This window comes from Pseudophryne corroboree, chromosome 11, assembly GCF_028390025.1.
Source record: "Pseudophryne corroboree isolate aPseCor3 chromosome 11, aPseCor3.hap2, whole genome shotgun sequence".
Lineage (NCBI taxonomy): Eukaryota > Metazoa > Chordata > Amphibia > Anura > Myobatrachidae > Pseudophryne > Pseudophryne corroboree.
In genome coordinates, this window is record NC_086454.1 from 132,956,639 (window position 1) to 133,100,817 (window position 144,179).

The following is a 144,179-nucleotide window of genomic DNA, read 5'->3' on the forward strand; positions in this document are numbered from 1 at the left end:
CCCGATGCTGGTGTAAAAAATACGGGGGACCCCTACTCTTTTTGTCCCCCGTATTTTTTGCGCCAGCACCAGGCGCAGAGCCCGGTGCTGGTTTTAAAAATACGGGGGATCCCCTGTCAAATTTTTCCCCGCATTTTTAGAATCAGGACCAGCTCGAAGAGCCCTAGGCTGGTTATGCTTTGGAGGGGGGACCCCACGCCATTTTTTTCCTTTATTTTACCGTTCCAGCTATTAAAAAAAAAAAAAAAAAAAAAAAATTTTAAATATATAAATAATACTTATGCCTCCAAAAAAGACAAACCAAGTACCTAATCCCTTCTAATATAAATAGATATGCTATTACCAAAAAAAAAAAACACCAAAAAAAACATGTTGTAAATTTTTTTTATTGGTTTCACCCTCCAAAGTGTGGCGGATTGAAAATGACGAATTTACTGTCTAAAAGCACTGTTGTCGAATTTCCAAACTTGAATTGAATACACTTTGGTCGAATTGCAGCACTTGTATCATTGCAGAAAAGTCGAATTTCAAAAAGTCGAATTTTGAAAAGTCGAATTTTGAAAGTCCGTTTTTTTGACGGAAAGCACTGAATTGCATTGACGATTTTTTTTTTTTTTGGCGAAAAATTCCCGAAATTCGACAATTTCGGGAATTCAACCGCAATTGCATATACCCCTATGTGTGAATTAGGTCAATTACAATACAGAGCAATTATCCTTGTAACTGCTGTATTTTCCCTGTGGTTTGACTGGTACTAAACCCATTTATTCAGTTTGTAATGAAATTTAAACAATTAAAGTAGTCAATTGCAAATCCAGACTAATTTCCAAAATAGGATGACCATAACAATGAAACACGGCGTGCCATACTAGTATTTCATATACAATAAATGGCAATATTCTATTTATTTTTACACATTTAATATTAGTATTAGATTCCTTTAGTAGAATTTTAAACAAAACATATGTTTTATCTATTGTTCTCCTTTACAGTGTTCTTGCCTTTTAACCAGAAAATTTCACCAGGTCACTTTTTCCAGGGACAAATGAGCCATTAATTATGTCACTGCTATTTGACAGCATTGATTGATTTTTATAACACTAGAACCAGGTCACATTGCTTCAAGCTCTGCATCCAATATTCCCCAGATTACACTTCATGTTTAGGTCAGTTTGTTAATTCATTTCCCCAAACACATTCAACACATTTTTGTTCAAGTTTTATTAAATCAAATGAAATAAATATTACAAATTTGTTTAATTATAATAAGCCAAACTGACTCTGCCTGCAAGAGCTGCCAAATGCCCATAAATTGCTTATAACGTCCAACATAATCCATAATACTTTGCATTGCACAGGCAGTGTTTCTCCGGCTGTTGCAGAATCATAACTGCCAGTTCCGTAACAAATGGAAAGCTAGATTGCCCATATAAGGTGAAGAGATTTAAATGTATGAAAATGATTTAATTAAATAACTGTGTAGTGCATTTCAATGAGTGAGTAGTTATACAATAACAGTATTATTTATGAAAGGGCTCAACCATTATTTTTTTGTGAATCCACTATGTTTCTCATAATGTGGATATAGGTTTCTATTACCAGTTACATTGCTAAAAAATGATTTGGGGTGAAGAAAAATCAGTAAGTAGTGAAGTAAATAAAAATAGCTACTAGGTAAAATTAATTATTTTGGCGAGGTTAGATTTAAAATTGTTTTCACACAGTAGTCTTTGTAAGCTCCAAAACCCAATATGTAAAAGCACGTCAATATGAAAATGTGCTTAAAAACCAGGTATCACCAAAATACTCTTTAAAAAAAAATAAAAAAAAAATATTGTGTTAAGTTAATGAGCAATTAGAAGAACATACACAATGCATCACATTAATGCGCTCTTCTGACGTTCTCCACTGTGGATCTTTGCCATTTATGGTGAGATTTGCTCACAGGTGAACCAGCTATTACTCTGACAACAATGCGTTACAATATAATAGTTGGAAAAATTTAGTAAAGAAAGATGCATCTTAGCACAACAAAAAATACAATAAATTTGAAGTTTTGTGCTGAAAAATTCAAGTCTTTAGCTCCATATAGCATGTTAAACCAAAGGGGTTTAAAATAAAAATGGCTATTCTAGCTTCCCCATTCAGAAAAGCAAGCTTGTCTTTGTGGGTTTTTTTTATACAATCCCCTCCCCCCATATTCCATCAGTAGAAAAGCAGTGGCCCCTTGTACCCTATAGCTAGAGAGTGCTCAAGAGAAGGAGCACCTCTGTGACAACAGCACAGAGGGACAAATTGTGCAAAAACTCTACAACCGAGGAGAACATACCTAACAGGATAAATCACTCAAAAATGAAAGATCTGTTTGGATGGAACACCCTGGTTAAAATAAAATGTCAAACGATTACTTAGCCAGGGTATGTTGTTCCCCATTACATCGTGTATGTGTTCAGCACTGCTGGCAGTGTGCTGTGTGAATGTAAAACAGAATAACCCAGGTCAGCAGATGCAGGGAGTGTGCAGCAGACACAGTGGGTCTTCTCGCTCTTACCAACCCAGGCTGTTTATCCTACAGAGTGTTGTCCTCCAAGTCCACACTACAGGAGTGTGCTTGGCATAAGCCGAGCTGCGCAATACAAGTTCCCAAAGTTCACACTGGATCGTTCACACTGCAGCATCTGCAGATCAGAGTGGTCTGTTTGGGACTAAGATTTACTTATTATACGCCACTAAATTATAATTCAAAATAGAAGGCCATTTTGTGAGGACTAACCGTAAATTGTGCCCTGACACTTTCAATGTAAGCTAGGTCATATTGCGTGCACCCCGAAACTATGTAGCACCACGCATTTGGAAACTAACAGTATTTTTTGTAGAATGTTATACATGTGCATTTTAATCAATGCCTTTATAATTTAATATAGTTTAATTGTTAGTCTCACTTCCTCTCAGAGGAGTGACGCTACACTCCAGATCATTACATCACTATTTCATTTCAATCCAGGGCATAAAGTTTTCAAGTATGTAATGCTTGACCACTGTGCTCGTATATTGGCCCACTGTGAACCTCGCACGGGTGACTTCTTAGTACTTTTGAAGATGAGAGTAAACGAGTAGGAACCAAACCTGGAAACACAGGGAAATGTTGTAAGGTTGTCACTAAAAACAATTTGTACGCAGAAGTTTACATTGAGTCATACCTCTAGTTTATGTTCATTTTTTTGGTCTCCATTTACAAATCTGAGTGTTACACTATACATAGAAAACCATTATAGTTAAATAAAATTGGGAAATAAAGAATATGTATGTACACAACAGATGTACTGTAGAAATGGCAGATTGCTGTTTATGTAATTTCTAAAAGGCACAAGGACTCCTTAGCCAATGCACCAGCTCTTGTATCCATAGATCCAACCTCTTCTCTGGAGAACTAAACACACCATAGCCATCACAAGTGGCCCAACTTACTCTTGCTTTTCACAGCGCATAGATCACAGGGGCTTTGAGTAAATGATGTCGATTACACAAGTGAGGCCATCAAATTACTGCTCTACCTGGTACATCTGCATTTCTTAGACCTTATGAGAAAGTCTGAAATTGCAATGGGGACACAGTTCAATCTTTTATTATCCCCTGGAATGGTGTAGTAATCTACTCCTGCCCAACTCGAATATGAGGGTTGAAAAGCGGATCAAGATTCGGGTCGTTGTCAGCTGATGCTCTGCCCCATTTTGACATGAGTAAAATGAGGGTGAGAAAACCCAAGACACCAATAATTAGGATAACCATGAACCGCTGCATGCTGGAAGCTGGACGGGATTTCGAGCCGGTGCGGTTGCTGCAATAGAATTAAAGAAATTTAGTTTGGTGTAGAGGGGGATGGGGGGAGGGGGGTTCTGGCAGGAAAATGGGCTTTGTGCACATATCTTATAGACTGTAATAAGATCAACAGCAGCTCAAGACAAACCATAGCCAAGTTTAGATTTAACAGATTACGGCATGGGCCAGCATCTGCTAAAATGTTTGGGAAACCAACAATGACTTCCCTCCCCAAACCCATTATTAAAGTCATGTTATTAATATGAATTTATATTTCTCTGACGTCCTAGTGGACGCTGGGAACTCCGTAAGGACCATGGGGAATAGACGGGCTCTGCTGGAGACTGGACACTCTAAAAGAAAGATTAGGTACTATCTGGTGTGCACTGGCTCCTCCCTCTATGCCCCTCCTCCAGACCTCAGTTAGAATCTGTGCCCGGACAGAGCTGGGTGCTCCTAGTGGGCTCTCCTGAGCTTGCTAGAAAGAAAGTATTTGTTAGGTTTTTTATTTTCAGTGAGATCTGCTGGCAACAGACTCACTGCTACGTGGGACTGAGGGGAGAGAAGCAAACCTACCTGCATGCAGCTAGCTTGTGCTTCTTAGGCTACTGGACACCATTAGCTCCAGAGGGTTCGAACACAGGGCCTGACCTCGATCGTCCGTTCCCGGAGCCGCGCCGCCGTCCCCCTTGCAGAGCCAGAAGACAGAAGAAGGAGATGAAATCGGCGGCAGAAGACTCCGGTCTTCATTAAGGTAGCGCACAGCACTGCAGCTGTGCGCCATTGCTCCCACTGCACACCACACACTCCGGTCACTGTAGGGTGCAGGGCGCTGGTACCTTTTGGCACTAAATACTCATAATACAGTCTGGGAAACTGTATATGTGTAAAAAACCCCGCCATTAAGCTATACAAAACGCGGGAGAAGCCCGCCGCTGAGGGGGCGGGGCCTACTTCCTCAGCACACCGGCGCCATTTTCTCTTCACAGCTTCGCTGGAAGGACGCTCCCCAGGCTCTCCCCTGCAGTATCCTGTACGAGAAGGGTAAAAAAGAGAGGGGGGGCACATAAATTTAGGCGCAAATAGGATAATAAGCAGCTATTGGGAAAAATCACTCATTATAGTGTAAATCCCTGTGTTATATAGCGCTGTGGTGTGTGCTGGCATACTCTCTCTCTGTCTCCCCAAAGGACTTTGTGGGGTCCTGTCCTCAGTCTGAGCATTCCCTGTGTGTGTGCGGTGTGTCGGTACGGCTGTGTCGACATGTTTGATGAGGAGGGTTACGTGGAGGCGGAGCAGGGGCAGATAAGTGTGGTGTCGCCCCCGACGGGGCCGACACCGGAGTGGATGGATATGTGGAAGGTCTTAACAGACAGTCTCAACTCCTTACATAAAAGGTTCGATGACGCAGCAGCCTTGGGACAGCCGGGATCTCAGCCCGCGCCTGCCCAAGCGTCTCAGAGGCCATCAGGGGCTCAAAAACGCCCGCTAGCTCAGATGGTAGACACAGATGTCGACACAGAGTCCGACTCCAGTGTGGATGAGGATGAGACAAATGTACAGTCAACAAAGGCCATCCGATGCATGATTACTGCAATGAAAAATGTATTGCACATTTCTGATGTTAACCCGGTTACTACCAAGAAGGGTATTATGTTTGGGGAGAAAAAGCAGCCAGTGACTTTTCCCCCATCTGATGAATTAAATGATTTGTGTGAAGAAGCGTGGAGTTCCCCCGATAAGAAACTAGTGATTTCTAAGAGGTTACCGATGGCGTACCCTTTCCCGCCAACGGACAGGTTACGTTGGGAAACATCCCCTAGGGTGGACAAGGCGCTCATACGCTTATCAAAAAAGGTGGCACTGCCGTCTCAGGATACGGCCGCCCTAAAGGAGCCTGCGGATAGAAAGCAGGAAGCTATCCTGAAGTCTGTGTATACACACTCGGGTACTATACTGAGACCTGCTATTGCTTCAGCATGGATGTGTAGTGCTGCAGCAGCATGGTCTGATACCCTGTCAGACAACATTGATTCCCTCGACAGGGATACTTTTTTGCTAACCATCGAACATATAAAAGACGTCGTCTTATATATGCGGGATGCACAGAGGGACATTTGCCTGCTTGCATCTAGAATTAATGCAATGTCCATTTCTGCCAGGAGAGTATTATGGACTCGGCAGTGGACAGGTGATGCTGATTCTAAAAGACACATGGAGGTTTTGCCTTATAAGGGTGAGGAATTGTTTGGGGACGGTCTCTCGGACCTCGTATCCACAGCAACAGCTGGGAAGTCGACTTTTTTACCTCAGGTTCCCTCACAGCCTAAGAAAGCACCGTATTATCATGTACAGTCCTTTCGGCCTCAGAAAGGCAAGCGGGTCAGAGGCGCATCCTTTCTGCACAGAGGCAGGGGTAGAGGAAAGAAGCTGCTCCAGGCAGCCAGTTCCCAGGAACAAAAATCCTCCCCCGCTTCCTCTAAGTCCACCGCATGACGCTGGGGCTCCACAGGCGGAGCCAGGTGCGGTGGGGGCGCGTCTCCGAAACTTCAGCAACCAGTGGGTTCGCTCACAGGTGGATCTCTGGGCTGTACAAATTGTATCTCAGGGATACAAGCTGGAGTTCGAGGCGACTCCCCCTCGCCTTTACCTCAAATCAGCCTTGCCAGCTGCTCCCAGGGAAAGGGAGGTAGTACTGGCGGCAATTCACAAGCTGTACCTACAGCAGGTGATAATCAAGGTTCCCCTCCTTCAACAGGGATGGGGTTACTATTCCACAATGTTTGTGGTACCGAAACCAGACGGTTCGGTGAGACCCATTCTGAATTTAAAATCCTTGAACACTTATATAAGGAAGTTCAAGTTCAAAATGGAATCGCTCAGGGCGGTTATTGCAAGCCTGGAAGAGGGGGATTTTATGGTGTCGCTGGACATCAAGGATGCTTACTTGCATGTCCCCATTTACCCACCTCACCAGGAGTACCTCAGGTTTGTGGTACAGGATTGTCATTACCAATTCCAGACGTTGCCGTTTGGTCTGTCCACGGCACCGAGAGTATTTACCAAGGTAATGGCCGAAATGATGATACTCCTTCGGAAGAAGGGAGTTATAATTATCCCGTACTTGGACGATCTCCTTATAAAGGCGAGGTCCAGAGAGCAGTTGTTAGTCAGCGTAGCACTCTCTCGGGAAGTGTTGCAACAGCACGGCTGGATTCTGAATATCCCAAAGTCGCAGCCGATTCCTGCGACGCGTCTGCTTTTCCTGGGCATGATTCTGGACACAGAACAGAAGAAGGTGTTTCTCCCGGTGGAGAAGGCCCAGGAATTGTCATCTCTGGTCAGGGACCTCCTGAAACCAAAACAGGTGTCGGTGCATCACTGCACGCGAGTCCTGGGAAAGAATGGTGGCTTCTTACGAAGCAATTCCCTTCGGCAGGTTCCATGCAAGGATCTTTCAGTGGGATCTGTTGGACAAATGGTCCGGATTGCATCTTCAGATGCATCGGTTGATCACCCTGTCCCCAAGGGCCAGGGTGTCTCTGCTGTGGTGGCTGCAGAGTGCTCATCTTCTCGAGGGCCGCAGATTCGGCATACAGGACTGGGTCCTGGTGACCACGGATGCAAGCCTCCGAGGATGGGGGGCAGTCACTCAGGGAAGGAACTTCCAAGGACAGTGGTCAAGTCAGGAGACTTCACTACACATAAATATACTGGAACTAAGGGCCATTTACAACGCCCTGAGTCAAGCAGAGCCCCTGCTTCAAAACCAACCAGTGCTGATTCAATCAGACATCACGGCGGTCGCCCATGTAAACCGCCAGGGCGGCACAAGAAGCAGGATGGCTATGGCAGAAGCCACAAGGATTCTTCGATGGGCGGAGAATCACGTGCTAGCACTGTCAGCAGTGTTCATTCCGGGAGTGGACAACTGGGAAGCAGATTTCCTCAGCAGGCACGACCTCCACCCGGGAGAGTGGGGACTTCATCCAGAAGTCTTAACGCAGATTGTAAACCGTTGGGAACGGCCACAGGTGGACATGATGGCGTCCCGCCTCAACAAAAAGCTAAAAAAATATTGCGCCAGGTCAAGGGACCCTCAGGCGATAGCTGTGGACGCACTAGTGACACCGTGGGTGTACCAGTCGGTTTATGTGTTCCCTCCTCTTCCTCTCATACCCAAGGTACTGAGGATAGTAAGAAAGAGAGGAGTAAGAACTATACTCATCGTTCCGGATTGGCCAAGAAGAACTTGGTACCCAGAACTACAAGAAATGATCTCAGAGGACCCATGGCCTCTGCCTCTCAGACAGGACCTGTTACAGCAGGGGCCCTGTCTGTTCCAAGACTTACCGCGGCTGCGTTTGACGGCATGGCGGTTAAACGCCGGATCCTAACGGAAAAGGGCATTCCGGATGAAGTGATTCCTACGCTGATAAAAGCTAGGAAGGATGTGACAGCAAATCATTATCACCGCATATGGCGGAAATATGTTGCTTGGTGTGAGGGCAGGAAGGCCCCAACAGAGGAATTCCAGCTGGGGCAATTTCTGCACTTCCTACAGTCAGGAGTGACTATGGGCCTAAAATTGAGGTCCATAAAGGTCCAGATTTCGGCCCTATCTATTTTCTTTCAAAAAGAACTGGCTTCACTGCCTGAAGTTCAGACGTTTGTTAAGGGAGTGCTGCATATTCAGCCCCCTTTTGTGCCTCCAGTGGCACCTTGGGATCTTAACGTTGTGTTGGATTTCCTGAAATCCCACTGGTTTGAGCCACTTAAGACCGTGGAGCTGAAATATCTCACGTGGAAAGTGGTCATGCTATTGGCCTTAGCTTCGGCTAGGCTTGTGTCAGAATTGGCGGCTTTGTCATGTAAAAGCCCTTATCTGATCTTCCATATGGACAGGGCAGAATTGAGGACTCGTCCCCAATTTCTCCCTAAGGTGGTATCAGCGTTTCATTTGAACCAACCTATTGTGGTGCCTGCGGCTACTCGGGACTTGGAGGACTCCAAGTTACTGGATGTAGTCAGGGCTTTGAAAATCTATGTAGCCAGGACGGCTGGAGTCAGGAAAACTGACTCGCTGTTTATCCTGCATGCACCCAACAAGCTGGGTGCTCCTGCTTCAAAGCAAACTATTGCGCGCTGGATCTGTAACACGATTCAGCAAGCTCATTCTGCGGCAGGGTTACCGCATCCTAAATCGATAAAAGCCCATTCCACAAGGAAGGTGGGCTCTTCTTGGGCGGCTGCCCGAGGGGTCTCGGCTTTACAGCTTTGCCAAGCTGCTGCTTAATCGGGTTCAAACACATTTGCTAAGTTCTACAAGTTTGATACCCTGGCTGAGGAGGACCTTGCCTTTGCTCATTCGGTGCTGCAGAGTCATCCGCACTCTCCCGCCCGTTTGGGAGCTTTGGTATAATCCCCATGGTCCTTACGGAGTTCCCAGCATCCACTAGGACGTCAGAGAAAATAAGAATTTACTCACCGGTAATTCTATTTCTCGTAGTCCGTAGTGGATGCTGGGCGCCCGTCCCAAGTGCGGACTCTCTGCAATACATGTATATAGTTATTGCTTAACTAAAGGGTTATTGTTATGAGCCATCTGTTACTGAGGCTCAGTTGTTGTTCATACTGTTAACTGGGTATGGTTATCACAAGTTGTACAGTGTGATTGGTGTGGCTGGTATGAGTCTTACCCTGGATTCCAAATCCTTTCCTTGTTGTGTCAGCTCTTCCGGGCACAGTTTCCTTTACTGAGGTCTGGAGGAGGGGCATAGAGGGAGGAGCCAGTGCACACCAGATAGTACCTAATCTTTCTTTTAGAGTGCCCAGTCTCCTGCGGAGCCCGTCTATTCCCCATGGTCCTTACGGAGTTCCCAGCATCCACTACGGACTACGAGAAATAGAATTACCGGTGAGTAAATTCTTATTTTAACAAGGCCAAGGAAATGGTGTACAGGTGTGCTGGTCAATGTTCAGTTTCCACTTAGAAAATGGAAAAGAATCCTCAAGGTCATCAAAACTCTGGGATACTGCACTGGGTTTATAGCCTTTCAAAAAACCGCTGCACCCCTCCTGTAGAAACTCCGGACTCCTGGACTGAGATACTCTAAAAACAGCAACAGAAGAAGGGGGCGCACATAGTGCTAATCACTTTTATTTGGAACAGGTAAAATCTCTTTAATAAAGGACCCACATTAACACATAAGATCACTGTGACATAGAATCCCCTCGGAACCAGGAGCTCACGCTTTGGAGGTATTCAAGCATTTTCAATGTAATGTATTGTTCGAATTTCTCAGCTACTGCTTGTTTCTTTTTAATAAACATTGCTGCTAGTATTGAAATTCTTATAAATGGAATGCACTGATTTTGAAATCTGCTAATAGAAGAAGCATGTTTTAGTTGAGTAATTGCTCCAGGTGTCATGATTTATTAAGCTGCATCTGTGTGAAACCAGCACTATAAAAGACAGGCATCACGTCCAGCAGGCCAGCCTCCTGACGAAGCTACATGCGAAACTAGTAGAGGCATGGCCTGCTAGACGTACCCACCTCCAAGCTGACCACCGGTCTGTGCCTTCTGCCTGTGTTGGTGTCCCGACGAGCCGTGGCATTGTCATGTAAGCAACTTGTGCGGTGTGAGGTCCCGGTTCCCAGTGCAGCACAGCTCTTACCGGCAGGGAGATAGAGATTGGAGCATTCATTCTACATACATCAGTCCACAAAGGTGAGAACCTCGGTACGAGTCTCATTCATTTAATGTGAATTATATGTCCCAGTGATCTTATGTGTTAATGTGGATACTTTATTAAAGGGATTTTACCTGTTTTAAATAAAAGTGATTTGCACTATCTGCACCCCCTTCTTCTGTTTATTATATTTAACAAGGTCTGTGACTGTGAAAATGTATATTATGTTTTACCAACATTTCTATAAACAGATTTGATTTATTTATTAAGACCGTTCTTCCTTTTAAGTAACGTAAATGTATGATTTAGTAGTACATAACACCTGTAGCAAAATAATTCCCTAATTACCCGTCAGTGAAATCAATGAAGAACTTGTGACATAATCATGTTACAGCCTCTCAAGCCTCTATAACTACATGCATCGTTGTTACAATTGCTGGGCTAAGAAAAGCTAGTGACTGTAAGTAGGTGCCATACTACATACATGTACCTGCAATTGGCATAACATGCAGGTCCAGCCTTTGCAATTGTGGGGCCCTGTGCTATATTCATAGCAAACTGATGAACCCCCTTCACTACCACCCCCCCCCCCAACATGCACGCAGATATACACACACACACACACACACACACACACACACACACACACACTGTACATAAATCTAACTAAATACCATTTAAGTCTGGCATATTATATAATAAGAATATATTAGGTGGTTAGGTGAAGACTGACAATCAGAACTCAGAGGTAAAAAAAAAATAGCTATATGTGTGCACAGATAAGCAAAACACTGCAAAACAAAATAGCACAGAACTAACCGGAGTATCCTCGCCAACCAGCTCAGAGTGGGTCTCCTCCTGTATTTGTCATCATCAAAGTCAATCAATGTGTCTTGGGAGCTGGCAACATCTCGAGTGTCATACACTTTCCTAGGGGTTGAGGCTACAAAGGAGTAAAAATAAGATTTTACTTACCGATAAATCTATTTCTCGTAGTCCGTAGTGGATGCTGGGAACTCCGTAAGGACCATGGGGAATAGCGGCTCCGCAGGAGACTGGGCACATCTAAAGAAAGCTTTAGGACTAGCTGGTGTGCACTGGCTCCTCCCCCTATGACCCTCCTCCAAGCCTCAGTTAGGATACTGTGCCCGGACGAGCGTACATAATAAGGAAGGATATTGAATCCCGGGTAAGACTCATACCAGCCACACCAATCACACCGTACAACTTGTGATCTGAACCCAGTTAACAGTATGATAACAACGAAGGAGCCTCTGAAAAGATGGCTCACAACAACAATAACCCGATTTAGTTAACAATAACTATGTACAAGTATTGCAGACAATCCGCACTTGGGATGGGCGCCCAGCATCCACTACGGACTACGAGAAATAGATTTATCGGTAAGTAAAATCTTATTTTCTCTGACGTCCTAGTGGATGCTGGGAACTCCGTAAGGACCATGGGGATTATACCAAAGCTCCCAAACGGGCGGGAGAGTGCGGATGACTCTGCAGCACCGAATGAGAGAACTCCAGGTCCTCCTCAGCCAGGGTATCAAATTTGTAGAATTTAGCAAACGTGTTTGCCCCTGACCAAGTAGCTGCTCGGCAAAGTTGTAAAGCCGAGACCCCTCGGGCAGCCGCCCAAGATGAGCCCACTTTCCTTGTGGAATGGGCTTTTACAGATTTTGGCTGTGGCAGGCCTGCCACAGAATGTGCAAGCTGAATTGTACTACAAATCCAACGAGCAATAGTCTGCTTAGAAGCAGGAGCACCCAGCTTGTTGGGTGCATACAGGATAAACAGCGAATCAGACTTTCTGACTCCAGCCGTCCTGGAAACATATATTTTCAGGGCCCTGACAACGTCAAGTAACTTGGAGTCCTCCAAGTCCCTAGTAGCCGCAGGCACCACAATAGGTTGGTTCATGTGAAAAGCAGAAACCACCTTAGGGAGAAATTGAGGACGAGTCCTCAATTCTGCCCTGTCAGAATGAAACATTAAGTAAGGGCTTTTATATGATAAAAGCCGCCAATTCTGACACACGCCTGGTTGAAACCAGGGCTAACCGCATCGTCACCTTCCATGTGAGATATTTTAAGTCCATAGTGGTGAGTGGTTCAAACCAATGTGACTTAAGGAACCTCAAAACAACATTGAGATCCCAAGGTGCCACTGGAGGCACAAAAGGAGGTTGTATATGCAGTACCCCTTTTACAAATGTCTGAACTTCAGGTACTGAAGCCAGTTCTTTCTGGAAGAAAATCGACAGGGCCGAAATTTGAACCTTAATGGACCCTAATTTTAGGCCCATAGACAGTCCTGTCTGCATGAAATGGAGGAAACGACCTAGTTGAAATTCCTCTGTAGGGGCCTTCTTGGCCTCACACCACGCAACATATTTTTGCCAAATGCGGTGATAATGTTTCGCGGTTACATCCTTCCTGGCTTTGACCAGGGTAGGGATGACTTCATCTGGAATGCCTTTTTCCTTTAGGATCCGGCGTTCAACCGCCATGCCATCAAACGCAGCCGCGGTAAGTCTTGGAACAGACAAGGCCCCTGCTGGAGCAGGTCCTTTCTTAGAGGTAGAGGTCACGGGTCTTCCGTGAGCATCTCTTGAAGTTCCGGGTACCAAGTCCTTCTTGGCCAATCCGGAACCACGAGTATCGTTCTTACTCCTCTCCTTCTTATGATTCTCAGTACTTTTGGTATGAGAGGCAGAGGAGGGAACACATACACTGACTGGTACACCCACGGTGTCACCAGAGCGTCCACCGCTATTGCCTGAGGGTCCCTTGACCTTGCGCAATATCTGTCCAGTTTCTTGTTAAGACGGGACGCCATCATGTCCACCTTTGGTTTTTCCCAACGGTTTACAATCAGTTGGAAAACTTCTGGGTGAAGTCCCCACTCCCCCGGGTGGAGGTCATGCTGAGGAAGTCTGCTTCCCAGTTGTCCACTCCCTGAATGAACACTGCTGACAGTGCTATCACATGATTTTCCGCCCAGCAGAGAATCCTTGCAGCTTCTGCCATTGCCCTCCTGCTTCTTGTGCCGCCCTGTCTGTTTACGTGGGCGACAGCCGTGATGTTGTCCGACTGGATCAATACCGGTTGACCCTGAAGCAGAGGCTTTTCTTGACTTAGGGCATTGGAAATGGCCCTTAGTTCCAGGATATTTTTGTCTCCAGGCTTGACCATAAGCCCTGGATATTCCTTCCCTGTGTGACTGCTCCCCAGCCTCGCAGGCTGGCATCCGTGGTCACCAGGACCCAGTCCTGAATGCCGAATCTGCGGCCCTCTAGAAGATGAGCACTCTGCAACCACCACAGGAGGGACACCCTTGTCCTTGGTGACAGGGTTATCCGCTGATGCATCTGAAGATGCGACCCGGACCATTTGTCCAGTAGGTTCCACTGGAAAGTTCTTGTGTGGAATCTGCCGAATGGGATTGCTTCGCAGGAAGCCACCATTTTTACCCAGAACCCTTGTGCATTGATGCACTGAGACTTGGTTCGGTTTTAGGAGGTTCCTGACTAGCTCGGATAACTCCCTGGCTTTCTCCTCCGGGAGAAACACCTTCTTTCTGGACTGTGTCCAGGATCATCCCTAGGAACAGAAGACAAGTCGTCGGAACCAGCTGCGATTTTGGAATATTGAGAATCCACTCGTGCTGCCGCAACACTACCTGAGATAGTGCTACACCGACCTCCAACTGTTCTCTGGATCTTACCCTTATCAGGGAATCGTCCAAGTAAAGGATAACTAAAATTCCCTTCCTTCGAAGGAATATCATCATTTCGGTCATTACTTCAGTAAAGACCCGGGGTGCTGTGGACCATCCCTACGGCAGCGTCTGAACTGATAGTGACAGTTCTGTACCATAACCTGAGATACCTTTGGTGAGAAGGGTAAATTTTGACATGAAGGTAAGCATCCTTGATGTCCCGAGACATCATGTAGTCCCCTTCTTCCAGGTTTGCAATCACTGCTCTGAGTGACTCAATTTTGAATTTGAACCTCTGTATGTAAGTGTTCAAAGATTTTAGATTTTAAAATCGGTCTCACCGAGCCGTCTGGCTTCGGTACCACAATAGTGTGGAATAATACCCCGTTCCCTGTTGCAGGAGGGGTACCTTTATTATCACCTGCTGGGAATACAGCTTGTGAATGGCTTCCAAAACTGCCTCCGTCAGCGGGAGACGTCGGTAAAACAGACTTTTGGAAACGGCGAGGGGAATACGTCTCGAATTCCAATTTGTACCCCTGAATTATTACCTGAAGGATCCAGGGGTCTACTTGCGAGTGAGCCCACTGCGCACTGAAATTCACTGAGAACGGGCCCCCACCGTGCCTGAACTTGTAAAGCCCTAGCGTCATACTGAGGGCTTGGCAGCGGTGGAAAAGGGTTTCTGTTCCTGGGAACTGGCTGATCTCTGCAGCCATTTTCCTCTCCCTCTGTCACGAGCAGAAAAGAGGAACCCTTTTGTCCGCTTGCCAACCAGGACTGCGCCTGATAATACGGCGTCTTATTTTGAGAGGCGACCTAGGGTACATCCCCTTTTTTAAGGCAATACTTCCAAATGCCGTTTGGAATCCCTGACCACTTTACTAGAATACAAAACACTTATACTTGATGCCAGTCGGCAAATATTCCGCTGTGCATCATGCATATATAGAAAAGCATCTTTTAATTGCTCTATAGGCAATAATATACTGTCCTTATCTAGGATATCAATATTTCCAGTCAGGGAATCCGACCACGCCACCCAGCACTACACATCCAGGCTGAGGCGATTGCTGGTCGCAGTATAACACCAGTATGTGTGTAAATACATTTTAGGATACCCTCCTGCTTTTTATCAGCAGGATCCTTAAGGGCGGCCATCTCAAGAGAGGGTAGAGCCCTTGTTCTTACAATCGTGTGAGCGCCTTATCCCCTGTAGGGGGTGTTTCCCAACGCACCCTAACCTCTGGCGGGAAAAGGTATACTGCCAATAACTTTTTAGAATTATCAATTGTTATCGGAGGAAAACCCACGCATCATCACACACCTCATTTTATTTTTCAGAGTCAGGAAAACTATAGGAAGTTTTTCCTCACCAAACATAATACCCCTTTTTTGGTGGTATTTATATTATCAGAAAAGTGTAAACATTTACCATTGCCTCAATCATGCAATGTGTGGCCCTATTGGAAATCACGGTTGTCTCTTCACCGTCGACACAGGAGCCAGTATCCGTGTCGGCGTCTGTATCTGAGGTAACGGGCGCTTTAGAGCCCCTGTATGAGACGTCTGGACAGGCACAAGCTGAGTAGCCGGCTGTCTCATGTCAACCACTGTCTTTTATACAAAGCTGACACTGTCACGCAATTTCAACAGTACATCCACTCAGGTGTCGACCCCCTAGGGGGTGACAACACTATTACAGACACTCTACTCCGTCTCCACATCATTTTTCTCCTCATACATGTCGACACAAAAGTACCGACACACAGCACACACACACACAGGGAATGCTCTGATAGAGGACAGGACCCACTAGCCCTTTGGGGAGACAGAGGGAGAGTTTGCCAGCACACACCAGAGCGCTATATATATACAGGGATAACCTTATATAAGTGTTTTTCCCTTTATAGCTGCTGTATTGTTTATACTGCGCCTAATTTGTGCCCCCCTCTCTTTTTTAACCCCTTTCTGTAGTGTAGTGACTGCAGGGGAGAGCCAGGGAGCTTCCCTCCAACTGAGCTGTGAGGGAAAATGGCGCCAGTGTGCTGAGGAGATAGGCTCCGCCCCTTTCTCGGCGTCCTTATCATCCGTTTTTTTATATGTTTTGGCAGGGGTTAAATGCATCCATATAGCCCAGGAGTTATATGTGATGCATTTATTTTAGCCATATAAGGTTTTATCGATTTATTGCGTCTCAGGGCGCTGCCCCCCCAGCGCCCTGCACCCTCAGTGACCGGAGTGTGAAGTGTGCTGAGAGCAATGGCGCACAGCTGCGGTGCTGTGCGCTACCTTATCTGAAGACAGGATCGTCTTCTGCCGCCGATTTCACCGGACCTCTTCGCTCTTCTGGCTCTGTAAGGGGGACGGCGGCGCGGCTCCGGTGACCCATCCAGGCTGAACCTGTGATCGTCCCTCTGGAGCTAATGTCCAGTAGCCTAAGAAACCCGATCCACTCTGCACTCAGGTGAGTCCGTTTCTTCTCCCCTTAGTCCCACGATGCAGTGAGCCTGTTGCCAGCAGGTCTCACTGAAAATAATAAACCTAAACTAAAACTTTCACAAAGAGCTCAGGAGAGCCCCTAGTGTGCACCCTTCTCGTCGGGCACAGAAATCTAACTGAGGCTTGGAGGAGGGTCATAGGGGGAGGAGCCAGTGCACACCAGCTAGTCCTAAAGCTTTCTTTAGATGTGCCCAGTCTCCTGCGGAGCCGCTATTCCCCATGGTCCTTACGGAGTTCCCAGCATCCACTAGGACGTCAGAGAAATCAGTGTTTCATCTTTGTCCATTTTACCACATCAATGCCATAAGCATGCGGTGTCTCTGCGCTTATTGCACTGATAGTCTCTGGTCAGCCTCTCACTAAACGGAGGTCGCCTTTTTTGACCTATGCTCCTTCCCTTTCTTAAAGTAGAGTTTGCTGTCTGCACCACAACCAGGTTACTGTTATAGCCCAGTTTACTAACTGGAATTCCTGGACATCTTTCAGCCAGTGACGCACCTGGCAGTGTTCTCTGCACTGGCATATTTAGAATTGGTGCAGTGTGTGCAGTGCACATGGTCCCTTGGGTCCAGGGGGGCCCACACCGCACACCCTGCACCCATTTTTTTTTCAATACTTATACTCTGGAGTTCCGCGTTGGCGGCGGCAGCAGCAGCGTTGCAGAAATCACAAGGAAAATGCTACAGTGGACATTTTCCCAGCATTTTGCGCATGCACCCTACGGAAATCACGGCTAAAATGGCTGCCAAGCCATTTTCCCAGAGATATGCGCACCAGACTCTAGGACAGCGCTGGGGTCCCCTAGTGAACCTAGTGCCCAGAGTATATAGCACTGCCGGCAAGAAAAAAAAAGGGGGACAGACGGAATCTGCACACAAGCCTACTCCTCTCTAGATGCGCCCCTGTTTCTTTGTGATCTACTGGTGCACAACATTAGCAATTCTATGCTATATACGGTCCCTCAATCACTCAGTGTCCTATCAAAAATAACCCGCTGCATTCCAAGATCATATTCATATTATATTATTATTGATGCCCCCCTGTTCAGTTCTTCACACCAATCTCACCTGCATTGATGGTAACACTATCAGCTTCGGTGTCTCCAATATGTACAGCGTGATCTTGTGACATGCCATGCTGTGCGGGCGAGGTGGGGGCAGACGCATATAGATACCCTGTCTGCTGCAAAACTTCTGGGCTTTCAGATAGGTGATCAGAGGAGGCTGAAAACAGAATACATAAGCACACACATGTAAACATGTAGGTATAAAACTATAATATCATGACTCAATGCAAATATGACGAAACTCACAATTAACTACTGTCCAGTCCCTGTAATCTGTGACGTCATGCTGTGTGACCGCATCTACAGGCTCCAGTTCTTCAATCTAGGCAGAAAAACAGCTTCATAGAAGAGCAATACTAACGTTTCTAAGGTACCAAATAAATAAAAGTAGTGAATGAAAAGAAGAAAAACATTCAGATAAAGGAAAACAAACCAGAAAATGATAGTTTAGGAGGAGAAATATAAAACACATGGAAATAGAATATGCTGAGATAAGAGAAAGTAGAAAAAAAATTAAAATACTTAATGTGAATGATGATAAAAAAAAGGGAATAATAATATATTAGACACAATAAGTGAAGAAAAGAACAATGGGTCCTATATATTAACTTACCAAAGGGAGGCCCAGGCCAGCTCTTGCCCAGTTGACAGTAGAGAGTTTCTCCCGCAGGGTAGAGGCCACAGGGCTGACCAGATTGCTGGGGGGAAAGATGGGACCCTGGCAGTTTGGGCACTGGTACCCAGCAGGTGCTGTGTTTGGTGGTAGCTGTGAGGCCAGGTCATTCAAACAGGACCAGTGAAATAAATCTGATGCAACACAGTAAAGTGTGAAATGGTTTAAATCCCCAGTAATGAAGAGTACAATTGCTTTACTCTAGGACAGCTATGGTTGACTAACAAGAAACACCCCATAAAAACAAAGAAATCACTTATTTCTTTCTTTCTTTCTGACAAAAAGGTGCAAAATATCATACCGTAACACACAAGGCGGGCAGTCTCCTTAGAGGATAATAGAGTGTTACATAGGCGGCAGTTTGGATTGTAATCACTGTCCTGAAGCCACTGCAGGTATGACTGGACAATACACTAAAACAGAGAGATAACCAGTACATATGAAAAGAATGACCGCGGTAGAGACCGGAAAGAAAAAGTGAGAATCACAGAACATCTTCAACATGCTCCCTTTTATAAGCAAGGAGGCTGTAGTATTATAATCCTAAAAGTCAATGACCCAAGACAACACATATAACTTGGCAAAGACATTGCCACCAACAATCCTTACCTTCGCATGATTGGCTACCAGACAATACTCGCACACATTTACACGATGTTCAAAGCAGAATAAATTTGTCACTTTCCTCTTGGGACATTTGCAAAGACCCATGATGACAGAGACACCTGCAGAAGAGATAAGACACACACAAAATTAGGAATATATAAAGTTATTCACATACTGTATGCATATAGAGAAACAACATGAACATGAGATGTTCTTGGCAGCTACAAGACACTTGAGTCAAGCCACAAATATCTCCACAAGCAGTCCTGCTGGCCCAATCACTGTAATGATCAGACCTTTCAAAACTGCAGGACCTGTACTGCTTTCCCAGTGAATAAAATGGATTCCATTACAGGAAATTAACTAACCTAACTAGCCGAGTGTCTATGGATTGGTAACATAATTGGTATCCCTGTATCCTGTTCAGCATTTAATTTTCAAGCTGCAATATCCGCGTGTAATAATCCTGCAATTACTGGTCGAATCTGAGCAGTACTGGTAACATAGATATATATATATATATATATATATATATAGAGATATATATATATATATATATATATATATATATATATAGAGATATATATATATATAGAGATATATATATATATATATATATATATATATATATATATATATATCTCTGGGATATTTAATTTCAGCTCACAGGCAATCCTTGTATCCCGCTCAGCATTTAGCTTTCAAGCTGCAGTAACCGCGTGTATAAATCCCGTAATCACTGGTTTAATCTGAGCAGGGCTGGTAACATAAATATACATTTAATTGGGATATTTAATTTTGGTTTACAGGCAATGAATAATTGTGATTATGTTCTATGTGTCCAGCAGATAATCATGTCACTTTAGAGGATGTTGCCTGAGCATTACCTAAGTGAATCCATATAAGGGCTATGATATACTCTGTACCATTGATCTGTCTTTCCTAGCGTTCACCTGTCTCCTGCTGGCGAATCTGGATCCTGCAATGCCAATGGTAACAGGATCCACCTAACACCAGGTACAGGATGACAAAGTGACGCTGAATCAACTTTTTCCATCAGTCCGGCAATCACCCTTACTCTCACCCAGTATCCGCTCCATGAAGATACTGGGCAGCAGATGAGGGTGACGGCATCTCGGATTGTACTTTTCTCTATGGTTATTACTGTCTATGGATGTTATGGTGCCATACTTCATGTTATTATAAGAAACATTTTGCATATGATTTATACCACTGGTGCGTAATATCACAGTAATAGTTCGTTATACAGTGATAAGAATCGATGAACTGCACCGGTGTTTATCTGTTCAATTGCTATTTTACCCAATATTGGGATACTTAAGATCATTGAATTAATTGATGCCCGATATGCTATAATGCATGATTTATGAAATAATCAGTATGATACCCAAATGAACATCTATGTCTAAATAACAGGGATGTGAAATCACCCACGCAGATTTAGCGGAATAATCAGTGTTATCATGAGAAATGCAATCTAGGACTATTTGAAGTAGAATGAAATTAGCCTGACATACTGGCATAGAAATCTGAGGGAAAGCGATACAAGCTAGATAGTAATGTATTTAGTAACTTGGTTGAATATGATACAGATTAGAAATATGATACATTTTTGACACAGGCCCTATGTCACAGGTGCACAGAGCTGAAAATAACACTGGACTTGAAGTTTGACAGCTACAGCTATAGATCTAGAGAGAGAATCTATATTGATCTGGCTGCCGACGATAACTTTTTATTGGCTGTGACTCAGATACATATTGAAATTTACGAATTTATCTAACATAGAGATTTATGAATATATGGCTGCTGACGATAATAATACCGAATGCTTTTTATTGGCTGTGACTCAGATACATATTGAGATTTACGAATTTATCTAACATATTGAGATTTATGAATATATTTATCCAATCATGGGTTACTAATATTGAAATATTGATCCAATTTAGACGGACATATTTTGACTATATATTTTACCACATATGAAATGTTGATCTAATCTTTGATGTGTATATATATTTTCTATAGGGGATGCAAGTATATCAATGCAGTTACAGAGTGACATTTACATATAAGTTAATGTTACTCAGAAAACCCCTTTTATTTTAGGAGTAAGAATTAAAGGTTACGTTTTAAATTATTACAATCATATCATATCGATTTGCATATTAAATTTTGTTATAAAAGAGTGCTCCAAAAAGCAATCTATTCTCTTTGTTGCCTCTTTGCAACAAACACGTTGTCATATTTCTCCTGAGGAAGCCGCTGATTTCACAGGCGGAGAAACGCGTTGAGAGAGGTCCACAGCATATGGACCTGGCAGTATTTCTGGACACATATACTAAACGGACCTGAGGTGTGGCAGGATTCAAAGAAGGAGTCGGCTGCGGAGACTCTGATCCAGTATATAATCAGCTGGTCGGTGAGAATTCCTATTAAACAAGCCCGCTCAGTAACCAGTGTCCAGGATAGTTCTTGAGAGCCCTAGCTAGAGGGCAGTATATAAATATGGTTGCATGCCCATGTTGATTGCGGTGGATTATAGTGACTTTATTTACCAAACGTGGATTAACCTAGGCTATGAACATTGCTGCTACACTATAATCAACTAATCAACTAACCCAAATATCTGGATGCACATGTGCATAAAGGGGGTAATTCTGAGTTGATCGCAGCAGCAAGTTTGTTAGCAACTGGGCAAAACCATGTGCACTGCAGGGGAGGCAGATATAACATGTGCAGAAAGAGTTAGATTTGGGTGGGTTATATTGTTTCTGTGCAGGGTAAATACTGGCTGCTTTATTTTTACACTGCAAATTAGATTGCAGATTGAACACACCACACCCAAATCTAACTCTTTCTGCACATGTTATATCTGCCTCCCCTGCAGTGCACATGGTTTTGCCCAGTTGCTATCAAAAATCCTGCTGCAATCAACTTGGAATTACCCCCAAAGTCATTTCATCCGTTTATATGGACACAACTGTGACTGAACATTGGATGTCACATATTGTGGACGATTATAGTCCAGTTGCATTTATACTGTAAAGCAATTGAGGGTTAAGTTATAGCCATAAGGGGCCCCGCAGTTAAATCATATGCATGTTATCAATTGATTAACATACCAGTGATGCATCATTGATAGGTCCTAATTGGAATATGGGTATGTTGTGAAGTTGGGTATTGATGGGTTAATAAGTATTACTAATCAATTTAAGGTAATTTTAATACCGGCTGGGTCTATGTGTGTGTGTTATATGTATGTCATTTGTCTTAATGTTGTGTGAATAAAAAAACACTAAGTGATTCCGGTTATGCAGCGCTTTATTTAATATTTATTTGGTGGTTTTTATTACTTTTTGGGAGATTCAGTGATCTCCTTGATAGAGCTGCAGCATATCTGGAAAACTAGTGGTCTATTACAGGAGATTCCTTGTTAAAGTCAGCGCCGAGTGTTTTTTTCTTTTTCTATTCTCTTTGTTGCCTCTTTGCAACAAACACGTTGTCTAATGTTTGGTCTATTTTGATTGCAGGAGCACCTCCAGCATTCCAAAGTTAAAACTCCAGAGGAGGAAGATATTTACTAGCTGGTTTTTGTTTTCTAATGCATTATTATTAATGTAATCAATCAATCAATCTATGTCTGGTGCGGGATATATTGTAGTATATCATATAGAGAAACAACATGAACATGAGATGTTCTTGGCAGCTACAAGACACTTGAGTCAAGCCACAAATATCTTCACAAGCAGTCCTGCTGGCCCAATTACTGTAATGATCAGACCTTTCAAAACTGCAGGACCTGTACTGCTTTCCCAGTGAATAAAATGGATTCCATTACAGGAAATTAACTAACCTTGACAAAGTTACAAGTGGAACTGATAAGTGTAAACTAAAAATATACAGGGAAGGGACCAGCTGTTTTATTAAATTACTGGGCTCAGTCAACCAGTGTGACAACTAAGAGACAAGGTTCAGTAATGGGGGGGCTGCCTTTAATTATCGCAACCAATTAGTCAAGGTTTAAAAAAACACAACTAAACTAATGGGTGAAAATGGAAAAGTACTGTTTGGGTGCCCAAACTGCCAAAATTTTGAACATTTCAGTTCGCCACCTCTGAGGGAGGTGAGAGTTAGAATTTCTGAAGGAAAGGTAAAGATCAATCACTACATAATTGGAGTGATAACTCCACCAAGAAACAATTATTTGGAAGCCACCAAAACTCATCTCTACATTTGTCATTGTCCAGCTGGACTACTGCAACCTTTTCCTTTCTGGTTTGCTTCTCAACCACCTCTCATACTTCAATCCATCCTTAATGTTATTACCCATCTCATTTACCACTCCCGCCATTCTGCACCAGCCTCATCCTTCTGACAACTCCACTGACTTCCCATCAACCACAGCAAACAGATTAACCTCCTTATTCTCACATATAGAGCACCTAATCACTGCACCACCTCCTTCATCTCCAAATCTCCTACTGTTTTCATTACTTCCCACTCTCACCTTTACTCTGGTTACCTCATCTCACTCATACACCCAACATTTCTCCAATTTTGCCCCAGTGCTCTTGAACTCATTCTTTCGTCCTATCAATTGATCCCTTCTTCACTCCTTCATATAGGCCTATCAGCTCTCCTCAGACTTCTATTATCTACTCCAGTGGTTCTCAAACTCGGTCCTCAGGACCCCACACAGTGCATGTTTTGCAGGTAACCCAGCAGGTGCACAGGTGTATTAATTACTCACTGACACATTTTAAAAGGTCCACAGGTGGAGCTAATTATTTCACTTGTGATTCTGTGAGACCTGCAAAACATGCACTGTGTGGGGTCCTGAGGACCGAGTTTGAGAACCTGTGATCTACTCCTTTCATATCCCGCATCTACTCTCTTCCTCTGTAAACCCACACTGGCTGAGGACTCTTACCTCATTCTCTCCGCCTAGCACTATCCCTAATAAATAAAAGAGAAACACAAATTAAATGGAAATGTTTATACATAAAAAGTAAAAGGGTTCTCGGTGTTGTATTTAACATACTTGCTTTATGGTCAACAAGCTCTCCAAGAACTCATACAAGATACTATGCTTTAGTCAGTACTCAATTTGTTGTTTTGCAACAATACAAGAAATCCTTGCACTATTCATGGAACACATGTCCTGATTAGCGGGATCTGGTCAGGATCCCGGCAGCGGGATCCCAGCAGTCAAAATATCGACACTGCTTGTAATGATAATGCTGGCATATCGAACCCAAGTCTTTTCAGGGATGTGTGAAAAGTTCTTAACTGTTCCACATAAGTGATCTCATTCCGCACTTGGCAGCACATTTTTTGTGCGTGTTCCCAGCTGCTAAACAAACAGACCATGCAGTAGAATAAAATAACTGCCATCCTCCAAGCTCTATTAGAATATATATTCAATTATATGCCAAAGTAAAGGTAATATAAAAAGACATTCAACTGAATAACAAAGCAAAAACCAGAACTTAGAAGCTATACCAGGTACTGTACTTTGCACCTCTCCGGAATCCAAAATATTACAGGAGGGATAAAAAGCTTACCTCTTGGGAGAACCTGCAACTGTTCACTTGTTATAGATATATCTATCTATCTATCTATCTATCTATCTATCCTTATTTCGGGCCTAAACTCATGTGAACTGTGTGTGATTATCGAGTGCAGTAATCTAAGATTTATACATACTTCTCTGGACTAGCCATTTCCTCTGTAAGATTTAAGAGATTTCACTGAAATTATGATCTTGACAACTCCCTATCAATGGCAAGCCAGTCTGCATGGAAGGTTTGCATAAGGGAGCAACAGAGCTGTACTGGAGTCTCGTATTGTGGGAGTGGGCAAGTAGCCTATAATCATAAGCAAAATGCAAATGGTCATAGGAAAACCTAAATGAGACCCAACAGCTAAGTAGCCCAGCAGCGCTGTCTGTGCTATGTCCACCAGGAGTACACACAGATAGATAGATAGATAGATAGATAGATAGATAGATAGATCTCTGACACGAGCTTACCCAGTGTGCGACATACGCTATGTATCCACCACACAGCACTTACACGTGAGGCATATCATTGCGGCTATGTACCTACCTTCCTGCCAGGGTCCCTCTGTATTGTGCCCCGCCTTATGTGTATATGTGATGAACCTCTGCCTATAAGTTATGCTCGTCCTTTTACTCTATTGCATTCTCTCTGTTCTTCCTCCCTGAGTGCTGCTTGCCACGTCTCTTCCGGGTGACACTGACAGCGCCTGTCTCACCGCGCAGCGTCGAGGTCGTCACTTCCGCCACACACAACATGACGGTGGGCGACCAGACGTCGCGTCACTTCTGGCTCCGGTAAGAAAGCAGGCGCGGGACGTTTGAACAATTTCCTTCGATGTTATCGGGTTCGCCCGGGGAAAAAGCACTAGTGGTGGCAGCGCAGCTACAGGTCATCTGGGTGGCACGGAGGCCTGTGCCGGGCATTAGGGAGCTGCTACATCGCCGGAGGCCTATTCTGTGTTATTCCCTGTTATGTAGCGATATATAATTGTATGTAAAGTGCGAGGTGTCAGCCCTATCGAAGCGCGCTGCCGTCACTGCACATCGGTGAGAGGGGGAATCCGGGCCTGGGGAGCGGAGTGCTCCCGCCTACCACCATGTCTGATCGGAAGAAGAGGGGCAGCAAGGGCGCTGTGGTCACATGGAGGCTGCAGGGTGAGTACTGCTGGGTGACTTGTATACAGTACTGTGCAAAAGCTGCAAAGTAAGAATGCTTTCAAAAATAGAATTGTTAATAGTTTAATTGTATTTATTTTTTTAAAATGAAAAGTGAATGAACAGAAGACAAATCAAATTCCTGTTCGCTCTGCTAATGCACGCTGCCTCTCCTGCCTACTGATTACCTTCTCCCACCTTATTTATTTATTTATTTATTAACAGTTTCTTATATAGCGCAGCATATTCCGTTGCGCTTTACAATTAGAACAACAGTAATAGAACAAAACTGGGTAAAAACAAACAGACAGACAGAGGTAGGAAAGCCCTGCTAGCAAGCTTACAATCTATAGGGAAATAGGCATAGATACACAAGGATAGATGCTACCTATTGCATAATGGTCCACCAGATTGCTAGGTTCTTAATGGGTTGTATGATGATTAGAGATGAGCGGGTTCGGTTCCTCGGAATCCGAACCCGCCCGAACTTCAGGTTTTTTTTTACACGGGTCCGAGCGACTCGGATCTTCCCGCCTTGCTCGGTTAACCCGAGCGCGCCCGAACGTCATCATCACGCTGTCGGATTCTCGCGAGGCTCGGATTCTATCGCGAGACTCGGATTCTATATAAGGAGCCGCGCGTTGCCGCCATTTTCACACGTGCATTGAGATTCATAGGGAGAGGACGTGGCTGGCGTCCTCTCCGTTTATAGAGATTCGAGAAGAGTGAGACAGAGAGAGACACAGTAGTAATTTTGGGGAGCATTAGGAGGAGTACTACTACTAGTACTTGCTGAAGTGATAGAGATAGTGTGACTGTATTATCTGACTTATGGGGGAGACACTGACAGTGGGGAGCAGTTAGAGTCTGAGAGCAGGACTCAGGAGTACATATAACGTACAGTGCACACTTTTGCTGCCAGAGTGCCAGCCACACTGCCATTGTTTGTGACCACACTGACCACCAGTATAATATATATTTTGTGATTGTCTGCTTAGGACTCAGGAGTACTACTTGCAAGTTGCTGATAGTGTGACCAGTGACCTGACCACCAGTTTAATAATCACCACCAGTTTATGAGTTTAATATATATATATATATATATATATATATATATATATATATATATATATATATATATATATATATATATATATATATATATAATTTGTATATAATATTGTATACCACCTAGCACCTACCCGTGTTTTTTTTTTCTTTCTTCTTTATACATACTACTATAGTAGCTTACTGTAGCAGTCTGCGGTGCTGCTGAGCTGACAGTGTCCAGCAGGTCCGTCATCAGTCATTACATAATAAATATATAATATATACCTGTCCGGCTGCAGTACTAGTGATATTATATATACATATATATTGATTTCATCTCATTATCATCCAGTCTATATTATCAGCAGACACAGTACGGTAGTCCACGGCTGTAGCTACCTCTGTGTCGGCACTCGGCAGTCCATCCATAATTGTATACCACCTACCCGTGGTTTTTTTTTTTCTTTCTTCTTTATACATACTACTATAGTAGCTTACTGTAGCAGTCTGCGGTGCTACTGAGCTGACAGTGTCCAGCAGGTCCGTCATCAGTCATTACATAATAAATATATAATATATACCTGTCCGGCTGCAGTACTAGTGATATTATATATACATATATATTGATTTCATCTCATTATCATCCAGTCTATATTATCAGCAGACACAGTACGGTAGTCCACGGCTGTAGCTACCTCTGTGTCGGCAGTCCATCCATAATTGTATACCACCTACCCGTGGTTTTTTTTTCTTTCTTTCTTCTTTATACATACTACTATAGTAGCTTACTGTAGCAGTCTGCGGTGCTGCTGAGCTGACAGTGTCCAGCAGGTCCGTCATCAGTCATTACATAATAAATATATATACCTGTCCGGCTGCAGTACTAGTGATATTATATATACATATATATTGATTTCATCTCATTATCATCCAGTCTATATTAGCAGCAGACACAGTACGGTAGTCCACGGCTGTAGCTACCTCTGTGTCGGCACTCGGCAGTCCATCCATAATTGTATACCACCTACCCGTGGTTTTTTTTTTTTCTTTCTTCTTTATACATACTACTATAGTAGCTTACTGTAGCAGTCTGCGGTGCTGCTGAGCTGACAGTGTCCAGCAGGTCCGTCATCAGTCATTACATAATAAATATATATACCTGTCCGGCTGCAGTACTAGTGATATTATATATACATATATATTGATTTCATCTCATTATCATCCAGTCTATATTAGCAGCAGACACAGTACGGTAGTCCACGGCTGTAGCTACCTCTGTGTCGGCACTCGGCAGTCCATCCATAATTGTATACCACCTACCCGTGGTTTTTTTTTTCTTTCTTCTTTATACATACTACTATAGTAGCTTACTGTAGCAGTCTGCGGTGCTGCTGAGCTGACAGTGTCCAGCAGGTCCGTCATTACATAATAAATATATATACCTGTCCGGCTGCAGTACTAGTGATATTATATATACATATATATTGATTTCATCTCATTATCATCCAGTCTATATTAGCAGCAGACACAGTACGGTAGTCCACGGCTGTAGCTACCTCTGTGTCGGCACTCGGCAGTCCATCCATAAGTATACTAGTATCCATCCATCTCCATTGTTTACCTGAGGTGCCTTTTAGTTGTGCCTATTAAAATATGGAGAACAAAAATGTTGAGGTTCCAAAATTAGGGAAAGATCAAGATCCACTTCCACCTCGTGCTGAAGCTGCTGCCACTAGTCATGGCCGAGACGATGAAATGCCAGCAACGTCGTCTGCCAAGGCCGATGCCCAATGTCATAGTACAGAGCATGTAAAATCCAAAACACCAAATATCAGTAAAAAAAGGACTCCAAAATCTAAAATAAAATTGTCGGAGGAGAAGCGTAAACTTGCCAATATGCCATTTACCACACGGAGTGGCAAGGAACGGCTGAGGCCCTGGCCTATGTTCATGGCTAGTGGTTCAGCTTCACATGAGGATGGAAGCACTCAGCCTCTCGCTAGAAAACTGAAAAGACTCAAGCTGGCAAAAGCACCGCAAAGAACTGTGCGTTCTTCGAAATCCCAAATCCACAAGGAGAGTCCAATTGTGTCGGTTGCGATGCCTGACCTTCCCAACACTGGACGTGAAGAGCATGCGCCTTCCACCATTTGCACGCCCCCTGCAAGTGCTGGAAGGAGCACCCGCAGTCCAGTTCCTGATAGTCAGATTGAAGATGTCAGTGTTGAAGTACACCAGGATGAGGAGGATATGGGTGTTGCTGGCGCTGGGGAGGAAATTGACCAGGAGGATTCTGATGGTGAGGTGGTTTGTTTAAGTCAGGCACCCGGGGAGACGCCTGTTGTCCGTGGGAGGAATATGGCCATTGACATGCCTGGTGAAAATACCAAAAAAATCAGCTCTTCGGTGTGGAAGTATTTCACCAGAAATGCGGACAACAGGTGTCAAGCCGTGTGTTGCCTTTGTCAAGCTGTAATAAGTAGGGGTAAGGACGTTAACCACCTCGGAACATCCTCCCTTATACGTCACCTGCAGCGCATTCATAATAAGTCAGTGACAAGTTCAAAAACTTTGGGTGACAGCGGAAGCAGTCCACTGACCAGTAAATCCCTTCCTCTTGTAACCAAGCTCACGCAAACCACCCCACCAACTCCCTCAGTGTCAATTTCCTCCTTACCCAGGAATGCCAATAGTCCTGCAGGCCATGTCACTGGCAATTCTGACGAGTCCTCTCCTGCCTGGGATTCCTCCGATGCATCCTTGAGTGTAATGCCTACTGCTGCTGGCGCCGCTGCTGTTGCTGCTGGGAGTCGATCGTCATCCCAGAGGGGAAGTCGTAAGCCCACTTGTACTACTTCCAGTAAGCAATTGACTGTCCAACAGTCCTTTGCGAGGAAGATGAAATATCACAGCAGTCATCCTGCTGCAAAACGGATAACTGAGGCCTTGACAACTATGTTGGTGTTAGACGTGCGTCCGGTATCCGCCGTTAGTTCACAGGGAACTAGACAATTTCTTGAGGTAGTGTGCCCCCGTTACCAAATACCATCTAGGTTCCACTTCTCTAGGCAGGCGATACCGAGAATGTACACGGACGTCAGAAAAAGACTCACCAGTGTCCTAAAAAATGCAGTTGTACCCAATGTCCACTTAACCACGGACATGTGGAGCAGGGCAGGGTCAGGACTATATGACTGTGACAGCCCACTGGGTAGATGTATGGACTCCCGCCGCAAGAACAGCAGCGGCGGCACCAGTAGCAGCATCTCGCAAACGCCAACTCTTTCCTAGGCAGGCTACGCTTTGTATCACCGCTTTCCAGAATACGCACACAGCTGAAAACCTCTTACGGCAACTGAAGAAGATCATCGCGGAATGGCTTACCCCAATTGGACTCTCCTGTGGATTTGTGGCATCGGACAACGCCAGCAATATTGTGTGTGCATTAAATATGGGCAAATTCCAGCACGTCCCATGTTTTGCACATACCTTGAATTTGGTGGTGCAGAATTTTTAAAAAAAAGACAGGGGTGTGCAAGAGATGCTGTCGGTGGCCAGAAGAATTGCGGGACACTTTCGGCGTACAGGCACCACGTACAGAAGACTGGAGCACCACCAAAAACAACTGAACCTGCCCTGCCATCATCTGAAGCAAGAAGTGGTAACGAGGTGGAATTCAACCCTCTATATGCTTCAGAGGTTGGAGGAGCAGCAAAAGGCCATTCAAGCCTATACAATTCAGCACGATATAGGAGGTGGAATGCACCTGTCTCAAGCGCAGTGGAGAATGATTTCAACATTGTGCAAGGTTCTGATGCCCTTTGAACTTGCCACACGTGAAGTCAGTTCAGACACTGCCAGCCTGAGTCAGGTCATTCCCCTCATCAGGCTTTTGCAGAAGAAGCTGGAGACATTGAAGGAGGGGCTAACACAGAGCGATTCCGCTAGGCATGTGGGACTTGTGGATGGAGCCCTTAATTCGCTTAACAAGGATTCACGGGTGGTCAATCTGTTGAAATCAGAGCACTACATTTTGGCCACCATGCTCGATCCTAGATTTAAAGCCTACCTTGGATCTCTCTTTCCGGCAGACACAAGTCTGCTGGGGTTCAAAGACCTGCTGGTGACAAAATTGTCAAGTCAAGCGGAACGCGACCTGTCAACATCTCCTCCTTCACATTCTCCCGCAACTGGGGGTGCGAGGAAAAGGCTCAGAATTCCGAGCCCACCCGCTGGCGGTGATGCAGGGCAGTCTGGAGCGACTGCTGATATTGACATCTGGTCCGGACTGAAGGACCTGACAACGATTACGGACATGTCGTCTACTGTCACTGCATATGATTCTCTCACCATTGAAAGAATGGTGGAGGATTATATGAGTGACCGCATCCAAGTAGGCACGTCACACAGTCCGTACTTATACTGGCAGGAAAAAGAGGCAATTTGGAGGCCCTTGCACAAACTGGCTTTATTCTACCTAAGTTGCCCTCCCACAAGTGTGTACTCCGAAAGAGTGTTTAGTGCCGCCGCTCACCTTGTCAGCAATCGGCGTACGAGGTTACATCCAGAAAATGTGGAGAAGATGATGTTCATTAAAATGAATTATAATCAATTCCTCCGTGGAGACATTGACCAGCAGCAATTGCCTCCACAAAGTACACAGGGAGCTGAGATGGTGGATTCCAGTGGGGACGAATTGATGATCTGTGAGGAGGGGGATGTACACGGTGATATATCGGAGGATGATGATGAGGTGGACATCTTGCCTCTGTAGAGCCAGTTTGTGCAAGGAGAGATTAATTGCTTCTTTTTTGGTGGGGGTCCAAACCAACCCGTCATTTCAGTCACAGTCGTGTGGCAGACCCTGTCACTGAAATGATGGGTTGGTTAAAGTGTGCATGTCCTGTTTATACAACATAAGGGTGGGTGGGAGGGCCCAAGGACAATTCCATCTTGCACCTCTTTTTTCTTTAATTTTTCTTTGCGTCATGTGCTGTTTGGGGAGTATTTTTTGGAAGGGCCATCCTGCGTGACACTGCAGTGCCACTCCTAGATGGGCCCGGTGTTTGTGTCGGCCACTAGGGTCGCTTATCTTACTCACACAGCTACCTCATTGCGCCTCTTTTTTTCTTTGCGTCATGTGCTGTTTGGGGAGGGTTTTTTGGAAGGGCCATCCTGCGTGACACTGCAGTGCCACTCCTAGATGGGCCAGGTGTTTGTGTCGGCCACTAGGGTCGCTTAGCTTAGTCATCCAGCGACCTCGGTGCAAATTTTAGGACTAAAAATAATATTGTGAGGTGTGAGGTATTCAGAATAGACTGAAAATGAGTGGAAATTATGGTTTTTGAGGTTAATAATACTTTGGGATCAAAATGACCCCCAAATTCTATGATTTAAGCTGTTTTTTAGTGTTTTTTGAAAAAAACACCCGAATCCAAAACACACCCGAATCCGACAAAAAAAATTCGGTGAGGTTTTGCCAAAACGCGGTCGAACCCAAAACACGGCCGCGGAACCGAACCCAAAACCAAAACACAAAACCCGAAAAATTTCAAGTGCACATCTCTAATGATGATACCCCACAAAGTTATCCAAGTGTCAGGAGGGTGTGAGACTAAAGAAAGACAAGATATGTGATGTTATGAATACTCTACAGAGGATGTAATTAGATAGGGAAGCACTGAAGGTTATGTGGGTGGGTCACCTCCATGATTTTGCACATGCTGCTCCCATTCTCTGGAATTATTATTTATTATTATTATTATTATTATTATTATTATTATTATTATTATTATTATTATCCTTTTATTTATATGGTGCCACAAGGGTTCAGCAGCGCCCAATTACAGAGTACATAAATAATCAAACAGGAAAACAGCAACTTACAGTTGATGACAGTATAGGACAAGTACAGGGTAAATAAACATAGTTACATCAGCAGATGACACTGGAATAAGTATCAGGTGGCAGAAGACTGATGGATGTGGTACAGTTGAAGATTATTAAAGTAAGACAAAGGATAAGCACATGAGGGAAGAGGGCCCTGCTCGTGCGAGCTTACAATCTAAAGGGGAGGGGTGAATTCTCTACCTCTCTCCCTCGGACTCTACAAAACTTCAAACGGGTTCTCAAGACCCACTTCGGCACCAAACCCAGCTGTCCATCTTCCTAGCCCTCTGTCCCACACTCCCTTTTGGCCCCATCTATGTCACCCCTTGTGTGCCCCTCCCCTTTAAAATGTAAGCTTTCACGAGCAGGGCTCTTTCCCCTCATGTACTTTTCCATATCTTACTTTGGGGGGTATTCAAGTAGGGCTGTTTTTTCGCCCTATGTGGGGAAAAAAGACACGCTTTTTTTTTTTTTTTTTAGAGTGAATGGGGACTCTCCCTATGCAATAGCAGGGCTTAGGCAAAACACTTAGCAGGAGCAAAAAAAAAAACATTTTCGCACCGGCAAAAACGTGTGTCATATTTGCCGAATTTGAGGCATTTTTCACTAAAAATAAAAAAGTTAAAACAGGCCGGGGAGTGAATTCAATAGCTCTGAAATTGTTGGAGCTAGTTGAATACCCCCTTTATCTTCTTTTCAATTTTCCCTTCGACAGTACCAAATCTCCCCAGTTTTCTGCCACCCTGATATTTATTTCAGTGTTATCTGCCAACGCAACTATGTTTATATATCCTGTACTTGTCCTATATTGTCTATTAAGCTGTAAGTCACTGTTTTGCTTATTTGTTTATGTACTCTGTTACTGGATGGTGCGGGTCCCATTAGCGCCATATAAATAAAGGATAATAAATCAATATTTGGTGTGACCACCCTTTGTCTTCAAAACAGCTTCAGCTCTTCTAGGTACACTTGTACACAGTTTTTGAAGGAACTTGGCAGGGAAGTTATTCCAAACACCTTGGAGAACTAACCACAGATCTTCTGTGGATGTAGGCTTACTTAAACCCTTCTGTCTCTTCATGTAATACCACACATACTCGATGATGAGATCAGGGCTATGTTGAGGTCATATCACTTCCAGGACTCCTTCTTTACGCTGAAGATAGTTATTGACATGGACTGTATGTTTGGGGTCAATGTCCTTCAGCAGAATACATTTTGAGCCAATTAGACACCACCCTGATGGTATTGCCTGTATTTCTCAGCATTGAAGCACAAAGAAACAGGCAATGTTGAGGACCTTAAATGCAGTGGTCGGCCAAGAAAACTTAGTGCATCAGATAAAAGACACATCATGCTTATTTCCCTTCAAACTCAAAAGAAGTCCAGCAGTGCCATCAGCTCATAACTGGCAGGAACTACTGGGACCCAGGTACACCCATCTACTGTTAGGAGATGCCTGCCCAGAAGTGGTCTTTATGGAAGAATTGCGCTCAAAAAGCCATACCTTCGACGTGGAAACAAAGCCAAGCGACTCCATGAAAACATGGGAACTGGGGTGCAGAAAATGGCAGCAGGTGCTCTTGACTGATGAGTGAACATGTAAAATATTTGGCTGTAACAAAAGGCAGTTTCTTCACTGTAGGGCTTGAAAGCGGTACAATAATAAGTGTCTGCAGGCAACAGTGCAGCATGGTGGAGGTTCCTTGCAAGTTTGAAGCTGCATTTCAGCAAATAGAGTTGGGTACTTGGACAGTCTTAATGGTGTCCTCAATGCAGAGAAATAGAGGCAGGTACTTATCCACCATGCAATACCATTAGGGAGGTGTCTGGCTCTAAATTTATTCTGCAGCAGGAGAACAACCCCAAACATACAGCCAATGTCATTAAGAACTATAGTCAGCGTAAAGAAGAACAAGGTGTCCTGGAAGTTATGATATGGCCCCCACAGAGCCCTGATCTCGACATAGTCTTTCTGGTATTACATGAAGAGACAAGGAATTGAGCAAGTCTACATCCACAGAAGATCTGTGGTTAGTTCTCCAAGATGTTTGAAACAACCTCCCTGCCGAGTTCTTTCAAAACTGTGTGCAAGTAAAGATTTGATGCTGTTTTGAAGGCAGAGAGTGGTCACACCAAATATTGATTTGATTTAGATCAGGGCTGGCTAAACCGGTCCTCGAGATCTACCAACAGTTCATGTTTTCCAGGCCTCCTGGAGATCTGTAGAATTGTCAGCTAGGAATGAATGCAGCACATCTTAATTAGTAATGACTACACCTGTGCACCAGCTAGGTGGTCTGGAAAATGTGAACTGTTGGTAGATCTCGAGGACTGGTTTGGCCAGCCCTGATTTAGATTTATCTTCAGTTCATTCACTTTGCATTTTGTTAATTGATCTAAATATTGTTAATTGATCTAAATAAACTATTAACACTTGTATTTTTGAAAGCGTGCTTACTTTGCAGCATTTTTTTTCCACATATGTCTGAAAGGTTTTGCACATCACTGTGTGTGTATGAATATATATTTAAATAAAGATATATGATTTATTATATTTTTTTAATAAGGCACTCTCCAAAAATAAAGATATTTTGTGTTGTGGTTTCAGGCTGTAGTATTATGGTCCAAATAGAAACGGAACTCACTCAGGAACTTGTAATAAACATCTGGTTGAATGCAAAAGCAATGTTTCAGATACAACTTACCCGTATATACTCGAGTATAAGTCGACCCGAATATAAGCCGAGGCACCTAATTCTACCACAAAAACCTGGGAAAACTTATTGACTCGAGTATAAGCCTAGGGTGGGAAATGCAGCTCTAGCCGTACACAGCCCTCAGTGCCAGATATGCCCCCACACTGCCAGATATGCCCCCACACTGCCAGATATGCCCCCACACTGCCAGATATGCCCCCACACTGCCAGATATGCCCCCACACTGCCAGATATGCCCCCACACTGCCAGATATGCCCCCACACTGCCAGATATGCCCCCACACTGCCAGATATGCCCCCACACTGCCAGATATGCCCCCACAGTGCCTGATGTGCCAGATATGCCCTCATGCTGCCACATATGTCCCCTCATGCTGCCAGATATGTCCCCTCATGCTGCCAGATATGTCCCCTCATGCTGCCAGATATGTCCCCTCATGCTGCCAGATATGTCCCCTCATGCTGCCAGATATGTCCCCTCATGCTGCCAGATATGTCCCCTCATGCTGCCAGATATGTCCCCTCATGCTGCCAGATATGTCCCCTCATGCTGCCAGATATGTCCCCTCATGCTGCCAGATATGTCCCCTCATGCTGCCAGATATGTCACCTCATGCTGCCAGATATGTCACCTCATGCTGCCAGATATGTCACCTCATGCTGCCAGATATGTCACCTCATGCTGCCAGATATGTTCCCTCCCCAAGTGCCAGGTATGCCCCACAGTGTTGTTACTTACCCCTCCGTCGATCCCGCGCTGTCTTCTGGAGGGACACGAAGCGCACAGCACGCGCCTCTCCTGTGTCCCTCCTGCATCTTCGGCGGCAGGTCTATTAAAGGAAGTGCCGGTTCGTGATCAGAGGTCACGAACGGGTACTTCCTGTAATAGAACCGCCGCTGCTGCCGCCGGAGATGCAGGAGGGACACAGGAGAGCCGCGCGCTGTGCGCTTCGTGTCCCTCCTTCACACTGCTCTGCCTCTGCCTGTCACTGACTCGAGTATAAGCCGAGGTGGCTTTTTCAGCACAAAAAAAAGTGCTGAAAAAGTCGGCTTATACTCGAGTATATACGGTAAGTGTACTCCTTTTTTAAGCTATGAACAAGAGGACTCTTTTTTTTTTTTTTTTTTTTCTCTGAAATTATACAGCACAGTATAGCCACAGCGCTCTCCACAGGTTCTGTTACCTCTCTATAGGTTTCGTTGGCACCCACGAGTGGGAATAGCCCTGGCATAGCGGTCGGGATATTAACTACATCCCTGTACCGCATCTCCTATTGGACTTATTAAATGAATGTTGTTGTGTCTGCTGTGGTTCTGCTTGGTCAGTTCCTGTACATGCCTCCAGAAGAATATTTTTTCATAGAGAAAGGAGGGGTAGGTACATCGTATATACTGGTCCAGCAGCAGTATGTGACAGCACACCGCTGATTGCAGTTCCTGTACACAGAAATAGGATGCAGGCCTGTGGCTTGTTCTGCTGATGGTGAAGTGGATAATTGCTTCAGTGGAAGAGAAAACTGGCTAATCATAAGGTTTAGGGCTGTAAGGATGATTTAACAAAGCAAAAGTTGATGCTAAACCTCATGATTGCCCAATGTAGATTATGGCCTACATCGATCAGCTATCCTGAAGACAAGTTCACACAGTTTTCATTCATTCTGTTTTGTAGGCTATATCCCATTGTTTTATTATGTACAGAATTGTCACGTGCTACATTCTGCAATGTCATTTTCAAAAGCAGTACTGTCATTTCCCCTTCTTTTGCAGGACTCGCGTCACCACCAGCCAGAAGATCTCGGAGAAATTCTGGCTCTTCAAGCAAGTCTGCAGGCAGTCCAGTACGTCAGATTTTATTTTTAGCCAGCGTGAAACAAAATGTGTTATTCATTATTTCCTGTCGTGTCTCTCCACTAACGGCTCTTAATTTTTATTGCCAAGATCCAGTTTATCAACCCATGGTTTTAATGCAGCCTTACATGCATCTACAATACAGTAGTGTAAATACATAAATATCAAAAGCCAGGTATCTTACCACTCATCCCTAACCTAATGGCGCTATAGTCACTGTATTCTCTAGAGTGCTGTCTAAGCAGCAAACCATACCATTTTCATTTGTCTGCTTTCGGGGCAGGCACCAAACTCAATGTCTCCATGCTTCTGACAGTTCCACAAAGAAAGATATTCACACAAGCACAATTCATTTAGGTCAATATCTAATCCCAGTATTAACACAGGAGTTTCTTTATTGTGCAAATATTGGTCTCCCTACCAGACTGTTTCAGTGGGGTGCTGTACCGTGCCATATTTTAAAATGACAAATGTGCCCTGCCTGCCTTCTGCCGTCCTGCATGTATTCAGTGTGGGGAGAGGTTGGGTGGGGCCACCAAGAGTGATACATTGGGGGAAGGTGTCAAAGCCACGCCTCCTTCCCAGGGTGTAAGCATAAGTACTCTCTCACTATTTCCACCACTGCCCACTGTTCACCCTATAGTGAACTCTAAACATGGAGCATCAGCTGACGTCACTTCTGCTCTTCATGTACTTATATTTAAACTATTCATGTAGTGCACATGTAGCATATTTTGGTCATTCACATCAATCCCTGTTAAGTTATTAGAGAGAAAATATATTTCTCAATGATATACAGGTTGAGTATCCCATATCCAAATATTCCGAAATACGGAATATTCCGAAATACGGACTTTTTTGAGTGAGATAGTGAAAACTTTGATGGCTCAATGTACACAAACTTTGTTTAATACACAAAGTTATTAAACATATTGTATTAAATAACCTTTAGGCTGTGTGTATAAGGTGTATATGAAACATAAATGAATTGTGTGAATGTAGACACACTTTGTTTAATGCACAGTTATAAAAAATATTGTCTAAAATGACCTTCAGGCTGTGTGTATAAGGTGTATATGAGACATAAATGCATTCTGTGCTTATATTTAGTAGAGATGAGCGGGTTCGGTTTCTTTGAATCCGAACCCGCACGAACTTCACTTTTTTTTCCACGGGTCCGAGCGACTCGGATCTTCCCGCCTTGCTCGGTTAACCCGAGCGCGCCCGAACGTCATCATGACGCTGTCGGATTCTCGCGAGGCTCGGATTCTATCGCGAGACTCGGATTCTATATAAGGAGCCGCGCGTCGCCGCCATTTTCACTCGTGCATTGAGATTGATAGGGAGAGGACGTGTCTGGCGTCCTCTCCATTAGAATAGAGATAGATAGATTAGATAGAGAGAGATTGTGCAGAGTCGCAGACAGAGTTAGTTTACCACAGTCAGTGACCAGTGCAGTTGCTAGTTAACTTTTATTTAATATAATATATCCGTTCACTTCTCTCTGCTATATCCGTTCTCTGCCTGAAAAAAAAAACGATACACAGCACAGTCAGTCACACAGTGTGACTCAGTCTGTGTGCACTCAGCTCAGCCCAGTGTGCTGCACAGTCATCAATGTATAAATTAAAAGCTTATAATTAATTGTGGGGGAGACTGGGGAGCACTGCAGGTTGTTAGCAGGAGCCAGGAGTACAATTATATTAATTAACAGTGCACACTTTTGCTGCAGGAGTGGTGACCAGTGCCTGACCACCAGTATAGTATTGTTGTATACTACTAATATCTCTTTAAATATCAACCAGTCTATATTAGCAGCAGACACAGTACAGTGCGGTAGTTCACGGCTGTGGCTACCTCTGTGTCGGCACACGGCAGGCAGTCCGTCCGACCAGAATTGTATTATTTATTATTATATACCTACCACCTAACCGTGGTTTTTTTTTCATTCTTTATACCGTCATAGTGTCATCCTAATTGTTACGAGTATACTACTATCTCTTTATCAACCAGTGTACAGTGCGGTAGTTCACGGCTGTGGCTACCTCTGTGTCGGCACACGGCAGGCAGTCCGTCCGACCAGAATTGTATTATTTATTATTATATACCTACCACCTAACCGTGGTTTTTTTTTCATTCTTTATACCGTCATAGTGTCATCCTAATTGTTACGAGTATACTACTATCTCTTTATCAACCAGTGTACAGTGCGGTAGTTCACGGCTGTGGCTACCTCTGTGTCGGCACACGGCAGGCAGTCCGTCCGACCAGAATTGTATTATTTATTATTATATACCTACCACCTAACCGTGGTTTTTTTTTCATTCTTTATACCGTCATAGTGTCATCCTAATTGTTACGAGTATACTACTATCTCTTTATCAACCAGTGTACAGTGCGGTAGTTCACGGCTGTGGCTACCTCTGTGTCGGCAGTCGGCAGGCAGTCCGTCCATCCATAATTGTATTATTATTATAATATATACCACCTAACCGTGGTTTTTTTTTCATTCTTTATACCGTCGTCATAGTGTCATACTAGTTGTTACGAGTATACTACTATCTCTTTATCAACCAGTGTACAGTGCGGTAGTTCACGGCTGTGGCTACCTCTGTGTCGGCAGTCGGCAGGCAGTCCGTCCATCCATAATTGTATTATTATTATAATATATACCACCTAACCGTGGTTTTTTTTTCATTCTTTATACCGTCGTCATAGTGTCATACTAGTTGTTACGAGTATACTACTATCTCTTTATCAACCAGTGTACAGTGCGGTAGTTCACGGCTGTGGCTACCTCTGTGTCGGCAGTCGGCAGGCAGTCCGTCCATCCATAATTGTATTATTATTATAATATATACCACCTAACCGTGGTTTTTTTATACCACCTAACCGTGGCAGTCCGTCCATAATTGTATACTAGTATCCAATCCATCCATCTCCATTGTTTACCTGAGGTGCCTTTTAGTTCTGCCTATAAAATATGGAGAACAAAAAAGTTGAGGTTCCAAAATTAGGGAAAGATCAAGATCCACTTCCACCTCGTGCTGAAGCTGCTGCCACTAGTCATGGCCGAGACGATGAAATGCCAGCAACGTCGTCTGCCAAGGCCGATGCCCAATGTCATAGTACAGAGCATGTCAAATCCAAAACACCAAATATCAGAAAAAAAAGGACTCCAAAACCTAAAATAAAATTGTCGGAGGAGAAGCGTAAACTTGCCAATATGCCATTTACCACACGGAGTGGCAAGGAACGGCTGAGGCCCTGGCCTATGTTCATGGCTAGTGGTTCAGCTTCACATGAGGATGGAAGCACTCAGCCTCTCGCTAGAAAACTGAAAAGACTCAAGCTGGCAAAAGCACCGCAAAGAACTGTGCGTTCTTTGAAATCCCAAATCCACAAGGAGAGTCCAATTGTGTCGTTTGCGATGCCTGACCTTCCCAACACTGGACGTGAAGAGCATGCGCCTTCCACTATTTGCATGCCCCCTGCAAGTGCTGGAAGGAGCACCCGCAGTCCAGTTCCTGATAGTCAGATTGAAGATGTCAGTGTTGAAGTACACCAGGATGAGGAGGATATGGGTGTTGCTGGCGCTGGGGAGGAAATTGACCAGGAGGATTCTGATGGTGAGGTGGTTTGTTTAAGTCAGGCACCCGGGGAGACACCTGTTGTCCGTGGGAGGAATATGGCCGTTGACATGCCAGGTGAAAATACCAAAAAAATCAGCTCTTCGGTGTGGAGGTATTTCACCAGAAATGCGGACAACAGGTGTCAAGCCGTGTGTTCCCTTTGTCAAGCTGTAATAAGTAGGGGTAAGGACGTTAACCACCTCGGAACATCCTCCCTTATACGTCACCTGCAGCGCATTCATAATAAGTCAGTGACAAGTTCAAAAACTTTGGGTGACAGCGGAAGCAGTCCACTGACCAGTAAATCCCTTCCTCTTGTAACCAAGCTCACGCAAACCACCCCACCAACTCCCTCAGTGTCAATTTCCTCCTTCCCCAGGAATGCCAATAGTCCTGCAGGCCATGTCACTGGCAAGTCTGACGAGTCCTTTCCTGCCTGGGATTCCTCCGATGCATCCTTGCGTGTAACGCCTACTGCTGCTGGCGCTGCTGTTGTTGCCGCTGGGAGTCGATGGTCATCCCAGAGGGGAAGTCGTAAGCCCACTTGTACTACTTCCAGTAAGCAATTGACTGTTCAACAGTCCTTTGCGAGGAAGATGAAATATCACAGCAGTCATCCTACTGCAAAGCGGATAACTGAGTCCTTGACAACTATGTTGGTGTTAGACGTGCGTCCGGTATCCGCCGTTAGTTCACAGGGAACTAGACAATTTATTGAGGCAGTGTGCCCCCGTTACCAAATACCATCTAGGTTCCACTTCTCTAGGCAGGCGATACCGAGAATGTACACGGACGTCAGAAAAAGACTCACCAGTGTCCTAAAAAATGCAGTTGTACCCAATGTCCACTTAACCACGGACATGTGGACAAGTGGAGCAGGGCAGGGTCAGGACTATATGACTGTGACAGCCCACTGGGTAGATGTATGGACTCCCGCCGCAAGAACAGCAGCGGCGGCACCAGTAGCAGCATCTCGCAAACGCCAACTCTTTCCTAGGCAGGCTACGCTTTGTATCACCGCTTTCCAGAATACGCACACAGCTGAAAACCTCTTACGGCAACTGAGGAAGATCATCGCGGAATGGCTTACCCCAATTGGACTCTCCTGTGGATTTGTGGCATCGGACAACGCCAGCAATATTGTGTGTGCATTAAATATGGGCAAATTCCAGCACGTCCCATGTTTTGCACATACCTTGAATTTGGTGGTGCAGAATTTTTTAAAAAACGACAGGGGCGTGCAAGAGATGCTGTCGGTGGCCAGAAAAATTGCGGGACACTTTCGGCGTACAGGCACCACGTACAGAAGACTGGAGCACCACCAAAAACTACTGAACCTGCCCTGCCATCATCTGAAGCAAGAAGTGGTAACGAGGTGGAATTCAACCCTCTATATGCTTCAGAGGTTGGAGGAGCAGCAAAAGGCCATTCAAGCCTATACAATTGAGCACGATATAGGAGATGGAATGCACCTGTCTCAAGTGCAGTGGAGAATGATTTCAACGTTGTGCAAGGTTCTGATGCCCTTTGAACTTGCCACACGTGAAGTCAGTTCAGACACTGCCAGCCTGAGTCAGGTCATTCCCCTCATCAGGCTTTTGCAGAAGAAGCTGGAGGCATTGAAGAAGGAGCTAACACGGAGCGATTCCGCTAGGCATGTGGGACTTGTGGATGCAGCCCTTAATTCGCTTAACAAGGATTCACGGGTGGTCAATCTGTTGAAATCAGAGCACTACATTTTGGCCACCGTGCTCGATCCTAGATTTAAAGCCTACCTTGGATCTCTCTTTCCGGCAGACACAGGTCTGCTGGGGTTGAAAGACCTGCTGGTGACAAAATTGTCAAGTCAAGCGGAACGCGACCTGTCAACATCTCCTCCTTCACATTCTCCCGCAACTGGGGGTGCGAGGAAAAGGCTCAGAATTCCGAGCCCACCCGCTGGCGGTGATGCAGGGCAGTCTGGAGCGACTGCTGATGCTGACATCTGGTCCGGACTGAAGGACCTGACAACGATTACGGACATGTCGTCTACTGTCACTGCATATGATTCTCTCAACATTGATAGAATGGTGGAGGATTATATGAGTGACCGCATCCAAGTAGGCACGTCACACAGTCCGTACTTATACTGGCAGGAAAAAGAGGCAATTTGGAGGCCCTTGCACAAACTGGCTTTATTCTACCTAAGTTGCCCTCCCACAAGTGTGTACTCCGAAAGAGTGTTTAGTGCCGCCGCTCACCTTGTCAGCAATCGGCGTACGAGGTTACATCCAGAAAATGTGGAGAAGATGATGTTCATTAAAATGAATTATAATCAATTCCTCCGCGGAGACATTGACCAGCAGCAATTGCCTCCACAAAGTACACAGGGAGCTGAGATGGTGGATTCCAGTGGGGACGAATTGATAATCTGTGAGGAGGGGGATGTACACGGTGATATATCGGAGGGTGAAGATGAGGTGGACATCTTGCCTCTGTAGAGCCAGTTTGTGCAAGGAGAGATTAATTGCTTCTTTTTTGGGGGGGGTCCAAACCAACCCGTCATATCAGTCACAGTCGTGTGGCAGACCCTGTCACTGAAATGATGGGTTGGTTAAAGTGTGCATGTCCTGTTTTGTTTATACAACATAAGGGTGGGTGGGAGGGCCCAAGGATAATTCCATCTTGCACCTCTTTTTTCTTTTCTTTTTCTTTGCATCATGTGCTGATTGGGGAGGGTTTTTTGGAAGGGACATCCTGCGTGACACTGCAGTGCCACTCCTAGATGGGCCCGGTGTTTGTGTCGGCCACTAGGGTCGCTAATCTTACTCACACAGCTACCTCATTGCGCCTCTTTTTTTCTTTGCGTCATGTGCTGTTTGGGGAGGGTTTTTTGGAAGGGACATCCTGCGTGACACTGCAGTGCCACTCCTAGATGTGCCCGGTGTTTGTGTAGGCCACTAGGGTCGCTAATCTTACTCACACAGTCAGCTACCTCATTGCGCCTCTTTTTTTTCTTTGCGTCATGTGCTGTTTGGGGAGGGTTTTTTGGAAGGGCCATCCTGCGTGACACTGCAGTGCCACTCCTAGATGGGCCCGGTGTTTGTGTCGGCCACTAGGGTCGCTTATCTTACTCACACAGCGACCTCGGTGCAAATTTTAGGACTAAAAATAATATTGTGAGGTGTGATGTGTTCAGAATAGGCTGAAAATGAGTGTAAATTATGTTTTTTGAGGTTAATAATACTTTGGGATCAAAATTACCCCCAAATTCTATGATTTAAGCTATTTTTTAGGGTTTTTTGAAAAAAACACCCGAATCCAAAACACACCCGAATCCGACAAAAAAAATTCGGTGAGGTTTTGCCAAAACGCGGTCGAACCCAAAACACGGCCGCGGAACCGAACCCAAAACCAAAACACAAAACCCGAAAAATTTCCGGCGCTCATCTCTAATATTTAGGTCCTATCACCATGAATTATTCCAAAATACGGAGAAATCCGATATCCAAAATTCCTCTGGTCCCAAGCATTTTGGATAAGGGATACTCAACCTGTATAACTAAAAACTTTTGGTGTGAGGAGGGGTATACATTGAACTTACAGCCCATCCTATTTTCACATGCAAAAAATTAAAGGAATAATGATTCTTATGTATTTTGCATCAATAATAAGGAGAAATATAGATATTGTAACAGTGTTTATAAACACACATATATTGGACCTTAAATGGCATTAGGAAATTCCACAATTTCTCTTAAAATAGTAAATTTAATGAATGGGCTCTTTTGCTCTACTTTGGTCTAGGTTATGATCTTGAAACAAAAGATGGAGACTCATTTTCTCCTCAAGTAAGCGCAGCACAATTTAAAGATATTCCACTCACTACTCGCAGAATAATATTACAGGTCCCAAGTCAAACACAAAGGAGGAATGTATTCGCATAGACCGACCACAACGATTGTAGATATAACGGGTCATTCATAGGTTCACACAAAACTGAATACTAATGCACTTATCAAAAAAACATTGTCGCTAACTTTAAACAAGTTTGTACAATATTGCAACGTTATAGATAACGTGCTAGCAATACAGTTTAAAAAGCGCATAAATAATAATGGCAATTGTTAATAGGTCTCAAATATTCATTGCATTAATAATCTGCACATTGTCAGCCCTTAATTATGTATTAAACGGGGCATCCTGTTGTGAGACTCTAAAGGTAAATGTGAAAGAAATCCAGCCTGCCTGTGAGCCCTGTCTGTGGAGTCCCGTCATCGGGACGGATGTTATGCCTTGCAAGATGGCCGGAGCTCCGAGACTCCGGACCAACTGGTAATTTTTCTGACGTCCTAGTGGATGCTGGGAACTCCGTAAGGACCATGGGGAATAGCGGCTCCGCAGGAGACTGGGCACAAAAGAAAAGCTTTAGGACTACCTGGTGTGCACTGGCTCCTCCCCCTATGACCCTCCTCCAAGCCTCCGTTAGATTTTTGTGCCCGACCGAGCTGGGTGCAATCTAGGGGGCTCTCCTGAGCTTCTTAGGAAAAGTTAGTTTTAGGTTTTTTATTTTCAGTGAGACCTGCTGGCAACAGGCTCACTGCATCGAGGGACTAAGGGGAGAAGAAGCGAACCTGCCTGCTTGCAGCCAGCTTGGGCTTCTTAGGCTACTGGACACCATTAGCTCCAGAGGGACCGAACACAGGCCCAGCCTCGGAGTCCGGTCCCAGAGCCGCGCCGCCGGCCCCCTTACAGAGCCAGAAGCAAGAAGAAGTCCGTAAAATCGGCGGCAGAAGACATCAGTCTTCACCAAGGTAGCGCACAGCACTGCAGCTGTGCGCCATTGCTCCTCATGCACACCACACGCTCCGGTCACTGATGGGTGCAGGGCGCTGGGGGGGGGGGGGCGCCCTGAGCAGCAATATGAACACCTTGGCTGGCTAAAATACATCACATATAACCCCCAGGGCTATATGGATGTATATTAACCCCTGCCAGATTCCTGAAAAAAGCGGGAGAAAAGTCTGCCGAGAAGGGGGTGGAGCCTATCTCCTCAGCACACTGGCGCCATTTTCCCTCACAGCTCCACTGGAAGGACGTCTCCCTGACTCTCCCCTGCAGTCCTGCACTACAGAAAAGGGTAAAACAAGAGGGGGGGGGGCACTAATTAGGCGCAGTATAATATAAACAGCAGCTATAAGGGGAAAAACACTCTGTATAGTGTTATCCCAACATATATATAGCGCTCTGGTGTGTGCTGGCATACTCTCCCTCTGTCTCCCCAAAGGGCTAGTGGGGTCCTGTCCTCTATCAGAGCATTCCCTGTGTGTGTGCTGTGTGTCGGTACGACTGTGTCGACATGTATGAGGAGGAAAATGATGTGGAGGCGGAGCAATTGCCTATGATGGAGATGTCACCCCCTAGGGAGTCGACACCTGAGTGGATGGGCTTACGGAAGGAATTACGTGAAAGTGTCAGCTCTTTACAAAAGACGGTTGATGACATGAGACAGCCGGCTACTCAGCTTGTTCCTGTCCAGGCGTCTCAAAGACCATCAGGGGCTCTAAAACGCCCGCTACCTCAGATGGCAGATACAGACGCCGACACGGATACTGACTCCAGTGTCGACGATGAAGAGACTAATGTGACTTCCAGTAGGGCCACACGTTACATGATTGAGGCAATGAAAAATGTTTTACACATTTCTGATAGTACAAGTACCACTAAAAAGGGTATTATGTTTGGTGAGAAAAAACTACCTGTAGTTTTTCCTGCATCTGAGGAATTAAATGAAGTGTGTGATGAAGCGTGGGTTTCTCCCGATAAAAAACTGATAATTCCTAAAAGGTTATTGGCATCATACCCCTTCCCGCCAGAGGATAGGGCACGTTGGGAAACACCCCCTAGGGTGGATAAAGCGCTCACACGCTTGTCTAAACAGGTGGCACTACCGTCTCCTGATACGGCCGCCCTTAAGGAACCTGCTGACAGAAAGCAGGAGAATATCCTAAAATGTATATACACTCACACGGGTGTTATACTGCGACCAGCAATCGCCTCAGCCTGGATGTGCAGTGCTGGGGTGGCTTGGTCGGATTCCCTGACTGAAAATATTGATGCCCTGGATAGGGACAGTATATTACTGACTATAGAGCATTTAAAAGATGCATTTTTATATATGCGTGATGCACAGAGGGATATTTGCCGACTGGCATCAAGAGTAAGTGCGCTGTCCATATCTGCCAGACGAGGGTTATGGATGCGGCAGTGGTCAGGTGATGCTGATTCCAAAAGGCATATGGAAGTATTGCCTTATAAAGGGGAGGAGTTATTTGGGGTAGGTCTATCGGACCTAGTGTCCACGGCAACTGCTGGGAAATCCACATTTTTACCCCAGGTAGCCTCTCAACATAAGAAGACGCCGTATTATCAGGCGCAGTCCTTTCGGCCCCATAAGGGCAAGCGGGCAAAAGGCTCCTCATTTCTGCCCGGTGGCAGAGGGAGAGGAAAAAGGCTGCAGCAAACAGCCAGTTCCCAGGAACAGAAGCCCTCTCCCGCTTCTGCCAAGTCCTCAGCATGACGCTGGGGCTCTACAAGCGGACTCAGGCACGGTGGGGGCCCGTCTCAAGAATTTCAGCGCGCAGTGGGCTCACTCACAAGTGGACCCCTGGATCCTTCAGGTGGTATCTCAGGGGTACAAATTGGAATTCGAGACGTCTCCTTCCCCCCCCCCCCCCCCGCCGTTTCCTAAAGTCTGCCTTACCGACGTCTCCCTCCGACAGGGAGGCGGTATTGGAAGCCATTCACAAGCTGTATTCTCAGCAGGTGATAATCAAGGTACCCCTCCTGCAACAGGGAAAGGGGTATTATTCCACGCTGTTTGTGGTACCGAAGCCGGATGGCTCGGTGAGACCTATTTTAAATCTAAAATCTTTGAACACTTACATACAGAGGTTCAAATTCAAGATGGAGTCACTCAGAGCGGTGATCGCGAACCTGGAAGAAGGGGATTATATGGTGTCTCTGGACATCAAGGATGCTTACCTCCATGTCCCAATTTACCCTTCTCACCAAGGGTACCTCAGGTTTGTGGTACAGAACTGCCACTATCAGTTTCAGACGCTGCCGTTTGGATTGTCCACGGCGCCCCGGGTCTTTACCAAAGTAATGGCCGAAATGATGATACTCCTTCGAAGGAAAGGAGTTTTAATTATCCATTACTTGGACGATCTCCTGATAAGGGCAAGATCCGAGGAACAGTTGGTAGTCGGAGTAGCACTATCTCAAGTAGTGCTGCGGCAGCACGGTTGGATTCTCAATATCCCAAAATCGCAGCTGATCCCGACGACACGTCTTCTATTCCTAGGGATGATCCTGGACACAGTCCAGAAAAAGGTGTTTCTCCCGGAAGAGAAAGCCAGAGAGTTATCCGAGCTAGTCAGAAACCTCCTAAAACCAGGCCAAATGTCAGTGCATCAATGCATAAGGGTCCTGGGAAAAGTGGTGGCTTCCTACGAAGCAATCCCATTCGGCAGATTCCACGCAAGAACATTCCAGTGGGACCTGCTGGACAAATGGTCCGGATCGCATCTTCAGATGCATCGGCGGATAACCCTGTCCCCAAGGACAAGGGTGTCTCTCCTGTGGTGGTTGCAGAGTGCTCATCTTCTAGAGGGCTGCAGATTCGGCATTCAGGACTGGGTCCTGGTGACCACAGATGCCAGCCTGCGAGTCTGGGGAGCAGTCACACAGGGAAGAAACTTCCAGGGCTTGTGGTCAAGCCTGGAGACATCACTTCACATAAATATCCTGGAGTTAAGAGCCATTTACAATGCTCTGAGCCAAGCAAGACCTCTGCTTCAAGGTCAGCCGGTGCTGATCCAGTCGGACAACATCACGGCAGTCGCCCACGTAAACAGACAGGGCGGCACAAGAAGCAGGAGGGCAATGGCGGAAGCTGCAAGGATTCTTCGCTGGGCGGAAAATCATGTGATAGCACTGTCAGCAGTGTTCATTCCGGGAGTGGACAACTGGGAAGCAGACTTCCTCAGCAGGCACGACCTCCACCCGGGAGAGTGGGGACTTCACCCAGAAGTCTTCCACATGATTGTAAACCGTTGGGAAAAACCAAAGGTGGACATGATGGCGTCCCGCCTCAACAAAAAACTGGACAGGTATTGCGCCAGGTCAAGGGACCCTCAAGCAATAGCTGTGGATGCTCTGGTAACACCGTGGGTGTACCAGTCCGTGTATGTGTTCCCTCCTCTGCCTCTCATACCCAAGGTGCTGAGGATTATACGGCGGGGAGGAGTAAGAACTATTCTCGTGGCTCCGGATTGGCCAAGAAGGACTTGGTACCCGGAACTTCAAGCAATGCTCACAGAGGACCCGTGGCCTCTACCTCGGAGAAGGGACCTGCTCCAGCAGGGACCCTGTCTGTTCCAAGACTTACCGCGGCTGCGTTTGACGGCATGGCGGTTGAACGCCGGATCCTAAAGGAACAAGCATTCCAGACGAAGTCATCCCTACTTTGATAAAAGCCAGAAAGGATGTAACCGCAAAGCATTATCACCGCATCTGGCGGAAATATGTTGCGTGGTGCGAGGCTATAAAGGCCCCGACGGAGGAATTTCAACTGGGTCGATTCCTGCATTTCCTGCAAGCAGGAGTGTCCATGGGCCTAAAATTAGGATCCATTAAGGTCCAGATTTCGGCCCTGTCGATTTTCTTTCAGAGAGAACTGGCTTCAGTGCCTGAAGTCCAGACGTTTGTTAAGGGAGTGCTACATATACAGCCTCCTTTTGTGCCTCCAGTGGCACCCTGGGATCTGAATGTTGTTTTGGGTTTCCTAAAATCACATTGGTTTGAACCACTCAACACTGTGGACTTAAAATATCTCACATGGAAAGTGGTCATGCTGTTGGCCCTGGCTTCAGCCAGGCGTGTGTCAGAATTGGCGGCTTTATCCTGTAAAAGCCCTTACCTGATTTTTCATACGGACAGGGCAGAATTGAGGACTCGTCCTCAATTTCTCCCAAAGGTGGTTTCAGCGTTTCATCTGAACCAGCCTATTGTGGTACCTGCGGCTACTAAGGACTTGGAGGACTCCAAGTTGCTGGACGTTGTCAGGGCCCTGAAAATATGTTTCCAGGACGGCTGGAGTCAGAAAATCTGACTCGCTATTTATCCTGTACGCACCCAACAAGCTGGGTGCTCCTGCTTCTAAGCAGACTATTGCTCGCTGGATTTGTAGTACAATTCAGCTTGCGCATTCTGTGGCAGGCCTGCCACAGCCAAAATCTGTAAAAGCCCACTCCACAAGGAAGGTGGGCTCATCTTGGGCGGCTGCCCGAGGGGTCTCGGCTTTACAACTTTGCCGAGCTGCTACTTGGTCAGGGTCAAATACTTTTGTGAAATTTTACAAATTTGACACTCTGGCTGAGGAGGACCTGGAGTTTTCTCACTCGGTGCTGCAGAGTCATCCGCACTTTCCCGCCCGTTTGGGAGCTTTGGTATAATCCCCATGGTCCTTACGGAGTTCCCAGCATCCACTAGGACGTCAGAAAATAAGAATTTACTTACCGATAATTCTATTTCTCGTAGTCCGTAGTGGATGCTGGGCGCCCATCCCAAGTGCGGATTATCTGCAATACTTGTACATAGTTATTGTTAACAAATCGGGTTATTGTTGTTGTGAGCCATCTATCCAGAGGCTCCTCGGTTATCATGCTGTTAACTGGGTTCATATCACAAGTTGTACGGTGTGATTGGTGTGGCTGGTATGAGTCTTACCCGGGATTCAAAATCCTTCCTTATTGTGTACGCTTGTCCGGGCACAGTATCCTAACTGAGGCTTGGAGGAGGGTCATAGGGGGAGGAGCCAGTGCACACCAGGTAGTCCTAAAGCTTTACTTTTGTGCCCAGTCTCCTGCGGAGCCGCTATTCCCCATGGTCCTTACGGAGTTCCCAGCATCCACTACGGACTACGAGAAATAGAATTATCGGTAAGTAAATTCTTATTTTTTTTATTTTTATTTTTTTAAAGCAGCAAATGTTTATAAGGCAAAACCAACCTGGTTTTGCATTGTAAAAGTTTGCTGCTTTAATAAACATAAGAGTTCGTCCGAAGTTTCGGAGCTCTGGCCGTCTCGCAAGTCATTGCATCCGGCCCTTGTGTAATGTATGGGACGATGGATGAGAGGCCAGATAGAACTGCTGGTTTACAATGTAGAGTAGGAGGGCATATCTGCTGTCATCAGAGATACAACCTACATGCCATGACATGGTCCGGCATTGCAGGCTATGAGGTGTAACCTGCTGATGGTGAAAGTGTTTACGGTAGAGCTTGATGTCGGGCGATGTCGGGGCATTAGATTGTTGTTTTTTGGGAGGGGGGGGGGGATTATAATGTAAACTAATGTTAGAATTTATTTTAGATGTGGTTATCAATAGTGTATTTTTCATTTCAGCTACCTGTACAAGTCATGAAACGATCAGTCACTGCTAAGAAAATAATGCCTAGGAAGACACTGGTAAATATCCTTCCTAAGGTGTTTACCATTATCTCATTGTGCTGATCATTTATTTTTCAGGAGAAAACAGATTAAATTTAACTATATCCATCCACAGCCTCTTCCTTACACCCCACATTTTATTTTCCATTATACAGAAGTGACGTGGGCTGCAAGATGCTTGTATTGCATTAAATAAGGGATATATGAAGGACCAATAGTAGAGGGAATTTACTATTGTACATTTCATTTAGTACAAAATTTGATCTGAATCATAGCCATGTGCACTTCTGTCTTTCTAGTGTAGCTGTTCTCAACCAGTGGTACAATTAGCAAGAATAGGTACAAGCTCGAGTACCACCTACGCAGCCTTGTGACCCCCAGATGGCAGCTTCCGATCGGACGTGAGCATCTGATCTCCACGTTACGTGACCTCCTTTGCACAAAGCAGAGAAGTCGCACTGATTGCAAGCATGCAGTTATTAGCCTCTTACATTTTTAAATGCATGAGAGTAATCTGACAAGTCTCCCCGAATCGCTTCTTGATCAGAGGACACGTCTGACGGCCACCCCCATATTGGTCAGACAGAAAGTTAATTTCCTTGTTTAAGCTGAATAGGATGGAGTGCAGAGCAGCAGCATGAAGACACAGGATTAAGGGCTGTGGATGGGGCAGTGTGAGCTATGTATAATGATTGTCCCAAATTTTTACGTGTATATAGATTCATATCTTCTACAAAGTGGCACTTGACCTATTCCCATAGTCTCTTTATTGTACTTGCCATAAAAAGGCTGAGACCCCCTGTTCTAGTGTATATTTGCTATTCGACACCTGCTTTCATCTTTTATGAAGTGCACGTCATGTTCCTAAGTGTTTTGTATTAAGTAGGATTTTTTTCATACTTAACGATCCACGTGGACTACGATTGGAACGGTAAAGCTGAGCGAAGCGAGGCACCTTGGCCAAGTGCGAGGGGACACGATGCACTAATTTGGGTTCCCCGTCACTTTACGGAGAAAAGGACACCAAAAACAGTAAAAAAAAAAAAAAAAACTTGTGGTGACCTAACGCCCATGTCGTCCCAATGCATGTCGACCTAAGTTGGGTTGACACCCTGCCCTCATTTCAGATATGGTAGACTCATCCTGTGTATTTCCTGAGACATGGAGTTTGATCCAATTGGCACACGTTGACGTTGCACTGATGTAGAAATGGCCACAATGGCACCGCAACTCTCCTCCGCCTGGCCTGATCTGCTTCTAGGCCTCATAGATATTTGCACACAGCCGTATGGGGCTGCAAACAAATGTCAGTGAGTCTGGAGTTACCACAAGTCCGGCATATGTCCACTCTTTATTGTGCCACAAGGGGACTCGCCGCTAACAGGATCGGCCCCTTAGAGAAATATGGAAACTAACGTCCTAAGTGGATGCTGGGGACTCCGTCAGGACCATGGGGTTTAGCGGCTCCGCAGGAGACAGGGCACAATAATAAAAGCTTTAGGATCAGGTGGTGTGCACTGGCTCCTCCCCCTATGACTCTCCTCCAAGCCTCAGTTAGATTTTTGTGCCCGGCCGAGAAGGGTGCAATCTAGGTGGCTCTCCTGAGCTGCTTAGAATAAAAGTTTAAGTTAGGTTTTTTATTTTCAGTGAGTCCTGCTGGCAACAGGCTCACTGCTACGAGGGACTTAGGGGAGAGAAGTAAACTCACCTGCGTGCAGGATGGATTTGCTTCTTAGGCTACTGGACACCATTAGCTCCAGAGGGAGTCGGAACACAGGTCTCACCCTGGGGTTCGTCCCGGAGCCGTGCCGCCGACCCCCCTTGCAGATGCCGAAGTTGAAGAGGTCCAGAGGTCCAGAAACAGGCGGCAGAAGACTTTCAGTCTTCATAAGGTAGCGCACTGCAGCTGTGCGCCATTGTTGTCAGCACACTTCATACCAGCGGTCACTGAGGGTGCAGGGCGCTGGGGGGGGCGCCCTGGGCAGCAATGTATTATACCTTTTTTATGGCTAAAATACATCACATATAGCCCTTGAGGCTATATGGATGTATTTAACCCCTGCCAGATCTCACAAACTCCGGGAGAAGAGCCCGCCGTTTTAGGGGGCGGGGCCTATTCTCCTCGGCACACGGCGCCATTTTCCTGCTCAGCTCTGCTGTGAGGAAGGCTCCCAGGCTCTCCCCTGCACTGCACTACAGAAACAGGGTTAAAACAGAGAGGGGGGGCACTTATTTGGCGATATGATTACATATGTGAAAATGCTATAAGGGAAAACACTTGTATAAGGGGTTGTCCCTGTATAATTATAGCGTTTTTGGTGTGTGCTGGCAAACTCTCCCTCTGTCTCCCCAAAGGGCTAGTGGGTCCTGTCCTCTATCAGAGCATTCCCTGTGTGTGTGCTGTGTGTCGGTACGTGTGTGTCGACATGTAGGAGGACGATGTTGGTGAGGAGGCGGAGCAAATTGCCTGTATTGGTGATGTCACTCTCTAGGGAGTCGACACCGGAATGGATGGCTTATTTAGGAATTACGTGATAATGTCAACACGATGCAAGGTCGGTTGACGACATGAGACGGCCGGCAAACAAATTAGTACCTGTCCAGGCGTCTCAGACACCGTCAGGGGCTTGTAAAAACGCCCATTTACCTCAGTTGGTCGACACGGACACTGACTTCAGTGTCGACGGTGAAGAAACAAACGTATTTTCCTTTAGGGCCACACGTTACATGTTAAGGGCAATGAAGGAGGTGTTACATATTTCTGATACTACAAGTACCACAAATAAGGGTATTATGTAGGGTGGGAATAATCTACTTGTAGTTTTTCCTGAATCAGATAAATTAAAGTGTGTGATGATACGTGGGTTTCCTCCGATAGAAAATTATTGGAGGTATACCCTTTCCCGCCAGAAGTGAGGGCGAGTTGGGAAACACACCTTAGGGTGGATAAGGCGCTCACACGCTTATAAAAACAAGTGGCGTTACCGTCTCCAGATACGGCCGCCCTCAAGGAGCCAGCTGATAGGAAGCTGAAAAATATCCAAAAAAGTATATACACACATACTGGTGTTATACTACGACCAGCAATCGCCTCAGCCTGGATGTGCAGCGCTGGGGGGGGCTTGGTCGGATTTCCTGACTGAAAATATTGATACCCTTGACAGGAACAATATATTTATTGACTATAGAGCATTTTAAGGATGCATTTCTATATATGCGAGATGCGCAGAGGGATATTTGCATTCTGGCATCAAGAGTAGATGTGATGTCCATATCTGCCAGACGATGTTTATAGACACGACAGTGGTCAGGTGATGCAGATTCCAGACGGCACATGGAAGTATTGCCGTATAAAGGGGCGGTCCATCGGACCTGGTGGCCATGGCAACAGCTGGAAAATCCACTTTTGTTACCCCAAGTCACATCTCAGCAGAAAAGGACACAGTCTTTTCAGTCTCAGTCCTTTCGTACCCATAAGGGCAGGCGGGCAAAAGGCCAGTCATATCTGCCCAGGGTTAGAGGAAAGGGAAGAAGACTGCAGCAGGCAGCCCATTCCCAGGAACAGAAGTCCTCCACAGCTTCTGCCAAGTCCGCAGCATGACGCTGGGGCCATACAAGCGGACTCAGGTGCGGTGGGGGGTCATCTCAAGAGTTTCAGCACGCAGTGGGCTCACTCGCAAGTGGACTCCTGGATCCTACACGTAGTATCCCAGGTGTACATTGGAAATTCGAGACGTCTTCCCCTCACAAGTTCCTGAAGTCTGCTTTACCAACGTCTCCCTCCGACAGGGAGGCAGTATTGGGAAAAAATTCACAGGCTGTATTCCCAGCAGGTGATAATCAAAGTACCCCTCCTACAACAAGGGAAGGGGTATTATTCCACACTATATTGTGGTACTGAAGCCAAACGGCTCGGTGAGATCTAAAAGATTTGAACAATTACATACAAGGGTTCAAATCAAGATGGAGTCACTCAGAGCAGTGATAGCGAACCAGGACGATATGGTGTCACTGGATATCAGGGACGCTTACCTACATGTCCAAATTTTGCCCTTCTCACCAAGGGTATCTCAGGTTCGTGGTACAGAACTGTCACTATCAGTTCAGACGCTGCCGTTTGGATTGTCCACGGCACCCCGGGTCTTTACCATGGTAATGGCCGAAATTATGATTCTTCCTAAAAGAAATATGGACGCTTTCCTGATAAGGGCAAGGTCCAGAGAACAGTTGGCGGTCGGAGTAGCACTATCTCAAGTAGTTCTACGACAGCACGAGTGGATTCTAAATATTCCAAAATCGCAGCTTTTTCCGACGACACGTCTAATGTTCCTAGGAATGATTCTAGACACAGTCCAGAAAAGGATGTTTTCTCCCGGAGAAGAAGGCCAGGGAGTTATCCGAGCTAGTCAGGAACCTCCTAAAACCAGGAAAAGTATCAGTGCATCATTGCACAAGGGTCCTGTGAAAAATGGTGGTTTCTTACAAAGCGATCCCATTCGGTAGATTTCACGCAAGAACCTTTCAGTGGAATCTGCTGGGAAAATGGTCCGGATCGCATCTTCAGATGCATCAGCGGATAACCCTGTCTCCAAGGACAAGGGTGTTTTCTTCTGCGGTGGCTGCAGAGTGCTCATCTATGAAAGGGCCGCAGATTCGACATTCAGGACTGGGTCCTAGTGACCACGGATGCCAGCCTGAGTGGCTGGGGAGCAGTCACACAAGGAAAAAATTTCCAGGGAGTGTGATCAAGTCTGGAGACTTCTCTCCACATAAATATACTGGAGCTAAGGGCAATTTACAAGGCTCTAAGCTTAGCAAGACCTCTGCTTCAAGGTCAGCCGGTATTGATCCAGTGGGACAACATCACGGCAGTCGCCCACGTAAACAGACAGGGCGGCACATGAAGCAGGAGGGAAATGGCAGAAACTGCAAGGATTCTTCGCTGGGCGAAAAATCATGTGATAACACTCTCAGCAGTGTTAATTCCGGGAGTGGAAAACTGGGAAGCAGACTTCCTCAGCAGGCATAACCTCCACCCGGGAGAGTGGGGACTTCAGCGGGAAGTCTTCCACATGATTGTAAACCGTTGGGAAAAACCAAAGGTGGACATGATGGCGTCCCGCCTGAACAAAAAAAAAAACTAGACCGATATTGCGCCAGGTCAAGGGACCCTCAGGCAATAGCGGTGGACGCTCTGGTAACACTGTGGGTGTACCAGTCAGGGTATGTGTTCCCTCCTATGCATCTCATACCAAAAGTACTGAGAATCATAAGAAGGAGATGAGTAAGAACGATACTCGTGGTTCCGGATGGGTCAAGAAGGACTTGGTACACGGAACTTCAAGAGATGCTCACGGAAGAACCGTGGCCTCTACCTTTAAGAGAGGACCTGCTCCAGCAGGGGCCTTGTCTGTTCCAAAACTTACCGCGGCTGCGTTTGACGGCATGGCAGTTGAACGCCGGATCCTGAAAGGGCATTCCAGATGAAGTCATCCCTACCCTGGTCGAAGCCAGGAAGGATGTAACCGCAAAACATTTTCACCGCATTTGGCGAAAATATGTTGCGTGGTGTGAGGCCAAGAAGGTCCCTACAGAGGAATTCCAACTGGGTCGTTTCCTACATTTCCTGAAAACAGGACTGTCTATGGGCCTAAAATTAGGGTCCATTAAGGTTCAAATTTCGACCCTGTCGAATTTCTTCGAGAAAGAACTGGCTTCAGTGCCTGAAGTTCAGACGTTTGTAAAAGGGGTACTGCATATACAGCCTCCTTTTGTGCCCCCAGTGGCACCTTGGGATCTCAATGTTGTTTTGAGTTTCCTAAAGTCACATTGGTTTGATCCACTCACCACTGTGGAATTAGAATCTTCACCTTCCATGTGAAATATTTTATTAGCCCTGGCTTCAGCCAGGAGTGTGTCAGAATGGGCGGCTTTATCATATAAAAGCCCTTACTTAATTTTTCATTCTGACAGGGCAGAATTGAGGACTCGTCCTCAATTTCTCCTTAAGGTGTTTTCTGTTTTTCACATGAACCAACCTATTGTGGTACCTGCGGCTACTAGGGACTTGGAGGACTCCAAGTTACTTGACGTTGTCAGGGCCCTGAAAATATATGTTTCCAGGACGACTGGAGTCAGAAAATCTGACTCGCTGTTTAGCCTGTATGCACCCAACAAGATGGGTGTTCCTGCTTCTAAGCAGACGATTGCTCGCTGGATTTGTAGTACAATTCAGCTTGCACATTCTGTGGCAGGCTTGCCACAGCCAAAATCAGTAAAAGCCCATTCCACAAGGAAGTGGGCTCATCTTGGGCGGCTGCCCGAGGGGTCTCGGCTTTACAACTTTGCCGAGCTGCTACTTGGTCAGGGGCACACCCTGACTGAGGAGGACCTGGAGTTCTCTCATTCGGTGCTGCAGAGTCATCCGCACTCTCCCGCCCGTTTGGGAGCTTTGGTATAATCCCCATGGTCCTGACGGAGTCCCCAGCATCCACTTAGGACGTTAGAGAAAATAAGAATTTACTTACCGATAATTCTATTTCTCGTAGTCCGTAGTGGATGCTGGGCGCCCATCCCAAGTGCGGATTGTCTGCAATACTTGTACATAGTTATTGTTACAAAAATCGGGTTATTCTTGTTGTGAGCCATCTTTTCAGAGGCTCCTTCGTTGTTATCATACTGTTAACTGGGTTCAGATCACAGGTTGTACGGTGTGATTGGTGTGGCTGGTATGAGTCTTACCCGGGATTCAATATCCTTCCTTATTATGCACGCTCGTCCGGGCACAGTATCCTAACTGAGGCTTGGAGGAGAGTCATAGGGGGAGGAGCCAGTGCACACCACCTGATCCTAAAGCTTTTATTATTGTGCCCTGTCTCCTGCGGAGCCGCTAAACCCCATGGTCCTGACGGAGTCCCCAGCATCCACTACGGACTACGAGAAATAGAATTATCGGTAAGTAAATTCTTATTTTTAGGTGTTATTGAACAGATTATTTGTCTAAATTGGGTTGTGTACACTGTTGTATGTATATGTCAAAATCTGCTTTAGATATGGGGAACAGAACTTTGTCAAGGGCGTTGTATAAAGCCACGTACACACTGGGCGACAACACAGGAAGATATGAACGATAACGGTCAAGATCTGTTGTTCATTTCTCCGTCAGGGTCCACAGGTTATCCACAGGATAACAATGGGATATGATGAAGCGACAGCGGATTTGCACCAATCGGTCAAAGCTTTTCCGGCCTCCCAGCATGCAACGGCCCGTCCATATATATCTGCCTCCTTGCTCAGGCAAATCAGTTTTTTGTTTGGTGATTGCTAACTAGGGGAGGTCGCTCATTGTGTACCCGGCTTAAGTGCAGTAACGGATGTAATCTGATTGAAGTGAACCTGTTTAGAAATAGTGGAATAAGCCATTCTTTGGGCTGGGCCTCTGTGCAGCCTACCATTTTGCTAGAAATACACCTCATATTTATAAATTTGTTCTTAATAAATTGATATTCATGATTCTTTTGTCTATAATATCAGTCCAGCATAAATTTCACTGGCAGGGTCACTTTAATAGTGGACCTGTCACGAGCAATCCTATACCAGCCTCTACGGCACGTAACACCCTTATCCATGTCTAACGGAGACTAAGGCAAAATAAAAAATGCTTTTCTAAAATGTGATTTTTATTTTTTCTAGGCTGCACTGGTGTCTGCTGAATCTCAGCCTGCCATTTCCTCTGCTGCAGCTCAGCCCAACACTGCCTCCTCTGCTGCACCTCAATCTACCCCTAATGTAAGCTTTTCAAAGTGTGTGTACGTTATTGCTGATTTACGGTTTCACGTGTAAGATATAGACTATGGACAACACTCTGATACCAATTATTTTTAGGTGCTGCTTGTGACCCTCTTATAGGTGTTCTTCATGCTTATCTCTATTGTTTTATCTGTATGTCTCAGGGATGGAACAAAGTTTTCAAGTTTAACTGTATGCAACAATGTTGCTAATCTGTGAGTAAAAATATTGTGTCTTTCCTAACCTGTGATAAAAACCAAATCCTATCACCTACTGCAAGTAACCTTCCCTCCTCTCTCTGTTTGTATTCACATTAATCATCCACTTTGCAAGGCCTTGGGCTTATTGTAAGTGCTCTTAGCCTACTGAACACACTATGGAGCAGATCAAGGAACAAATGGGGTTGAGAGTAAAAAATGGTCAAACTAGATGGGCCAAGTGTTTCTTATCTGCTGTCAAATTCTATGTTTCTATAGTCTAAGGAATAATGTAAGGGGATGGCGTTTTGCAGGCTTGCTTTCTTATGATTATTTGTCAGTGATAACATTGCTTGCAGTTGTTGAGTAGCATTACCGCTATGTACATTACAGTGGAGTTTTATGGGAACACTCGGTACTTGCTAAACTCCTGCATTTAAGCTTTGAATATGCTTCTGATAAGACTAGGAAAAAGCTAATGGTTTTATCTACTTTTCCCTGCAATGGGTTTCTGGGACTCTGTATATGAGCCCTAATAATAAAGAATCCTATTTTTATTTGGTAACTATAATAAATGCTAAGACATTGCTATCCGGCATTTAGCAACTCTTCTGTAGTTCCTAATAAATTATATTGCATTGCCAGTACTAGACAAGGAAAAACGAAATGCATATAGATCCAGTGTAGTATATTTACAATGGCCATGTAACTTGTTTTCTACCAATGCCAAACTGCACGTTAGCTGTGCGTCTTTTCTTTGATAAGCCCCTTTCTCATACGTCCTAGAGGATGCTGGGGATGCTTCAAGAACCATGGGGTATAGACGGGATCCGCAGGAGTCATGGGCACACGATATTGGGTGTGAACTGGCTCCTCCCTCTATGCCCCTCCTCCAGACTCCAGTTAGATTCTGTGTCCAGTGAGACTGGATGCACACTGAGAAACTCTCCAGAGTTTCTCAGAAAAATGCTTTTATTAGGTTTGTTATTTTCAGGGAGACCTGCTGGCAACAGGCTCCCTGCATCGTGGGATTGAGGGGAGAGAAGCAGACCTACTTCTTCTGAGTTCAAGGGCTCTGCTACTTAAGCTACTGGACACCATTAGCTCCAGAGGGTTTGATCACTTGGTACGCCTAGCTGCTTGTTCCCGGAGCCGCGCCGTCGCCCCCTCACAGAGACAGAAGCCGGGTGAGTATGAGAAGTTCAGAAGACTTCAGTGACGGCAGAAGACGGCGTTTGAGGTACCTTGCAGCGGCCGCGCTGCGCGCTATGCTCCCACACATAACTCGGCACTGCAGGGGGGGCGCCCTTGGCAGCATGAACACCACAAACGCCACTGGCATAAGTTATAACAGTGCCCAGGCACTAGTTAAGCGACCCCCGCCAGTATAAAGATAATTTTAAGCGGGACTGAAGCGCGCTATGACCTCCACACTGCTGTACAAGTAACAGGGTGCAAAATGGGGGGGGCACAAGTGATTTGGTGCTAAATTTATATATATAAAAAGCACTAACAGGTCTGGGCAGTCTTGTTTCTTGCTTCAGTACCGGGATAGGCGCTGGGTGTGAGCTGGCAGATCTCTCTCTGTGTCTCTCTAGCAGGCTTTATTGTGGGTCTGTCTCCTATAGCCCTAGTGTGGTTGTGGGTGTCGGTACGTGTGTGTCGACATGTCTGATGCTGAATGCTCTTCCCAGGAGGAGGCTGGAGTGGGGACATAAAATACTGAGTGGCTGTGTCGGCACCGCCGACGGATGATTGGGCAAATATGTTGAGTGTTTTAAACGCAAATGTGATTAGGTTGACTAAGAGATTTGATAAATCTGAGTCTAAGAACCAGACATGGAAGAAATCCATGGAAGATGCTTTGTCACAGGCCCAGACCCCTTCGGGGTCACAGAAACGTGAATGTACCCAGATTACAGATACCGACACGGACTCTGATTCCAATGTCGACTATAGTGATGCCAGATTACATCCAAAACTGGCTAAGAGTATTCAGTACATGATTGTGGCGATAAAAGAAGTATTACATATCACTGAGGATCCTGCTGTTCCTGATACTAGGGTCTGTATGTTTAAAGGAAAGAAACCTGAGGTAACGTTTCATCCCTCTCATGAACTGAACGCACTTTTTGAAAAGGCTTGGGAAAATCCTGACAAAAGGATGCATGTTCCCAAAAGAATTCCAGTGGCATAGCCGTTCCCCTCTGGGGACAGGGAAAGGTGGGAATCAATCCCCACGGTAGACAAAGCTTTATTGCGTCTATTCAAAAAGGTGGCGCTTCCGTCCCCTGACACAGCAGCGCTGAAGGATCCTGCGGCTCGTAAGCAAGAAAATACACTAAAATCCATTTATGTCACTACAGGGTAGCTACTCAGGCCTGCCGTTGCTTCGGCATGGGTGAGTAGCGCTATTGAAAAGTGGGCAGATAACTTGTCATCTGAGATAGATACCCTAGACAGTGATAGTGTGCTTTTGACTCTGGGTCACATCAGGGACGCTGCAGCATATTTAAAAGAAGCTGTAAGGGATATTGGCCTTTTGGGATCAAGGGCCAATGCCATGGCAGTCTCAACAAGGAGAGCATTGTGGATTCATCAATGGAATGCTGACTCTAAGATGGCGATGGAGTCTCTACCGTTTAACGGCAGGGTCTTGTTTGGTGACTGCCTCACTGACCTGGTGTCTACGGCTACCGTTGGTAAGTCTTCGCTTTTACCTTATGTTCCTGCACAGCAGAAGAAATCGCCTCACTATCAGTCCTTTCGGCCCAGTAAATTCAAAAAAGGACGTGGGTCCTCCTTCCCTGCTGCGAGGGGGAGAGGACGGGGAAAAAGGTCACAGGCTGTGGCAAGTTCCCAGGAGCAGAAGTCCTCTCTGGCTTCTACCAAATCCACTGCATGACGCTGGGGCTCCTCTGCGGGAGTCCGCATCGGTGGGGGCACGTCTCCAACTCTTCAGTCAGGTCTGGGTGCACTCGAACCTGGATCCTTGGATAGTAGACATAGTAACCCAAGGGTACAAGTTAGTTTCCAGACTTGCCCCCTCACCGATTTTTCAAATCTGCCTTGCCAGCTTCTCTTCTAGAAAGGGAGATAGTAAGCACTGCGATACTAAAGTTGTGTCAAAATCAAGTAATTGTCATGGTGTCCCTGTCACAACAGGGGGGAGGCTTTTATTCGAGCCTGTTCGTGGTCCCGAAGCCGGATGGCGAAGTCAGAAACGATTCTGAACCTAAAATCCCTCAATTTCTTTCTGAAAGAATTCAAATTCAAGATGGAATCTCTCCGAGCAGTGATCTCCAGTCTGGAAGAGGGGGATTTTATGGTGTCTGTTGACATAAAAGATGCCTACTTACATGTACCCATATATCCAACACCAGGCTTACCTGAGATTTGCTGTGCAGTATTGTCATTACCAATTTCAGACGTTGCCGTTTGGTCTGTCCACGGCTCCGAGGATTTTCACCAAAGTAATGGCGGAAATGATGGTTCTCCTGCGCAAGCAGGGAATCACAATTATCCCGTACTTGGACGATCTCCTCATAAAGGCGAGGTCCAGGGACCAATTGTTGAAGAATGTTGCCCTTTCACTGACAATTCTGCAACAACACGGTTGGCTCCTAAATTCGCCAAAATCACAGTTGGATCCGACGACACGGCTGTCGTTCCTGGGTATGATTCTGGATACAGAATTTGAGTTTTTCTTCCAGTGGAAAAAGTTCTGGAAATGCAGAACATGGTAAGACAGATTCTGAAACCGGCAAAGGTGTCAGTTCTTCAATGCACTCGGTTGCTGGGGAAGATGGTGGCGGCCTGAGAGGCCATTCCGTATGGCAGGTTCCATGCCAGGGTGTTTCAGTGGAACCTGTTGGACCAGTGGTCCGGGTCTCACCTGGACATGCACCGGAAAATAATTCTATCTCCCAGGACCAGAATCTCCCTTCTGTGGTGGCTGCACAGTTCTCACCTTCTGGAGGGACGCAGATTCAGGATTGGATCCTGGTGACCACAGATGCAAGCCTCCGTGGCTGGGGAGCAGTTACACAGGGAAGAAACTTTCAGGGAAAGTGGTTGAGCCAGGAAGCTTGTCTACACATAAACATTCTGGAATTAAGAGCCATTTACAACTGCATACTGCAAGCAGAACATCTTCCTCGGGGTCTGCCTATCTTGTTTCACTCAGACAACGTGACAGCAGTGGCGTACATAAACCGCCAAGGCGGAACAAGGAGCAGAGCGGCGATGGCCGAGGCCACGAAGATTCTTTGCTGGGCGGAAAGACATGCCAGCGCTCTGTCGGCAGCCTTCATTCCAGGAGTGGAAAACTGGGAAGCAGACTTCCTCAGCAGACACGACCTCCATCCAGGAGAGAGGTGTCTTCATCAAGAGGTCTTTGCAGAAGTGACCAGTCGTTGGGGGAGTTCGTCATGTAGACATGATGGCGTCCCGCCTCAAAAAGAAACTTCAGAGATATTGTTCCAGGTCAAGGGACCCTCAAGCGATAGCGGTGGACGCCCTAGTGACACCGTAGGTGTTTCCATCGGTATATGTGTTCCCTCCACTTCCACTCATTCCAAAGGTGATAAATTATAAGAACAAGGGTTTAGGCGATCATCATTGTTCCGGATTGGCCAAAAAGGGCCTGGTATCCAGATCTTCAGGAATTGCTCATAGAAGATCCCTGGCCTCTTCCTCTTCGGGAGGACCTGTTACAACAGGGGCCGTGCATATATCAGGACTTAAACCGCGGCTGCGTTTGACGGCGTGGCGGTTGAACACCAAATCCTAGCCCGAATGGGTATTTCCAGTGAAATCATTCCCACACTTCTTCAGGCTAGAAAAGAAGGAACGGCAAAGCATTACCACCGTATTTGGAGAAAATGTGTCTTGGTGTGAATCCAAGAAGGCTCCTACGGAAGAATTTCACCTGGGGCGTTTGCTCCATTTCCTACAAGCAAGTGTGGATGCGGGCCTAAAGTTAGGCTCTATTAAAGTACAGATTTCGGCCTTGTCAATCTTTTTTCAGAAAGAATTGGCTTCTCTTCCAGAAGTTCAGTCCTTCGTAAAAGGCGTGCTGCACATCCAACCTCCATTTGTGCCTCCTGTGGCACCGTGGGATCTTAATGTGGTGTTGCAATTTTTGCAATCACATTGGTTTAAACCTTTGCGAAAGGTTAAGTTAAAATCCCTTACTTGGAAAGTGGTCATGTTGTTGGCCTTGGCGTACGCAAGGCGAGTGTCTGAATTGGCGGCTTTGTCTCACAAAAGCCCCTATTTGATTTTCCATGCGGATAGAGCAGAGTTGAGAACTCGTCAACAATTTCTGCCAAAAGTGGTTTCATCTTTTCACGTAAACCAGCCTATTGTGGTGCCAGTGGCTACTGAGGCCTTGGCGGCGTCAAAGTCTCTCGATGTGGTCAGAGCTTTGAAGATCTATGTCGCCAGAACGGCGCAGATTAGGAAAACAGAGGCTCTTTGTCCTGTGGGCTCCCAACAAGATTGGGGCTCCTGCTTCTAAGCAGACTATTGCGCGCTGGATTTGTAATATGATTCAGCAGGCTCATTCTACGGCAGGATTGCCGTTACCGAAATCGGTGAAAGCCCATTCTACCAGAAAGGTGGGCTCATCCTGGGCGGCTTCCCGGAGAGTCTCTGCGTTACAGCTTTGCCGAGCTGTTACTTGGTTGTGATCAAACACCTTTGCGAAGTTTTACAAGTTTGATACCCTGGCTGAGGAGGACCTCTTGTTTGGTCATTTGGTGCTGCAGAGTCATCCGCACTCTCCCGCCCGTTCTAGAGCTTTGGTATAAACCCCATGGTTCTTGAAGCATCCTCTAGGACGTATGAAAATAGGATTTTAATACCTACCGGTAAATCCTTTTCTCTTAGTCCGTAGAGGATGCTGGGCGTCCGTCCCAGTGCGGGCTGTATCTGCAGTTTGGTTATAGTTATGCTCATGTTGCGTTGAGTTCAGTCAAATCTGTGACTGCTGTGGTCATGCCGTTGCATGCGTTGTTGTTGAATGCCATGTTGTACGGCGTGTTGGTTGTGTGAGCTGGTATGTATCTCACCTTAGTTTAAAATAATTAAATAAATCCTTTTCCTCGTAAATGTCCGTTCCCTGGGCACAGTTCCTATAACTGGAGTCTGGAGGAGGGGCATAGAGTAAAGTAAAACTATGCCTACTCCATATCTGCGTGCTATATATATGTCCGTGCTATATCTATAGCTAAGCCAGCTTTGTTTTCTATTATCTTGTTCTAAATGTCCAAATTATGTGCACAACCACTATTCACAGATATGCCATAAAGCTCTTGTCTGTGCTCTTAGACATAAGAGGAGATGCATCAATCCATGGAGAGATGGGTGTGGTTCTCCTTTCTTCTCTTGTAATCTATTTTACTTATTTAGGCCTTTAATTCTAACGGTCAAATAACCAATATTATGGTTCATGGATGCAGAAAAAGCTGTGTAAAATCAGGGATTTAATTTAAACCCTAAACATTTTTATTAAAATTAAATGAAAGATAAAATTTACAGAAATTAGCACTTAGCCACAAAGTTGTGTTTTCCCAGTATGTGAAATGACTGTACTTTCCATGAAAGTCATATCTGCACAGATAAAATAATTTACAAAAAGGGAAAAATCAGCATATTTAAAAAAAATAAACTGGCGTATTGACGTGTAAAGTATCTTTAATTGATCATTAACTTTGGGTTTGATGTAGCGGCTAAGTAAGTGCGGCTATATGGTGAATTTACGGTACCGCCGTACCTACTGTGTCCAGGGCGTTATTGGGCTATGAAGAGAGTCCGATGCATTGTAATTGCTGCCGTTTCTCTGACGTCCTAAGTGGATGCTGGGACTCCGTAAGGACCATGGGGAATAGCGGCTCCGCAGGAGACTGGGCACAACTAAAGAAAGCTTTAGGACTACCTGGTGTGCACTGGCTCCTCCCACTATGACCCTCCTCCAGACCTCAGTTAGAATCTTGTGCCCGGCTGAGCTGGATGCACACTAGGGGCTCTCCTGAGCTCCTAGAAAGAAAGTATATTTTAGGTTTTTTATTTTACAGTGAGATCTGCTGGCAACAGACTCACTGCAGCGAGGGACTAAGGGGAGAAGAAGCGAACCTACCTAACTGGTGGTAGCTTGGGCTTCTTAGGCTACTGGACACCATTAGCTCCAGAGGGATCGAACACGGGACCCGACCTCGATCGTTCGGTCCCGGAGCCGCGCCGCCGTCCCCCTTACAGAGCCAGAAGCAAGAAGTGGTCCGGAAAATCGGCGGCAGAAGACCTCGGTCTTCAACAAGGTAGCGCACAGCACTGCAGCTGTGCGCCATTGCTCCTCATGCACACCTCACACTCCGGTCACTGATGGGTGCAGGGCGCTGGGAGGGGGCGCCCTGAGCAGCAATATAAACACCTTGGCTGGCAAATCATCACAATATATAGTCCCAGGGCTATATATGTGATAAATTACCCCTGCCAGAATTCCTGAAAAAAGCGGGAGAAAAGTCCGCCGAAAAAGGGGCGGGGCTAACTCCCTCAGCACACTGGCGCCATTTTTTCTTCACAGTGCAGCTGGAAGACAGCTCCCCAGGCTCTCCCCTGTAGTTTTCAGGCTCAAAGGGTTAAAAAGAGAGAGGGGGCACTAAATTTAGGCGCAATATGTGTATACAAGCAGCTATTGGGGGAAAAATCACTCAGTTATAGTGTTAATCCCTGCATTATATAGTGTTAATCCCTGCATTATAAATCACTCAGTTATAGTGTTAATCCCCGCATTATATAATCCCATACTCTCTCTCTGTCTCCCCAAAGGACTTTGTGGGGTCCTGTCCTCAGTCAGAGCATTCCCTGTGTGTGTGCGGTGTGTCGGTACGGCTGTGTCGACATGTTGGATGAGAGAGGTTACGTGGAGGCGGAGCAGAGGCCGGTAAATGAGATGTCGCCCCCTGTGGGGCCGACATCAGAGTGGATGGATAGGTGGAAGGTATTAACCGACAATGTCAACTCCTTACATAAAAGGCTGGATGACGTAACAGCTGTGAGACAGCCGGCTTCTCAGCCCGCACCTGCCCAGGTGTCTCAAAGGCCATCAGGGGCTCAAAAAACGCCCGTTACCTCAGATGGCAGACACAGATGTCGACACGGAGTCTGACTCCAGTGTCGACGAGATTGAGACATATACAGAATCCACTAGGAACATCCGTTGCATGATCTCGGCAATGAAAAATGTGTTACACATTTCTCTCATGAACCCAAGTACCACATAAAAGGGGTTTTATGTTTGGGGAGAAAAAGCAGCCAGTGTTTTGTTCCCCCATCAGATGAGTGAATGAAGTGTGTAAAGAAGCGTGGGTTCCCCCGATAAGAAACTGTTAATTTCTAAAAAGTTACTGATGGCGTACCCTTTCCCGCCAGAGGATAGGTCACGTTGGGAGATATCCCCTAGGGTGGATAAGGCGCTCACACGTTTGTCAAAAAAGGTGGCACTGCCGTCTTAGGATACGGCCACTTTGAAGGAGCCTGCTGATAAAAAGCAGGAGGCTATCCTGAAGTCTGTATATACACACTCAGGTACTATACTGAGACCTGCAATTGCCTCAGCATGAATAGTGCTGCTGCAGCGTGGTCTGATACCCTGTCAATATTAATACCCTAGACAGAGATAATATTTTGCTAACATAGAGCATATTAAAGACGTCGTCTTATATATGAGGGATGCACAGAGGGATATTTGCCGGCTGGCATCCAGAATTAAGGCAATGTCCATTCTGCCAGGAGGGTATTAGAGACCCGGCAGTGGACAGGTGATGCTGACTTTAAAAGGCACATGGAGATTCTGCCTTATAAGGGTGAGGAATTGTTTGGGGATGGTCTCTGGGACCTCGTATCCACAGCAACAGCTGGGAAGAAATTTTTTTACCTCAGGTTTCCTCACAGCCTAAGAAAGCACCGCATTTTCAGGTACAGTCCTTTCGGCTTCAGTAGTATCACAGGGATACAAGCTGGAGTTCGAGGCGACTCCCCCTCGCCGTTACCTCACATCAGCCTTGCCTGCTGCCCTCGGAGAAAGGGAGGTAGTACTGGCGGCAATTCACAAGCTGTACTTCCAGCAGGTGAAATCAAGGTACCCCTCCTTCAACAAGGCCGGGGTTACTATTCCAAAATGTTTGTGGTACCGAAACCAGACGGTTCGGTGAGACCCATTCTAAAATTGAAATCCTTGAACACTTATATACGAAGGTTCAAGTTCAAAATGGAATCGCTCAGGGCGATTATTGCAAGCCTGGAGAATTTCATGGTATCACTGGACATCAAGGATGCTTACCTGCATGTCCCTATTTACCCTCCTCACCAGGAGTACCTCAAAATTGTGGTACAGGTTTGTCATTACCAATTCCAGACGTTGCCGTTGGTCTGTCCCCGGCACCGAGGGTATTTACCAAGGTAATGGCCGAAATAATTATCCCGTACTTGGACGATCTCCTTATAAAGGCGAGGTCCAGGGAGCAGTTGTTCGTCGGAGTAGCACTATCTCTGGAAGTGCTACAACAGCACGGCTGGATTCTGAAATATGTTGCGTGCTGTGAGGCCAGGAAGGCCCCAACGGAGGAATTTCAGCTAGGTCGATTTCTGCACTTCCTACAGTCAGGGGTGACTATGGGCCTAAAATTGGGTTCCATTAAGGTCCAGATTTCGGCTCTCGATTTTCTTCCAAAATAGAACTGGCTTCACTGCCTGAAGTTCAGACTTTTGTTAAGGGAGTGCTGCATAGTCAGCCACCGTTTGTGCCTCCAGTGGCACCGTGGGATCTCAACGTGGTGTTGGATTTCCTGAAGTCGCATTGGGTTGAGCCACTTAAATCCGTGGAGCTAAAATACCTCACGTGGAAAGTGGTCATGCTGTTGGCCTTGGCGTCGGCCAGGCGTGTATCAGAATTGGCGGCTTTATCATGCAAAAGCCCTTATCTGATTTTTTTATATGGATAGGGCGGAATTGAGGACTCGTTCCCAATTCCTTCCTAAGGTGGTATCAATCAGTGTTTCATGTGAACCAACCTATTGTGGTGCCTGCGGCTACTTGGGACTTGGAGGATTCCAAGTTACTGGACGTAGTCAGGGCCCTGAAAAATATGTTTCCAGGACGGCTGGAGTCAGGAAAACTGACTCGCTATTTATCCTATATGCACCCAACAAGCTGGGTGCTCCTGCTTCTAAGCAGACTATTGCTCGCTGGATCTGTAGCACGATTCAACTTGCACATTCTGCGGCTGGACGGCCGCACCCTAAATCTGTAAAAGCCCATTCCACGAGGAAAGGGGCTCTTCTTGGGCGGCTGCCCGAGGGGTCTCGGCTTTACAATTTTGCCGAGCTGTTCCTTGGTCGGGTTCAAACACTTTTGCAAGAGTCTACAAGTTTGATACCCTGGCTGAGGAGGACCTAGAGTTTGCTCATTCGGTGCTGCAGAATCATCCGCACTCTCCCGCCCGTTTGGGAGCTTTGGTATAATCCCCATGGTCCTTACGGGGTCCCAGCATCCACTTAGGACGTCAGAGAAAATAAGATTTTACTCACCGGTAAATCTATTTCTCGTAGTCCGTAGTGGATGCTGGGCGCCCATCCCAAGTGCGGATTGTCTGCAATACTTGTATATAGTTATTGCCTAACTAAAGGGTTATTGTTGAGCCATCTGTTGAGAGGCTCAGTTATATTTCATACTGTTAACTGGGTATAGTATCACGAGTTATACGGTGTGATTGGTGTGGCTGGTATGAGTCTTACCCGGGATTCAAAATCCTTCCTTATTGTGTCAGCTCTTCCGGGCACAGTATCCTAACTGAGGTCTGGAGGAGGGTCATAGTGGGAGGAGCCAGTGCACACCAGGTAGTCCTAAAGCTTTCTTTAGTTGTGCCCAGTCTCCTGCGGAGTCGCTATTCCCCATGGTCCTTACGGAGTCCCAGCATCCACTACGGACTACGAGAAATAGATTTACCGGTGAGTAAAATCTTATTTTTTACACCATTGCAGAAGTAAATCATGCCCCTTTTTTTTAATTGTGTGTTTTTTTTCTTCTTCCAATATTAGGTTTCACATTTTACAGCAGTTCTTAGAAGAAGTTCAAGAGTAAGTTTAACCGCACAAATGTTATATGGGTGTTGTCATGTTTGCCTGAATAGTTCGACATCAGCCATCATTGGATAATGAATACAGGTTGAGGGGTATATTCAATACCTGTTGGATCCTTCCTGACAAAGGATCTGAAAGGTCAGTATTCAGTGCCGTGGCCAAACCCGACAGGTTTGGCCTATTCCTGACACTGCCAATTCCGCTTTTTAAAAAAAAAAAGTCTGATTGACATTGTCGGAAACGGGGATAAAACCTGTCCAGTTTAGCTGCTCTTCCGACAATACACGTGGGTTGCCGCCGCCTATTCATTAGGGCCGCCGGGGCCTTAATGAATAGGTCGGAACCCTTTCTGACCTAAATCTGTCAGAAGCTGTTGTCTTTCCAACAAGATGGCAGCTTCCGACACTTATTGATTACACCCCTGAGTCTACCTTACCAGAATGATTGGGACATGCAGCTTTGTATTTTGTATATATTTTTTTTATTTTTTTTAAAGAATATCTCCTTAAACATAATCGGATACCTTGGATGAGATCCAGGTTTAAAAATTAAATTTTGTTTCATATACACAACACGTAGCTTGAAGGTAGTGTTATACAGTATTCTTAATAATTTTGTTTATGAAACAAAGTTTGTGTACATTGAACTATCAGTAAAGATGTCACTATCTCTGTTGCACTCAAAGTTTTGGATTTTCGAGCATTTTGTATTTTCAGATAAAGAATACTCAACCCGTAAGAAGTATTTTATTAAAGGAGACTTAAAACAATTGAAGTGTAACTGAACAAACATTAAAGTACATTTATTGCTTTTGCAATCGTAACTATAATAGGTGGCAAAATACTGATGAAAAATATTAAGGCTAGTACGACATAATATGAAACAAATCTTGTTGGAAGCCTTACTAGGTGATTATGACTTATTTATATTGTGTGATTTGCTGGCATGTTTAGGATCGTTTTTTCTGCTGCATGATCCAGTTTAAGATAAACGTTAGTAGCTGGACATATAGCTTCATGTTTTCATTGAGAACACGGCAGCATGTTTTTTTTGGGGGGTTATTTATAAAGCACAATTTTATGTAATGCTGTCTATTGAGGGGATCACAATGCAAATAATCCATTGAAAAAACAAAGATAGCTGGCACAAATTAGATTTCAGTCTTCCGAGTAGTGGGGAACAATTTGTGTATAACGTAGAATACTGTAGCTGTTGGTAGGAAGAGTATCTATGTACAGTAAGGCAGAAGCAGTGTCAGCCAGTGATTGCCGCAATCTTAAGACAGTGAGGGTTGACAGTAGTGGATTGTCCTTCACTACTTATATTAACTTGAACCTTCCTGTGGTTCTGGTGAAGGCTCTCTGCTTTTTGAGCTGGATGGGTACTCTTGTAGTTATTCTCCAGCTTGGAGCTCGCTGCTGGACCCAGATCCATTACACTTCCCATTTTTTTTAGTTGTGATGACCGTTGCTGCTACCAAGGAGGTGGTTGACCTCCCCTGAGAGGGAACAGAGATGACTAGCAGCAATGCTGACTGAACTCTGTGGATCCAACAGCTGGACCAAGCTGGTCTCTGGGAAAAACCTTGTCCTTGGTGTGTTGACAATTGCTGTACCACTGTCTTGAGTATATTTATGAAAAGCTAATTAATTGGAAGCTCCAGCACATAGCAGTTAGAAATGGCTGCTCATTAGATCAGCTATCTGATTGCATTGTGGTTAAGATTCCGCCCAGAGAGTTTCTTCTAAGAGAACAAATAGGCTTGTTACGCAGACTGCACATAAGTGTTTGTTCAATAAGAGAATGCACCACTGTGGCATACATCAACCAGCAGGTGGGTGCCAGAGCTCCCTTGCTATGAAGGCGAGCACCAGGATCCTGTACTGCGCAGAATAAAGTGTCCAATATTGGAAGTGTTTATATCCGGGGTGGAAAACTAGGGAACCAATAATTTCAGCAGGCAAGCCCTGCATCTAGTGGGATTCTGTGTCCACAAACAGCTGAATGAGGCCTTTGTTGAGAAATGAGGTTAGTCAGACAATGATGTTATAGTGTCTCAGTTGAATCATTGGATATTATTATTACCAGTTATTTATATAGCGCGCACACATTCCGCAGCGCTTTGCAGAGAATATTTGGCCATTCACATCAGTCCCTGCCCCAGTGGAGCTTACAATCTGTATTCCTTACTATCTATCTATATATACATACATACATACATACATACATACATACATACATACATACATACATACATACATACATGTTAATTTCTTTTTCATCCACTAGGGGTCACTGGAGTACTCTTGGGATATGGACGGCTTCCGTAGGAAACAGCACTGAATATTTAAAGTTAGAACACTCCACCCCTCCATATCCCCGAGTACCTCAGTGTGTTTTTTCTGTGCTCGAAGTAGTAACAGCTCTGTGGCTGAGTCCACAATTATTTTGAATTATTATTTTTTTTTTTTGGAATATGCTCCGGCCGCCGCTTCTCCGAGCCCCACCGCTGCTCCGGCCGCCACTTCTCCAAGCCCCACCGCTGCTCCGGCCGCCGCTTCTCCGAGCCACCGCTGCTCTGCCCGCTAATCATAGCGCTTCACAGCGCGCTCCCCTTCCCGCTTCCAGATTCCCGCTGGCGGCCCCACGCTACCCGCTGCCCGGCCTGCACTGCATCCGCAACGGAGCAGACAGGGGGGCGCGGGTCATTACAAGAGGCTCATAACGGAATAGAAGGGAAAGCATCAGCATCAGCAGTATGACAAGCTGTTTTATACTGGCAGGGATTTTTACACAGGCTGTTTATAATATCAGTTAAGAATAGAAACTGCACTGTGATTATAAGTTAAGCATGGCAGCCATTTTAACCATGCTTCCTGTGTCTTCCTGCTGTGATTCCAGAACGTTCCAGTACTACATCTCTACTCCACCGGAGGCGCAGGGGTGTTAGTGGGAATTTGGGATCACATTTCATAGTACTGGCCACGTGTACTGCACTTGGCCAGATATATATTGAGACGCCTTACTACTATTTTACTGAGTCGTGCAAGTGTCTGTTTTTTGTGTATTGGATTGTCTGTCGCCATAATGAGTAAGGCACCAGCAAAAACTAAAAAGCATAATTGCAAAGTCTGTAGCAGTGTGTTACCGGATGGATCTACCACATGTACAGTATGTTTTGTGGATTTGGTTCAGAATACAATTTCTGCTCCAGTTTTACAGCCAATTTCCTCACCGAACCCTCCTTGGGAAATGCTAGCCAATGTACTGGCTGGGTTGCAATCAGAATTGGCCGCCGCTCGACAAGAGCGGGAAACGGCAAGATCTAGGGTGAGACCGCCAGAACTACCGGAGGCGTCTCAGCCTTGCGAAAGGTCCAAATCCATTTTGGGTAAACGGGATAAATTTCATATGTCTTATGATTTTCCAGTTTCTGCTATGTTGCATTCTGACGATTCCATGCCAGACCTCACGGAACAAGATGAGGGTGAGGAGGGCGAAGTGGAGTCAGAGAGTGAGGATTTTAACAGCTCCGGCATTGATAATCTCATCAGAGCTGTGCGTCAGTCTCTGAGGTTTACTGAAACTGAGGAGCCTCTCACAAATGATCAGGTCGTATTTACTAAACGACAAAGGAAAACTTATTGGAGTTCTGTCTCGGAATCTCTTAATCAGATGTTAGTAGAAACACGACAGAATCCAGATAAACGGTTTTCTATACCTCGCAGATTTAAGTCTAGTTACCCGTTTCCAGACTCTGTAACATGTACATGGGAGAATCCACCAATAGTTGATTCGTCAGTGTCGAAGCTTACCAAGAAATTAACCATACCAGTGCCAGCGGCTACTACGCTTAAAGACCCTTCAGATCGCAAGATAGAAACTATGCTAAAGTCCATGTATGTAGCAGCAGGAGTGATGCTGAGACCTGGATTGGTTGGCATCTGGGTCACTAAGGCGCTCATAATATGGATTACAGAACTCAAATCTGCTTTACATGACGAAAACCTTATACTTCTTGCAAATTAAATGTGTGAGGCTGCAGAGTATCTCTGTACAGCGTCTACTGACGTCTGTCAGCTCACTTCTCGTATTTCATCGTCGCTAGTTACGGCACGACGAGCACTCTTGCTGCGTGCTTATCAAGCGGAGGCAGAGGTCAAACGAGGTATAGAGGCGTTGCCTTACGATGGCAAGAAGTTGTTTGGTCCTGAATTGGACGCATGGATTGCTGAGGCTACGGGAGGTAAGTCGGTTTTCTTACCATTGCCTCCACCCGTATCAAGAAGGATGTACGCTGGACTTTCGTTCAAATCCTTTAGACCTCAGTCCTTTCGAGGACGTGGCAGAGGAACAGCCATGCCTGCTAGACGTGGTCGCGGACGTGGTTTCCAACAAACCAACACAAGTCCCCAGGACGCTAAGGTTACCGACAAACCAGTGGCATGACGGGCTACCAGCCCATCTTTGTTCTCCGATTGTGGGAGCACGCCTTCAGACGTTCCATTTGGCGTGGTTCCACACATCCGCGGATGGGTGGATCCGCAATTTAGTGTTAAAAGGTTACAAAATAGAGTTCGACTGTCTTCCGCCTCTGCGGTTTTTCAAGACAGGATTGCCTCTGTCGGACGACAAGAGGGCGGTTCTGCAAATTGCCATTCAGTCCCTACTGGATTCAGCAGTTTTGATTCCGGTCCCTGTACATCAACAGGGTCAGGGTTATTATTCCAGTCTGTTTGTGGTACCGAAGCCGGATGGCTCAGTCAGACCAATATTGAACTTAAAGGGTCTCAATCAGTACGCAACTTACTACAGATTCAAGATGGAGTCTCTGCGTTCCGTGATTGCGGGTTTAGAGCCAAAGGAATTTATGATTGCGCTAGATCTCAAGGATGCGTACTTACACATTCCGATTTGGCAGCCTCATCAGAAATTCTTGCGGTTTGCAATACGCCAGAACCATTACCAGTTTCAGGCTCTACCGTTTGGCCTGTCGTCAGCGCCTCGGGTATTCACCAAAGTGATGTCTGTGATGATAGCTCATCTCGGATCCCTGGGAGTGACAATAGTTCCGTATTTAGACGATCTGCTCATTCAAGCTCCGTCTCAACAGATGCTTCTCCAACATGCGCTGCTAACGTACAATGTACTGGTTCACCACGGTTGGATTGTCAACTTCAAGAAATCACATCTAACTCCGTCTCAACGCCTTCAATACCTAGGTATGATTCTCGATACGGTCAATCACAGAATTTACCTACCACAACAGAAAGTACAGATTCTACGCCATCTAGTACAATTAGTGCTCAAGCCACGCACAGTGTCTGTACACTTGTGCATTCGCCTCTTAGGCACAATGGTGGCAGCTTTCGAAGCGCTTCAGTTCGGAAGATTTCACTCGCGTCCATTTCAACTGAATGTGCTCGCCCAGTGGTCGGGCTCGCATCTGCAGATTCACCACAGGGTGAGGTTGTCGCCAAGGGCAAGAGTGTCTCTGCTCTGGTGGCTCAAGGAACACAATTTAACCGCATTGAGACTGTTCGGAGGCTGGAATTGGATAATTCTAAGACCGACGCCAGTCTCAGAGGTTGGGGAGCGGTAGTTCAAAATTGTCAGCTTCAGGGTCTCTGGGCGGATCACGAAAAGATTGCTGTCTATAAATGTCCTGGAACTCCGCGCAATTTACAATGCGCTACGACAAGCAGTGCACATGCTTCGCTCTCAGACTGTCCAAGTGCAGTCAGACAATGCGACGGCGGTCGCATACATCAACAAACAAGGAGGAACGAGAAGCCGCATGGCAATGCGGGAAGTAGCTCGAATCCTCAATTGGGCGGAATACCACCAGGTGATATTGTCGGCCGTGTTCATTCCGGGAGTGGACAACTGGGAAGCGGATTATCTCAGTCGTCGGGATTTTCATCCAGGAGAATGGGCATTAAATCCAGAAGTGTTTCACATGTTGGTTCAGCGATGGGGTTATCCTCAGGTGGACCTGATGGCGTCTCGACACAATCACCAAACGCTCCAGTATGTGTCCAGAACAAGAGATCCAAAGGCAGTGGCGGTGGATGCTCTCACCGTTGCGTGGCCGTACAGCCTTGTGTATCTGTTTCCACCATTTCCATTGCTCCCTCTGGTGCTAAAACGGATCAAAAGAGAGTCTGTCACAGTCATACTAGTGGCGCCTCATTGGCCTCGGAGAGCTTGGTTCTCGGATCTCCGAGGACTACTCGCAGACGATCCTTGGCCGCTCCCACTACGTCCAGACGTGTTACAACAGGATCCGTTCCTTTACCCCGATTTAGCGCGGCTGCGTTTGACGGGGTGGCTGTTGAGACCGCCCTCTTAAGAAGAGAGGGCATTCCAGAATCTGTTATACCAACCATGTTACGAGCTAGGAAGCCTGTTACGGCAGCTCATTATTACAGAATATGGCGTACCTATATAGGTTGGTGTGAAGCTCGGAAGTTTCCGACATCATCTTTCAAGTTATCCCGCCTTTTGTTATTTCTACAGACGGGTTTAGATGGAGGACTGCGTTTATCTACACTAAAGGTGCGGGTATCTGCTTTGTCAATTTACTTTCAAAGACGATTGGCTCTATTGCCGTCTATACACACTTTTTTCCAAGGTGTCCTCAGAGTTCAGCCTCCATTCATTCCACCTACAGCGCCATGGGACTTGAATCTGGTTTTAGATTTCTTAGTCTTCATATTTTGAACCCTTACAGCAAGTGGATATAAAGTTTCTCACTTGGAAAACAATTTTTCTTCTAGCCTTAGCTTCGGCAAGGCGTGTTTCAGATTTGGGTGCCTTGTCATGCAAGCCACCGTATTTGGTGTTTCATGATGACAGAGCGGAACTTCGGACGAATCCCGCGTTCTTACCAAAGGTAGTGTCATCTTTTCACATCAATCAACCAATAGTAGTTCCTGTGTTGACAGCACATTCGGGAACTCTGGATGTGGTACGCGCATTACGCGTTTGTATCCCGAATGTCTTCAGTTCGTAAGACGGATACGTTGTTTGTTCTCTATGATGCTGCCAAGATGGGTTGGCCAGCGTCTAAACAAACCTTATCCAGATGGATAAAACTGACCATACGTCAGGCTTACCTTCATGCTAGGTTACAGCCGCCTACATCAGTAACCGCTCATTCCACACGTTCTGTGGGAACTTCATGGGCAGCTGGTCGGGGAGCTTCTACGACGCAGCTTTGCCGTGCGGCTACATGGTCTTCAGTGCACACGTTTGTGCGCTTTTGCAAGTTTGATACGTTTGCGGCATCAGCATCTAGCTTTGGCCGCCTAGTGTTACAGGTGCCAAACAGCTCTACCGCCCACGGGGGAAGCTTTGGTACGTCCCAAGAGTACTCCAGTGACCCCTAGTGGATGAAAAAGAAAATAGGATTTTGGTACTTACCAGGTAAATCCTTTTCTTTGAATCCATAGGGGGCACTGGACGCCCACCCAGAGCAGTTTTACCTGGTTTGTGGTAAGTTCAGAGGATCTTATGGTAACACACTCTCACCGACTGGTTAAAATTTATCAAGTGCTGGTTATGGTGTCAACTGTTTAGTTGTCAGTAACGTTATGTGTCAACTTCGTTGTTGTCCGTTATGTTATATGTAATACTCCATTGTCAACCTCTCTATAGTTCCTGTTCGGCTCAGTAAAAAACACTGAGGTACTCGGGGATATGGAGGGGTGGAGTGTTCTAAATTTAAATAGTCAGTGCTGTTTCCTACGGAAGCCGTCCATATCCCAAGAGTACTCCAGTGCCCCCTATGGATTCAAAGAAAAGTATTTACCTGGTAAGTACCAAATTCCTATTTTTGTTGGAAGCCAATTAACCTACTAGTATATTTTTGGATTGTGGGAGCAAACAGGAGCACCCGGAGGAAACCCACACAAGCACGGGGAGAATATACAAACTCCACACAGTTAGGGCATTGGTGGAAATCGAACCCATGACCTCAGTGCTGTGAGGCAGTAATGCTAACCATTACACTGTCCGCGCTGCCCATAGCCATAGGATATAGAGATTTTGCTGAAGAACCATGTTGGATGACGGGGGGGATCAAAGCAATGAACACCTGTGACTGGAAGACTTGCTTTTCCTTGTGGGAATAGAAAGTTCCCAATAACTTCTCTAGGTGCCCTGTCTCCTAGTGTTCCTGCGGAACGGCTTTGAGTTTACACACGGTTAAAAACTATGCTCCCTTCATAAAGAAGCTGGTGATTCTGCCAGAGGTGCCGACCTTCTTACAGGAAATGACACATTTAAGACCACCAGTCAGTCATCCTTTTGTCCCTTGGGACTTGAATTTAATACTGAAGTCATTACAAGTTCAATTCAGAATTATCCGGTTTGATGTGAGCTTGCGAAAGAGTTTATTTCAAGAAACTCGTATAGGTAGAACGAATGCTCACACTGGAGAAATGTCAATTCACGGTAGTTGCGACATGATTGAACGACTTTTGTACAAAAATGAAACCTAAGATAAGTGCATGAGAAAGTGGGGGAACTATCCTGGACTCCCAACACATGTAAACTGAGACAGCCGGACCATATAGACGGCTGTTTTTATACAAGTTTGTAAAAAGTTAGAATAAACACTTTTTTACCATTTTCATCTGCAAGTTAAAAAACCCCTCTCCCACCAATGCAACACCTTCACGTACATGTCCCAGATCATTTAGCCCATTATTCAGCTTTTCTAGAGGATGCTGGGGATTCTTTAAGGACCATGGAGTATATACGGGCTCCGCAGGAGACATGGGCACTCTAAAGACTTTAGGATAGAATGGGTGTGCACTGGCTCCTCCCTCTATGCCCCTCCTCCAGACCTCCGTTAGATCCTGTGCCCATAGGCGACTGGATGCACTGCAGGGGAGCTCTCCTGAGTTTCTCTGAAAAAGACTTTTGTTAGGTTTTTTATTTTCAGGGAGCACTGCTGGCAACAGGCTCCCTGCATCGTGGGACTGAGGGGGGAGAGAAGCAGACCTACTTAAATGGTAGGCTCTGCTTCTTAGGCTACTGGACACCATTAGCTCCAGAGGGAGTCAGGACGCAGGTCTCGCCCTCGCCGTTCGTTCCGGAGCCGCCGTCCTCCTCACAGAGCCGGAAGATAGAAGCTGGGTGAGTATGAGAAGAAAGAAGACTTCATGATCTTCACTGAGGTAACGCTGCGCACCATTGCTCCCACACAGATCACACACAACAGGCACTGTACGGATGCAGGGCGCAGGGGGGGCGCCCTGGGCAGTATTATTAACGTCAAGGAACACTGGCATATAAAATAGATACTGCAGAGGCAGTATATTAATAAACCCCCGCCAGTATAAATAATTTGAGCGGGACCGAAGCCCGCCGGTGAGGGGGCGGGTCTGGATCCTTCCAGCACTAACCAGCGCCATTTTCTCCACAGCACACTGCAGAAGCTGGCTCCCCGGACTCTCCCCTGCTGAACACTGTTACAGAGGGCATAAAAGAGGAGGGGGGGCGGGGGGGCACATGTAATTGGCGCAGTGAAGTGTGTGTGTGTGTGTGTGTGTGTGTGTATATGTATATTGCAAGGACACTGGAGTACCACTGGCTGTCTGTTTGGAAAAAATTTTCCTGTGTGAATCTGTATGGACAGCTTATCCGTATCTGTATTTCACGTTTGTGTTTGACACATGAGGTCCATTTTTGGCAGGATCTTGCTGTTTTCACCTTCCTTTTGAAAGTTAGAAACATAGGAAATAGCTGAATTCTGATCAATCGAATATATGAGACTGGCTTGAAGCTTCGGCAGTCTCCTTCTTGATGTTTTGAAGTTATTCTTTGAAAAATCCTGAGTGTCCATTCTGATTGATCACATTTTGATAAATGTTAATACCAAAAGACATACCCCTGATGAAGTCTAGTTACTAGACGAAACGCGTTGGATTGTTATATTTGATGTTATCTCTGAATAGTATACGAGGAAGATTAAAGATACTGCACTAAGTTGCCGATATTCCTCTATCAACTTCAAAGATGGAGTATTCAAAGAGAAATTGCATCATTTTGTCTGTGTAATATGATGGACTTGCTTCATTGCTTCTGTACATTTTAATACATTTTTTATGAAAGAACAGTTCATGTTTATATTTTAAAACCAATGTTAATTGTGAAACCCACTGGGTTCCCTGTATTTATAGGTTAAAATTACCTTTGGGCGTCAATTTCCTTTCATAAAATAAATATATATAGATATATATATCTATCTATCTATCTATCTATCTATCTATCTATCTCTCTCTCCAATGGTGCTCCTGCACTCACATCCTCCAAGGAAGTCAAGTGGGCGGGTGCTTCCAACAGACCATGAGGTCCACTATATACACAGAATGTCCACGAAGTGGGGATGCACTCTCGCTGTGAAGAAATGATTCAATTTTGAGCAGTTGAATATCACCGTAGTTTAATAAGTGATGTTCATTATAGTGTTCAATGTATTCAAATACTAACAGGCTATGACACTTCCGCCGCTGTGGAACGCAGCATGTGAGTCACTTCCGCCGCAGTGGAACGCATCATGGCGCCGCCTCCGGCCAATGATGTGCGGGTCCAGCGTCGGCGGCGAAGGACACGACTGGGGGGTCGCTTAGTGGATTCCCTGTGCAGGTACATTGTGGCCTTTATGGGTATTCGCCTATAGGTGTAGCTTGTATGTGTCCCGTAACATGAGGACGTTATTGTGGTATACTACACTGTGAGTTGCGTCACTTCCGGTGAGCGCGGTATTTAAATGCACTCTGGGGTTAGGAGGGTTATGCAGTCACAAGCAAGACGCCTCCAGCCCTGTGTGAGTTACTGGCTTTATGCTTTGTTTTCCGAGTTGTGTTATGTTTTACTGGTTGTTTTTATCTGATGTTGATACTGGACTTCTTCCCTTTGCAGCACTTTTAATATCAACAGATGTGACTGCATCCAGGGACAACATTGACTATATACTATACAATAGGTAATTTTCACTGCTCCCCAGGTTATTTGTATGAGAGTCACAAATGCTCTCACATTATGTGGTGTGGTTTATAACTAGGTTCTATACCTTTGTTATTATTACAGTGTGATGTACAGTGGATTGTCTGTTGTTCGCTAGCATGGTGTTGTTTTGATATCGCATGTAACCAGGCGAAGGATGAGGCGTGACAGGTATGGGTCACCTATTATCCACCAGGTGGAGGATATACACATGGGTGATTACATGGCATAGTGTGCACCAACTTGTATTGGTATTAGATATATATATATCTTTTTTCTATTTCGGTGTGGGTCTCCCAGGGACCGGTGAGGCATGTGATTTTAACTATAATCATTGTTCCTACAGATTGTTTTTTCTGTCAATGCAATTCAACATTTGATCTGCTGTTTCACCGGTCTTGAGAAAGGCCTGTTAACAGGCCGAAACGTCGACATTAAACTACGGTGATATTCAACTGCTCAAAATTTAATCATTTCTTCACAGTGAGAGTGCATCCCCACTTCGTGGACATTCTGTGTGTATGTGTGTGTGTGTGTGTGTGTGTATATGTGTATATATATATATATATATATATATATATATATATATGTGTATATATATATGTATATATATGTATATGTATATATATATATGTGTATATATATATATATATATATATATATATATATATATATTTTCTCTGACGTCCTAGTGGATGCTGGGAACTCCGTAAGGACCATGGGGAATAGCGGCTCCGCAGGAGACTGGGCACAAAAGTAAAGCTTAAGGACTACCTGGTGTGCACTGGCTCCTCCCCCTATGACCCTCCTCCAAGCCTCAGTTAGATTTTTGTGCCCGGCCGAGAAGGGTGCATTCTAGGAGGCTCTCCTGAGTTTCTTAGTAAAAGTTTAGTTTTAGGTTTTTATTTTCAGTGAGACCTGCTGGCAACAGGCTCACTGCATCGAGGGACTAAGGGGAGAAGAAGCGAACCTGCCTGATTGCAGCCAGCTTGGGCTTCTTGGCTACTGGACACCATTGGCTCCAGAGGGACCGAACACAGGCCCAGCCTCGGAGTCCGGTCCCAGAGCCGCGCCGCCGGCCCCCTTACAGAGCAAGAAGAGGTCCGGAAAATCGGCGGCAGAAGACATCAGTCTTCACCAAGGTAGCGCACAGCACTGCAGCTGTGCGCCATTGCTCCTCAGGCACACTTCACACTCCGGTCACTGAGGGTGCAGGGCGCTGGGGGGGGGGGCGCCCTGAGCAGCAATAGAAACACCTTGGCTGGCGAAAATACATCACATATAACCCCCAGGGCTATATGGATGTATTTTAACCCCTGCCAGAATACAGCAAAAAGCGGGAGAAAAGTCCGCCGAGAAGGGGGCGGAGCCTATCTCCTCAGCACACGGGCGCCATTTTCCCTCACAGCTTCGCTGGAAGGACGTCTCCCTGACTCTCCCCTGCAGTCCTGCACTACAGAAAAGGGTAAAACAAGAGAGGGGGGCACTAATTAGGCGCAGTATAAATAAAACAGCAGCTATAAGGGGAAAAACACTTCTATAAGGTTATCCCTGTATATATATAGCGCTCTGGTGTGTGCTGGCATACTCTCCCTCTGTCTCCCCAAAGGGCTAGTGGGGTCCTGTCCTCTATCAGAGCATTCCCTGTGTGTATGCTGTGTGTCGGTACGATTGTGTCGACATGTATGAGGAGGAAAATGGTGTGGAGGCGGAGCAATTGCCTGTAATGGAGATGTCACCCCCTAGGGAGTCGACACCTGAGTGGCTGAGCTTATGGAAGAATTACGTGACAGTGTCAGCTCTTTACAAAAGACGGTTGATGACATGAGACAGCCGGCTACTCAGCTCGTGCCTGTCTAGGCGTCTCAAAAGCCATCAGGGGCTCTAAAACGCCCGTTACCTCAGATGGCAGATACAGACACCGACACGGATACTGACTCCAGTGTCGACGATGAAGAGATGAATGTGACTTCCAATAGGGCCACACGTTACATGATTGATGCTATGAAAAATGTTTTACATATTTCTGATAATACAAGTACCACTAAAAAGGGTATTATGTTTGGTGAGAAAAAACTGCCTGTAGTTTTTCCTGCATCTGAGGAATTAAATGAAGTGTGTGATGAAGCGTGGGTTTCCCCTGATAAAAAACTGATAATTCCTAAAAGGTTATTAGCATCATACCCCTTCCCGCCAGAGGATAGGGCACGTTGGGAAACACCCCCTAAGGTGGATAAAGCGCTCACACGTTTGTCAAAACAGGTGGCACTACCGTCTCCTGATAGGGCCGCCCTTAAGGAACCTGCTGACAGAAAGCAGGAGAATATCCTAAAATGTATATACACTCACACGGGTGTTATACTGCGACCAGCAATCGCCTCAGCCTGGATGTGCAGTGCTGGGGTGGCTTGGTCGGTTTCCCTGACTGACAATATTGATACCCTGGATAGGGACAGTATATTACTGACTATAGAGCATTTGAAAGATGCATTTCTATATATGCGGGATGCACAGAGGGATATTTGCCGACTGGCATCAAGGGTAAGTGCGCTGTCCATTTCTGCCAGAAGAGGGTTATGGACGAGGCAGTGGTCAGGTGATGCTGATTCCAAAAGGCATATGGAAGTATTGCCTTACAAAGGGGAGGCGTTATTTGGGGTAGGTCTATCAGACCTGGTGGCCACGGCAACTGCTGGGAAATCCACATTTTTACCCCAGGTAGCCTCTCAACATAAGAAGACGCCGTATTATCAGGCGCAGTCCTTTCGGCCCCATAAGGGCAAGCGGGCAAAAGGCTCCTCATTTCTGCCCCGTGGCAGAGGGAGAGGAAAAAGGCTGCAGCAAACAGCCAGTTCCCAGGAACAGAAGCCCTCTCCCGTTTCTGCCAAGTCCTCAGCATGACGCTTGGGCTTTACAAGCGGACTCAGGGACTCCCCTAAAGTCTGCTTTACCGACGTCTCCCTCCGACAGGGAGGCGGTATTGGAAGCCATTCACAAGCTGTATTCCCAGCAGGTGATAATCAAGATACCCCTCCTGCAACAGGGACAGAGGTATTATTCCCCGCTGTTTGTGGTACCGAAGCCGGACGGCTCGGTGAGACCTATTTTAAATCTGAAATCCTTGAACACTTACATACACAGGTTCAAATTCAAGATGGAGTCACTCAGAGCGGTGATTGCGAACTTGGAAGAAGGGGATTATATGGTGTCTTTGGACATCAAGGAGGCTTACCTCCATGTCCCAATTTACCCTTCTCACCAAGGATACCTCAGGTTTGTGGTACAGAACTGTCACTATCCGTTTCAGACGCTGCCGTTTGGTTTGTCCACGGCACCCCGGGTCTTTACCAAGGTAATGGCCGAAATGATGATACTCCTTCGAAGGAAAGGAGTTTTAGTTATCCCGTACTTGGACGATCTCCTGATAAGGGCAAGATCCAGGGAACAATTGGTAGTCGGGGTAGCACTATCTCAAGTAGTGTTGCGGCAGCACGGTTGGATTCTCAATATTCCAAAATCGCAGCTGATCCCGACGACACGTCTTCTATTCCTAGGGATGATCCTGGACACAGTCCAGAAAAAGGTGTTTCTCCCGGAGGAGAAAGCCAGGGAGTTATCCGAACTAGTCAGAAACCTCCTAAAACCAGGCCAAGTGTCAGTGCATCAATGCACAAGGGTCCTGGGAAAAATGGTGGCTTCCTACGAAGCAATCCCTTTCGGCAGATTCCACGCAAGAACTTTCCAGTGGGACCTGCTGGACAAATGGTCCGGATCGCATCTTCAGATGCATCAGCGGATAACCCTGTCACCAAAGACAAGGGTGTCTCTCCTGTGGTGGTTGCAGAGTGCTCATCTTCTAGAGGGCCGCAGATTCGGCATTCAGGACTGGGTCCTGGTGACCACGGATGCCAGCCTGCGAGGCTGGGGAGCAGTCACACAGGGAAGAAATTTCCAGGGCTTGTGGTCAAGCCTGGAGACATCACTTCACATAAATATCCTGGAGCTGAGGGCCATTTACAATGCCCTAAGCCAAGCAAGACCTCTGCTTCAAGGTCAGCCGGTGCTGATCTAGTCGGACAACATCACGGCAGTCGCCCACGTGAACAGACAGGGCGGCACAAGAAGCAGGAGGGCAATGGCAGAAGCTGCAAGGATTCTTCGCTGGGCGGAAAATCATGTGATAGCACTGTCAGCAGTGTTCATTCCGGGAGTGGACAACTGGGAAGCAGACTTCCTCAGCAGGCACGACCTCCACCCGGGAGAGTGGGGACTTCACCCAGAAGTCTTCCACATGATTGTAAACCGTTGGGAAAAACCAAAGGTGGACATGATGGCGTCCCGCCTCAACAAAAAATTGGACAGATATTGCGCCAGGTCAAGGGACCCTCAGGCAATAGCTGTGGACGCTCTGGTAACACCATGGGTGTACCAGTCAGTGTATGTGTTTCCCTCCTCTGCCTCTCATACCCAAGGTACTGAGAATTATAAGACGGAGAGGAGTAAGAACTATACTCGTGGCTCCGGATTGGCCAAGAAGGACTTGGTACCCGGAACTTCAAGAGATGCTCACAGAGGACCCGTGGCCTCTACCTCTAAGAAGGGACCTGCTCCAGCAAGGACCCTGTCTGTTCCAAGACTTACCGCGGCTGCGTTTGACGGCATGGCGTTTGAACGCCGGATCCTGAAGGAAAAAGGCATTCCGGAAGAAGTCATTCCTACCCTGATCAAAGCCAGGAAGGATGTGACCGCAAAGCATTATCAACGCATTTGGCGGAAATATGTTGCGTGGTGCGAGGCCAGGAAGGCCCCAACGGAGGAATTTCAACTGGGTCGATTCCTGCATTTCCTGCAAACAGGAGTGTCTATGGGCCTAAAATTAGGATCCATTAAGGTTCAGATTTCGGCCCTGTCGATTTTCTTCCAGAAAGAACTGGCTTCAGTTCCTGAAGTTTCAGACGTTGTCAAGGGGGTGCTGCATATACAGCCTCCTTTTGTGCCTCCAGTGGCACCTTGGGATCTCAATGTAGTTTTGGGGTTCCTAAAATCACATTGGTTTGAACCGCTTAAATCTGTGGATTTGAAATATCTCACATGGAAAGTGGTCATGCTGTTGGCCCTGGCTTCGGCCAGGCGCGTGTCAGAATTGGCGGCTTTATCTTATAAAAGCCCTTACCTGTTTTTTCATACGGACAGGGCAGAATTGAGGACTCGTCCACAATTTCTCCCTAAGGTGGTTTCAGCGTTTCACCTGAACCAGCCTATTGTGGTACCTGCGGCTACTAGGGACTTGGAGGACTCCAAGTTGCTGGACGTTGTCAGGGCCCTGAAAATATGTTTCCAGGACGGCTGGAGTCAGAAAATCTGACTCCCTGTTTATCCTGTATGCACCCAACAAGCTGGGTGCTCCTGCTTCTAAGCAGACTATTACTCGTTGGATTTGTAGTACAATTCAGCTTGCACATTCTGTGGCAGGCCTGCCACAGCCAAAATCTGTAAAAGCCCATTCCACAAGGAAGGGGGCTCATCTTGGGCGGCTGCCCGAGGGGTCTCGGCTTTACAACTTTGCCGAGCAGCTACTTGGTCAGGGGCAAACACGTTTGCTAAATTCTACAAATTTGATACTCTGGCTGAGGAGGACCTGGAGTTCTCTCATTCGGTGCTGCAGAGTCATCCGCACTCTCCCGCCCGTTTGGGAGCTTTGGTATAATCCCCATGGTCCTTACGGAGTTCCCAGCATCCACTAGGACGTCAGAGAAAATAAGAATTTACTTACCGATAATTCTATTTCTCGTAGTCCGTAGTGGATGCTGGGCGCCCATCCCAAGTGCGGATTGTCTGCAATACTTGTACATAGTTATTGTTAACTAAATCGGGTTATTGTTGTTGTGAGCCATCTTTCCAGAGGCTCCTCTGTTTATCATGCTGTTAACTGGGTTCAGATCACAAGTTGTACGGTGTGATTGGTGTGGCTGGTATGAGTCTTACCCGGGATTCAGAATCCTTCCTTATTGTGTACGCTCGTCCGGGCACAGTATCCTAACTGAGGCTTGGAGGAGGGTCATAGGGGGAGGAGCCAGTGCACACCAGGTAGTCCTAAAGCTTTACTTTTGTGCCCAGTCTCCTGCGGAGCCGCTATTCCCCATGGTCCTTACGGAGTTCCCAGCATCCACTACGGACTACGAGAAATAGAATTATCGGTAAGTAAATTCGTATATATATTTTCTATAAAAGCGCTGTACTACTGGGATTTTATTCCAGTCCGGTGGCGCTGGGTGTGTGCTGGCATACACTCTCTCTGTCTCTCCAAAGGGCCTTATTGGGGGAACTGTCTCCATATAGATATATCCCTGAGTGTGTGGGGGTGTCGGTACGTGTGTGTCGGCATGTCTGAAGCGGAAGGCTCATCTAAGGAGGAGGTGGAGCAGATGATTGTGGTGTCTCTGTCGGCAACTCAGACACCTGATTGGTTGGACATGTGGAATGTTTTAAATGCAAATGTGACTTTATTACATAAGAGATTGGACAAAGCAGGATCCAGGGAAAAAGCAGTGAGTCAATCCATGGCTTTAACTGTGTCACAGGGCCCTTCAGGGTCTCAAAAACGTCCCCTATCCCAAATAGCAGATACTGACACCGACACGGATTCTGACTCCAGTGTCGACTACGATGATGCAAGGGTTACACCCAAGGGTGGCCAAAAGTATTCATTATATGATTATAAAAGATGTTTTGCATATCACAGCTGACCCTTCTGTCCCTGACACGAGGGTACACATGTTTAAGGAAAAGAAACCTGAGGTAACATTTCCCCCATCTCATGAGCTGAACGCATTATTTGAAAAAGCTTGGAAAACTCCAGACAAAAGACTGCAGATTCCCAAAAGAATTCTTATGGCGTATCCTTTCCCTGCACAGTACAGGGTATGGTGGGAATCCTTGCCCAGGGTGGACAAGGCTTTAACGCTCTTATCCAAGAAGGTGGCGCTACCGTCTCCAATACACATACGGGTACTTTGCTCAGACCGGCAATAGCATCGGCTTGGGTTTGTAGCGCGGTAGCAGCTTGGACAGATACCTTGTCAGCTGATATTGATACCCTAGAGAGGGATACCATTTTGTTGACCTTAGGTCACATCAAAGACGCAATTTTATATATGAGAGATGCTCAGAGAGACGTCGGGCTACTAGGTTCAAGGGCCAACGCCATGGCGATCTCGGCTAGGCGAGCACTGTGGACCCGCCAATGGACGGGTGATGCCGACTCAAAGAGGCATATGGAAGTTTTACCTTACAAAGGTGAGGTTGTATTTAGGGAAGGTCTCGCGGACCTGGTTTCCACAGCTACCGCGGGTAAATCTACTTTTTTTTTTCCTTATGTTCCCCCACAGCAAAAGAAAACACCACAGTATCAGATGCAGTCCTTTCGGTCGCATAAGTCCAGAAGAGGTCGGGGCTCTTCCTTCCTCGCCAGAGGTAAGGGTAGAGGGAAAATAATGCCTGCTACGGCCAGTTCCCAGGAACAGAAGTCCTCCCCGGCTTCTACTAAATCCACCACATGACGCTGGGGCTCCACTGAGGGAGTCCGCACCGGTGGGGGCACGTCTTCGACTCTTCAGCCACGTCTGGGGTCAGTCGGACGTGGATCCTTGGGCGAGGGAAATAGTATCCCAAGGCTACAAGCTGGAATTCGAAGACGTGCCTCCTCGCCGATTCTTCAAATCGGCTTTACCAGTTTCTCCCCCAGAGAGGGAGATAGTTTTAGCTGCAATTCAAAAGCTGTGTCAACAGCAAGTGATTATCAAGGTTCCCCTAATGCATCAGGGAAAAGGGTACTATTCAACCCTATTTGTGGTCCTGAAACCGGATGGCTCGGTTAGACCGATTATAAATTTAAAATCCCTGAACCTGTACTTAAAAGGTACAAGTTCAAGATGAAATCGCTCAGGGCAGTTATCTCCAGCCTGGAAGGGGGGGATTTTATGGTGTCACTAGACATAAAGGATGCATACCTTCACGTACCCATATATCCTCCTCATCAGGCATACCTGAGATTCGCTGTACATGACTGTCATTACCAGTTTCAGACGTTGCCATTTGGGCTTTCGACGGCCCCGAGGGTGTTCACCAATGTAATGGCGGAAATGATGGTGCTCCTGCGCAGGCAAGGAGTCACAATTATCCCGTACTTGGACGATCTCCTGATAAAAGCGAGATCAAAGGAACAGTTGCAGAAAAGCGTGTCGCTCTCGCTGAGTACTACAGCAACATGGCTGGATTCTAAATCTACCAAAGTCACAGTTGGTTCCAACGACTCGGCTGTCTTTCTTAGGCATGATTCTGGACACAGAACAAAAGAGGGTTTTACTCCCGATGGAAAAAGCCCAGGAACTCCTGAACATGGTCGGAGACCTGTTAAAACCGAAAAAAAAGTGTCAGTCCATCAATGCACTCGAGTACTGGGGAAAATGGTGGCGACCTACGAGGCGATCCCCTTCAGCAGGTTTCATGCGAGGACTTTTCAGTGGGACCTTCCGGACAAGTGGTCCGGGTCCCATCTTCAAATTCATCAGAAAATAACCCTGTCCCCCAGGGCCACGGTGTCTCTCCTGTGGTGGCTGCAGAGTGCTCACCTTCTAGAGGGTCGCAGGTTCGGCATTCAGGACTGGGTTCTGGTGACCACGGACGCGAGCCTCCGAGGATGGGGAGCAGTCACACAAGGAAGGAATTTTCAGGGACTGTGGTCAAGCCAGGAGGCTTGCTACACATCAACATACTGGAATTGAGGGCCATATACAACGGCCTACGACAAGCGAAGAATATTCTTCGCGACCTACCGGTTCTGATTCAATCAGGCAATGTCACAGCTGTGGCTCATGTAAACCGCCAAGGCGGGACAAGGAGCAGAGTGGCAATGGCGGAAGCCACCAGGATTTTGCGCTGGGCAGAAAATCACGTAAGCGCTCGGTCAGCAGTATTCATTCCGGGAGTGGACAGTTGGGAAGCAGACTTCCTCAGCAGACACGATCTCCATCCAGGATGTGGGGACTTCATCAAGAAGTTTTTGCAGAAATAACAAGTCTTTGGGGACTTCCTCAAATAGACATAATGGCATCACGCCTTAACAAGAAGCTTCGGAGGTATTGTGCCAGGTCAAGGGACCCTCAGGCAGTAGCGGTGGAAGCCTTGGTGACACCATGGGCGTTTCAGTCTATGTGTTCCCTCCTCTTCCTCTCATCTCAAAAATATTGAGAATCATAAGACGAAAAAGAGTGCAGACAATACTCATTGTTCCAGATTGGCCTCGAAGGGCCTGGTATTCAGATCTTCAGGAACTGCTCACAGAAGATCCTTCGCCTCTTTCTCTCAGGGAGGACCTGTTGAATTAAAGTTTCTCACTTGGAGGGTGGTCATGTTGGCCTTGGCATCTGCAAGGCGGGTGTCCGAATTGGCGGCCTTGTTTCATAAGAGCCCCTATCTCATTTTCCATGTGGATAGAGCAGAGTTGAGGACTCGTCCTCAATTTTTACCTAAGGTGGTGTCATCGTTTCATATGAACCAACCTATTGTGGTGCTTGTGGCTACGGGAGACTTGGAGGATTCCAAATCCTGTGATGTAGTCAGGGCCTTAAAAATTTACGTAGCCAGGACGGCTCGGATTAGGAAAACAGAAGCTCTGTTTGTCCTGTATGCGGCCAACAAGGTTGGCGCTCCTGCTTCTAAGCAGACTATTGCTCGCTGGATCTGTAACACGATTCAGCAGGCTCATTCTACGGCTGGATTGCCGGTACCAAATTCGGTAAAGGCCCATTCCACTAGGAAGGTGGGCTCTTCTTGGGCGGCTGCCCGAGGCGTCTCGGCTTTACAGCTTTGCCGAGCGGCTACTTGGTCGGGTTCAAACACTTTTGCAAAATTCTACAAGTTTGATACCCTGGCTGATGAGGACCTCATGTTTGCTCAATCGGTGCTGCAGAGTCATCCGCACTCTCCCGCCCGGTTTGGAGCTTTGGTATAATCCCCATGGTCCTTAGGGAGTCCCCAGCATCCTCTAGGACGTAAGAAAATAAGATTTTAAACCTACCGGTTAATCTTTTTCTCCTAGTCCGTAGAGGATGCTGGGCGCCCGTCCCCAGTGCGGACAAAATTCTGCAAGACTTGTATATAGTTGTTGCTTACATAAGGGTTATGTTACAGTTAAGATCAGTCGTTGGTTGATACTGTTTTGTTCATACTGTTAACTGGTTACGTATATTCCAGGTTATAGGGTGTGAATGGTGTGGGCTGGTATGAATCTTGCCCTTATATTAACAAAAATCCTTTCCTCGTACTGTCCGTCTCCTCTGGGCACAGTTTCTCTAACTGAAGTCTGGAGGAGGGGCATAGAGGGAGGAGCCAGTGCACACCCATTCTGTCCTAAAGTCTTTAGAGTGCCCATGTCTCCTGCGGAGCCCGTCTATACCCCATGGTCATTACGGAGTCCCCAGCATCCTCTACGGACTAGGAGAAAAAGTTTTTGGGGCAGCTGCCCCACGTCACGCAGCCGCTCAAATAAAGAATTTAATTTCCGATGCGTCAGCGAACATGCTGGGCTGCTCCCAGCATGTGAGGAGATGGACGCAGATCTGGCTGCATATGCAACAATCTGCATCCATCTCTGAATAAGGCCCTGTGTCTCCACTATTATACCTTTTTAAAATAAAGATTTCCCTGCCTTTTCACCTGCACAGGAGGGTGCGCACAAATAAATGCAAATTTTATCTAGAAAATCAATGCGAATTTGGAGTTTAAAATGTAATTCACAGTGCGAGTTTGCAGTGAGAATGGTTCACAGCACCCTACTCACATCTACCTGGATTAACCACTGAAGGTCTCACATTGGAAGATCAATTGTTACACTTAAAATCATTGGGTGTCTATTTTTTTTGTTTTTGTTTGCTCTAGTTCTATTCACTAAGGTTGGTAATGTTCCGGTTTGTTTTTGTTTCTTTTATTTTCAATGAGTGAAGTTTCTCTATCCTCTAATTTTATCTTGTTAGGCTTAGTTAGAAAATAACTGCGTTCCCTGCAAGTTGGGTATATAATAGAGGGATGTACTTAAACCACTTGCAGATATTTAATGCGCCATATTCCAATGGAGTCTCCATATTTTCATGGTACCTGTGTTCCCCAATAAAATCAGAGAAGAGTATTTAATCCCCTTAGAGTTTGATATCTGACCGCGCTGTGCTTTACGGCATTTCAGCTTTTACTTGAACTGTTCTTATGTTACAACCGTCTGAGGTTCACCTGTGCAGAAAATGCTTTAAGAATATATTGTTTTCAGATTCTGAAAGTAATTGTTAAAATCTAATTACTTTAGTGTTTTAGAAACTGAAAAAATAGTGTAAAACACATTTTAGCCATTAGTTCTGTATATTTTTCCTTGAGACTCATTTGAATACTTGAATATAGCTACAATATTAAGTGAAGCTTACGTTAACGGCCTTTTTATCTCAACGGTCTCTTCAGGTTTCCCCAAACTCGGGAAAAGAGAATGCAGTACATGAGAAGTCCCAGGTTGTCACTAAAAGAGAAACTAGCAAGTGCTCTCCCTCCAAAATAGACATCCTGTCTCCTATTCCGCTGAACATCCCGCAGTCACCTACCTTCGATGACAGAGAAAAAGTGATGTCTCAGAAAGTGCGGCGTTCCTATAGCCGATTAGAGATGTCATTGAATGGAAGCTCTCTTCTATACAGTCCCACCAGAAATGATGATTCATCGGATACTTCCACCCCACACCTAGTCCCAAAAACAGGCCGGAAGTCACTATTTGGGTTTAATAAACTTCTCAGCTCTGAAGCACAAGAGGAAATATGGACACTGAAAAATTTGTCTGAGACTAAACATACAAATAATGAAAGCACAAGTGGAACAATAATAAAACTCTCAGTGGAAGAACTGGATCATAATATTCCTGGGGTGACCCTGGTCAAACAGAAGAGAAGGAAACCTAAACTCTTACAAATTAAGGTAAGAATAATTATTAACCGTTATTTGTTAGGAATAATGGGGAACTGTGGGGATAACAACATGGGGTTTCTTCAAGGGTGGGACCTGATGCTTGCATATTAAAAAATTACAATGGTAGGGGAAGTTGTGTGTATGCCTTTCAATATCCATGATTATAGCGTGTTTTCTGTACTTGGCATGAGATTATTAGTCGTACACTGTACAAGCCTTAGGGGGTTACACACTGGAAGATATATCTGCCGATCAATTGATCGGCAGATATATCTATGGACGGATCGGGCAGTGTGTTGAGCATACACACTGGCCGATGCGTCGGGGTCTGACGTCATGAACTGGGTGGGCGTTACACATGCCCGCCCAGTTCAGCTGTTAATCACCGCCAGCCGTCGCAGCATGTGTACGGGCGGTCGGCCGACCGTACACACACAGCGACGCGCCAATATTTTGCAGAGGGGGTGAGGCTTCACTCATTGGGACTCGAGCTTTAATGTTTGCCGGCACATATAAAGTGCCTAAGCTGCTATCACTACACACTGTACCCAAGAGTGTCCCGTGTCCCTTTAGGACACAAACCTTCAGCTTTGGGACACATACTGAGGACACCACACCTTACATCAGAGTTCAATACTTTATTCTAAATTCCAGGAGCCAGACAATCCTCCCCAACTAAAATATCTGAACTCCTATATGCCACCACACATGCTCTTTCACTGCCCCTCAGCCATGACATCCTGCTTCGTGCCCTATTCTTAATATGCCACAACACAGGGCCCCTTATTCTTATTTTGCCAGATATAGTTAAGCCCCCATTCATACTATGCCACACACAGTTGAGCCCTACATACTATGCCACACACAGTTGAGCCCTACATACTATGCCACACACAGTTGAGCCCTACATACTATGCCACACACAGTTGAGCCCTACATACTATCCGCAATCCATTATTGTGGTAGAAAATCGCTGTAAATTCCCATTTTGTGGCAATTTTTTTATTTCTTCTGGTTGATTCAGTTACCCCCTTTTTTGTATGATAAACACACAGGATCTGTGATTTCCCTTTGTGCATCACTTAGCGATAAAGTAAACGATGTTGCTCATTTTGACCCTTCATGAGCAACGTCATTTACTATATCGCCCAATTTGTATGCCGCCGAGCAGTGTGCGGCCCCGCGGGTCGTTAACTATCCTCAATGTCAGTCGTGCATGCAGCTCAATTTGGACTCTTCATCCAAAACTGCATGCTCCGGCCAGCCGCGGCATGACGTCACTGTGCGATATCATTAGTGATATCGCACAGTGTATATGCGCCGGCTCAGGAGGGGAAATACTAGGCGATGTTGCTCAACGAGCACATCGCCTAGTGTGTACCCACCTTAAGTTTGGAAAATGTTTGCGTAATAGATAACTAATCGCGCTGAAGATCTGATTATAAAATTGCACTTTGCTTTCCTTCTATACTTATACATGTTCTTGCTGCATGTAAAGTATATATTATTGCAAGTGTTAAACAGATAATTAGTCAACAGTGATGAATGATTTATGGTTTTTGTGGTTGTGACTGGACCATGTAATACCATGTGTTCATTCACCTAGTACAGTGGTTCCCAAACTCTGTCCTCAAGGAACCCCAACATTTTACATTTTCCAGGTCTCCTCACAGAATCACAAGTGGCATACTTAGCTGCACCTGTGGATCTTTTAAAATGTGTCCGTGAGTAATGGAAATGGAAAACATGAACTGTGGGGGGCCATTGAGGACTGAGTTTAAGAACCACTAACCTAGTGGTACCCAACAGAAATGCTGGTCAGCTGGTATTTGAGGGAAAGGTAGAATAAGGTACATCTGCAGCACATACCCTTCACAGTAAAGAGGTAAAAGAGCAATGAAACCTCTAAAAATGTTTGAATCATGAAAATAAAGAATTCAGGTTAATGTAACATTCCATTGCAGGACTGTTAGAGATGAAAGATGACAAGACTACTGTTTAAGTCAGTGACGTCATGGAATTTACTACAGGTCATCAACCTGAACTAACTGCTGTGACTATTCTGACATTGCCCCTCTTTGAATAGCCAAATGCACACTGTCTGACCATAGGTCACTATAAATCTGTGTGATCAGTAAAGGCAGCACACCACAGGATGGCAAACATTCCTCCTTGTGTGGATGTAAGTCAGATCACAGGCCCTCAGGTGGATAAAGTCTAAAGCCAAACAGATACTGTAGCAACCTCCCTGAGTCCCCAGCGCAGACCGAAGTCTGACGTAAGCTCTTAAAATAATTTGACATTACGGAAATGTACTCCTAATTAGATCCTGAATAAAGCTCAAAATCAGCACTTAATTTGAAGTGTTGGACGATATTTACATTACTGTGCTCACCTGATGGGGTTTTAGCCCATTTACTGAATAGCATCTGTATTTGAAAGCGAGAAGTCACTGATCTTGTATTCCACTAATGGACCAGAGTTGTGTCAATGCGGGGTACACAGCGCCTTACAGAGTACGGAAACCGTATGAATAAAATGAGAAAAATGTCACTTGCAGTACAGGACATAGCAGGACATGGCTTATAAACCTTGCTGCATCTGCATTGATAACACCCACCTTTTCAGCATGGTGGCAGAAGCCTATGGTTTGGTGCTGGCAGGGGGGAGGAGATGATGTGAGGGGAGGGAAAGCACACAAGGTAAGAGTGACCTGCTGATGGGAACGTACAGTCTGAAGGGGAGGGAAAGCACACACAGACTAAGCTGACCATGTTACATAAGTGGTCTACTTGGGTAAATGCATCTGTCTGCTCACTTTCTGTGTAACACAAACACCCCTCCATCCCAGACTTTGGGATTGTCCCTGTAAAAGTAGTCTGTTGCTGGAAAAGTGCTTGGTGGAAAGACACTACATGCCCTACAGAATGCCTCCTGCTATAGCACCACCCCCATTACTCCGTTCCAGCTTCTCACTTTTACTCCTGCTTGTTTTGCCCTCCGTAATGGCATGAGTAAGGGGACATTGAAAAAGGGGTTTGTTACTGGAGAAAAAATGTGAACCCATTTAAGGTGTGCCTGGAGGTTAATCAGACCAGCGTAGTCCTGGTTTCTCTCACGTTCGAGGGTGTGCATTTATCCTTTTTGCAGTGAGAAAAATCTCTGCAGCCCCCACTGAGCGGGTATTGTCCCTTCATGCACCTTGTCCACCCCCGGAGTCTCCTGTACTTGTGCTGCACATAATCTTGTGTTGCATCAGGGTGCATAACTAGGCCTAGCTCACCTTCCCCCTATAATGAGCTGTTTGCTGCCCTGTACATGTCGGCATGTGTATGCTTTAAACTAAAAAGGCCATGGTACGACACACAAACTGCATTGTACCACATTGTACTTTTTAAATGCATAATGAGTTTGTGTACAGTAATCCGTGAAAGGTGTATGCCTGCTTAGAGATCCATGGCTCCACAGCCTGTGCTAGTGCCATAATAAATTACACAATGCTGACTTAATTCATCAGTGTCGTATGTTGCATGTCCTTAATGCCTAGAAATGTAAGCCACTGACTTAATACAAGTGCACTGCCCAATAAAATGAAGTCACAAAAAAATACGCTAAGGTGGGTTTATTTTCTCTTTTTCCTTTCCTAGAAATCTGACCTGGATGACTGGGCTGCGACGATGAACGCCGAGTTTGAAGAGGCAGAGAAATTTGATCTTCTAGTGGAGTGACTAAACCACCCCAGAATCGCTACTTGTGTATAGACTTACTATCGTGCTTCAGAGAGGCCTTTAATTCTTCTCACCTTTTCTTTTCTATGTATTTTACAAAAAAAAATACTGTGTGTTTTATATAGAATACGTAATTGTTCTTTTATATTTTTATGTAAAAAAAAATAATAATGGCAGAAAGCGATCTTAATAATAAGGTCACATCTTGTGAAATTAATTATAGGGTTATTAGAGAAGAGTTTATTAAATATGTTTAATGTTAAATATGTTTTGTTACTTGTCTTGTAAACAGACATGCAAGTGTTTCTTTTTGTTTTATTTTCTGCCTCATTTGTCAGTTGTCAATCAACTGCACCCGAGCAGCAGGAGTGACTGTCAGAGGACCTGTATATATGATTTTCAATGAGGATTATGTAAAATTGCTTTTCCATGGGCAAGGAGAGGGAAGGCTCATACACACTAGGTGATATAATTAGCGATAACGCTAATTTTTACCCTCCTTAACGATATCGCTTATAATCTATTGCCCAGTATAGTATGTATGCCGCAGACGATGGCCGATGCGCGGTCACGGGGCTCGCTAAAGACTCCCTCCATCTGCTATGCATGCAACTCAATATTATGATATTGTCAGATGATGCATGTTCAGGCCGGTCACGGCATGACGTCGCTGTGAAATATAGCTAGCGGTATCACACAGTGTGTATGCCCACAACTCCCGGCTCGGAAGTGGACACTAGGCGATAACGCTCCTGGAGTGAGTCGCCTATTGTGTATGCACCTTAACTCGGCACTATAACATTGCCTTTACTATACAACAATCTGCCAACTCTTCATGTTCTCATTTACTCCCCTCCGCTCCTAGACTGGGATTGATTGTTCTGTATGTTTGTCCATTGTATGAACTAGTTCTCAAATTATTCACATGAAAGCTTAATATGTAAGGGGCAGAATCCAGCCCATCTCCTATGCCAGACAGACATTTGACCCAAAAACTTAGAAGTGGCTGATGTCAAAGAAGAATAGATTGTGTTTAGCTGCATGCCAAATGTAAATATAATGTGAGAACATGAAACCGTATGTATGTGGATGTTATTAGGCCTAGGCTGACCCTATTATCCCTTTAAACTGGGACGCTCATGAATTACACAGGTTCTGTGGGTGATTAAAACCAGGTGACATGCAGGCTTGAAGTTAGCCAGCCACAGAACCTGTGTAATTCATGAGTGTCCCAGTTTTAAAGGGCTAGTATGATCAGCCTATATTAGCAGGACTTTCCTATAAGGCAATTGCTAGTGTGTAATTAATAAAATTGTCTAATTAGAACACAGTATTGTAACATTATGCAACTATGCCAACTTAGAACATCATACTGAAATAATTTCCCTTTACTGATAGATAATATATAGTGTGTATAAATGTGTGTAATATATATATATATATATATATATATATATATCAGTGTACTTTAGTACATTTTTGTGCAGAAATTATACATAGTGGTGATTGCAGTGGGATACATAGGGAGCTCTTAGCTTCATTAGTCTGTTATGTGTTGTACTGTGCATCATTTACCCTAGCAAGTACAATCTCTTATTGGTCTATGCAATATATCGGGGATAGGCATCCTGTAGCACTCCGGCTAGTGTAGGACTATACATCCCAGTTTTAGCATTACCTGATGGCAAAATTGGCGTGGCTTGCTGGGAGTTGTAGTTCTACAGCATCTGGAGTGCCACAGTTTGCCCACCTCTGCATTATACCAATCAAAGCGAATAACATCGGATTGGATGCTACAGAATAAGTTTTTTTTGCTTTCTGACAATGTTATACAACAAACTTTAAAGTGTATTGATTTAGCTGTATTTCTGTAGCTGAGAGATTATATAGCAGTAGGAAATAAAATGTCAAACATCTCGGGTAAAATCACTTTGAGGACTTTTACAAAGATAAATGGTAATGTTGTCAGTATTTAAAGCTTCTTCGTAGCTTTGCTGGGAGATCTCAGTCTCCGCATAGTAACACTGCTTCCAAGGACATGTCTGTTGGTAAGCAAGTGCTTGCACAATGGGCAGTGGGGAATGATTGTCTCTCTGGTGGGTGTAATAGGTCACATGACGGAATATCTGCACATTTTTCTTTTCAAACCACTATATGCTTTACAGTCATGTAATAAACCTTTGCAATATCAGTCTTGACAGTATGTGCAGGATGCTGATGGCTGCACAAGGTGGTGGCGGGTGGGAACAGAGATAAGAAAAAGCATGCACTCCTCACCTGTTTTCTCTATCCTTATTGGGCTGCTGTTTTCCATCTCTTATAAATGGAGGTAGAAAAAGATTTTTGTAAAGGGTTGGGTGGTTTGTTTGTTTTTTGTTTTGTTTTTGGTGCACTATATAATGTCTCCAGTTTTAAATTAAATATGTTTTATTACAACTCCTGTAATGTAAGTTTAAATCTGATTAAAACTGTACATTTTACGGTGATCAAGAAAATTTGATTGTGAAAACAGGTCACTTGATGCCATAGGGCAGCGGTGGCCAATCCACCGCATGCTGCTTGGCCGGCTCCTGGCGACTGTTGCCTGGCGCGCACACACTTGTCTTGTCTCCAGCGGCGGTGTCTCTACAATTCAGTGCTGGTCTGTGAGCAAATCTGAGCTCGCGGACCGGCAGCTGAGGCTCCTGATTGGCTCACGGACCGGCGCCTAATTGAAGAGAGATACAGCCGCCGGAGAGTGAGGGGCAGGAGAGACTCATGCTGTGCTCTCCTCCCCTCACAAAACAGCAGCAGTGCGGTGAGCAGCATCGGGGGAAGGGGGGGGGGGGGGGGGCATGTATATTTGGCACTGGGGTCACATCTGGCACTGTGGGGACATATACATGTCCCCTGAGCCAACTATGCCCCCATATATCTGGCACTGTGGGGACACTGGCACAGGTGCATAGCTGGAACTGTGAGGACATGTATATCTGGCACTGGGGGCATAGCTGGCACTGTGGGGACACTGGCACTGGGGGCATAGCTGGCACTGGGGGACATGTATATCTGGCACTGGGGGCCATAGCTGGCACTGTGGGGACATGTATATCTGGCACTGGGGGCATATATGTATCTGGCACTATGGGGACATGTATATCTGGCACTATGGGGCATATATGTATCTGGCACTATGGGGACATGTGTATCTGGCAGTGTGGAGGCACCCATATATTGGCATTTTTATATGTATGTGGCACTGTACTGGGGAATTATATGTATGTGGCACTGTACAACATGCCAAAATAGGGTTATGACACTAGGTCATACCGAAAGGTGCGCACAAAAATGGGGTGTGGCTTTGTGACAACTAGCCACACCACCATTTCTGCACACGCGCCTTTGGCGTGCACATGGTAGTTGCTTTTGCCCTTGGCTACAGATCCTTTCTGGATCTTTGCCTCTGACTGGTTGGACACCCCTGCCATAGGGCATTACCTGATTTTATTTATATATATATATATATTTACACACACAAGGTGCTTCATTGCGCCCTACGGGCGCTCTTCACACCGTCGCAAGGGGCTTCGCCCCCTTAACCCTTGCATGCCTATCTGGGGTTCAATATTTGTATTATATGGAACTGCAGCTAAGAAGCGTGGAGTGTGCCAGAAAGTGACGCTCCTCTGCGCCAGAGAGACCCTGCTAAGTTTGCTGATGTGGGGGGTCAAGCACACAGTGTTCTGGTGCCCGTCTGTCTGTTCGGCATACTCCCTCACACACCCCCATACCTCCCAACTGTCCCGATTTTCGCGGGACAGTCCCATTTTCTTGGGTCTGTCCCGGCCGCGGTGGGGGGGGGGGGGGTTGCAGTTGGGAAGCTCCTGTATTCGCGATTCTACTTAGCAGAGCAGCGGTGAATAGTCGCGTCTATTTTGTGGAGGGAGAGGGCGTATCAGGGGGTACGGATTAAGGGGGGGGCCATGGGCTATGTACCCCAGGCCCCACAGTTTTAGGGGGCCCCCTGGCTGGAGTAGCTCTGTCCCAGCTCCATACCTCCCAACATGACCCTCTCCAGGAGGGACAGAATGCTCTGCTTCTGGACTTCCCTCTTACTACATGATTGCCATCACCTGTGCTGAATCACCTTTTTCATCCATTAACTTGTTCAGCACAGGTGTCGGCAATCATACATTAAGAGGAAAGTCCAGGCGCAGAGCATGGTGTCCCTCCTGTAGACGGTCAGGTTGGGAGGTATGCAGCTCTGAAGCTCCCCCGTCCTGCCAGTAACAGCAGCAGCATTGTGCTACAGTCGGCCGGGACAGACCCAAGAAAATGGGACTGTCCCGCGAAAATCGGGACAGTTGGGAGGTATGGGGGTGTGTGAGGGAGTATGCCGAACAGACAGACGGGCACCAGAACACTGTGCTTGACCCCCCACATCAGCAAACTCCGCAGGGTTCTGTCCTAGGCCCCCTTCTGTTCTCCCTCTACACCTCTTCCCTGGGTGCGCTCATTAACTCCTTTGGCCTTCAATACCACCTCTATGCTGATGACACACAACTCTACCTCACCTCTCCTGATCTGTCCCCCTCTGTCCTCTCTCAGGTCTCCAGCTGCCTCTCTGCCATCTCCTCCTGGATGTCTGAGCGCTCTCTGAAGCTCAACATGGATAAAACTGAACTTATTATCTTTCCCCCAGCCAGAGCAACACCCCCTTCAAATATCTCTATCACTGTTGACAACATTATCATCTCCCCCGTTCCCCAACTCCGCTGCCTGGGCGTCACTCTTGACTCCTCCCTCTCCTTTGCACCCTACATCCAAGCTCTGGCGCAATCTTGTCGGTTCCAGCTACGCAACATTGCTCGCATCAGGCAATTTCTCTCCCAGAGTGCAACTAAACTTATCCACTCACTGGTCATCTCACGACTTGACTACTGCAATGTGCTCCTCACTGGCCTCACTTGCTCCCCTCCAATCTGACCTCAACTCTGCAGCTAGGCTCATCTTCCTCTCCCGCCGCTCCACTTCTGCCACTCCCCTTCAACAAAATCTACACTGGCTCCCATTCCCCTACAGAATCCTCTTCAAACTCCTCACCCTCACATACAAGGCCATCTCTAATTCCACTGCTCCCTACATCTCCAACCTCCTCTCCCTTCATACTCCCTCCCGCCCACTACGGTCGGCTGATGACCGTCGCCTCTCCTCTGCCTTGGTCACTGCTTCCCATGCACGAGTTCAGGATTTTGCCCGTGCTGCACCACTTCAGTGGAATGCGCTCCCCCGCTCCATTAGACTCTCCCCGACCTTGCAAAGCTTCAAACGGGCATTGAAAACTCACCTATTTATCAAAGCGTACCCCTCCAATGCATAACCTAGTCCTTAGGCTGCTCCTCCATACCCCTGCCCCATACCTTGGACATCTCTGCTTTGCTCGCATACCACCATCAGGCTTCTACCTGCTTGCTTGCACCTCATGTCATCTGTCTGTTGCCCCTCCCGACTAGATTGTTAGCTCTTCAGAGCAGGGCCCTCTTTCCTCTTGTCTAAACCCTCTTGACACACTTCACTCAGCGACCATCTTTACCTGCTTTCTCTCCTGCTGGTAAAGGCTCATCTCTATCTATGGCCGCCAGCCCCAAGTAGTACAATGATTACTCCTTCGCTACTTACATCTAAGCTGTATTATGTTTTGAGAACTGTGTTACTCTTTTTTACCTGCACTCCATTTTTGTTATTTATTTACTGTTATGCTAAGTTTTGTCTCCCTGTACTGTCCTTTGTACGGCGCTGCGAAACACTTGTGGCGCCCTATAAATAAAATGTAATAATAATAACAGTCACCGGGTGTAGTACTGGTGACCGGCGGTCTCCTGACCGCCGGTCACCTTACCGACGCCGGGATCCCGGCAGCATACCGACGCCGGGATCCCGGCGGGGAGGGGCGAGTGCAGAAAGCCCCTTGCGGGCTCGCTGCGCTCGCCACGCTGCAGGCTTGGTGGCGACCTGCGGTCGCCACGGGTTTTATTCCCACTCTATGGGTGTCGTGGACACCCACGAGTGGAAATAGTCCCTGTTGGTCGGCATGCCGACCATCGGGATAGTGAGCCGTCGGGCTCACGGAGGAGGTCATGTGACTGTCGGTCAGCTGACCAGCGGTCACATGAATACCAGCCACAGTCAGCACACGCTGCTGCCTGTTGGCAGGTCTGTGGTGTTGCAAGGAGGCAACAGCCTCCCTGCTTTCTTCTGCCTGTGTGGGTGTGTAGGGGGGAGCGACCACCCCCTCTGGTTTTACCCCTACCTGAGAGGCCAAAATCCCATAAAAAAATCCTGGAATTTGCATAAAGGGGGCATGGCCACGTGGGACGCAATTAGGTCACCCCCCCCCAAACCCACAGCAGGCACCGCAGTGAGATAGGGCCCCCCCTGTCTCAAGTGCCCAGGGCCCCCCCTGTCTCAAGTGCCCTGGGCCCCCCGGACTCATAATCTGTCCCTGGGGGCATCCCAGCAGCTCACAGAGCGCTGGGCATGCCCCCTCACTGATGAAAATGGGGGCGTGGCTCGTGATCGTGGGTCCTCCTGCGAAGCCATGCCCCCTTTTTGTTGGTGTCCCCTTTTTGGCGCGCGTGTGTCCCTCCTGCCTGAAGAAAGCAGGGAGGTATGCACCCCTGTCTGCCTGAAGAAAGCTGGGAGGTATGCACCCCTGCCTGTGCCATGCCCATACCATCTGCTTCTGCTCCTATAGATTCGCCCAGATCTGTGACAAATTTGACTAACTCCGCCCAGTGTTGTGACTTCACCCAGCGTTAGCAAATGAGGCACAAAGTCACAGATCTGTGCTATTCTATAGGAGATGTCCACTTAGGAAGCAACACTGATTGACCATCAATTTCACATGCTGTATTGCAAATGGAATAGACAACAGGTGGAAATTATAGGCAATTAGGAAGACACCCCCAATAAAGGAGTTGTTCTGGAGGTGGTGACCACAGACCACTTCTCAGCTCCTATGCTTTCTGGCTGATGTTTTGGTCACTTTTGAAAACTGGCGGTGCTTTCACGCTAGTGGTAGCATGAGACGGAGTCTACAACCCACACAAGTGGCTCAGGTAGTGCAGCTCATCCAGGATGGCACATCAATGCGAGCTGTGGCAAGAAGGTTTACTGTGTCAGCGTAGTGGCCAGAGCATGGTGGCGCTACCAGGAGACAGGCCAGTACATCAGGAGATGTGGAAGAGGGCAACAACCCAGCAGCAGGACCGCTACCTCCGCCTTTGGGCAAGGAGGAGCACTGCCAGAGCCCTGCAAAATGACCTCCAGCAAGCCACAAATGTGCATGTGTCTACTCAAACGATCAGAAACAGACTCCATGAGGGTGGTATGTGGGCCCGACGTCCACAGGTGGGGGTTGTGCTTACAGCCCAACACCGTGCAGGACGTTTGGCATTTGCCAGAGAACACCAAGATTGGCAAATTCGCCACTGGCGCCTTGTGCTCTTCACAGATGAAAGCAGGTTCTCACTGAGCACATGTGACAGAGTCTGGAGACGCCAAGGAGAACGTTCTGCTGCCTGCAACATCCTCCAGCATGACCGGTTTGGCAGTGGGTCAGTAATGGTGTGGGGTGGCATTTCTTTGGGGGGCCGCACAGCCCTCCATGTGCTCGCCAGAGGTAGCCTGACTGCCATTAGGTACCGAGATGAGATCCTCAGATCCCTTGTGAGACCATATGCTGGTGCGGTTGGCCCTGGGTACCTCCTAATGCAAGACAATGCTAGACCTCATATGGCTGGAGTGTGTCAGCAGTTCCTGCAAGATGAAGGCATTGATGCTATGGACTGGCCCGCCCGTTCCCCAGACCTGAATCCAATTGAGTACATCTGGGACATCATGTCTCGCTCCATCCACCAACGCCACGTTGCACTACAGACTGTCCAGGAGTTGGCGGATGCTTTAGTCCAGGTCTGGGAGGAGATACCTCAGGAGACCATCCGCCACCTCAGCAGGAGCATGCCCAGGCATTGTAGGGAGGTCATACAGGCACGTGGAGGCCACACACACTACAGAGCCTCATTTTGACTTGTTTTAAGGACATTACATCAAAGTTGGATCAGCCTGTAGTGTGTTTATCCACTTTCATTATGAGTGTGACTCCAAATCCAAACCTCCATGGGTTAATAAATTTGATTTCCATTGATAATTTTTGTGTGATTTTGTTGTCAGCACATTCAACTATGTAAAGAACAAAGTATTTAATAAGAATATTTCATTCATTCAGATCTAGGATGTGTTATTTTAGTGTTCCCTTTATTTTTTTGAGCAGTGTATACACCCCCCCCCCCCCCCCCCCCAATAGTGTAATTGTCACCTCTATTTGGTTATAGTCCTAGACCATTAGTTCCATCAGTCCCAGCCACCTATTAGGTGGAATATATTATTAATGATCAAATATATAAAAGGTTCCACTTAATGCAAACATTTATTAAAATACAACAATTTTCAGTATTTGGACTAATATCCTTAAGTCTCTTCATTCGATTCATGTAACTTGCAGGTCACAATAGAGACAGATATCTGACACGTTTCGTCTCATACCGAGACTTCATCAGGGGTGTGTCTTTTTGTTAATGTAGCACCTATTTATAAATCAGAAATGGGTGAAAAACAATACTTGGGCATTCAAATTCTATTATCTAAGCATCAACTCTCTATATGGCGTGGCCCAGTGACCTGATTGGTTCGTAAAAGACGTATAAAAAACCCACTGATATTATGAATCTCTATGGACTCCAGACTTTTTTGACAGAGGAGATCCACACCTTCTTACCGAAAGGTCGAATAGGTTTTGGACTTACCATTGGACTTGTTCAATTCAGTAAATATTTAGCACCTCGATAGGTATTATGCGTACCAAAGAGTAGAAATAAGCATATCATAAGGGGTCTTTTCCAGGTACAGCTGACCTCAGTTGTGATATATTCCATGAGTATTCACAATTCCCGCAATATGAATGAGGATAGTGCTAACTATTGATAAAGGTATTTATTTTTAAGAACAGAAAAAATATAAAATCAACAAGGTTTTTTTTTTTTAAATTAGTTCTTATCTGGATAAATAAGGAAATGCCCACGTCACCTATCGAGGTGCTAAATATTCACTGAATTGAACAAGTCAATACTGCACTATGGGGGTCATTCCGAGTTGTTCGCTCTGTATTTTTTTCTCGCAACGGAGCGATTAGTCGCTAATGCGCATGCGCAATGTCCGCAGTGCGACTGCGCCAAGTAAATTTGCTATGCAGTTAGGTTTTTTACTCACGGCATTACGAGGATTTTTTTTCGTTCTGGTGATCGTAATGTGATTGACAGGAAGTGGGTGTTTCTGGGCGGAAACTGGCCGTTTTATGGGTGTGTGTGAAAAAACGCTACCGTTTCTGGGAAAAACGCGGGAGTGGCTGGAGAAACGGAGGAGTGTCTGGGCGAACGCTGGGTGTGTTTGTGACGTCAAACCAGGAACGAAACTGACTGAACTGATCGCAGATGCCGAATAAGTCTGGAGCTACTCAGAAACTGCTAAGAAGTGTCTATTCGCAATTCTGCTAATCTTTCGTTCGCAATTTTGATAAGCTAAGATTCACTCCCAGTAGGCGGCGGCTTAGCGTGTGCAAAGCTGCTAAAAGCAGCTAGCGAGCGAACAACTCGGAATGACCCTCTATGGCCCTCATTCCGAGTTGATCGCTCGCTAGCTGCTTTTAGCAGCTGTGCACACGCTAGGCCACCGGCCTCTGGGAGTGTATCTTAGATTAGCAGAAGTGCGAACGAAAGGTTAGCAGAACTGCTCGTAAAAATTTTCATGCAGTTTCTGAGCAGCTCCAGACCTACTCCTACCTTGCGATCACCTCAGTCAGTTTAGTTCCTGCTTTGACGTCACAAACACGCCCTGCGTTCGGCCAGCCACTCCCCTGTTTCCCCAGGCACACCTGCGTTTTTACCTGACACGCCTGCGTTTTTTAGCACACTCCCGGAAAACGGCAAGTTACCACCCAGAAACACCCACTTCCTGTCAATCATTCACCGATCAACAGCGACAGAAAAGCGTTGCTTGACCTTGTGTAAAACTGCATAGTTTTGTGTGAAAGTACTTCGCACGTGCGTACTGCGGCCCGTATGCATGCGCAGAAATGCCGCTTTTTCACCTAATCGCCGCGCTGCGACCGAAAGCAGCTAGTGATCAACTCGGAATGAGGGCCTATGAGGGGTGTATTTTATGCTTGTTGATTTTAGATCCTTTGTGCTGTGAACAACAGATTGGAGGACAAAGTCACTGTGTTTGATGTGCACGATTGAAAATCCACTATCTGGTACGCAGATTACCTATATAAGTGTTGTCGAGTCACTGAAAGTGAGAAGTTACTGCACCATCAGGGGCTTGTCCTTTCTTTTTTTATTATATATATATATATATATATATATATACATACATACATACAGTGTATGTATGTGTATATATATATATTTTTTTTTTTATGTGTGTCAAACACTGCAGAGGCACAGACACATTTATTGATGTATGTTTCTGATCACTGGTAGCTGCAAAAAAATATGTATATATTTCTCTAAAACGTCCTAGGGGAAACTGGGATAGTATTAGTACCATGGGGGTATAGATTGGGTCAATTGGAGCCTGGCACTTTAAGAAATCTTCAGTGTGTGCTGGCTCCTCCACTCTATGCCCCTACTGCAGATTCAGTTTAGAAAAATGTGCCCAAGTAGCCGGGTGCATTCTCTGGAGCTCCAGAGTGTTTTCTTCAAAACTTTATTTTAGTTTGTTCTTTTCAGGCAGTACTGGCTGGCACCAGTCTGCCTGTGTCGTGGGACTTGGGAGGAGGGGACCGAACCAACCTATTATAGGGTTAATGGTCCGCATCCCCGCTGGCAGGACAAAGCTCCTGAGGTGCTGTTTCTCATTACCCCCAGGGTGTGCGCGCACACCAACAGCATGTCGCCCCGCATAACAGCTAAAGATGCTGGTGTGGTGAGTACACAAACTGGGGTCCCAGTAAGTGGGTCCCCGGTTACAATGGTGGCATAAGGGTGCAGTGGGCACTTAGTTGCAGGCTGTGGTGCCTGCTGCAGAGACCCACACTGGCGCAAAAGCGGTTTTAACCCCGTTTTCTGCATTTTGGAAATAACTGCCAGTATAGTTATGCACAGGGACTGCGTGCCATTAAGGGGGCGGGGCTTCCGGAGAGCAGGACCAGCGGCTCCGTGGTGCCATTTCCTGCTGCATCAGACTCAAGGCTGCATGCAAGAAAGCGCTGCTCCTCCAAGGAGCCTCTTAAGTCACCTTACACTGGTATCTGGGATTTTTAGAAGGAGGGAGCATTTATATTGTCATAAAAACTAGTTACCTTATCTAAGGCTCTAGTTTATGCCCCGCAAAGCACTGCTTTCGCTGTTGTGGCATAGTGTGCTGTTCTTATCCCTCTCTTTATCACTCCATACAGTCTGTCTGGAGTTCTGTGTTATTTCAGTGCCTCTCTGTGTGTGTTCTGCTGTATTGGCATGTCTGGCAAAAAAAACTGCGTGACCATCCTCTAACAAAAAGTTTTCCCCTTCTCCAGGGGTATCTCTGTTATGTACTTGGTGCACTCTCCCTTCTCAGGGAAGCAGCACACAGGAACCATAATGGCTGGATTCATTTAAAGGAATGATATCTAACATTAATGCTGAATTGGCTACTGCCAGGCAGGAAAGACAGATGCTTACAAAAAAAATCTGTGGATGATTTTTTGTTCATACTTCTGACCCCAGACCAGCTCCTCAGCCCGTCCTGCTGGCCTCACATAAACGCACACTCCCACATGTACTCCAATCTGACTCTGAAAATTACATGCCAGATTTTGAAGAGGGAGAGGTAGACATAGATACAGGTGACAATACTCTGTCTCAGGGTGTGGAAGCTCTAATATATTCTATTAGGGAAGTCCTCAATATCCCAGATAAGGAGGCAGAACCTGATCGTTTTTTTAATGTGAAACCAAAATCTACTGCCACATTTCCTGTCTCTAAGGAATTAAACACTCTTTAAAGAGGCATGGGTTAATCCTGACAAGAAATTTCAACCCCCTAAATGGTTGCTAAATTCCTTCCCTTACATCCCTGAGGATAGGAAGGTGTGGGAGAATCCTCTGATTGTGGATACCTCAGTGTTCAGGCTGTCACGTAAGATTGTACTGCTTGTACCTGGTACGATCTCGTTAAAAGACCCTGCTGACCGTAAAATTGAGACTACACTCAAATCCATTTACACTGCAGTGGGAGTCGCACAGTGGCCCACCATTGCTTGTGGTTGGAACACAAGGGCCATGGTAAAATAATTTAGAGGTTTGACACTATGCCTCAGGTTGAGATCCTAACTCTACTGCAACATATCCAGGATGCTGCTAACTTCATGAGTGAGGCAATCAAGGAGATAGGCCTCATTAATGCCCGTTCCATGTCTATGGCGGTCTCGGCTGGCAGAGCTCTATGGCTGCGTCAATGGACAGTGGATGCTAATTCCAAAAAGGGCGTGGAAAATCTTCCCTTCACAGGGGATGCCTTGTTTGGGGAGGAACTAAATAAGTGGATTTCGCAAGCAACGGCAGGTAAGTCCACCTATCTGCTGCCTACAGCTCCTCCGGCTAGACGTCCTTACCCCGGTCCCTCTCTACAGTCCTTTCGTGTGGCCAGATTTAAAGGCAGGGCCAGGGGTGCCTCACTTGCCGGTAGATGAAATCGAAGTAAATCTCGCAGACCAGCTGCAGTTGGATCAATGGACCAGACTTCCGGATCTTCCTCCTCAAAGCCCTCCGCGTGCCAGTTGGCACCAGCTGCAGGGGGACTTTCAGGTGGGGGCTCAACTGCAGTATTTTGCCCAGGTTTGGGTGGTGTCCGGCCGGGACCCTTGGCTGAGAGACGTCATCTCCCAAGGCTACCGGTTGGAATTTCAGACACTCCCTCCTCACAGATTCTTCAGGTCAGGCTTAACAGCTTCACCTGTAGCAAGAGTTACCTTGCAGGACGCCATTCAAAAACTACTGCACACACAGGTGATTGTTCCAGTCCCTCCTCTGCTCAGGAGCAAGGGATTTTATTCAAGACTATTCGTGGTATCGAAACCGGACGGTTCGGCCAATCTTGAACCTCAAATCTCTGAATCCGTATGTGCGTGTGTTCAAGTTCAAGATGGAATCTCTAAAAGCGGTGGTTTCTGGCCTGGAACAAGGGGAATTACTGATATCCCTGGATATCAAGGATGCATACCTGCACAATGTCCCGGCAACAGGCGGTGATATTCAGTTTGCAGTTTTCTCCTCAGTCTGTATAGATGGAAGTTTAGAGCAGAGGGGGTAGTTGAATTTCAGCGCTCTATCTGGAGATGTGACAGCCAAGATGATGTGCTTCATTGCGGAACTTAGAGGTCAGACTGTCCATCTCCAGTGACAGACCGATCCTCCCCTTTACTGAAGTGGCTCCTTTTCCCAGTCCCCTTCCCTCACAAGCACCACTGTTTTGGTTGGTGTTGATTCCGAGTTAAGGAGTCCGGCTCCCCTGTTGGTTACTGCCATGCAGCAGACAATGGGGTTGCTGGATCTGCTATGTCAGGAATCTTCACGTGGTTTTGGATATTGTGGATCTGAACTTTCTTACCTGGAAAGTTTCTTTTTTTGCTTGTTGTTTTATCAGCCTGCTGAATTTCTGAGTTGGTGGCTCTTTCTTTGGGATCAGTATGATTTACCTACAATCAAAATCCCAATGGCCAAAATACTGACGTTTAAAATGTTGACACTGTCAAAATACGACAGGTCAAAAAGTCGACACGAGTTTTCCAAATTTTTTGGGTGTGTATGTCAACATCGGTCGACATGGACACCATCTAAGTGTACCGCCTCCCCTCGCATGGCTTGCTGCGGTCGACATGCTTCAGGCACGGTGCCTCGCTCCGCTCGGCACACTATTATATTCCCCCTCTACATCCACTGGGACGGTAAAGTAAGAACAAGTCGGTTTCAATTAAAAACTATTTTCGATTTTTTTGACCTGTTGACATTTTAAATGTCGGTATTTTGACCGGGTGGTCTTCAGTATGCCGGCTGTCGGGATCCCGGCGCACAGTATACCGGCGCCGGGATCCCGACAGCCGGCATACCGACACTTATTCTCCCTCGTGGGGGTCAATAAAATAGTGTAGCGTGGCGAGCGCAGCGAGCCCGCAAGGGGCTCATTTGCGCTTGCCACACTGTCGGTAAGCCGGCGGTCGGGCTCCCGGCGCCGGTATGCTGGTCGCCGGGAGCCCGACCGCCGGCAATCCGTAGTGAACCCATTTTGACCATGTCACCATTTTTAATGTCTGTATTTTGACCATGTTGGTGTTTTGTCCTTGTCGGTATTTTGACCGTCGGGATTTTGATTGTAGGTAAATTGACTGCATCCTCTTTCTTGCAGGCCATGGTCCTTGTTTTTCACCAAGACAGGGCAGTTCTGCGCTACAGGTCTTTTCAGCCAAAGGTCATCACAAAGTTTCATCTTGACCACGATTTGGTGATTTCGGCACTGATTGACGACTTGTCCTTTGGCTGCAGGGATGCCGTGGGCCTTCTTGATGTAAGAGCCTTGCTGATCTTTGTGGGTAGATCTGCTGTACACTGAAACATGGACAGCCTCCTGGTGCTTTATGATGCTCACAAAAGAGGATGCCCAGTGACTTAATAGGTGGATTAAGAAACAGATTTAATTATACCAAAATCATATTTCTCTGACGTCCTAGTGGATGCTGGGGACTCCGTAAGGACCATGGGGAATAGCGGCTCCGCATGAGACTGGGCACAGCTAAGAAAGATTTAGGACTACCTGGTGTGCACTGGCTCCTCCCACTATGACCCTCCTCCAGACTTAAGTTAGAATCCTGTGCCCGGCTGAGCTGGATGCACACTAGGGGCTCTCCTGAGCTCCTAGAGAGAAAGTATATTTTAGGTTTTTTATTTTACAGTGAGATCTGCTGGCAACAGACTCACTGCAGCGAGGGACTAAGGGGAGAAGAAGCGAACCTACCTAACTGGTGGTAGCTTGGGCTTCTTAGGCTACTGGACACCATTAGCTCCAGAGGGATCGACCGCATGGAACCGGCCATTGGTGTTCGGTCCCAGAGCCGCGCCGCCGGCCCCCTTACAGAGCCAGAAGCCGGAAAATCGTCGGCAGAAGACATCAGTCTTCACCAAGGTAGCGCACAGCACTGCAGCTGTGCGCCATTGCTCCTCATACACACTTCACACTCCGGTCACTGAGGGTGCAGGGCGCTGGGGGGGGGGGCGCCCTGAGAAGCAATAAATACACCTTGGCTGGCAAATATATCACAATATATAGCCCCAGAGGCTATATATGTGATAAATACCCCTGCCAGAATCCATAAAAAAGCGGGAGAAAAGTCAGCCGAAAAAGGGGCGGAGCTATCTCCCTCAGCACACTGGCGCCATTTCTCCCTCACAGCTCCGCTGGAAGGAAGCTCCCTGGCTCTCCCCTGCAGTCTACACTACAGAAAAGGGTAAAAAAGAGAGGGGGGACACTAAATTTAGGCGCAATATACATATAGCAGCTATAAGGGGATATAATTTAGTTAATCCCTGATTTATATAGCGCTCTGGTGTGTGCTGGCATACTCTCTCTCTGTCTCCCCAAAGGGCTTTGTGGGGTCCTGTCTTCTGTCAGAGCATTCCCTGTGTGTGTGCGGTGTGTCGGTACGGCTGTGTCGACATGTTTGATGAGGAGACTTATGTGGAGGAGGAGCAGGTGCCTATAAATGTGTTGTCACCCCCTGCGGGGCAGACACCGGAGTAGATGGACTTGTGGAAGGAATTACGCGAAAGTGTCGACTCCTTACATAAAAAATTTGACGACATGCCAAATGCGGGGCAGCCGGCTTCTCAGCCCGTGCCTGCCCAGACGTCTCAAAAGTCATCAGGGGCTCTAAAACGCCCGCTACCTCAGATGGCAGACACAGATGTCGACACGGATACTGATACCAGTGTCGACGACGAAGAGACTAATGTAATGTCCAATAGGGCCACTCGTTATATGATTGAGGCAATGAAAAATGTTTTACACATTTCTGAGGTGACCCCAGGTACCACAAAAAAGGGTATTATGTTTGGGGAGAAAAAACTACCAGTAGTTTTTCCCCCTTCTGAAGAATTGAATGAAGTGTGTGAACTAGCGTGGGCTTCCCCCGATAAAAAATTGGTAATTTCAAAAAAATTACTAATGGCGTACCCTTTCCCGCCAGAGGATAGGTCACGTTGGGAAACACCCCCTAGGGTGGATAAAGCACTTACGCGCTTATCAAAAAAAGGTGGCACTGCCGTCCCACTAAAGGAACCTGCTGACAGAAAGCAGGAGACTCTCCAGAAAGCTATATATACACACACTGGTATTATACTGAGACCAGCTATTGCCTCAGCATGGATGTACAGTGCTGCAGCTGCATGGTCAGACTCCCTGTCAGAAAACATTGACACCCTAGACAGGGACACTATATTGCTAAATGTAGAGCATATTAAAGACGCTGTCTTTTACATAAGAGATGCACCGAGGGATATTTGCCGGCTGGCATCAAAAATAAGTGCACTGTCCATTTGTGCCAGGAGAGGGTTATGGACCCGGCAGTGGACAGGTGATGCAGATTCTAAAAGGCACATGGAAGTTTTGCCTTATAAGGGTGAGGAGTTGTTCGGGGATGGTCTTTCAGACTTAGTGTCCACAGCAACAGCTGGGAAGTCAGCATTTTTGCCACATGTCCCCTCACAACCAAAGAGAGCACCGTATTATCAGGTGCAGTCCTTACGCCCCCAAAAGAGCAGACGGGGTAGAGGCGCGTCCTTTCTGCCCAGAGGCAGAGGTAGGGGAAAAAAGCTGCAGCATACAGCCACTTCCCAGGAACAAAAGTCCTCCCCCGCTTCTTCTGCTAAGTCCGCCGCATGACGCTGGGGCTCAGCAGGCGGAGCCAGGTACGGTGGGGGGCCGTCTCAAAAACTTCAGCAATCAGTGGGCTCGCTCACAGGTAGATCCCTGGATCCTTCAAGTGGTATCTCAGGGGTACAGGCTGGAATTCGAGACATCTTCCCCCCGCCGTTTCCTCAAATCTGCCTTACCAACGACTCCTTCAGAAAGGGAGGCTGTGTTAGAGGCAATTCACAAGCTGTATTCCCAGCAGGTGATAGTCAAGATGCCCCTACTTCAACAAGGACGGGGTTACTATTCCACAATGTTTGTGGTACCGAAACCGGACGGTTCAGTGAGACCCATTTTAAATTTGAAATCCTTGAACACATATTTAAGAAAATTCAAGTTCAAGATGGAATCGCTCAGGGCGGTTATTGCAAGCCTGGAAGAGGGAGATTACATGGTATCTCTGGACATCAAGGATGCTTACCTGCATGTTCCCATTTACCAACCTCACCAGGAGTACCTCAGATTTGTGGTACAGGATTGTCATTTTCAATTCCAGACGTTGCCGTTCGGCCTGTCCACGGCACCGAGGGTATTTACCAAGGTAATGGCCGAAATGATGATACTCCTTCGGAAAAAGGGAGTTTTAATTATCCCATACTTGGATGATCTCCTGATAAGGGCGAGGTCAAGAGAGCAGTTGTTGGTCGGCGTAGCATTATCTCAGGAGGTGCTACACCAGCACGGTTGGATTCTGAATATTCCAAAGTCTCAGCTGGTTCCGGCGACACGTCTACTGTTCCTGGGGATGATTCTGGACACAGTCCAGAAAAAAGTGTTTCTCCCAGAGGAGAAAGCCAAGGAGCTGTCATCTCTAGTGAGAGGCCTCCTGAAACCAAAACAGGTGTCGGTGCATCATTGCACGCGAGTCCTGGGAAAGATGGTAGCTTCCTACGAAGCGATTCCATTCGGCAGGTTCCATGCCAGAACCTTACAGTGGGACCTGTTGGACCAATGGTCCGGATCGCATCTTCAAATGCATCGGTTGATAACCCTGTCTCCAAGGACCAGGGTGTCTCTGCTGTGGTGGCTGCAGAGTGCTCATCTCAGAGAGGGCCGCAGATTCGGCATACAGGACTGGGTCCTGGTGACCATGGATGCCAGCCTTCGGGGCTGGGGTGCAGTCACACGGGGAAGAAACTTCCAAGGACTTTGGTCAAGTCAGGAGACTTCCCTACACATAAATGTTCTGGAACTGAGGGCCATTTACAATGCCCTAAGTCAGTAAACCGTTGGGAAAAGCCACAGGTGGACATGATGGCGTCCCGCTTAAACAAAAAGCTAGAAAAATATTGCGCCAGGTCAAGAGACCCTCAGGCGACAGCTGTGGACGCTCTAGTGACACCGTGGGTGTACCGGTCGGTTTATGTGTTCCCTCCTCTTCCTCTCATACCCAAGGTCCTGAGGATAATAAAGAAAAGAGGAGTAAGAACTATTCTCATTGTTCCAGATTGGCCAAGAAGGTCTTGGTACCCGGAACTTCAAGAATTAATCTCAGAGGACCCATGGCCTCTGCCGCTCAGACAGGACCTGCTGCTGCAGGGGCCCTGTCTGTTCCAAGACTTACCGCGGCTGCGTTTAACGGCATGGCGGTTGAACACCGGATCCTAAAAGAAAAGGGTATTCCGGAGGAAGTCATTCCTACGCTTATTAAAGCTAGAAAAGATGTAACCGTACAACATTATCACCGCATATGGCGAAAATATGTTGCGTGGTGTGAGGCCAGGAAGGCCCCAACGGAGGAATTCCAGCTAGGTCGATTTCTGCACTTCCTACAGTCAGGGGTGACTATGGGCCTAAAACTGGGTTCCATTAAGGTCCAGATTTCGGCTCTGTCGATTTTCTTCCAAAAAGAACTGGCTTCACTGCCTGAAGTTCAGACATTTGTCAAGGGAGTGCTGCATATTCAGCCTCCTTTTGTGCCTCCAGTGGCACCGTGGGACCTCAACGTGGTGTTGGGTTTCCTAAAGTCACATTGGTTTGAGCCACTCAAAACCGTGGATTTAAAATATCTCACGTGGAAAGTGGTCATGCTTTTGGCCTTGGCTTCGGCAAGGCGTGTGTCAGAATTGGCGGCTTTGTCATGTAAAAGCCCCTATTTGATTTTCCATATGGATAGGGCAGAATTGAGGACTCGTCCCCAGTTTCTTCCTAAGGTGGTATCAGCTTTTCACTTGAAACAACCTATCGTGGTGCCTGCGGCTACTAGGGACTTGGAGGGCTCCAAGTTACTGGACGTAGTCAGGGCCTTGAAAATTTATGTTTCCAGGACGGCTGGAGTCAGGAAGACTGACTCGCTATTTATCCTGTATGCACCAAACAAGATGGGTGCTCCTGCTTCAAAGCAGACTATTGCTCGCTGGATTTGTAGCACAATTCAGCTTGCGCATTCTGTGGCTGGCCTGCCGCAGCCTAAATCTGTAAAAGCCCATTCCACGAGGAAAGTGGGCTCTTCTTGGGCGGCTGCCCGAGGGGTCTCGGCTTTACAACTTTGCCGAGCTGCTACTTGGTCAGGGGCAAACACGTTTGCAAAATTCTACAAATTTGATACCCTGGCTGAGGAGGACCTTGAGTTCTCTCATTCGGTGCTGCAGAGTCATCCGCACTCTCCCGCCCGTTTGGGAGCTTTGGTATAATCCCCATGGTCCTTAAGGAGTCCCCAGCATCCACTAGGACATCAGAGAAAATAAGATTTTACTCACCGGTAAATCTATTTCTCGTAGTCCGTAGTGGATGCTGGGCGCCCGTCCCAAGTGCGGACTGTCTGCAATACTTGTATATAGTTATTGTTAACTACAAGGGTTATTGTTGAGCCATCTGTTGAGAGGCTCTGTTGTGTTCATACTGTTAACTGGGTATATTATCACGAGTTATACGGTGTGATTGGTGTGGCTGGTATGAGTCTTACCCGGGATTCAAAATCCTTCCTTATTGTGTCAGCTCTTCCGGGCACAGTATCCTTACTGAAGTCTGGAGGAGGGTCATAGTGGGAGGAGCCAGTGCACACCAGGTAGTCCTAAATCTTTCTTAGCTGTGCCCAGTCTCCTGCGGAGCTGCTATTCCCCATGGTCATTACGGAGTCCCCAGCATCCACTACGGACTACGAGAAATAGATTTACCGGTGAGTAAAATCTTATTTTCTTCTTTGGGGTCCATAGCTATTCACAGGGACATCGGGGGTGTAGCGCTGCGGAGTGGATCTGGGCTTTTTTAAGCTCCCAAGATGCTCCGGTCCTTCCTCCCTATACCCCGCCCGAGGGACTCCAGTTTTGCTCTGGTGTCGGCTGGAGCCGGATGTACCGTTAGACAGGTGGGCTGCTTCTAAGCAGCCCAAAGCTTTATTTTATTATTTATCTAAGTTTTAGTATTTTTACCTATAGAGCAGCAGCACTTGGCTGTACAGTGGACGTCAGCGCTGCTGCTCCTACAACTCCCCGCCCAGTAACGGGTCTGGTGATCTTGCCAGGCGCTGGACAAGGCTCCGTTGGCAAGGCTTCCTGGTGACCCGGGGACTACAGCTGAATAATGGGGGGAACGGTAAGGTGGGTCTCCGTGAAAATGGGGACCCATGTCTTTTATTGTGGCTTCTCCTCCGGTCGCGGAGACGGACCGGAGGCGCTGATGATGGAGCTGGTCCGTCCGCGATCCCACTATGTCACCAGGGCAACATGGTACTGGCTAGCTGGGGTCAATTCTACAACCAGGTGCCCCGGGGGTTAATGTCAGCATAGGTGAGGCATGCCTCACCAGCAGGCCATCCCCCAGCTCAGAGTGGGTCTCCACAGCGGTTTCCAGCCTCTGAGCTGCTCCTCCACCCTCTTCTCCTATACAGGGTGATTCAAAAGTCGCAGTACATCCTTTTGTTTCAAAAACTGTGCAGGAAATGGGAAAACTGAATACTCCAGTAAGGTATAGTTAAGGTGGGCTATCTTTTAGGGTATGTACCGAACATGGGCCCTTTCTTGAAATCGGCCATCTTGAATCTAAGTCAGTTTTCCCATTTTCTGCACAGTTTTTGAAACAGAAGTGTGTACTGCAACTTTTGAATCACCGTGTAGAACTGCTCAGAGGCCATTTCCTCAGGGACACAGGCTGCAGCTAAAGCTCTCTGGGATCGCTGAATTAGGACTCTCTAGTATACCTCTCCCCATTGGTCAGGTTATTCAGTACTTTATTCTACCAACCACTGCGGTCTGTAGTTGATGTAGTGCCCATCGCAATATATTTATGCGTTGAATGTGACTTTTGCTAGCTCTGCTGTCTGTTTATTCTGTTCCTGCTATCCCTTTTTTTTTTCTCCATAACCCTAGGATATAGGTGTTTAAGGGTTATTACAGTACTTCACTTGTACAAATATTTGTGAAGGCTTTTGCACTGCATTTTTAAGCCATACACTGTGAGGTGTGCTTTACAGTATGTCTTCTAGAAAGGCTCATAAGGAGCAGGCTGCTCTGCTACTGGTTAACGGCAGGACTTGTTCAGCGGGTTTAACCTCACAAGATTCATCACAGGATGGTCAATGCATAAATTGTTATAACCATCCTAACCAGTCCACCGCAGCAGAACAGCCTCTGCCACAGGAACCCCCATGGGCTTCCTTTTTCACAGCTCTTCACACAAATTGCAGATCACTTATCAGCACCTGCTCAGCCCCCTAGCATGGGCTTTCACCAGCTTCTACAGCCTGCAATGTTAAATTCCCCTTTACTTCCTATACAGCCTCCCTGGGTAGATGTACTGTCTAGTTCGGTACAAAACTTGGCTCAGACCTCTGCTGCATTCCAGATAATGTTACAAACTAATAAAACTCCAGAGGTGAGGCCCCAGAGAAGGCCTTTCCAATCCTCTCAATCTACTCAGGGGCCTGATTCAGGGGAATCTTCTGCGGAACCTGATCAGACAGAAACGTCCCTAGTGGAATCCCTCTCCCCTGAGGAGGAACGTCATTACACTATACAGGTGAAACTCAGAAAATTAGAATATCATGCAAAAGTTCATTTATTTCAGTAATTCAACTTAAAAGGTGAAACTAATATATTATATAGACTCATTACATGCAAAATGAGAGATTTCAAGCCTTTATTTGTTATAATTTTGATGATTGTGGCTTACATCTTAAAAAAAAAAAACATACAAAATTTCAGAAAATTAGAATATTACATAAAGTCAATAAAAAAAGGATTTTAAATACAGAACTGTTGGCCCTCCGAAAAGTATAATCATGCATATGTACTCAGTACTTGGTTTGGGCCCTTTTTGCATGAATTAATGCCTCAATGCGGCGTGGCATGGATTCTATCAGCCTGTGCCACTACTGAGGTGTTATGGAAGACCAGGATGCTTCAATAGCGGCCTTTAGCTCTTCTGCATTGTTCGGTCTTATGTCTCATCATTTCTTGGCAATGCTCCATAGATTCTCTATTTGGTTCAGGTCAGGCGAGTTTTCTGGCCAATCCAGCACAGTAATCATAGGCTGGAGTTAGTGCATCAAGAGCCACCACACACAGACGAGTCCTGGACATGGGCTTCAAATGTCGTATTCCTCTTGTCAAGCAGCTCTTGAACAACAAACAATGTCAGAAGCGTCTTACCTGGGCTACAGAAAAAAAGAACTGGTCTGTTGCTCAGTGGTCCAAAGTCCTCTTTTCTGATGAGAGCAAATTTTGCATCTCCTTTGGAAACCAAGGTCCAAGAGTATAGAGGAAGAATGGAGAGGCACACAATCCAAGATGCTTGAAGTCCAGTGTGAAGTTTCCATAGTCTGTGTTGATTTGGGGAGCCATGTCATCTGCTGGTGTTAGACCACTGTGCTTTACTAAGTCCAGAGTCAATGCAGCCGTCTAGCAGGACATTTTAGAGCACTTCATGCTTCCTTCAGCAGACCATCTTTATGGAGATACTGACTTCATTTTTAAGCAGGACTTGGTATATGCATGATTATACTTTTCAGAGGGCCAATATTTCTGTATTTAAAATACTTTTTTTATTGATTTTATGTAATATTCTAATTTTCTTAGATTTTGGATTTGGAGTTTTAAGCTGTAAACCACAATCATGAAATTATAACAAATAAAGGCTTGAAATATCTCACTTTGCATGTAATGAGACTATGTAATATATTAGTTTCACCTTTTAAGTTGAATTACTGAAATAAATAAACTTTTGCACGATATTCTAATTTTCTGAGTTTCACCTGTAGATGTACCAGCTTTAGTCAGAGCGGTTAAGTTCATCCTGGAAATTGACAGTGACCAACAGCCGGTCCCTACAGCCAAATCCGCCAGTATTTAAGAGGCCAAAAACAGTTATAGTAGAATTTCCTTAGTCCGAACAACTGACGGAACTTATGCAGAAAGCCTGGGCTACGCCTGGTAAAAAATTTCAGATACCTAGGTGTCTGACGACATATTATTCCCTTCCAGCATAGGACTGTGCTCAATGGGAAACATCTCCCTCTGTGGATTCCCATGTGGCACGCCTGGTGCGCACATCTACCCTGCCTATCCCATCTGTTTTGTCCCTAAAGGATGTCACAGACCAAAAGATAGTCTATATACTCCGACTAGGGGCAGTCACCATACATGCCATGGCCTCAGTATGGGTAGCTAAGGCCATTGAAAGTTGGGCAGACGCAAACATGGTCCAGATGTCTCACATTGCAAACATCAGGGAGGCAGTGTCCTATCTGGGAGAAGCGGCCTTAGACACAGGGTTATTGACCTCTAAAATCTCTGCTACGTCTATCGCAGCAAGACGCATGATTTGGCTATATGGAAAGTGGATGGTGATTCTAAAAAGGCTTTGGGAGCCCTACTATTCACTAGGACATCTTGTTTGGTAAAAAAAAACTACATGAGATCATGGCTACTATTGCTGCTTCTAAGACAGCATTTCTGTCTTCCGCAACTACACACAAATAGTGCGCCTCGACCCTTTCGTCTCCATGGAAAAGCTAAAGGACAACTCTTTCCATGCCAGACAGCCACGACCAGACCCACCCCCCCATAAACAGGCCTGGGCTACTAGACAGCCGGCCGCCAAATCCACGGACAAACCTACAGCCTGACGGGATGGACCTCCTCCTGGGCAGGGCCGTAACTAGGGGTGGGGGTCTAAGGGGGCATGCGCCCCAGGTGCAGAATTTGAGGGGGTGCCAAGGAGTTACAGAGAAGCAGGGTTTTTTTTAACCGACAGTGCTGTGCTGCTCCAGTGAGACAGCAGACGGCTCCTGGGGCAATGTCTCTGACCCACCTGTCTGCCCACAGCTGGCTTCAACGCTGTCCGGGTATAGGGAGTAATTATCCCCGTACCTCCGGAACACAGGGGCCGGGGCTTTTACTCCACCCTGTTTCTAGTTCAGAAATCCAATGGGTCACATCGACCTATTTAAACCTCAGGTCTCTGAACAAATACATTCGGGTTCCCAGATTTCGTATGGAACACTCCCTGTGCAATCATTTGCTGATAACTGTCCATTTACTTCAAAGACACGGCTGGATTATCAATCAGAAAAAATCATCCCTGGTTCCATCCCAGAGGATGATGCATATGAGAGCCCTGTTGGATTCACAGAATCAGAGGATCTTTCTTCCACCAGAAAAGAAGGTGACATTGCAGGCGCAAGTGCGCAGGCTCTTAGCATATCGCAGAGTCTCAATACACTCAGCGATGCAGGTACTGGGATCTATCATAGCTGCCTTCGATATGGTGGAATATGCCCAATTCCACTCCAGACCCCTGCAACTATCCTGTCCAGAAGGAATGGACCTCATCTCATCAAAACCCAGACGATGATTCTCTCCCCAGAGGTTTGGCTTTCCTTAGCCTGGTGGCTGCACACAGCCTACTTAAAAAAAGGCCTTCCAGGGAAGGTGGATCTACTCAGAGCCTGTTGCCAATCAATGTACTGGAACTACGCGTAATCCTCAGAGGCCTAAACTAAGCTAACCCTGCTCTTCAGGGCAAGCCAATACAGGTCCAGTCAGACAACGCCACAGCAGTGGCTTACCAAACCACCAGGGAGGAACTTGCAGCCGCATGGCGATGCACAAGGTAGGACAGATCCTAGGTTGGGCCAAACGCCATCTCCCAGCAATATCAGCAGTCTTCATCCCGGGAGTCCTAAATTGGGAGGGGACTGTCTCAGCCGCCACAACGTACAATCAGGAGAGTGGGCCTTACACCGACAGATGTTCCAACTATAAGTGGACAAGAGGGGTCATCCAGAAGTGGACCTCATGGCCTCCCATCACAACAAAAAGCTGGCGGTGTACAGTTCCCGCACAAAGGACCCAGAAGCAACCTTTGTAGACGCTCTGTCAGTGACCAGGGACTTCACCCTAGCAAAAAGTATCTGTTCCCTCCAGTGGCCTTTCTTCCAAGGGTGCTCCGAAAGTTCAAACAGGACGGGGTAACGATAATACTAATTGCCCCAGCATGGCCCAGACATCATTGGTACGCAGACCTCCTCAGTCTCTCCATAGTAGACCCTCTGCCACCTCCTTTATGGCCGGACCTACTGTCTCAAGGTCCCTGTCTAAATCCAGATTTAGCTCATCTGTCTTTGACGGCGTGGCTCTTGAGACATCCCTCTTGAGAGCCAAAGGTTTTTTTCTCCAAGTGGTACAGACAATACTTAAAGCCAGAAAAACAGCATCAGCACGTATCTACTACAGAGTGTGGCATACCTACTTCCAGTAGTGTGCTCCCAAGAATTACTATACTTTTCGGGTATCCAGACTCCTTGCTTTTCTTCAAGCCAGATTAGATCTGGGATTGCAGCTGGCTTCCCTAAAAGTGCATGGATCAGCCTTGTCCATATGGTTTCAGAAAAGGATTGCCACGTTCCCTGACATTCGCACCTTTCTCCAGGGTGTACTAAGACTTCAACTTCTGTGTGTCCCTCCAGTTGCTCCTTGGGACCTGTCCGTTTTAGTTCGGTCACTCCAGGAGTCCCCTTATGAACCTCTGGGCTCAGTAGACCTTAAATTGCTAGACACTTTTTCTTCTAGCAATTGCATTGGCCAGGAGAGTGTCAGACTTAGGTGCACTTTCATGTAAATCCCCTTTCCTGATCTTTCACCAGGATAGGGCTATCCTCAGAACCAGACCTGGCTACCTCCCAAAGGTAGTCTCCAGTTTTCATGTAAATGAAAAAATTGTGGTTCCGGCTTTCAACTCTCCGGGCCTGTCCTCCAGTGAGGCCTCACTGGATGTTGTTCAAGCTTTACGGATTTATGTACAGACAACGGTCTCTGTCAGGAAAACGGACTCCCTCTCCATCCCGTATGGATTTCACAAGAGAGGCTGGCCAGCTAGTAAACAAACTCTGGCCAGAGGGATCAGCTCGACCATATCTCATGCTAACCAACAGACAGAACTCCCTGTGCCGGACACAGTCTCAGCTCATTCCACGAGGTCTGTTGATCCTTCGTGGGCAGCCTGCAATGAGGTGTCTGCAGAACAGCTCTGCAAGGCGGCTACATGGTCCTCTGTCCACACCTTCCTAAGGTTCTATGCATTTGATACATTCGCTTCTCAGGATGCCTCCTTTGGATGTCAGGTACTCCTCTCAACTCAGGAGCGTCTCCACCCTGTAGTTTAACTGCTTTAGGACATCCCCGATGTCCCTGTGAATAGCCATGGACACTAAAGAAGAAAATAAGAGTTATGGTAAAACTTACCTACTCTTTTTCTTTGAGGTCCATGGGATTCACAGGGCACCCACCCTGACGCACCTGGCTTCAATGGGTTCTTTCTTCTGGTCACTTGTTCCCTTCTCTTACAACTAAGAGTGTGATTCTTGTGTGTACCGTTCTTCTTTCTCTCTCTTTCATCCTGCTCCTACCTTGGGCTTGCTAACAAACTGAAGTCCCTTGGCCAGGGGCGGGGTATAGGGAGAAAGGATCGGAGCATCCTGGGAGCTTAAAAGCTTTAGATGTCTGGTGACCGGATCCACTCCACATCCCTACACCCCCGATGTCCCTGTGAATCCCATGGACCTTGAAGAAAAAGTTAACAAAAGTAAGTTTTACCATAACTCTTATTTTTTGCATTGCAGCCAGAGGGAGATTCATCAGATCATTAAGCACTAGAGTAAGTACCAGGCTATCATGAATGGTTAGGGATCAGTGGGTCGACACATGAAAAGGTTGACATTGCTTTTTTTTTTTTTAAAGTAGAACATTTTTTATTAAAACATTGCTTCATGTTACAAAGTCGGTTGCATTGGCAATGAACAAATACATATGAATAGCGTCACAACATGATGAAAAGAGAACATTAAATGGTCATTAGTTGATCTTCTCCTACATGTTACGCAATCTCATAGACATCATGTAAAAGAAAATGCAAATCAAAAGTTTATACTAAAGACCTGCCAGTCTAATCGTAGCAGAGATATGAGGAGGCTGAGGCCCCGCGGCACCCCCAACCCCTAATCTGTCAGCATTATGGGAGGATCTCCAATTGCCATTCTTGTTTCGAACCATTCAGTGTTTTTTAGTGAAGTTTGGATTCTAGTTTGGAAATCTACCGGAAGAGTAGCCACATAGCTTTCCCAGGATTCAAAAAATTGCTCTACTAGCTTGTCTTTTTGCAAAGATGTTTCTATCCAGTGCATCTGAAATATATGATGCAGCTTCCCTTTGAATAATGATAGAGTAGGAGGATTCTTATCTATCCAGGATTGTAGGATCGCTTTACGTGTTGCTGCACTAATTGCCAGCAGCAATCGTCTACCCCCTTTCGTTATTCTCTGCCCAGTTGGAATTATTCCAAACAATGCCCATTCTGCTGTAAAAGGGATAAAATTTACCAGATGCTCCATAGCATATTGGCGTATCAGAAGCCAAAAGCGACGAAGAAGTGGGCACGACCAGAAACAATGCAATAGGTCCGCTTTGGGAGCGTGACATTTCAGATAATTGTCCGAATCCGTCATACCCGCCTTATGTTGTTTATATGGGCAGAAATAAACTCTGTGAATTATATTATAAAACATCTCTTGGTATTGTGCTGAGGGCAAAAGTTTGCAGGAGTGTAGCAAACTTTGTAGTAGTATATCACATGTCAGGTCAGGGAAGTCTGATATCCATTTGTGTATTCCTGAGTCTGAATGAGAGTGATCTAGCTGAGTGCTTAAATGTTTATAATGCAGTGAAAGGGCCCTCTTCGTGGCTGGAGGTGTGCGCAACAGGGTATCTAGTGTGTTATTCAAGTCCTCCTTCGACAATGTCCTAAGAACCGAACAGGTATAATGTTGCAACTGGAGAAAGGCCAACGGATAATCTCGTAGGAATGGGAATTTTTCTTGCGATTGAGTAAATGTGAGAGGCTTCCCTGTGTCTGTGTTAACTAATTGTCCTATGTCCTGCAGACCCTCATCGTGGAACATCTTAAAGGGGAACCCCGCCCCCCATGCTGGAAGTCAGGATTACCCAGAAACCGTAGAAACAAGGATTTATGTCTCCCTAAGTTTCCGGATCTTCTCAAGGAGTGCCAAAGGCGATAGACCGACCACAGAAGGGGATTATCTTGTAGATCCCGATCGCAGTCCGCCTCCATACAGTGGAGGAAGTTCGTCAAGTTTTTAGATTTTAAGAATTGTGCCTCAAGATGTGTATTTGTTATGCACACCAGTGCCAGCAGGAATGTACTGGTGTCTGAACGGAGAGGGATGCAAAACAAATGAACTCACAGACAGACTGGGGAATATGACATTACATACATAGAAGGTGATAGGGTAACAAAATAAACACAAAGTGAACAGAGAATCCCAAAGGCTAAGAAACTGGGTGTCTCCCTAGTATTAGGAATGCTCAGATGGAAAGAAGCGAGATGTTGTGATTTAATACGTAGAGAACCCAAAATGCTGTTGCTAAGGGCAACAGCAAAACCCTAAAGGGTTACCAACGGGTGTGGCAGTAAACTCCTTGGTCAGAGATGGAATAATAGACACAAGGAGAGTCTCCACAATCCTAGTCCTCACTTGCAGTGCACTGGTTCAGCTTACTGCCACTAAACTGACACCTGAACACCTTGCACAATGAGAAAGGATTTTGGCAGGCAAGTCTGAGAATACAGCCGCAAACTTGCTAGGTTCACAGAGTAGAAAAAGAACCCCAGCAGGTTAATCGACTGACTCCAGTCTTACTGCTAGGTCTGGATTGGCAGAGTGTAATACCAAATCCCAAGGCCTATTTGCAGTAAGCAACAAACAAATACAAAGTTTACACAGTACTAGCTAGCTTTCAGGAACTGACTAACCAACAAAGATTCAGCATCATCTGCCTAACCTGAGAAGAGGGTTTATATAGCAGGTGCTGTCCACGCCCCACTCAGACCTCACAGACTGTGAGCACAAAAACCAGCACCGGATCCCCTGCCGTGCACAGAGCCTGTAACCACTGCACAGCAAAAGACCCGAACCGGAGTATCAGCTACGCTCAGGTTACTCCGCTAGCACTTGTCTCCCGGTTGCCATGACGACGTGGCAGCACAGAGCAGGAGACCCTAACAGTACCCCCCCTCTGACGAGGGGTCAAAGAACCCCTACCACCGGGTTTATCGGGGAACTGCGAGAAGAAAGAGCGTAACAGTCTGGGGGCATGAAGATCACAACTGCGCACCCACGACCGCTCCTCCGGGCCATACCCCTTCCAGTGCACCAAAAATGACAGCCGACCCCGAACCATCTTGGAGTCAAGAATCCTTTCAACAACAAACTCCCTCTGGCCACATATCAGAAGAGGGGAAGGTCTTCCACTGGAAGAAGGATTACTAATCGCCCGTTTTAAAAGGGAACAATGAAATGTTTTATTGATACCCAAAGAACGGGGTAGATCTAACTGAAATGCCACCAGATTGATAACCCTAGTGATCTTATAAGGACCGATGAACCGGGGGCCTAACTTATGAGATGGCTGTCTCAACTTCAAATTCTTGGTAGACAACCAGACGAAGTCTCCTAATTTGAAGCTGCAGGGTCTTTTCCGCTTATCAAAAACCCTTTTGGTCACTAATGACACAGACACAAGGGCTTTCTTCACTTTCCTCCAAATACCTCTAAGGACCGAAACCACAGAGGAACCACCAGGCGTGGAGTCCTGGGGGTCAAAAGAATTGGCCTTAGGATGATGCCCATACACACAAAGGAAGGGAGAGATCCCTGTAGCAGAGTGAGCCGCGTTGTTATAGGCAAACTCCGCCATGGACAGATGAGCAACCCAGTCAGTCTGACACTTGGAGACATAACACCTGAGGAACTGCTCCAAGGACTGGTTCACCCTTTCAGTCTGCCCATTAGACTGCGGATGGTAGCCTGACGACAAGCTGACAGAAATCTGGAGATCGGAACAAAATGCCCTCCAGAATTTGGCCACAAACTGGGATCCGCGGTCAGAGACCACATCAAGTGGCAACCCGTGGAGGCGCACAACATGCAGCATAAATAATTCAGACAGGCGTCTGGCCGATGGCAGCCCAACCAATGGAACGAAGTGCGCCATCTTCGAAAACCTGTCAACGACAACCCAGATGGCTGTCATCCCCGAGGATTTGGGCAAGTCCACCACAAAATCCATTGAAATGTGGGTCCATAGCTTAGATGGAATAGAGAGTGGATGTAATGGGCCAACAGGAACCCCTCTAGGAGTCTTATTTCGGGCACAGATGTCACATGCCCGAACCCACTGATCCACATCCCTAGCCACCGAGGGCCACCACACCGCCCTAGATAGCAACTCCCGAGTTCTGGCAATACCCGGGTGACCTGCCGACTTCTTGGCATGGAATTCCAGGAACACTCGCTGTCTTAACCTAGGATGCACAAACAAAAGACCTACCGGAAGGTCTGGAGGAGCCTGCTCCTGTGCTCTAAGGACTAATGACAAGAGGTCCTGGGTAATGCCCACTTTAATACATGATGGGGACACAATGGGCAATGGCTCCTCGGTGGTCTCCTGGATTGGAGCAAAACTCAGCGAGAGCGCATCAGCCTTGATGTTTTTTGACCCAGGGCGATATGTTATCAAAAAATTAAAGCGAGCAAAAAACAAAGCCCATCGTGCCTGCCTGGCATTGAGGCGCTTCGCTGACTCTAAATATGCCAAATTCTTATGGTCGGTGAGAATTGAGACCACAAACTTAGCCCCCTCAAGCCAGTGTCTCCACTCCTCGAGTGCATCCTTAATAGCCAACAATTCCCGGTTACCCACGTCATAATTCATCTCGGCAGGCGAAAATTTACGGGAAAAGTAAGCACAGGGATGAAGGCGATTATCAGACACCCCCATCTGAGAGAGCACTGCCCCAATACCCATCTCAGAGGCATCCACCTCCACCACAAAAGGACTCTCTGGATCTGGGTGTCGCAGCACCTTGGCCGAGACAAATGCCCTTTTGAGACGGGCAAAAGCCGCTTTGGCCTCACAAGACCAGTGAGCAACATCTTAGTGAGTGCCACCAAGGGCGCCACTATAGACGAAAATCCAGTGATAAATCGTCTATAAAAATTCGCAAAGCCCAGAAAACGCTGAAGCGCCTTCAAACTAGTGGGCTGCACCCAATCCAGGACTGCCTGTACCTTGGAACCCTCCATTTGGAAACCTTCTGGGGAGATAATATATCCTAGAAATGCGATTTGCTGAACTTCAAATTCGCACTTCTCCAGCTTCGCCCCAAGCCGGTGGTCTCTGAGTTTCTGGAGGACTAAGCGTACATGCTTCCGATGTTCCTCCAGGGAATGGGAGAAGATTAGGATGTCATCTAAGTATACAACTAAGAATCTATCCAAATATTCCCTGAGCACATCGTTCATGAAGTCCTGGAAGACTGCCGGGGCATTACAGAGCCCAAAAGGCATCACCAAATATTCATAATGCCCTTATCACTGACCTGGTCGAAGGGTGTTGTGGACTCGGGGCTTCTTCCGGTGACAGGGAAGAGGAACCGCTACTGGGTCGCAATAGAGATGGCCGGATGTAGGTCTTCTTCATACAGGATGAAGACGGTAAGCAGGAAGCACGGAGGAATGATGAAGGTCTCCTGAAAAACAAGACTAGTGAAAGTGCTGAGTGCTGAGGTACAGAGATGCTGGAATTATTGAGGTGCTGAAGGCACTGAGGTGCTGGGACACCGGGGTACTGAGGTGTTGGAGTTCTGTGATACTAAGGTGCAGAGGCTCCGAGGTGCTGAGGTTCTATGGTGCTGAGGCACCGGAGTGCTGAGGAACAGAGGCACTGAGGTGCCGAGGTACTGAGGTGCTGATGGCGCTCAGGCGCCTTGGTGGCACGGAGGTGCGTGATAGCGCTCGGGCGCTTGGAGGCACGGAAGTGCGTGATGGCGCTCGGGCGCTTGGAGGCACGGAGGTGCGTGATGGCGCTCGGGCGCTTGGAGGCACGGAGGTGCGTGATGGCGCTCGGGCGCTTGGAGGCACGGAGGTGCGTGATGGCGCTCGGGCGCTTGGAGGCATGGAGGTGCGTGATGGCGCTCGGGCGCTTGGAGGCACGGAGGTGCGTGATGGCGCTCGGGCGCTTGGAGGCACGGAGGTGCGTGATGGTGCTCGGGCGCTTGGAGGCACGGAGGTGCGTGAAGACACTGGAGACACTGGGACACTGGAGACACTGGGACACTGGAGACACTGGGACACTGGGACACTGGAGACACTGGAGACACTGGGACACTGGGGACACTGGAGACACTGGAGACACAGCGAAAAATAGGAACAAGGGAGCTCTGGAAATCACTGCTTCTGACAAGCAGAACGATGATACACAGGCGCCGGCTCCCTGCTCGGCGTCTGGCTTTGAACCTCCCGCCTTGGTCTAATTGGCGGAGCGGGCAGATGACGTCAGCCCCGCTCCGCCTACCTAATCTAAAGCAGCATGGCGGCGCCCTCGCTCCGGGAGCCGCCGGAGATACCCGCCGACCCGACGCCGGACCCCCGAGGCCGCCGGAGGGGAGAGACGCCAGGCCATCCAGGACACCCGCAGCGGTAAGCGCGGCCGCCGCTGCCCGCGGGGTGTGACAGTACCCCCTCCTCCAGGAGTGGCCCCTGGACACTTTCCGGGTTTAGTTGGATGTCTGGAATGGAAGATTCGAACCAGTCGGGGAGCCATTACCTCAGTAGCATTGATCCAACTTCTCTCTTCAGGACCATAACCTTACCATTCTACCAAGTACTGTAATTTCTTCTGAAAATAACGAGAGTCAAGAATAGCTTTGATTTCAAATTCTGTCCCAGCTTCAGACACAGTAGTAGTTGGCCTAGGAGATGCTGAGTGGAACCGATTTAGAATGAGGGGGCGGAGGAGAGAGACGTGGAAGGAGTTTGGAATTCGAAGGTGGGAAGGCAACTCCAATTTGCAAACGACCGGGTTCAAGACTTGCCGCACTGAGAAAGGACCAATGAACCTTGGGGCAAATTTCATGGTGGGTACTTTCAAACGAAGATTGCGGGTAGAGAGCCATACCTTGTCACCAACCTTATATTGAGGAGCTGCTCGTCGTTTCCTATCCGCAAAGAATTTATAGCGACCGGAAACCCTCTTAAGATTGGCATGAACTCGGCTCCAAATTTGAGTGAAATGTCGAAGAGTTGAGGCTGCAGCAGGAACTTCTTCTGGAGGACAAATGGGCAACTCCGGAACTTGGGGATGAAATCCATAATTAATAAAGAATGGAGACTCACCAGTGGAAGAATGATAAAAATGGTTGTGGGCAAACTCAGCCCACGGCAACAACTCCACCCAGTTATCTTGAGAAGGGGAAAGGTAAATACGGAGAAAAGTCTCTAGATCCTGATTGACGCGTTCAGTTTGCCCATTAGTCTGTGGATGGTAAGCAGAAGAGAATTTGAGCTTAATTTGTAGAGTTGAACAGAGGGCTCTCCAGAATCTCGCTGTAAACTGTACTCCCCGATCTGAGACTATTTCCAGAGGTAACCCGTGCAGGCGGAAATGCTCTTGGATAAATAACAGGGCCAACTTGGAAGCGGAGGGTAATCCGGTCAACGGAATAAAATGTGCCATCTTAGAGAATCGGTCAATGATCACCCAAATGGTGTTATGACCCTTGGAGAGCGGTAATTCAGTAACAAAGTCCATAGAGATATGAGTCCAAGGCCTTTTAGGAATGGACAAAGGATGCAACAAACCCGTAGGCGGCAGACGTGGAGTTTTGTGCTGAGCACATTGAGGACACGAATTGACATACTCTTGAACATCTTTTTTCATAGTGTCCCACCAGTATGATCTTCGCAGAAATTCCCACATTTTCTGAATTCCCGGATGACCAGAAAACTTAGAAGTGTGTGCCCACTGCAACAGTCTCGGTCGAAATTTAACTGGTACCGACATTCTTCCCGGAGGAGGGCCCAACCTAGTGGGAGCTGCAGAAATAGAGATGGGACTGAGGATTAATGCCTTCCCCATAGTATTCTCCTCATCGGAAGCCATCACTGAACGGGATAGGGCATCCGCCTTGGTATTTAGAATTCCAGCCCGATACTTGATGATAAAGGAAAATCTGGTAAAGAAGAGCGCCCATCTCGCCTGACGGGGGTTCAAACATTGGGCCGTCTTTAGATACAGTAAATTCTTGTGGTCCGTAAAAATTGTAATTAAGTGTTTAGCACCCTCCAGAAGATACCTCCATTCTTCCAACGCAGATTTAATTGCCAGTAGCTCTTTGTCTCCGATGGTGTAATTTAGTTCAGCAGGGGAGAACTTGCGAGAATGAAATCCACACGGATGCAACTTCCCATCTGAGGCGTATTGCGAGAGTACAGCACCTATGCCTACCGTGGAAGCATCAACCTCCAAAAAGAATGGTTTTAGGAAATCTGGCTGCTGAAGTACGGGAGCAGATATAAAGGCGGTCTTCAACTGTTTGAACGCTGCTATTGCTTCAGAAGGCCAATTGCTTGGGTCAGCCCCTTTTTTAGTCAGAGCCGTAATAGGTGCCACGATGGTAGAGAAACCTCTTATAAATTTCCGATAATAATTTGCGAATCCTAGAAATCGTTGCACTGCTTTTAAGGAAAGAGGTTGAGTCCAATCCCGGATGGCCGAAAGTTTCTCCGGATCCATACGCAATTCAGTTCCAGAAATAATGTAGCCCAAAAATGAAATAGAAGGAACCTCAAAGGTGCACTTGGAGATCTTGCCATAAAGATGATTCTTGCGCAACCGAAGGAGTACTTCCTTAACTTGTAGTCGGTGCTCAGAAAGATTCTTAGAAAAAATCAAAATGTCATCCAAATAGACTACTACATTCAGATACAACATATCCCGAAAGACTTAATTGATGAATCCTTGAAAGACAGCGGGGGCGTTGCTGAGGCCAAATGGCATTACCAGGTACTCATAATGCCCATCTCTCGTATTGAAAGCCGTCTTCCACTCATCTCCTTGACGAATACGTATCAAGTTGTATGCTCCTCTTAAGTCAAGCTTAGTAAATACTCGAGCTCCACGCACTCTATCGAAAAGCTCTGTGATGAGCGGCAGAGGATACTTGTTTTTAATGGTGACTTCATTTAAACCACGATAGTCGATGCATGGTCTCAGCCCTCCATCTTTTTTCTTTACAAAGAAGAAGCCAGCTCCAGCTGGAGAAGTGGAGGGACGGATGAAGCCCTTCTGCAAATTCGACTTAATGTACTCAGACATAGCTTGTGTCTCTGGAACCGACAAAGGATAAGTGCGACCTCGAGGCGGTATTTTCCCAGGAATGAGCTCAATGGGACAGTCCCAAGCCCTATGCGGAGGTAATTTATCAGCCGCCTGTTCCGAGAAGACATCCAAAAACTCTCGATAAGCCTCAGGAACTAACTCCACGTCCAACTTGGCCGACGCACGGAGTGGAACGACAGGAGTAAGACAATTCAATCGGCAGAAAGGACTCCAAGAAATTATTTGTGTCGACCCCCAGTCGACATGAGGGTTGTGCAGCCTGAGCCAGGGAAAACCCAAAACGAGATCATGAGACATTTCCTGAATAACTAGAAACTTCAGTTGTTCATGATGTAAAGCTCCCACTTGTAGCTGAATTGACTCAGACTGACTCGTAATCAAGGCGTTAGGAATTTGAACCCCGTTAATGGCTGTAATAGTAATAGGTCGTTCGACCAACTGTAATTTCAAACCCAAACTCTGGGCGCAGGAAAGAGAAATAAAATTCCCCGCAGCACCTGAATCCAAAAGAGCCATAACGGTCTTGACATTTGTTTTAGTAGACAAAGATACTGAGAGTAAACAGTCCACTTCTGGAGAAGATTGAGAAACCACACCCAGCTTGACTTCCCCGGAACAGGCTAGGATTGCCCGTTTCCCGGGCGAGCTTTGCAAGACTTGAGGAAGTGATCCGCGGCTCCACAGTAGAGGCAAAGTTTGTTCTCACGCCGATGCTGTCGCTCCTCTGGAGACAGTCGAGACCGATTAATCTGCATGGGTTCGTCTGGAGCTGTCGTAACCGATGGTTTAGACGGAGGAGCCCGGAATCTGCACCGATCAGACCGAGAACGTTCGCCAACTCGTTCCTGCATGCGGAGATCCACTTTCACACAGAGCGAGATCAACTGTTCCAAGGAATCTGGCAAATCTCTTGTAATCAATTCGTCTTTAAGACGGTCGGACAGCCCGTTCCAGAAAGCGGCCCGTAAGGCATCATTATCCCAGCGCAATTCGGAAGCTATGGTCTGAAAATGAATCACATACTGACCCACTGAACGAGAGCCTTGTCGAACTCTAAGAAGATCTGAAGAGGCAGCGGCCGTTCTGCCAGGCTCATCAAAGATCCGGCGGAAAGATGAGATGAAATTAGTGTAGTTGGAAACCAAAGGATCAGATCGCTCCCATAAAGGAGACACCCATTCCAACGCTGAACCCTCAAGCAAGGAAATAATGTATGCTACTTTGGATCGATCCGTGGGAAAATTGTGTGCGAGGAGTTCAAACTGCACCTCGCACTGGTTAAGAAAACCACGGCAATTCTTCGGGTTGCCGTTGTAGCGAGAGGGAGTGGGAAGCTGAAGGCGTGACCTGGTACCGGACACTGCGTGAGCATTAACAGGAACGACTGCCGGAGTGGGTACTGGAGCTGGAACTGGAACTACTGAAGCCAGGGAAACCTGAATTTGATCCAACCTGCCGGATAGCTCTTGGAGATACCGCATCACCTGGTTTTGCGCCGCTTCCTGACTCTGTACACGGGAAACCAGATCTTGGATGGCACTTGCTTCTGGGTTCCGATTCCCCGGGTCCATGTGGCCTGTGTATACTATCACTGACCTGGTCGAAGGGTGTTGTGGACTCGGGGCTTCTTCCGGTGACAGGGAAGAGGAACCGCTACTGGGTCGCAATAGAGATGGCCGGATGTAGGTCTTCTTCATACAGGATGAAGACGGTAAGCAGGAAGCACGGAGGAATGATGAAGGTCTCCTGAAAAACAAGACTAGTGAAAGTGCTGAGTGCTGAGGTACAGAGATGCTGGAATTATTGAGGTGCTGAAGGCACTGAGGTGCTGGGACACCGGGGTACTGAGGTGTTGGAGTTCTGTGATACTAAGGTGCAGAGGCTCCGAGGTGCTGAGGTTCTATGGTGCTGAGGCACCGGAGTGCTGAGGAACAGAGGCACTGAGGTGCCGAGGTACTGAGGTGCTGATGGCGCTCAGGCGCCTTGGTGGCACGGAGGTGCGTGATAGCGCTCGGGCGCTTGGAGGCACGGAAGTGCGTGATGGCGCTCGGGCGCTTGGAGGCACGGAGGTGCGTGATGGCGCTCGGGCGCTTGGAGGCACGGAGGTGCGTGATGGCGCTCGGGCGCTTGGAGGCACGGAGGTGCGTGATGGCGCTCGGGCGCTTGGAGGCACGGAGGTGCGTGATGGCGCTCTGGCGCTTGGAGGCACGGAGGTGCGTGATGGCGCTCGGGCGCTTGGAGGCACGGAGGTGCGTGATGGCGCTCGGGCGCTTGGAGGCACGGAGGTGCGTGAAGACACTGGAGACACTGGGACACTGGAGACACTGGAGACACTGGGACACTGGAGACACTGGGACACTGGAGACACTGGAGACACAGCGGAAAATAGGAACAAGGGAGCTCTGGAAATCACTGCTTCTGACAAGCAGAACGATGATACACAGGCGCCGGCTCCCTGCTCGGCGTCTGGCTTTGAACCTCCCGCCTTGGTCTAATTGGCGGAGCGGGCAGATGACGTCAGCCCCGCTCCGCCTACCTAATCTAAAGCAGCATGGCGGCGCCCTCGCTCCGGGAGCCGCCGGAGATACCCGCCGACCCGACGCCGGACCCCCGAGGCCGCCGGAGGGGAGAGACGCCAGGCCATCCAGGACACCCGCAGCGGTAAGCGCGGCCGCCGCTGCCCGCGGGGTGTGACAGCCCTGAGTGGGTATTAAAGGCAGTCTTCCATTCATCCCCCTCTCTTATTCGGATTAGATTGTACGCACCGCGTAGGTCAATCTTAGAAAAAATGGTGGCAGTACGAAGCTGGTCAAACAAGACCGAAATGAGAGGCAGTGGGTATGAGTTATTAATCGTGATACGGTTCAATTCCCTGAAGTCGATGCAGGGTCGCAACGAACCGTCCTTTTTACCCATGAAGAAGAACCCCGACCCAACTGGAGACTGTGAAGGTCTGATAAATCCCTTAGCCAAGTTCTCCTGAATGTACTCTGCCATAGCCTGAGTCTCAGGACGTGACAGGGAGTACAACCTGCTCTTGGGAAGCTTAGCATTCGGCAACAAATCAATGGCACAGTCATAGGGGCGATGGGGAGGTAGTACCTCTGCAACTCTTTTGGAGAACACGTCCGCAAAATCTGCATAACATCCTGGCAATCCTGGCAAACTTAGCTGCGAAAGCCTGACTGGAAGGCTCAAGCAACTCCTGAAACAATCAGTACCCCAACTAAGAATCTCCCCAGAGACCCAGTCAAATTGAGGATTGTGGGCCCTTAACCAGGGTAACCCCAACACCAATGGGGCAAAAGTACAGACAGTCACATAAAAGGACAATTTTTCAGAGTGTGTGGCTCCAATAAACAAAGAAATCTGGCTAGTGCAAGAGGTAATTTTACCCTCGGATAATGGTTCCCCGTTTAACCCACAAATCTCAATTTCCGATGCCAAGGGTACCAAGGGAACAGAGTGTTTCAGGGCGAATTGGCGGTCCATAAAAACCCCGTCGGCCCCACTGTCCACAAAGGCCTCAGTCTTGACAGTTTGACCGAGGATCTTCAAGGTCACCGGAATGATAAAAGTCTTCTTGGGAAATTCTGACTTCTGGCCTGACAGGATATTTCCCATCACCCTCAGGCCCTGAAGTTTTCCGGCTTTTCTGGGCATGATACTACCACATGACCTTTATTCCCACAGTACAAACATAACCCCTGCTGTCTCCTCCGCGTCTTCTCACGCGAGGAGAGGCGGGTAGCCCCAATCTGCATAGGCTCCTCGGAAAATTCCTCAGAGTCTGAGGTTCCCTTGGGAAAGAAGGAAACCTCGGTCTCCCTTTCAAGCCTGCGCTCTCTCAGCCGTCTATCCACCCGAATGGATAACTGCATGAGCTGATCCAAGCTATCAGGCAAGGGATATTGTACCAGTTGGTCTTTTAACTGGTTAGAAAGACCTCTTCGGTACTGGTGTCTCAGGGCTGGGTCATTCCACTGGGTATCATGGGCCAACCTCCGAAACTCCGTACAATAAACCTCAACTGGCCTTCGCCCTTGCTTAAGGATCGAAATCTGAGCCTCGGCTGAGGCCGTCTTGTCAGGGTCATCATACAACATGCCCAGTGCCGTAAAAAAAACATCAACACTTTTAAGCGACGGACAGTCAGGCTGCAACCCATATGCCCAGACCTGTGGGTCTCCTTGTAGCAAGGAAATCACTATGCCCACCCGCTGAATCTCCGACCCAGAAGACTGAGGCCTAAGCTGGAAATATAGCTTGCAGCTCTCCTTGAAACAAAAGAACTGCGAGCGATCTCCAGAAAAACGATCCGGGAGATTTACTTTCGGCTCCTTAACCCCTGAAGGCACTGCTGCTGCGGGAGCTCCGCCAGCGGCCTGCGAGGTGTGCATTTTAATGGACAAATCATTAAATTGTCGAGTCAGGACCTGCACCTGATCGACCACCTGTTGCAAAGTATTTTGAGGGGTATGCTCCATATTCCCACAAAATTTCAACAGGAGTATTAGGCTGCTGAATATGTTATGCACACCAGTGCCAGCAGGAATGTACTGGTGTCTGAACGGAGAGGGATGCAAAACAAATGAACTCACAGACAGACTGGGGAATATGACATTACATACATAGAAGGTGATAGGGTAACAAAATAAACACAAAGTGAACAGAGAAGCCCAAAGGCTAAGAAACTGGGTGTCTCCCTAGTATTAGGAATGCTCAGATGGAAAGAAGCGAGATGTTGTGATTTAATACGTAGAGAACCCGAAATGCTGTTGCTAAGGGCAACAGCAAAACCCTAAAGGGTTACCAACGGGTGTGGCAGTAAACTCCTTGGTCAGAGATGGAATAATAGACACAAGGAGAGTCTCCACAATCCTAGTCCTCACTTGCAGTGCACTGGTTCAGCTTACTGCCACTAAACTGACACCTGAACACCTTGCACAGTGAGAAAGGATTTTGGCAGGCAAGTTTGAGAATACAGCCGCAAGCTTGCTAGGTTCACAGAGTAGCAAAAGAACCCCAGCAGGTTAAACGACTGACTCCAGTCTTACTGCTAGGTCTGGATTGGCAGAGTGTAATACCAAATCCCAAGGCCTATTTGCAGTAAGCAACAAACAAATACAAAGTTTACACAGTACTAGCTAGCTTTCAGGAACTGACTAACCAACAAAGATTCAGCAGCATCTGCCTAACCTGAGAAGAGGGTTTATATAGCAGGTGCTGTCCACGCCCCACTCAGACCTCACAGACTGTGAGCACAAAAACCAGCACCGGATCCCCTGCCGTGCACAGAGCCTGTAACCACTGCACAGCAAAAGACCCGAACCGGAGTATCAGCTACGCTCAGCTTACTCCGCTAGCACTTATCTCCCGGTTGCCATGACGATGTGGCAGCACAGAGCAGGAGACCCTAACAGTATTTGCATAAGTGTCTGTGTCGTTTAACCAGTCTCTCAAGAACCTCAATAAAGATGCGTGGTTATAAAGCAAAACGTTTGGGAAGTTAATTCCGCCATTAGATTTTGGTTGTTGTAGCTTATGCATGGCAATACGAGCTCTCTTGCCTTTCCATATAAACTGTCGGAACAGTTTAGTTATGTGGGACAGATCTGATCTACTAAGTAATATCGGGAGGGATTGTAAAATATATAATAATCGTGGAAATGTACACATTTTTATCAAGGCAGCTCTCCCTAAATATGAAAGCATTAAATGGTTCCATCCTTCAAGTTCCTTCGTAATGAGAGTTATTTTCGTCTTACAATTCAGCCTATATAGTTCCGAAGGATATTTCGGACGGTTAATGCCCAGATATGTTATGTAAGTGTTAGCCCAGTTTATAGGGATCCGTTTCCCCCATCCCGGGCGCCTTACCCCGTGTTTTAAATATAGCCCTATGGTTTTTGAAAGATTAACCTGGAAGCCCGAAATTTGTCCAAAGTTGTCCAATAAAGCTAAAATGTCCTGCAAGGAATCTTTGGGGTTCCCAATTTAAACTAACACATCATCCGCGAATGCTGACAGTTTTATCTCTTTATCCCCAATTGGGATACCTTGATAGATCATTGAGTTCTGTAGTACCCGGAAGAGGGGGTCTATGGATAAGTTAAATAGAAGGGGCGACAGGGGACACCCCTGTCTTGTACCTCTTTGCATCGAAATCCGTGGACCCCGTTTGCCGTTGACCAGCAAAGAGGTCGTCGGAGCGGTATAGAGATATTTAATAATATCTATGAAAGTCTCTGTAAACCCTCTGTAGTGTAACACGTTAAACAGATGATGCCATGACACAGTGTCAAAGGCCTTGTGTGTGCCTAGGCTTAAGAGCATGTATTCCGAATTAGGGGCATTTCTGGACGCCACTGTCGCCGCAATGGCTGTACGAATTGCCTTGACTGATTGGCGGCCACGTACAAAACCATACTGATGTTCCGTCAGTAAATCAGGGAGAATTAGTTGCAGTCTATTTGCCATGATCTTTGTGAAAATTTTAAAATCAGAGTTCAAAAGAGAAATGTGTCTATAGGAATCCGCTAACAGTGGATCTTTGTCTGGTTTAAGAATAAGAGTAGTGTACGCTTGAGAGAATGTTGTGTATATGGGATGTTCCCGATAGATTTTATTATAAAGTTCCAATAACGTCGGCATGAGTTCTTGCTGCAGTAGTTTATAATAAGTCCCAGTAAACCTATCGGGTCCCGGTGACTTGTTTGGTTGCAGTGACTTTATAACCGTTTTAATTTCGTCCTCCCGAATGTCCCCTTCTAATGTTTCTTTCTGTTCTGAGCTAAGTGTCGGTAAATTTGCCTGAGTCAGAAAAACCCTCTGCAACTCCTCCTGTGGGGCGATAGGATTATATAATTCAGTGTAGAAGTCACTGAGATGTGTCAAGATATCAGAAGTTTTAGTGTGGGTTACATTCCGAGTGTTATCTTTTAGGGCCGTAATAAAGGAACGCTTCCTTCTAGCTTTGGACATAGTGGCTAGCAGCTTCCCAGTTCTATTTCCCCATTTGTAATAGTGAAACTTAGTAAAGTGTAAACGTTGTGGTGCCTGGGCCGTTAAGAAAGCATCAAGTAATTTTCTATCACGCAGATATATTTCCAAGAGATTCTCAGAAGGGTCAGTTTTGTAAGTGGTAAAGCTATGGGACATGGCTGCATATAATGCATGATACTGTTTGGAACTTTCTTTCCTTTTTTTCGCCACGTAGCCAATTATATGACCTCGCCTTTGACGTCTCCCAGAACAGCACAGAGTTATCCCAATGCTCTATATTATCGTCCACGAAATTATTCCAAGAGTGCAATAGAAATTTCCTGAATTCATCCGAAGTGGACAAATAGTCAGGGAAACGCCAAAGGCAGTCCACATCTGCATGGGAGCCAGCATATATCTCCAATCGCACCGGCGCATGGTCCGAGATGAGTATGTCATCTAAAGCAGCGCCTTTGATCTGATTTAGAAAGTGGTCTGCCAGGAGAATGTAGTCTATCCTTGACAATGAACTGTGTACTCTGGATAAATGGCTATAGGATCTGTCCGTCTGATGTAATAGGCGCCACGGATCACTCAAATGCAGAACCACCCTCATTTCCTGTAAGTATTGCCAGCATGGGGAGGATGGCCTCGAGATGTGAGATGATTTATCCAATGCAGGGTCATCTACTGTATTGAAATCCCCACCCACCACTAGGGTGAAGTTAACCCTGCTAGCCAAGACCTGAGTAAGATGGCGTAAAAATTCTCCAGTTGCCACATTTGGTGCGTACAGGTTTACTAGTGTAAATTTGTTGCCCTCGATCAGTGTATCTAGTATTAAGTAGCGACCCTCAGGATCCGCTATGGATTGTAGGATTTCATATCTCAAATGTTTGTGAAATACAATCGCCACCCCTCTGGATTTAGAAGAGTAAGAGGCTTGTACACACTCCGCTATCCAGGGGGCGCGTAGTGTAGACCCTTCCCCCAGTCTCCAATGAGTCTCCTGTAAGAAGGCTATAGAGGGGTGTTTCCTACGGAGGTGAGTAAGGATCTTTTTTCTTTTAATTGGGGTGTTCAGTCCTCCCACGTTCCAGGATAGTATGGAACAATGGGAGTCATCCCTAACGTTAGGGATGTCAGAGGTATCACCCGCCATCAGTATCAAATAAGGGACAGAAATAGCCACGATCCAACCTCCCTCTTTTAGTTACAAGAAAAAACTTCCCCACATCTAGGAGGGGTATTGGGTAGGTCTGAAGTGTCAGGGGGCACGGGCCCCAGCCTCCCCCCTCCACCTCATATCTTCGAGTCCCTAGCACAGAAAAAAGGCAGGTCAGTACAATTCGGCAGTGAAATTGAAGCAATGGGGTATATTTACTAAGGTCCCGATTTTGACCGAGATGCCGTTTTTTCATCAAAGTGTCATCTCGGTAATTTACTAAGCAAAAATCACGGCAGTGATGAGGGCATTCGTAATATTTTGGAAGTCCTAGGAAAAAATCACGAATCAATACACCATCGGTCAAATACGCCTGCAATTTGCTAGAAATCGGGAATTTACTAAAAAGTGCAAAACACAAACACTGCCGACAATAGCCAAACACTGCCGTGATAAAATACAAATCGTGAAAAAGTGCTAAAAAAAACAGACCTGCTTTTTTATCCCATGTTTGTATAGGCATGCACGGATCCATGAGATCCGTGCATGTTTTTCAGTGGGAACGGGGGGAAATGTTATAAATTTTCTGAAAAAAAATTGCGTGGGGTCCCCCCTCCTAAGGCAAACCGGCCTCGGGCTCTTTGAGCCGATCCTGGTTGCAGAAATATGGGAAAAAAATGGACAGGGGTTCCCCCATATTTAAGCAACCAGCATCGGGCTCTGCGCCTGGTCCTGGTTCCAAAAATACGGGGGACAAAAAGAGTAGGGGTCCCCCGTATTTTTGAAACCAGCACCGGGCTCCACTAGCTGGACAGATAATGCCACAGCCGGGGGTCACTTTTATACAGTGCCTTGCGGCCGTGGCATCAAATATCCAACTAGTCACCCCTGGCCGGGGTACCCTAGGGGAGAGGGGACCCCTTCAATCAAGGGGTCCCTCCCCCAGCCACCCAAGGGCCAGGGGTGAAGCCCGAGGCTGTCCCCCCCCCATCCAATAGGCTGCGGATGGGGGGCTGATAGCCTTTGTGAAAAGTGATTGATATTGTTTTTAGTAGCAGTACTACAAGGCCCAGCAAGCCTCCCCCGCAAGCTGGTACTTGGAGAACCACAAGTACCAGCATGCGGCGGAAAAACGGGCCCGCTGGTACCTGTAGTACTACTACTAAAAAAATACCCCAATAAAGACAACACACACACACCTTGAAAGTATAACTTTAATACATCCATCCACACCTCCATATACACATACTTACCTTATGTTCCCACGCAGGTCGGTCCTCTTCTCCAGTAGAATCCATGGTGTACCTGTTGAAAAAATTATACTCACATAATCCAGTGTTGAAGGCTCCTCGGTAAATCCTTTTGTAATCCACGTACTTGAAAAAAAAAAAAACGGATACCCGACCACGAACTGAAAGGGGACCCATGTTTTCACATGGGCCCCCTTTCCCCGAATGCCAGAAACCCACTCTGACTGATGTCTAAGTGGGTTTCTTCAGCCAATCAGGGAGCGCCACGTTGTGGCACCCTCCTGATCGGCTGTGTGCTCCTGTACTGTATGACAGGCGGCACACGGCAGTGTTACAATGTAGCGCCTATGCGCTCCATTGTAACCAATGGTGGGAACTTTCAGGTCAGCGGTGAGGTCACTTTCGGCCATTCTCAACAACCCTTAGTTTGGCTGGGTATAGCAGTGCAAATTTAATCTTTTTGTTTACCAAGAACTTGCAAACCTCCGAGAAGGCCTTGCGTTTTTGAGAGACCAGGACTGAAAAGTCTTGGAACACTAATATTTTTTTGCCCTCCACACTAAGTTCAGAGGCAGCGCGATATGCCTGCAACAGTTGCTCTTTATCCCTATAGTCGAGGAATAGTCGGTCTGGGTTGTGCGCCCCTGTCCCTGCTTTGCGCACCCAATCTATGTGCTCTTTCCACCGGCACCGGAGGGTCCGTATCTGGAAACCCCAGCGCCACCGGAACAAGAGTGCTGATGTAAGCCTGCAACTGTGTATCCGATACCGACTCAGGAATGCCTATAAAGCGTAAATTACATCTTCTATTTCTATTTTCTAAATCATCAAGCTTTTCCATCAGAACGTGGATAGCCTGAGACTTAGTGGCAAGTTCCTGTTGCAAAGCATGCATCGAGTCCTCTGTGTCCCTAGTCCTCTGTTCCAGAGTGTCAAGTCTAGCTGTGTTTGCTTCTATCTTAGCCAAAGAAGTGTCCAGTCTAGCATGTAAGTCCTCAAATTTCTTATCTATAAGGGGCATTAGCATGTTAATAACCTCCTTAGCATTCTCAGCCGGCGATGGAAAGGTAATATTGCGAGGATATGACTGAGAAGTATTGTCCTCCCTTCCAGATACTGGAGAGGGAGGAGTAGGCAGATGAGATGCATTTCCTTTTTGGTCGGTTTGGCGTTTATAGGTTGATTTCGCATTAGACGTAGGCATGTCTGCTGAATTTTGATGTTTTTCTAGAAATTTGTCCATAACACTATGGACCCAAACAAAGAGAAGTCGTAGGGCAGGCCCACACGTACAGTTATGTGGAAGAGCCCTAAGGAATGTGTTATAGTCGTACTAAAATGTGCAGAATAGACCTTGTTGTTTCACTCTAATATCTACATTTCACATAAAGAAATAAATTAACAGTGAGCGGTATCTCTCAGAATAGCATAATAGAAGAGAAATCGCTCACTGCTTTCCAGAATCCTAGAAAAATCCCAGGCAATTCAACACACCATCAGTTGTAACTCAGTAATGCAAGAATCATGTAAATACTGGATTGAAATATAGGCAGTTAGAAGAATAAATGAAAGGCAATATGGAAAATTTACAATTTAACCACCAGGTGGCAGCGTAAACATCAATATAGAAAACTCTTGATTCCTAATATGGAGTGCATGTATCAAGAGACAGGGGATAAATTAATAAAGATAAAATGAAAGTACTTAAGATACAAGT

At 46.6% G+C, this 144,179-nt stretch overlaps 2 protein-coding genes across 8 annotated transcripts; one reads left to right on the top strand and one right to left on the bottom strand.

Moving 5' to 3' along the window:
• Positions 1-1,206: 1,206 nt before the first annotated feature.
• On the bottom strand, positions 1,207-25,378 carry ZFPL1 (zinc finger protein like 1). 5 transcript variants are annotated; one of them, XM_063944816.1, is made up of 8 exons: positions 25,226-25,378; positions 19,095-19,210; positions 18,787-18,898; positions 18,426-18,619; positions 18,059-18,134; positions 17,814-17,969; positions 11,333-11,456; positions 1,207-3,838 (listed from the first exon to the last, which is right to left on the bottom strand). In XM_063944816.1, the coding sequence occupies exons 2-8, from the start codon at positions 19,194-19,196 to the stop codon at positions 3,652-3,654; spliced, it is 951 nt and encodes a 316-aa protein (XP_063800886.1). In that variant the 5' UTR covers positions 19,197-19,210; positions 25,226-25,378; the 3' UTR covers positions 1,207-3,651. The 5 variants fall into 5 exon arrangements, with proteins under 5 accessions (XP_063800886.1, XP_063800887.1, XP_063800889.1 ...); XM_063944817.1 differs by having other exon boundaries at positions 25,150-25,230; XM_063944819.1 differs by lacking the exon at positions 25,226-25,378 and adding an exon at positions 24,049-24,076.
• A 6-nt stretch (positions 25,379-25,384) lies between these two features.
• Positions 25,385-99,648, top strand: CDCA5 (cell division cycle associated 5). Of its 3 annotated transcripts, none has more exons than XM_063944822.1 (7): positions 25,385-25,473; positions 37,260-37,330; positions 51,421-51,483; positions 59,158-59,253; positions 70,550-70,588; positions 93,113-93,616; positions 97,255-99,648. In XM_063944822.1, the coding sequence occupies exons 3-7, from the start codon at positions 51,436-51,438 to the stop codon at positions 97,333-97,335; spliced, it is 768 nt and encodes a 255-aa protein (XP_063800892.1). In that variant the 5' UTR covers positions 25,385-25,473; positions 37,260-37,330; positions 51,421-51,435; the 3' UTR covers positions 97,336-99,648. The 3 variants fall into 3 exon arrangements, with proteins under 3 accessions (XP_063800892.1, XP_063800890.1, XP_063800891.1); XM_063944820.1 differs by having other exon boundaries at positions 25,423-25,833; XM_063944821.1 differs by lacking the exon at positions 51,421-51,483 and having other exon boundaries at positions 25,423-25,833.
• Positions 99,649-144,179: the final 44,531 nt, after the last annotated feature.

Coding starts and splice junctions, on each gene's coding strand:
- CDCA5 (XM_063944820.1), top strand. CDS start 25,776: ATGTCTGATCGGAAGAAGAGGGGCAGCAAGGGCGCTGTGGTCACATGG. Junction 59,254..70,549: donor CACCTCAATCTACCCCTAAT/GTAAGCTTTTCA, acceptor TTCCAATATTAG/GTTTCACATTTTACAGCAGT. Junction 93,617..97,254: donor CTAAACTCTTACAAATTAAG/GTAAGAATAATT, acceptor TTCCTTTCCTAG/AAATCTGACCTGGATGACTG.
- ZFPL1 (XM_063944815.1), bottom strand. Junction 18,620..18,786: donor TGCCCGCCTTGTGTGTTACG/GTATGATATTTT, acceptor GTGTTGCATCAG/ATTTATTTCACTGGTCCTGT. Junction 3,839..11,332: donor TGGTTGGCGAGGATACTCCG/GTTAGTTCTGTG, acceptor ATTCTATTGCAG/CAACCGCACCGGCTCGAAAT.